This window comes from Diadema antillarum, unplaced genomic scaffold, assembly GCF_040938485.1.
Source record: "Diadema antillarum isolate AM-2024a unplaced genomic scaffold, OU_Dant_1.0 scf00000048, whole genome shotgun sequence".
Lineage (NCBI taxonomy): Eukaryota > Metazoa > Echinodermata > Echinoidea > Diadematoida > Diadematidae > Diadema > Diadema antillarum.
The window spans coordinates 571,206-704,362 of NW_027270937.1; the positions used below are offsets into that span (position 1 = coordinate 571,206).

General features: G+C 37.3%; 1 protein-coding gene and 1 pseudogene across 1 annotated transcript; one reads left to right on the forward strand and one right to left on the reverse strand.

Annotated features, from left to right (window-relative positions):
• Positions 1-36,517: 36,517 nt before the first annotated feature.
• Positions 36,518-37,630, forward strand: LOC139715400 (galanin receptor type 1-like). The gene has a single exon (XM_071626973.1). It carries the CDS (start codon positions 36,518-36,520, stop codon positions 37,628-37,630), a length of 1,113 nt encoding a protein of 370 aa, XP_071483074.1.
• An 8,796-nt stretch (positions 37,631-46,426) lies between these two features.
• LOC139715429 (glycerophosphodiester phosphodiesterase domain-containing protein 5-like) lies at positions 46,427-104,370 on the reverse strand (annotated as a pseudogene).
• Positions 104,371-133,157: the final 28,787 nt, after the last annotated feature.

The window sequence follows — 133,157 nt, forward strand, 5'->3', positions numbered from 1 at the left end:
TCCTTCCTAAATTCCAAAAACATTCTCGGATCACTACCAAAATTTAATCATCTGTTACTTGTGTCATTCTCAACCTTTCCTGTAAGTTTCATCCGAATCCGGCGTTATCTACTTTTTGAGTTATTTTGCACACGGACAAACAAACTAACTAACAAACCAACGGTAACGAAAACATAACCTCCTCCCTTGGCGGAAAAAAGAAGTCGTGTCGGCGTCGCATATAGGATCACTTTTTTGGATAATTACAAAGCTTGGTCATTTTAAGACCAATAGTTTCATCAATTCGCCCTATATATGTTCTTTAATTTTTAGCGGGCCTATAGAGGCTTCTCACAAACAAACACAAAAAGTTGGAAACTTTAACCCCACTGCGATCTAAATCAAAACTCAAGTAGGCCTACCATCCCTTTCACTCTTGTGTGGGGCCTTAAGTTCACAATAGAAAAAGACACTTGTACCGACATGAATAAAAGGCCAATATGCACCGGAAGTTCTCGAACACAACTCGGGAGCGATGAGATGAGTTTAATTGAGTTAGGCCCTACTGCTTTATTAATCATTTGTTTTCTCAATTGAAAAACACAATGAAATAAATATGTTAACGTAAAAGCGACAAATGATATGCGAAAATTTGATTTTTAGCATATACGTGTATATCAATTCAATTCAATTCAATTCAATAGTTTATTTATTTCCATCATCACAAAGAAAAGAAAAGAAAAAGTTGACATAATCCAAAGTGATAGAATTTTTTTTTCATTTCTCTTATACTCGTCTGATAAAGGATTTTTTTCAATACACTATATAGTATATTATACACGAATGATGTCGTAAAAAAGAAACAATGCACTTTGTCATTGCAACTAAAATAATCACAATGATGAAAAACAGTGTTCCACTAAAAAAGCCACGCTTGTAAGACGTGGAACACTGGAACAAAACAACAACAGCACCAAATTTTTATACTAGTATTAATCATTTTAAATTTTTCTATATACTATTGCACATTTTACTCATTGATATAATGATGCTGATACTATGTACAATAATAAAGATTTTAGAATGCAAACGAATAAACTATAAATCACATTTGTGGCACAGACACTATGGGGCCAGGTGTGCCAGGAAAATTGAACGGAAAGGAAGATATGCAATCGGCCACAAGAAACATAACGACGACAACAACAACAATAACACAATACACAGAAATAACAGAATTTGAGGAAATGCACTCAGACAGATACTGGACAACGAAGAACGAGGAAAGAGGAGCAGGGAAGAATAGAGAAGGAAAAGGAGAGGGAAAAGGAGAGGGATGGAAAAGGTCTGTGGACACACTACAGAATCTCAAGGAAAAGTGAAACATGACGTGTTTTTTCATTGAACAGAATTAACTGGTATATTTAGAAAACAAATATTTTTTAAAGTTTATACTTCAATGTAATTAACCTCACAGATTCTATTAGATCATTATCTAAGCTATTCCAAAATCTGGGTCCAGTATAAACAAATGTATTTTGAGTGTGTACAGTTCTCACTAGGGGAAGATGGAATTCTTTAGATTGTCTCTTGGGATAATTATGTACGTGGCTGTTAAGGTGAAATAAAGAATAAAATATTTTGGGTAGATGGTTGCAGTTGTAATTAAACATAAATTGACCAGGTTGAAACAAATACAACTCTTTTATTTTCAGAATTTTGTGCTCAAGGAAAAGTTTGTCAGTATGTGCTCGGATATGAAGGTTAAAAGCGCCATCTTTTGCAGAAGAAAAAGTTTATCTAACAATGTCGAATATGTATTCCCCCAAGCAAGAATTCCGTAATTCAAGTACGGCAATACCAAACTTGAATAAAGCGTAATCAAAGCCGAAGAAGGAAGATAATATTTCAATCTGTTCATTATACCTGATATGTTACGTGCAATTACAGTACAAATATTGTTTATGTGACACTTCCATGATAACTTATTATCAACACAAACACCTAAGAATTTAACAGACGAAACCTCTTCTAGGGGAGAGTGTCAAATATAACATTACCTGGTAATCTATCTAAAGAATTACTGAAAAACATATACATGAATACTTTGTCTTCTCAATATTCAGTGACAATTTATTTGCATATATCCATTGTGAGACATTCTTCAATTCATAATTCACTGTACTAATTAAAGTATTAGGGTCAGGGTGGGAATAAAAAAGATTGGAATCATCCGCGAATGATATGAAAGAGAGTTTATCTGAAGATCTATAAAAATCATTAATGTAAACTATAAATAACAGTGGGCCTAACAAACTTCCTTGCGGAACAACACATTCTATTTTCTTCATAGAAGAATCAAAACTGTTCACATGTACATATTGAAATCTGTCAGATAGATAACTCGCAAACCATTGCAAGGCTTTTCCGCGAATACCATAATGGGATAACTTAGAGAGAAGTATACCGTGATTAATCGTATCACAAGCCTTTGAAAAGTCCAGGAAGATGCCTATTATGCGAAAATGTATCAAGTGCATGTGTAATCTTTTCCACAAAGGTAAGTAAAGCGTGGGTGGTGTTGTGATTTTCTCTTAATCCAAATTGAAAATTCGTAAATATATTACTCATACTGAAAAAATTTTACAGTTCGGATATATACTATTCTTTCCAAAATTTTAGAAATTGAACTTAATAACGATATTGGTCTGCAATTATTGACATCATTTTTCTCCCCTTTCTTATAATATCATATAGGTATAACTTTGGCAGTCTTCATTTGACTTGGTACAAGCCCAGTAACAAGTGATAAATTAATAATATATACTAAAGGATCTATTATTTGAAGAATCATATTTTTCAACAATCGATTCCATCACAACCTGGGCTTTTCCCTTCTTTCAAATCATAGATAATATCAATAACTTCTTCATTATACGTAGGGTCCAAAAATATAGTTTTAGGATTAGGTATATCTAAAAAATCATAAAACACTTTATTAGATGAAGAGATACTTTGTGATAAATTTTCCCAATCGATGCAAAAAAAAAAATCATTAAAATTTGCAGCCATACCAGCAGGTATGTTAACGCCGGCAATATTTTGAGAATGTACAGGCCTATTGTCTAAATTTTGAATAAAAAACAACAAAATTCGTACAAAGTTTACAAACTTTCATAAGAACAAGCATTGTAGGACGTTATTCGAAAGCAAACCTTGTATCATTAATCCCCCCCCCTCCCAAAAAAAAAATCACCTAAGTTGAAACAAAACTGAACTCGACTGCAGAAAAACTGTAAAGCAAAGGGCCATTTATACAAAAGAACTTAACATTCACAAACATCTGACTCTAGAAAGTGACTGATGGGTATCCGACTTGTGAATTATGGAATAGCTTGGAGCAATACTCATCAGACGCTGCTGAATAGAGTGTTATTACTGCAAAAGAAAGCCCTCCGTATCATTTCCTATTCTCCCACTCGTTCACATACAAATGCATTGTTTGACTCTAATAAGCTATATTAAAAATCTACGAATTATTTTTATATAATTTAGGCCAATTTATGTATATTATGTATGATAACAGTTTACTCCCACCTATCTTTGGTTCTATATTTCAAAAAAATAAATCATTCCGTAATTACCCCACCCGACGCTCTAACGAGTTTCACTTACCACTTCTTCGAACGATTCTAGCAAAGAATACACTTATTTACACTGGACCAAATCAATTATTAGAATTTCCTGAATCACGATTTAAAATCTGCTCATTACGCAAAAGGAGATTAAAGTGTTTTCTTTTACAATCCTATAATGACGACCCCCAGAATTAGACTATATAGTATATAGGCTTATTTGGTTAATACTCGTCCGCAAAATCTTCATTGCCGATCTTTATATTATTGTTACTGTTGCCTACGCTTTGACTATAAGATCTTCTTTAGGCTAAAGTTGAAGGGTTTGTTGTATATTCTTTTTTTCTTGTTCTTCTCTTTCTTCCTCAAACCTCCGAGGATCGTTGTTTCTGTTGCATATTCCTGTCTATTTTATTACCTCTTTGTCGCTATAGTCTTGTTTCCTCTCGTATCGTCAAGTCAGTTTTCTTTCCTACAAAATTTGTTGCTGTTCCAGTCTTGTCTCATGCTCATTATTTTGTTTGTTGTTGTTTTGTGTGTAACTGTTTGTCCGTCTGTCTCTCATGCATGGGCTTCTAAACTTTTTGTGCTGCTTTGTTGCTATATTCAGTCAAATCTTGCATCGAGTTCTTAATACAAGAGGGACCCACACTTTACAAGCATTGTCTTTTTAGTGGGTCCCTCCGTTTTTTCACACAGTGCATATTGACAATTCTTTCACTTTCGTTACCTCAGCAACTATTGCAATGTATCGATACTGTTAGTTTTTCTATTATTGTTGTTTTCTCTGTATAAATTTACATGCATTGTTTCTGTCACTCAAGAAAGTGAGATTTATGTTTTTATTACTCTATTGTGGAAAAACGAATAATTTCGAACTTGAACTTGAACTTTCATCGGATCGAATAATGTGCTAATTGAATTGAAATGTATAGACCCACAATAACCTTATTATCGAGTGTTTTTACCGAGTTTCCCCAGGCTTAATTAGTATTCGAAGATGCCTTAGTTTTATAGTAAAAGGGGGTAGTCATGCGTGATACACAATAACTTGCTGCGATGTAGAAAACATCATGCATGCGTCTTAATAATTGTGGTTCCGACATTTTCAGGATATGATTTGACAGTCGTATTCTGTCGAGGTTTCTGAGTCGAGGATGTGTACTTTCGGGGGGGGGGGGGGGGGGGGAGGAGGGGGTGAATTCATGTGTCTGCTCGTATCAACGTATAGGTATTTCCGAAATCGAACTCGCGTGTGCAACAGGTCTCTATCACGGAAAACGTTTTCCTATTTACTATATTTGCTATCAATTTGCTATTTACTATTTACAGATATTTGCTTAACAATCTCCTGCGAAGAATTTATGCAGGCTTTCTTCATTCATTCATTCATCCATTCATTCATTCATTCATTCATTCATTCATTGATTTCATATCCAAAAAAAGAAAAAAGATATACTGAGTAGGACATTCAATACACAGAGTCACATTATAAGGAGGGAAAATACAATGAACCGAAGTATTATAGGACTTAATTGTTGTGATTTTTATGGCATTGCGAATACAAATCAAATTTTTTGGAAATGGAGGAGGCTGCCAAAAAGCAAAACATGATGTTTTGTACGTTGCGGCCTAATGATAACTATAATTACTGAATAAACAAATTGTGATATAGGCAGATTGCTTAAAACGAATGAATGAACGAATGAATGAATGAATGAATGAATGAATGAATGAATGAATGAATGAATGATTAGATGAATGAATGAATGACGAATAAACAAACAAATAAATAAATGAATGAATGAATAAATAAATAAATGAATAAATAAATAAATAAATAAATAAATGAATAAATAAATAAATAAATAAATAAATAAATAAATAAAGGATATTGTTCTTCCTTGAACACCCGAGCATTTGGAAGCTGCTACAATATGTCATCAATATCTTTATGTCAGCAATATCCGAAAGTGTATCAGGGAAAATCATCCAGAGCATGGCTGATTTTTTTATCATTTTATCATTTTTTTAGGGGGGGGGGAGGGGGTTCAAGAATATCATCATTATGTTCAATAATATTCAGTAATAGCACGTGGTAACAGGATCTAGCGATAATGCTATGTGTACTCTCACACCAGGATGGAATATGAAAAAAAAAAAAAAAAACTAGGATGAAGGAGACAAATGAACTCTTTATTTGCTGGTGATTTTTCTCGTCTATTGATCAAATCATTTGAAAATCTAATACATCCAGTCTAAACATAAGGCGAGTTTGGAAATTTCGGGGGAGGGGAGCAGAACTGCCCCATCCACCCTCTGCGTACACTGCTATTTAATGATCCAGAGCACAACAGTAGAACAGAGCATAATTTCATTCTACTGTATTCATTTTTCTTCAGATGTGTGTACGTCAATTTTTACAGAAATCGAGAAGTCGTCTTTTACAGCCACCAAAATTAAGTTATACAGCTTTCGAACAAACGGTGAAACTACAGGTTCGGAGAGCTGAATATTATGTATAGTTGTATTGCTGTCTGTATTGTCTTTTTTATTCGCAACTCGTTTGCTTTTTGCGTTTTTGCTTCAAACATAATTATTTGGTGCCACTAAGCATCAAAAGACACAGTGTTATTTACACCAAACATCACAGTTGGGCTATAATAGATATATACTGTAGAAATAATGTTTACTGTTACTCGATAAGACAATGTACGTATTGGTAGCAACAGCAATGTAAGACAGCATAATACAAAATATGCCGATACCATGACATACTAAATTTTTTGAAAATGATCACAGCTGTATCGCAAAACTTGACGTGATCAGTACTTATTTTTTGATTACGCCACCTATTGTCTTTTACAGTACAGGGTGAACCCTACGATGAATTGGTTGATGGTCGAGGTGTCGCAGCTCATTGCTTTGGAGGTGTATATGCACCTCCTGAGTTGACGTATCATTATACATGTAGTATATACAATCTCGGTTGAGATGGGGCTTCAGGTTTCCAACGTTTATTGACAATGATTTTCTTGAGATAGTGAGAAAACTCTTATGAAATACAGTATGAAAGGGCATAATTCTAATTTTATTTCATGAAAATTGGTTTTGAAATGACTGAGATATCTAAAACGAAGAGATCCTATCAATAAAAAGTGGGACCCATATTTATCAGGATAGCTTTGTTTTACTTTGTTTTTGGATATGTCAGCCATTTCAAAACCGATTTTCATCAAATAAACTTTGAATTCCTCTTAGAGTCGTATGCTCTCTAACATTTCATTAACATTTCATAAAGTGGTTTCTCATTATCATTATAAACTTAAAGAAAATCGCTTTCCACATAAACAGGTTAATTGTGTTGTTTATGAAAAATCCTCCATATTTTCACCTGTCCTTGAGCTTCTGTAGCGTGTCCACAGACCTCTTCCATTCATTTCTTCTTCCTTTTTTCTCCATTCTTCCCTGCTCCTCTTTCCTCGTTCTTCGTTGTCCAGTAACTGCGTATAGGTGCATTTTTCTTTTTTTCTTTTTTTCTATTTTTTATTTCGGTGTTTTTATTGTTGTTGTTGTTGGTTCCGTTGTTTTGCGTCACCGCGTGTATAGTCTTCTCTTTTGGTCACATTTTCCTGGTGTACACGGCCAAATAGTGTCTGTGCCATAATATTGCTATGTTACAATATATCTTATTCGCATCCTAAAACAAGTATTGATGATTAAGTATGCTTGTATTATCAGCATCATACATTTTATCAATGAATATACAATGGTACATCTAAGAATTTGATATAATACATTATTGGTGCATTGATGTTGCGCTTGTTTCATTTCAGTATTCCACGTCCTACAAGCTTGGGTTTTTAGTGGAACACTCTTTTCCATCGTTATGATTACTTCTTTTTTTTTGTTTTTGTTACCATGACAAAGTGTGCATTGTTCCTTTTTTTAAATACAATACCATTCGTGCATGTTATATTGTGTTCAATGAACTGTTCTTCCCATTTCGAAGAAAGTCGAATTGACACATGCACCGCTTTGTATAATGTATTTTGTTTTATGGAAATAAATGAACGATTGAATTGAAATGTACCTCGCAAAAAGTTAAAAGCCGAATCTTCACCTCAACCAATACTATAGACTATCCCTTTAACCTGCTCCTAGCGGCTTGTTTGTTATGACGTCAACATAACTCATGCGGTATAGCGATATAGAGTTAATCCCACTTAAAATGGCAAACAGCTCAGACATCTTTTTTGCATAAGTTGTATGATTTCAAACGCTGCAATCATTAATGCTCACCTTATTTTCTTTGATCTTGACTCCTAGTCTTTGACCTTGGATTGCATTATGATCCATAAAGTCTTGATATATATTTCAACTTCTTGAGGTATTGCTACTAATGCTATACTATACTGCTAGTACTACTACTGCTACTACTACTACTATTACTACTACTACTACTATACTACTACTACTACTTATACTTATACTTCTTCTACTACTACTACTACTTGTGTACTACTACTACTACTACTACTATACTACTACAAGTGACTACTACGACTGCCATTTATACTATTTCCCCATACTAACATTACTTACGAGTACTACTGCTGTACTACAAACACACAAATACGATAATAAAACTCTTGCACCCAGGCCAAACCATGCGGTGAAAGAATTCTTGAACTTGTAACCCTGAAGAGTAAATCAATTGCCCAAACAAAACCGAAATAAGAATATCCACTAAAACTTAGTTCGAAGCCTAATATGATTATTCAATTTAGATACGAGTAAAATGTGTGTGTGTGTGTGTGTGTGTGTGTGTGTGTGTATGTGTGTGTGTGTGTGGAGGGGTTATGTATAGGATTTTGATATTGCAATTTATTATAAGTATACCTTCAGGGAAACCAAAATAGTCCTAGATATTATTATCAAACAAAATTGTTACAATAATTTCAAGAAACACATGTTTCTGTATAAACTTCGACAAACTCATTTTGGATTTTGAAATAATAGTAAATAATAACTTGTAGCTTTTAGGAAATCTGAACACATCAAGAATTCTCAAAGAAATTATTTAAGTAATCTCATGACACAATTTTGTTTGTTTTGTTTGCTTTTACGAAATCATTTTGAATGTAGGTCATATATGTATATATATATATATATATATATATATATGCATATATTTCATTCCATGTCTTTTAGCTTCACGTTAGCTTCACGGAAGCTGATTAGGCCAAGAAAGGTCAACAAATCAGGTGAAACAGTAATTTCAGGGAACAATCCATTTTCTCTGTTTTCTTATTTATAACAGCAATAAATGCGTAGAGATAATTAGAACAATAAATCTTAATGTAACATCTAGAACTGCGGAGCCCTGAAGCCATCTAAATTGTCAAACAAATTTTTACAATAGTTTCAGGGAGACAACTTTACTTGTTTGGACCCTATAGTCATAAAATGTTTTGATTAATCCATATGTCTTCCCTATATATATTATATCCACGGAAACAATATACGCGTGAAGAACTTCATAAGATAAAATGTGATTACCTTTCTGTGTGTGTGTGTGGGGGGGGGGGGGGGTTGAGGAAATAATTTTGATGTAAATAAATATTGTTTTGAGATAGTCAACTACAATCCCTTTTTTTTAGCAGTCCCCTCCATTTCAAACATCTTTCCTTCGGTATTTGTCATAAAATGTACAACATTGTATTTCAGTTCACAGTTTGTTTCATTGCATTGTTTTGCTATCATGCGTATTCAAATGTAATGGTTATATCAGTTATAAATGAAATTAAATAAATAAAATGAAATGAAATGCAGTGAATAGTACGACAAATGACAGTGTTTACGATTTTAGTTTGTATTTGTGACATGAAGGATTATACCAGTTGATCACTCCGTTTGCAAAACAGAAAGAGAGAGAGAGAAAAAAAAATCGCTCGTAGGAATAGCTGGACATCGTCATTCGATACATGGAAAAAGTGACCAAAGTTCATGAATACACATCTTATAACTCGTACAAATTGCACAGGTGCCAGCGAACGGCGACGGGAGAGGGCTCCCTGGCAAAGTGCGCACGCGCACGCGGAACGACCACACATCGTGCGGTGCGCGCATTTAAAGCCGAGGGAAGAGTTCCACCGTGAACAAGATACCAGTGATTCACTTATATTTATGCCTCCGTCTTTCCCTGGGAGTCATCAAAGCCGCCGCTTTACCTTTCGTGCAAGATCGTGGAGCAGATGCGGCGATATGCTACCACCTATAGCTATCGATGGCGACGCGGTTTCTACATTCATCCGTCTAAACGATACCTCCTTTCAGGACAGTGCCTTTTATGAGCTTCTTGATGTAGCAGGATTTCATGTAAGTTTGTCTTGAAAAGCAACATGTCGGTTTTGTGTAATCAAGTACGCAGTAAATTGTTTTCTTGATCTCTTGGATTGCTAACTATCATCGTGATTTCATGTGAAACTAACAATGATAGACACAACGTATCAAAATTCAACGTTGGGTGTATGCAGATATTTGGATTTCTTCCCGCTTCGAGTATAACATTGATATTTTGATTGTGTATTTATGATACACAATCAATAACATGATACAATGATATATTGATTCACTCTCTAATTATACAGTCCTATAACTTGATTAGTGTAATTCATGATTCATATAGTATCATGTTCCACGTATTTTCATGATGTATACATCTATGTGAAACTGCAGGACGGCAGTTTTGTATCACTGAATAGGACAACCCTGCTTGCAGGATAAAAAAGAAAACGCATAAAAAATACATGAATCAATTGATTATTATAGGTGGTGACTGGCTAGCAAGAGAACACACAGAATGTTCGAATTGAGGGATTTGGATTACCTTTCTTTTTACACTTTTTTTTTCTGAAGATTGCCATCAGTAAAAAAAAAATATACAAGCAAGCTACTGAGACATTCTTTGCTCTATACTCTTGCTTTTGTTGTATACATTTGCAATGTCTCTCGCCATTTCCACTCTTCTTAATTTCATAATCAGCTCTTTAGAGGTCAAATTTGGCTCTAGAAATGGTGCATTCTTCTATCCGTATAAGAAGACATGTACTTGTATGCAGCGTTTCAGCAGATGTTCTCAAAGAACATTTCCCAGAGCAGATAAGTCACTTCCAATTTGGTATATTGCTTACATTGTGGTTTGAGGATTGATTGTGTCGGCATCAAGATGACAGGATGCAATATCAAAAGTTAACGTTTGCTATTATCAGCTAAAAGCGCAGACACGACTGTGTAAGCTTTATTTCTTTATACACTCAGCAAAAAAAGAAAGAAAACACTTTTTCAAGTTTATATTTCTCATAGAATTTTTGACTAAACGTTAATGTATTATAAACCATACGAAAGGTAATTCATTTGGCTATCAGCTTGGTAAGTCCATAAAAAGGGAAACTTTACGCACGAGTGAGCACCTTTGTTTTTCTCTTTCAAGGCACAAAAGTGAAAAGTATGAGCAAGTTGTCATTAATGCGTAAAATACTCTTCCATGTAACAATAAGAACAAAAAACAATTTAACACAATAAAAACATGAATTCAGTTGCAATAATAAACGTATAATCCTTATGATATCTTTGAAACCCAAAAAGATTGATAAAGGCTAAAAATAATGGAGGAAAATGGAGAATTTTCTGTCAAATCCAATTTCAAATCAAATAAGAGAAGAAGCAATGTTGACAAAAATGCTTGGATTTTGAATTGATTTCTCAAATTAGGAAAATTGTAAATTATATTTGGTTCTTGAATTTGTCTCTTGATTATTCTTAAAGGGGATGGCTAGTAACCGATCAGTGGGAATCAGTGGGAATGCTGAGGGATGATTGTTTTAATCCTTGTGGGATTCATTTAAGCGTACATTATATATCTACTGTTGTGTGAAAATTATTTGCTTCAGAACGGTCTCATATTCAAGTAATGTGCAGATTAATGCCCCGTCTTTGATTTTGTTTAAGGATATAAAGAGATAAAGAGAACAAACTTATTTTTGACATTTCATCCATGTTTCTCATTGTGTTAAACTGGTCTTTTGTTATAGCATTGTTATCTTGTAGGGTATTTGCAAATGAAACACAATATGTAATTTTGGCAATTTTTACTTTTGTGCCATGGAGGACAAAAACAAATGTGTTCACTCATGCGTAAAGTTTCCCTTTGTATCGACCTAATAGGCTAATAGCCAATTAAATTACCTTTAATATGGTATATAATACATTGATTTTCATCAAAATCTTCTATGAAAATTATGAACTTAAAATTATGAAATCATGAAAGTGTTTACTTTTTTTTTTTGCTGAGTGTATAAGAGAGAAAAACATCATCTTTTCTGGACCAAAAAGTAAAAAGCATTTTCGATGAAAAAATGGTGTATGAAAAGTTTTCCAGCAGTGAAGTAAAATTTGATATGGCGCACAAAATTGGGAATGCCTGAAAAAGCATATTATCATGTTTGAATACTGCATGCATTTTTATTCTTTATCAAACACGTATATTGATATGGAAATCATCAAAGGGTCTTTATTGCCACTTCAAATAGTTTTCATGTATTATACTGTGTTTTGATGTCAGCATACTTCTACTACCACTTAAACAAAAACTTCTCTCCTATACTATTCTTCAGCTCCTACTTAACAGAGCCCACTTAAACGGGAAGGGGGGGGGGGGGGGCATAAAGATATCGTTAGGGTCTTTGTTGCTATGCTGCACTTTCAATGTTTTTATGTATCTTATATGTATAATGATGCTGCGGTTTGATGTGATATTATTATATACTTCTGCTACCACTTTACTCGAAAGTATTTCTTGTCCTTCTATTCATACAGCTCCTACTTAAACAGGGGCCAAGGAACAGAGAAGGTGTTGGGGGCGTATGAAAATAGGATCCATATCTGCTTACCGCCACTTCAAATTGTTTTATATAACACTCATGGGTTTTGATGTCATTATACACTTCTGCTACACACTTATAAGACCCAAACTCTTCTCCTATACTATTCTTGCTATACACCTCTGATTAATCAGGCATCATGGAACTGGAGGGACAGGGGGCTGAGCAACCGTCTCCCCGATTTTATTACCGCTATCACCATCATCATCACAATCACCTCTGTAAAAAAGTCTTTATTATATACTTTCAACTAACATTTTATAGGAATTCTGTTCACATTTTCTGACATAACGCAGAATCTAATACGGATATAATTTGTTTTGTTGTTGTTGTTTTTGTTGTCTTTTTTTCGCAAATGATAATAGAGAGTCGAATGTTAGATATTGCTACAGTCATTCCCCTGGTGTCAAAAGCCATTCTCCTATTCAGGCGCGGATTTAAGATTGAATTCACCTCTACTGTCAGCCCTATGTTACTTCGTCATTCAACGAGAGAATAGGGTATAAGACTCCAACCCCCACTCCCCACCCCCCCCCCCCCCCACCCAAAAAAAAGAAGAAAAATGAAAACGCGGACGCTACTGTGTCAGCTTTATTTTCTTCAAAGTATAAGAGAGAAAAAAAAATCAGCTTGTCTAGACCCCCCCCCCCATTAAAAAAAAAATCAGCATTTTAGATGAAAGTATGTTGTATTAAAAGTCTTCCAACAGTGAAGTAAAATTTGATATGGCGTACAAAATTGGGAATGCCTGGATAGCATGTTATCATGTTTGAATGCTGCATGTATAGTGATGTAACATTCGGTTGCGTTGTGACATGGCTGCTGGAACAGAGTCGACAGCAACGCAAAAATATCGACTGTTTTGTCCTTTTTCGTATATCTCAGTAGCCTAAATAAGCTCCTTTATCAAACACGTTTATCTATATTTAATTGTTTATTTTTATTCTCTATCAAACACGTATATTGACATGGAAAATCGTCAAAGGGTATTTGTTGCCACTTCAAATGGTTTTTGTGTATGATAATAGTATACTCTGTTTTGATGTCATTAAACTTCTGCGTCCACTTATACCAAAAACCTATTCTCCTATACTATTCATCAGCTCCTACTTAAAGGCATAATTTACCATTTGCAGATGAAACAAAAACCCAGCGTTAGTGCTTTATGATTCTACAATGTGAGTTAGGGATAGAAACAACCACTGTGCAAATATGAATCCGTATTAATCGATGTTAAGTATTGTTAAATACACAAGATGTGAACAATACTTGAAATGAAAATTTCTCCAGACTAAACCGCCTACAGTTATGGTTTACTGAGAACATGATGTCTCCTTATAATATTTTAGGCTTCATTGCAAAAATTTTATACGGTAGTGATAGGATGTTTTGTGATACATCTGACCTACATAAATGCATCAAAAGTGATATCTTGAACATTTTTAAAATCACTGCTCCCAAAGGTAAATAGGACCTTCATCCAAAAACTATCTCTCCCATGCTATTCTTCAGCTCCTACTTAACAGGGGCCACTTAACCAGGAAAGGGGGGGGGGGGGGGTGTACAGATATCTTTACAGTGTCTTTGTTGCTATCTTTTATGTATGATAATACTGCGTTCTGATGTGATGTTATTTTACTTCTGCTACCACTTTAATCGAAAGTACTTCTTCTCCTACTATTCATACAGCTTCTACTTAAAACGGGGACAGGGAACCGGGAAAGGGGAGGGACGTATGAAAATAGGACCTTTATCGCCACTTCAAATTCTTTTTATGTACACTGGGTTTTGATGTCATTATACACTTCTGCTATACACTTAACTCAAAACTACTTCTCCTACACTATTCATATATACACCCCTGATTAGAATCAGGCACCACGGAACTGGAGGGGCTGGGGGCTGAGCAGCCGTCTCCCTGATTTTATTACCGCTATCACCATCATCATCGCAATCTCTTCTGGAGAAAAAGTCTTTATTGTATACTTTCAACTAACATTTTATAGGGTGTTCTGTTCACAATTTCTGACATAACGCAGTATCTAACACGGATATGATTTGGTTTGTTGTTGGCTTTTTCTTTTTCTTTTTTTTTGGGGGGGGGGGGGGGGGGAGGGGGGGGGGGGGGGGAAGCCGAAAGTTAGATATTACCACAGTCCTTTCCCTCGTGTCAGAAGCCATTCTACATAATGAGGCTCGGATTTATGACTGAATTCAGCTCTTCACACTGCTAGTATGTTTACCTCGTCATTCAACGATAGAATATAGGGCACATACATACAGTACATTGTGTTTTACACAATTGTTTCTCACACAACCAAAGAGATTTTAGGTCTAGAATCTCTTTGCATAGAACTATGCTTGCCCGCCAAAATGTTAAAAGGAGTTAGAGTCCCATTTGTAGCTCTGTGTCGGAACTATATAGGTACATAGAATTGTGATTATACCATATCCCCCCACCCCCACCCCCCCCCCCCCAAAATACAACGGTACCCTCCGCAACGGTAACTATAAAAATAGTGAATCAATCCAAATACAGTTTCAGGGTATGAAACTATAACTCATTGCCCACTCTTACAGAAAATCCCATTGGATTTACTTCAGTGGTCAAAGAGAAATAGGGAATTTTGTAGAGCATGTCAGGAATCTCTTCCCTCCAAGTTCTGTCTATTGTGTTTTAACACATTAATTTGCAGTTCCAAGAGCATCCAAGTGCTAAACTTGGAGGAATCAGACTCATGACATGCTTTACAACAATTCACATTTCTCTGTGACCGCTTACCCAAATTGAATGGGGTTTTCTGCAAAATAGAGCTAAGATTTTATATTCTAAGACCCTGGAAGTAGCGTTTTGACAGTTTAATCATATTGGGTGTTAATAATGCGAAAATCCAATTTTATATATATATATATATTTTTTTTTTTTTTTTTGGGGGGGGGGGGGCATACTGTATATAGGGGAAAACCACGAAGTTAGCATTATGATCTCATCACTCGATGCCTAGTAACTAGAAATAACTGAAATGAACTGATCGGACCATCCGCTTTTGAGTATTACTATCAACAATATAGTGTTAAAGTCTGGTATAACGAGGTAGCGAGTTTGAGCCTGTCGTACAGGCATATTAGTTACCAATTGCAGATGAAACAAGAACCAAGCATTATTGCTTTAAAATCTTTCTAAATGTGTGTTGGGGGTAGAAAACAACAGTGTAAAAGTTTGAATTTGTATAATCGATGTTAAATATTGTTCAATACACAAAAAATGTGAACAATGGTTATAATAAAAATGTTTCCAGACTAAACCGTCTACAGTCATGACAGTTATGTTTTATTGAGAAAAATACTGATATCTCCGTATATTTTAGGCTTTATTGCGAAAATATCATATGGTGGGATGTGTTGTGATACAACAGTCCTACACATTATGCATCAAATGTGATATCTTTAAAATTTTTCAAATTACTGCACCCAAAGGTAAACAGAACCTTTAACACAAACCCATGATATTACAACCCGATTTAGCTTGAATTACACGTACAAAAAGTTTCTGAAATCCAAGTTTTGATAATGTATAGATGTACAACAAAGTACATCTGCATTACATTTCCAAATGAATAACTTGAATCCTTATCTGATACTTTTGATTTGGTTTCTTACATTATTTCGTATTAGGTGTATGAAAAAGTGCTTCAAAATCGCACACAGACTGATCAGGATAAGACTATTATAGTGAATATATTCTAGCATATCCTATTGGATAAGCATTATATGCAGGGTTACTAAAATAAATCTCATGAAGAGTTGCTCCACTGACTTAAATATGACTTCAAAAGTGAAATAGGCTAACCCGACACAAAGCCCTGATAAAGGGCTGCATCGTACGACCCCCCCCCCCCAAAAAAAAAGGGAGAAGGAAATGATAATGATCCAATGACAGGAATGTGAGCACTGTAATTTCTAGATTATGTTTCATTATAGAATCATTGAAACTCGATGGTGAAAGGTTGACTCTATATGCTAATTAATCTCTTCTCGAAAGGCAAGATGTGTCTAGGCTTACTATGAAAATGTCCACCATTTAACATTCTACATGACTGCAATAGAAATTTATGAGCAAAATAAAACACACAAAACAGCGTTTGTTTCATTGAGATTGAAAACAAATTGGACTCTTAATTTCCACATGTTTTGCCCAGATCGGCTATGTCCGACATCGTAACAAAAAACAAATGAGAATGACGTCTTTGCCCCCCCCCCCCCAAAAAAAAAAAAAAAAAAATCCCTCTTCCCTTTTTTTACTCAAAGTTAAGAGGAAATTGTAGTCTTCACATCAACTTGCCTTATTACAGAGTAATCATGATTTAACATTTGTATGTCTTTAGAGGTGAAGGCTTATACATTTTATCGACTTATTTGATGATTTGATGCTATCATTTTCCACTGCAAACCGATGAAATAATTCTGTGAGGATGATGTCAAAATAACGACTACAATTGACATATAAAAGAATAAATTGTGAACTGTAAAATTCTTTATTTTGCCTTTCCTTTGTCCATTTTAATGAACATTATGGGTTGCTTTTTTCACTTTAATCTTTGTTTTCAAGGCAAATTGAACAAGAAGTTAAATTTCGCTTCAACCTTTATCATAAAACGAGTAAAGATCGCTGCCTAGTAACCTACATGATGTGCATGGAACCAGGTTTAATTTCGTTAACATTGATATTCCCTTTCAAATCAGCTAGATACACCCTGATTATTTGCTTAACCTTCGTTTTGTGTTTCGTTTCTGTTTTAGAATTCAGTCGTCCCCCCCCCAAAAAAAGATATATATATATATATATATATATATATATATATATATATATATATTCTTCCACAAAATACGGTGATCGTGCTTTTTCTACAATTGCCCCTTCTCTCTGGAATTCTCTACCTGGCCATATACATCAAGCCACTTCCGTTAATCAGTTTAAGACTCTGCTGAAGACTTATCTTTTCAGTAGACAGTCCTTTGGAATGGTCCAGTTGTGGGTCGGTCGATGGAGGTGCACACTGATTTTGATTTTCATTACTTATCGCATTTATACACTGTATCTATTTTTTTTTTGGTATTTTGGTATTTGTATTTTGGTATTTTTGTATTATTTTGGTCTAAATATTAATTTTTCCGGTAAACTGTGCGCTTATAGAAACATCTGTATTAAGCGCCTTATAGATGTACACAAAACAGCAGTACCGTTTTAGTGCATAATCTCCAGTTATCGATAAGTGCAGTTTGTTTTTGTTTCGTCTGTATTCGTCTGTTTATTTTGTGTCTGGGAGTCCATAGTCGTACGAGTATGCGAGTGACAGCGCTCTTCCACCAGTCCAGCATGTCACAGAGATTTTATATACGTATGTCATGTATACATCAGCAATGGCATTGCAGTATCTGAAATGAGTACTTCATGCAAATTACCTGTAATACGCCATTATATAACAATGACCTTTATTGAATCTCTAATTGCTATACGAGTGGATTAGATACTCGACTATTTATGTCGTGTATTTCACATCTTTGCTGACCATTTGGATTTGAAAGTTCATGGCCCTTAGAGAAAGCGATGAGAATGTCTCGAAATTGAGCAATGATGGATACACGATAAAGGCAGTGTTCAAATTCGACTCTGATAGTATAAACATCTGGTCATAAATCGTGGACATCTTATAGGCTATCGTATGACCGTATGTGGAGTTTTGATTGATTGATTGATTGATTTTACTTCTGCCTTTTTCCAAATCACACATAAAAAAGTATACACAATGTCTATTTGGAAATCAACGTTACACGACATTTAAGCAAGCATATACTGTCTTACAAATTAATTCAAGGTACATACACATACACACTATGAACATGACAGTATTCGATGTATAAAACATGTAGCATATCACTCACAAAAAAGGAAAGCTCGGAGGAGAATCATCAAATCAACACTTGTAGATTATGTAAATAATACTTAATTATTCATTCAGAGCATATGATCGCGTCGTTTCAGTAAACGAATTTTAGAGAAAAGAATATAACAGCGGGGATTTAAATAAATTGATATTAGAAATTAAACATTTTGGTTATTATTATAACAGAAAAGCAGGAGACCGCGATCATAAGCAGCAGCTTGACATGGATCGAGGTCTCATGGTAAAATTCTAGGCTTAAAATCGATTTACACAATCTGTATAACGGACGTGTCTACTAAAAACAGAATCAATAGTCAAATCGAAAATATTGTAATAATTTATGAAATTAAAAGTAAAGGAGAAATTCAAGATAGTTTTCGTTTGTTTCTTATCAATAGGCATTTTTTTTAACCATAATACTGTGCTGAGGTGAGTGCTGTGCTGTGCTGTGCTGTGCGGAGCTGTGCATGTGATATACAATACAATTTCTTAATCTAATGTTTGGGTTTCTCATGCTCTAGCCGCAACTTCATGAGCGATGGCAAATTCTTCGTGTAGCCATTGTGTTTCCTTCGTGTGTCCTTCGGGTAAACTTATTAAAGATTCACATCTTCGTGTAGCCTTCGTATACCCTTCGTGTGTTGTAGCCTACCATATCTTGCGACCTTTGTAGTCATCCTACACGCTTCGGCTGTTGATCGGCTCTTCGATCGTGTTCGGGGCATTGTGTACCGTGGTAGACGGGCTGACTACTATACTACTCTTCGCATGTAAACACAGACACATAATTCACATGTTTTCATAAGTATCACACTCTACATGTTTTTGTATCTGCTCTGTTTGACTCGCTTTGCTCTTATTTTTTTTTCTGCATTTTCGGCATCTACGGAATGCCAAAACATTTTGTTTTCCAGAGGCCGCCATCGCAATCAAGCACCACTGCTTATGATGACATTCTGCTGCATTTTTCGAGTATAATTTCCGAGAGCGTTTTGTTAGGCATCTAATCACAGTCGCTTATCATTCCGTTAAATGATGTATTGGTACTATATTGAGTACCTTGTGGGCCTTGAGCTATACAATCCTATATAATATGTGAATTGTGTAAGTATGTAATGCATAATTTTTTTATGTCTAAAAAACGAAACAAGAAAACACTAAACCAGACCAAACCACATAAAAAGTGTTATCGCGTTCGCAGACGATTTTATCCATGTTGCTGAGTGCCACTTTACTCCATCACAAAGCCATGTTAATTAGAAGGGAAAGTCACTTGTAGCAATCAAATGACTGAGGCTAATAAAGGCAAAGGCAATAATCAAGGTCTCACGCTCTTCCAAATGCCTAACGATGCTGCCTTTGTCGTATACACTTGAAACATCACGTATACCGATACAAAATGTTGTCCTTAACGCATGGCCGACCAAGCATTGCCATGACAGCGTATAATTATGGTTATGGCAGTATAATGAAAAACATAATTATCTTTGAAGATGAGAGCCCTATTTCTACCAATCATGTGACCATCGTTCAATTTTCATTAAAACGATCATGCATGAAGCATTCTTGCAGGAGAGAAAAAAAATGTATAAAGAACATCATCCTGGTGAACAGAATCATATAATTGCTATAAGCAAGGATCATCATTTCAGTTAATTGGAGATCACATCTCAAGTAATAAACTCAAGTTGTTGTCAACAGAAGTGAAAACTTTCAACTGTTTTTTTTTTCTTCTTTTTTTTTGACGCCCGAACTGCTTTACTGTCGACTCCCGCTTGGATAATTATGACGAAATTTCGTCACAACGAACTGAAAATTCAGACCCCAAAATTATCGTCTATGATATCTTTACGAATACTTTTGTTCTGCTATATATATAAAAAAAAGAATCGGCACTACCACTGAAATAACGAAAGAAAACTGCCTGTCCAGAAAGTTTTCCATTTGACTTCGTCATGACGGGAGTCGCCTGTACAACTCTGCGTCCTCTCTTTTTGCCCGTATACAGAAACTGTAACGCACATGGGATTATCTACTAGTACTACTAATAAGTTGATAATATTTATAAAAGGTGGGACCCACCTTTATAAGGATTGCTCTGTTTTACTATGTTTTTTGATATCTCAGCCACTTCAAAACCGATTTTCATCAATTTAAAGTTTGAATTTCTCTTAGAATTGCATGTTTGTCAACACATTTTCATGAAGTGGTTCCCAATTATCTCGCAAAAAGTTTAAAGCTAAATTCTCACCTCAACCAATACTATACCACCCCTTTAACTTATCAACTTACTTTACCATCTGTCAAATCCTTTATTATGCCGGCCGTCATTTTTTGAAAGGATTCGGTTTTGTCAATCCATTGAAATGAGCCTTGAAGATGCCTCAGTCTGCATACTGTGATGACAGTTCATAGCGGGGAAGCTTTAACTCCCTGCATGACTTATCATGTCAGACACTTTGGTAATATCAATAGTCTAAACATCTGTATAAACCGGAGCAAAACCTGAGGCGGAAGTGGTCAAACATGCCGTATGTTCTTATATTTAAGTGCCTGTGCATGACTGTGTGCATGTGTGTGTACGTGCGTGCGTGCGTGTGGGAAGGTGAATAAAAGTGTATGTTAACATCCTGTAAACACTTGCGACCACGTTATTTCGCGGCTATAGATCGGGAGTAAATGACGTGAAATTTAAGTTTTATTGTTGGGCGCATTTTCCTTTTCAAATATTTGCCGAGCGCGAACATGATGGGAACAATGCTCAAAACTTCTCATTTACCTGAGATGGGGAGCCTAGTGGCGATAATGTGTGTGCATGACTCTGTTTTCTCGCTATTGATTGCATCTACAGTATTTCTACACCATTATCCTGTCTATTACTCTTTCCTTTTTCTACTCACTTTCTTTTTCTTTTTTCAGCTCTCCTTAGAGACACTTTTGTTTCGCTGTTGTACAGTTGGTTTCTGCTGAATTCATCATGAAAAAAGGAATGTTGAAAGTACTTTTCTTAAGAGCAATTATCCACCGATTAACATGTGATGTTATACAAGACATGAAAGATTTTAGAGGAGTTGAACAAACATAAGCCGCACCGGGTGAAATAGTGCAGCAGCGTGGGATATATTGAAGTTCACGCAAGAAAGAGAATCGATCAGGAAAAGAAAGCCAGAGAGTAAATTTGAGAGTTGAGATAACTGAGCAAAAAAAAAAAAAAAAGTTGGAGCTGTCTAAGATGTAATTCAGGAGACATAAGGAAATATAGAAGAATTAGGAAACTAAAGGTTGAAGACAGCAATCAGAGGCTTTAGCAGCAGGATCTCTCCTCTCATCTTTTCCTTCTGTATCTCTTCTCTGTCATCTTACGGTGAAACCGAACGGGAAAGATTTTCACTCATTTTATGCCCTTTGCAGGAAAGCGTGACGTTCTGCCTCCCAAAAGGGGATATAAAGAAAAGAAAAGAAAAGAGAAGAGAAAGAAACAAACAGATAAAATCACGAAACAAGACAGAACAACAGCGGAAAGTATAACTGTAGGAGAATCCGCTAACCCAACTGTAGATTTCCTGTGCTTCTTCTTCATTTTCGTCATTCTCTTTCCATATATTCCATCTCCCCCATGCACGTCTGCTGAGCGTTGTCAATAGGTGAGAGGTAAAATGCACTGAAATGACTGGTGCATATAATCAGCGTTTTTGTATAACGGAAGAAGACATCTACGGTTCACCGTATAAGAGCTAATCTACTCACTCACTCATCCTATATAGCACGGTCTATGTAATCCTCTTTTATTTCTTTCTGTTTTCGCCCTGAGTACCTGCAATTTCTGCATTTAATACCATAGTTCCATATAGCAATCATATTTCATATTATGTATGCCTGATTTCCCGTGCTGAATTACTGCTGTAAAGTTCTTGCGTGAGCAGTACAAACCTATATCGCCACTAACCCTCTGTGTGCTACGTTTATCTCCTGTCCATTAGGTACGTATGTGATAGCTGTGCACACGAAACATTCATTAGCGCAGAAAGGGTTAATATATCGCCGTGGACGATGACCTACATTTGCTGTTTTGAAAAGGTGCTTGCAATGATACAGAAATCTGGATTCATCGTTTAATGTATTTCCATTGGTCTACGAGTATTTTTCTCACCAAGTCTGTCTATCTGATTCTTCTTATTTGACCCATTGACTTGCAAAGTAGAGAGTGTGGCTTGATGGCAGGTTTGGACACAGTGACGTCAGAGGAGGTCACTTCACTTTTAACTGCATAGCGCCTCTTTCTTCTCTATAGAAGGACTTACACCTCGTAATTGCACTTTAAGCACAAGCTTGAGTGTGCGGAGGGGAGGGGTAGTTCTGTTTATACAGTTTTTTCGTTACATCGTGATTTTCGTTGATTAGTCCGCGTATCACCCTCTATCGTTTATAGTGGCTGCATTTTCTCTCTGTTTCGGTAATCATCGTTTGAAAATTCACATCTTCATATATATATATGAAGAGTTTGTTTGCAAAAACCGATAAGTCCATTTTTGTACGGTCTCTGTCAAAAAGTACAAAATAATACCTTTTAAATGATATATTGGTCACTACATATAAAGGTACATTTTTGAAGTTATGGTGAAAAGAAGCAAAAATGTTCTTATTATTCTCTTTATTTTTCTTGACCTTTAATCGCAAATACATTCGGCAAATATGGACTTATGGCAAACAAACTCTTCATATATATATATATATATATATTTATCTATATAAATATTCTTTATTATCATTATTATCTCTCCACCCGCTTCCTTACTGGTTTATCTTTCTCCTCCTCGCCAAACCTCCGAAACCCTTTACCTGATTCTCACCTTATTCTTCCTTATCACTGTCCCTGTGTCCTATAGCCTCCTGTCTCCTTCAGTAAAACATTAACTCACTGCTCAACGGTGCCCTTTAGAAGACTACCAATATATTTGCACACCCCCAATGTCATTTCCCCTCTTCATTTTCGTCTTTCTAGGGTTTTCTTTTGCTTTCCGTCAGTCATTTCATAAGGACTGCGTATACACATAATGTTACTGCAAGCCTCAAAATGATTGTATTTCCATATAAAGTAATACAAAATACTATACATTACGCTTACATGAGTACATAATATTTATTATACAATGTATTACTTTACATGGAAATAAAATCCTTTTGAATTGAATTGAATCGAAACCTCTCTTTCCCATTTACGTCTCTATGGAAACATACAAGAAATGTATAATATAAACTTTTGGCATTTTACACACACACACACACACACACGCCAATATATATATATATATATATATATATATATATATATATATATATATATATAGTGACAGCAATGGAATAAACAGAACACCCCAAACACACACACACACGCACACACACATACACCCGTTTGTAGTCCTTACATTGACAACATTTATGACCGTATTCACCAGCAACAGAATAAGTTCTATTCTGTAATTGTATTTTATTAGTAATATTCTGTTTGTTTGTTATATTGTACTTGTTAAAAACATGTTGTATGATTGCATATGTTTTTCTAGTTATTGTGGTGTTTAAGTATCTTTTTGAAATCATAGAACTGATATATTGAAGGTTAGGTTCAGTATGATTTTACACCGCGGTTAATTTTGTTTGAATGTTGTTGTTATACATTTTTATTGTAGATTCTGAAGAAGGGCAATCAGCCCGAAAGCTCAATGAAAGGGGTTGCAACTTAACATCGCAGCCACGTCTCTCTTGGAAGTTTCGTTTGATATATATATACACAATATATACAGTGCTTATTCGTTGTCTTGCCGTGACGTCATGAGCTATTGTAGACTTCTCATCCAACGATGGCGACATCGATTTTCCTCAAACCTTTAATACTCATGGCCGGCGCCATCACGTTTTCACGTTTGTGTGTGTTGGGGGGGGGGACCCACTTGTCCCCCCCCCCCCCCCTCTCCCGGTTTGCCGACCCTGATACTGCTGTGTTCTATTCTTTATATACTTTGCAGCATTTGTTCACTCCATGCATACATAATTATATTTAGGGGTCACTCACCATTAAGTATTTCTCGTGAATACACGTTTGAAATTCCATGACCCTCGCCTTTTGCTGCGTTTACTTGATATTCACCATTATTAGGAGTTTGGTATTCATTTAACGTTTATTCAGGGAAAGGATTTTGATTTGAACCATCTGCGAAGCAAGGTAAAATCTTTCCTCAATGAGTTACCAATAATCTTATTTACTAACCCAAGTTCGAATCCGTTGCCTTCGAGATATAACATTCAACATGATTGACTTAAAAGACTTCCGAATGATTGTCAGACTTTTGCATTTGAACATCACTGCCAACAATATTGGTTTTTGGGAACAGAGTTTCAGAATTCACGTAGTGATTTGGATGAGGAATAAGAATGTTTTTAAAATCTATAACAAATCGCAAATAAGGATGATGACATAGTAGTTTCCACAGAAGAATTGATAAATAATTGTTCTTCGTTGCTCAAGGAAACAGAGCAAAAGAAGAAAGCATGCATGAATTCTACAAAGGTGAAATCGCTTAGCAAGTGATTTTGTAATGGAATATACATTATTGGAATATGTGAATCTGCTATGTTATTATCCTTTTTCAGAGTATTATGTATGGGTTTTTTGTCAGAGTATTGGTCTCTCTCCTCAAGGACAACAATAAATTCCTCAAATCTATAAATGGCACTTTCGATTGATTAACCATATGATGTAATAATCGTCTGGAATGTCCCTTTTATATCTCCCAATTTTCGTGATTTTCGTGTAATTTTCATTCCTTTTGAGAAAGGTCATGATAGTTGCATAGGTCATCTCTTCACTCGCATATGTCTTTTATTTTGAATTGATTTAATGTTCAACGTTAAGAACAGTTTTGTCAACAATACTATATATATATATATATATATATATATATATATATATATGTGAGATATGAGAAAGGAAGGAGAAATCGGTGCGTAGCTTTGACATCATTATTCCTCTTACTGTTCCTCCTTTTTGGAAAAGCGGAAGAGTTGAAAAATTGGTCTCTGCCGGGGATCGAACCCGGGTCTTTTGCATGGAACACCAACGCCTTAACCGCTCGGCCACGGAGACGTCATAACGATTCAGGCAGACCCAAGCTCGAATACCCGACGGACCAACCTTTCAACTCTTCATGCGCACGCTCCTTTTTGGGGCAGAGAGTTATGAATAACAACCAGCCGCGTGCCTCAGCTGGATCTGCAGCAATGAAATTCACGTAGCGGTGAATTGGGATAATGTTTTTGCGAAATATTGCGATATATATCACTCGTTATCAATACATCTTTCTCAATATTGAAAAAGTACACACAAGCAACAAGAGCAACCAGATACTCAGTTACCTCACGTTGACTTTAAGGTTGCAGCAGCGCTAGAGCTTGTAGAGTGGGGAGTCACTAGACACTTGTTGAGACCTAGGTATTGATGATAAGAATTTGTGTAAACTGTCGATTGGTATATACACATGAATGATAACAATGACAACTATTAAAAGCAGAATCAGCAAAACAGACTTTAACAGTTGAATCTTCTATCGCCAATGTGATTGCGTTTCAGTGCAGAAGGTCACCAAAGTATCTGTAGCGATTTTTTTTTTTTACATATTTATTTTTCATTCCGCCGGACTCAATTTTTGTCAGAAAGTAAATTCAGAAGGCTGAAGGAATTTATTTTTTCCCCTCGCATTTATTTATTTATTTATTTTTATTTCAGTACAAGTTTCCCAGTAATCAGGACTGTGGTTCTGGAAAATCTCTATCCAAACCAAACTAAAGGAAATACACCTTCTAATTTAAATGATATAATGGTCTTTGCCATGATGAATTGAAATAATGCCTCTCTAAGTACACTAATTTCATCATTGATGTATCATGTCATTTTATTTAATTGGTTTCCAGTTAAAAGGCAATTACAGCATTATTTTTACATACACCTAATTATACAAAAACAATGCAACATTTTAAAAGGAAATTACTCTGAATGAAAAACAATTATATTTTGTGACTTTATAACTAATTTTTTTTTAAACTGTACCGAAACGAAATTGTTGGAAATTTACCCATAGTCATAATGGTGTCATAATGATCATGCTATCATCATAAATACTCGTGATAAATGCAATTTCCTTTAAACTCTTAATGTTACTGATACTTACGCATAATTGTACGATATAATACATATTCTTCTGAGAAATAATGTATCAATATCACGAAAGGCACATTATGAATTACTGCGTAACAAAACTTGTAGACAGTCTAGTCGGGGCACTATGTAGTGGCTCCTTCAAGGTATATGTTGTGGAGGGGAGAGGTTGTTTGGCTGCAGGTCCCTTTCACCGTTTTTTGACAACTAAAACAGAAGAGATAACAAAAAGCGTTTTGGATGCGAAAAACGTGTCTGAAACACACACACACACACATACACACACACACACACGCACACACACACACACATACACACACGCTCACACACACACACGTAAGATATTACATACGAAGACAAACAAACTAACAATAAAACAAAGAAAAACTTATATACCCATATAGGATTATCCGAAAACCACCCTGGCTGTATCACCATGATCCAAACGATATACCAGACTGGTGTGGTGGCGTGTGCTCTTTTACTCTCCCACCCCACCCCTTAACACTCATTGCCGAACAGTCTATGCTAATAATGCTTTATATTTATCAAAAATTGCTCTTCTGTCAGATTTCGGCTCATGATCAAAAGAGAATGATATAATTATCTATATACTCTATCTCTCCTTGCCCCCTACCCCCCCCCCCCCCCGTTTCTCTCTCTTTACTTTTCTGTCACCGCCTATAAGAAGCTATTGTCACCACCAGTTTTTAATAGCGGCAATAGACAGATGTCTACATATCATCGTCGACATCCTCCTCCATATTATTATTAACCAATGTCACTTGTAAAGGCACTTACGGGGGAGATAAATGGCACTTTGGAGGTATTCAAGTATGTTTAAACCCTTTTCAAAGACCTGCGCAGATTTCTGCTGGAGATAGACCGAAGTTTTATCGATGGCCGGAGGTTAAGACTTTAGAGTTGCCATGGTGATGTTTTACGACACGTATTATCATTATTATTATAGAAATAACTACACCCAGTATGTGATATCAAACATCATGTGATCAAAAGATATATAAATAGAGTAAGAAGAGTAAGAATTTATCTCATATCAGCATCTGGGAATCTACACAACTAGAGCACCACAAACACAAATGAGGTTTCTGGGACGTTTTTATTTAATTCAATTAACAGTGCTCCTATATCCGCGCGAAGTTTTCCAAAAAAAAAGAAAAAGAAATACATTTTCTTGGAGGCAGACACCATGATCAAAAGGTAAAAGAATATCAATGCCATGTCGAAATGTCGATTTTTTTTTTCACAATTTGGTGTGTGCAAGGCCTCTCCAAGTACACTTGTGATCTATATTCTTTGAATATTCAATAAGTTTAGTGAGGCATTATTGGAGACTAATAGAGATGTGGTTAGAGAATGGTTAGAGAATATAAAGAGAGAGAGAGAGAGAGGGAGAGAGAGGGAGAGAGAGAGAGAGAAGGGGAACAAAAAAGACAAGTGAGAAGGAGATAAAAGCGGAAAGACAGGAAGAGAACATGGAGCGATATAGCAAAGCCAACAGAGCGTATAAATGAACATGATAGTTATTCAGATGAGTTTGTCGGTGGCGTAGCGATCTGAGATGTTAACGTCAAGAGAATCAATGTGGTTACTTTGAGAGCTCCGATCTATTACGGGGGGGGGGGGGGGGCAGGGGGAGGAATGCTCGGTTCTCTACTCAGGGAAGAAACAGAACTTCACCCATTGATAGGCGGTAGAGAGAGCTATTGGATGCTGAATGTTTACCCTTAATTCTCTCTGCGGTAATCAGGGGTCGATATCGTCCGCCAGGATTATAGTTGACATCAGGTAGCCTCACTCGCGCTCATTTCTCATGATGTCAACCTTTCCACGGTATGGAGAGCATTATTAGAACACCATGAGTCAGGGATGTGATGAACCATGGGTATGGTAGAAAGTGGTCTCTTCCACCTTTCTGGATAAACATTTTCCACTTTGACAGGCGCGCAAAGCTTCTCAGTAAGGATGGTCTCCTCAACCGTCGTAGCACAATGCTCATCCACCGCCCTAGTCAATAAGCCAGTTCGGGGTTCCAGTTTGGGCATGAGAAAAAACGAAGTCATTTGTACCTAGGCACGGGTTGGTTTGTAAATTCACTGAGATAAGCAACTGTGATGCAAAGATTATTCATGTAATCTTTATTAATGGTATCTGCCTGTAGCCTACATCCACCTAACAGACAGCCCGGTATATTTGGCAATGTTAACAGAACAAACAGCACAATGAAATGGATGCTTCCCAAAGTGTAGATTGACTAACCACTCTTGTTACTTAATCAACGCAGGTTCATTCTTTGTTTGAATACGAAGTTTGGTTAGCTGGTGCATTATGTCGCTTTGAATCGAGTGAAGTGCCTAACCAACTGAGAAAAATGAAAGGTAATTTTGTACCCATGTGCACAAGAGCTATCTTCGAACCGGCTTATTGAAATGATTCGAATGTTTTTCCCCTGAAAAAAAAAATACTCATTTCGGTTCATCTCCTTTAGTCCCTTAAGTCGTTGAACTATGTGTAGTTTGTTCTTGGCTTCTACAGGCAAATTAGTATGATTGTATCATTGCCTGTGAATTTTCAAATTTCATTTCGTAATAATGTATTTCCTAATCATTCTCAGAGTTCTTTGAATGTGTTTGTGTTGTGAGGTGAAAACGACAACTGAATCCGGACTTCAGCTGCTTTAAAGTACGTAGGCTCCAGAAGATTAAAAAAAAAAAAAAATGAATACTCACACAATGCAGGGTTGGCCGATTCAGTGTTGTAAAACTGCTTCTAAAAGCGCCCTGCAGTCAGTCTGGCAGTAATAAAATCATCATTCTACATGAAAATACAAAATACTGTTATAGGTGACGTCGTTCACTAAAAACATCGAGAGTGGATTAGTGATAAATAAGTCACGTAAATACACAGATATAGATGTATGATACATTAGGACTGTAATAAATCAATTGAATCACTAAAGGCTTTACATCTTTTTGCTTTAATCCATAAAGCGATGCATGTGTGTGAACGTTCACTGGGATCGGGGATAGAGGGAAAAGTAAACTTTAATCAGCGCTCATGCACTCTCTTCTTTCTGTTCTCAAAACACTAAAATTTCTTTTTGAGCAAAAGTTAAAGAAGTCATCACAACCCTGTTGTTGTTTTCCTATACAAAAAAAAGTTCGGTACAGGTAGTCTTCTCTGTCAATGCGACTTAAACATTGCTTGAGAATTGAGAATTGACACGATAATTACGTCTCAAATTCTCACTCTCTCATTGCAGGTGCTATTGTAGTTTAAAGATTTTGAATTTATAAAATTTGTCATATTATGTCAGCACTTATTTGAAGTAGGACAGAAAACTTAAACTGATTTGGTTTCCTTCTATGGATTGAGCGTGTACATATGACTTCAAGTAACCTGCAGTGTAACCTGTAATGTGTATCCGATTGATGATTGTCATGTGATATTGTCACATGTCAAGGAGAGAGAGAGAGAGAGAGAGACATAATAAAGCGAGAGAAAGACAGATAGATAGATACATATAGAGAAATATAGTGAGATTGATACATTGATATACAGAAATTGAAAATTGAAAAAAAAAGAGAAATGGGAGATAAAAATCGAGAGAAAAAGACGGACATATATATATATACATATATATATATATAATATATATATATATATATATATATATATATATATATATATATATATTAGTTATAATAGAGAGAGAGAGAGGGAGGGATAGCATGTAAAGTGACATAGAGACATTGATATACATGCAATTGAAAAGTAAAATAAAGAGAAAGGAGAGATGGATAAAGCGAGAGAAAGACAGACAGACAGACAGACAGATAAATTGACAGAGATTGAAAGAGAGAGAGAAAGAGAAGAAAGTTCAAGACGGGTTAGAGCTTCAAGAGAGCAATAATTCGATAACACAAATGGCAGAGTTTGCGATCAGAACCTGATGTCGGGGAGCTTTAAATGTCGCCGCGTTTTTACGAATCACCTCGGAGGTATGAAAGGAGGTGAATGCTACAGAGTTGTCATAATGAACTGGTGAAATAGCGGTGTAGCAAAGAAATCGGAGGTAGACAGAGAAAAGGAATGTGAAAGTTAAATGTTTGGACCTAGATATTTGGATTAAATTCCCGTAACGAATCAGTGTTAGTATTGTTATTGCTGTTCCGTCCTTTTGGTCAAATTGTAGCTGTCACGATGGAAGGGAAAAGTGTAAGGCATGTCATGCTTTTTTGTTGTTGTTGGAAGATATATAGTTCTCATCAAATGAGATCAAATTTTCAATAAAGTTACGCATAACGTATAGTTGTCAGAAAATCAAGACAAGATCACGTTACGACACTCTGCAAGTTTTCGTCGGTATTGTGATCAGGAAAGAAAATGAAGGAAAAACCACCACAGAAACTACAGATTAGATATGAGACGCGATACAACAATGAAAGCCTTCTAACAGCCGTCTTATTTAAAAACCGAAAACCTCCTGCCCCCTGACCCCCCCCCCCCACAATAAAAGTGATTTAAGAAAAAAAAAATGTAGTTTCTAGCTCCATCTTATTTTTGCCTCAGAAGTTTAATGGACAATAAAATTGTCCTGGCAAATATAGACACCGTTGTGCACTTCATCCGATGTATTTAAGAATGACTATTGATTTATGTATTAACTTTTTATAAACCAACTAAAAAGAATGCAGTGAAATGTTGTTAGTTTAATTCGGTATAAGACCCCATCTTGGAATAGGTTACATCTTATTTCACACAGTAGTGATACGCAAAGTAGTTATATGCGATTTTGCAGATTATGTTTAAAAACTGCTCTCTCTCTCTCTCTCTCTCTCTCTCTTAGGATATAAGAAGACCAGGGTTTTAGAAATCTTTCCCAAGCATCGATAACTGAATGAAAAATCATTCTTTTGTAAAAAGTGAAACTGAAAAATTGTGTGACAACTGACTATGAGTGTAATACCCATATCTATTACATTATCTATATCCTCTTGATAAACACACACACACACACACACACCCAGACAGACATATGGTTAATCAGTCGAAATTATCGCAGCCTTACAGCCTCCTAGGGCAGGTAAGAGTCAAACCTCTAATTCGTGGTTTTAAATCTATTGATAGATTTTTTTAAAGTGCATACTGAAGCTGTCTCTGTATACACGACATGACAACACAAAAATGGAAAGCATTGGAAAGAAAAAAAAATCAAAAGCTTAACACTCAGCAAAAGAAACAAAGTATCTTTTTCCGAGTCTAGGCAGGAAAATCATTCGTTTTATGTAAACATTGGTGTAGTTGAAAAGTGCCGGACGAGTTCTCAAGGCAAACAAATCGAACTTCCTCATTTCACGATTGTGTTATTTTCATGAAGAAGATAAACATAGGACAATTTCTGCACAAACAGGTTGTAACAACGTCACACGGGAGGTGAGTGATTGCACATTCAAACGTGAAAAATCAAATTTGCAAATCTGACTTCATGGTGTCACCGACATGGTGTCGCACTGGATATTATGGGGTTAGAATGCGCGAGGTGAAAATCAACTCCTTCGGGGTTTTTTTTCCACCATGAAATACAAAGATGATTTTCCATAAGTAAATTTGCATAAATGTATCAACGTCAATATGATATAGAATAAATATCTTTAATGTTTTCCCTTTGTTCCCTTTACTTGTCGGCAATAGCAACAGGAAAGAAAAAGACGAATTTTGATGGCTACATCCACTTCTTTTCATACCATGATAATTATTTCATCGCATGGTTGAGTAACCTTTGCATGTTATATTGTATGTTAAACAGTCACGAATAACGTGACATGTGATGGCGTCAATTCTCACACTTCTCCTTTATCATGATGTACTCTTTCCTTGCGAATCATTACAATCAATAAAAGAAAAAATTGTCTTTCCTTGCGAATCATTACAATCAATAAAAGAAAAAATTGTCTTTCCTTGCGAATCATTACAATCAATAAAAGAAAAAATTGTCTACCTGTCATCGTCTGCTGTGGAATGAAATACTGGAAGAATGCGAACCTTCTTCAAACTTCTAAATGAAAGTAAAAAATTCACGTGATTCTGCGTGGATTGTCACTCTTGGGGTGAACTGTCATGCAAGCACTGTTGGATGATTTATATGATTATAGCGTATGAACTTTGAGTTTCTCTTTAATGATTAAAAAATCACTGGGTTGACAGTCTACCATTTTTAAACTGAATCCAAAAAAGCACTCTTCCGAATCGAATCATATCATTGACACGAGAACATTTTATTGGTTCAGTCTATGAAAGATTGTTATTTCTTATGTCCTGTTTTTTTTTTCTGGCTTCTCCTATACGGCTTTAAAGGGATTGTATAGTTTTGGCTGAGACCTAACTTCAGGTTTATAACATTTTGGGGTGAGATGATAAGAAACCTCTTACAAAATATGAAAGAACATAAAACTCCAAGAGGAAGTCAATGTTTACTTGATGAACATTGGTTTTGAAATGGCTGAGACACCCTAAACAGAGCAATCCTAATAAAGGGTGGGACCCACCTTTTATTATGATCGCTTTGTTTTACTTTGTTTTTGGATGTCTCAGCCATTCCGAAACCGATTTTTATCAAATAAGCTTTGAATTCCTCTTAGAATGGTATAATCTGTATTATTTCATAAATGGTTTCTTGGTATCTCACAAAAAGTTAAAAGCTCAATCCTCATCTCTACCAATACCATACCACCCCTTTGATATCTGCTCGCCATCACGGGGTATTTTCTTCTTTTCTTTTTAAACTTCCCTTTTCTCTTTGTAGACATGGTGGATAGAAACTGGAATGGGTTTGTCTTGTACTCCATAACGTTCCAATACAGTCATGATTACTATATCTCTGTACTTTCTGAAAACGTGCGTGATTCCGTTAACGCTGTTATTGCATGTCCGATTTCAATAAAAGGTTAATCATCGTGTTGATTTTATCTGTCTATGAAAGCCGAAGTGTAACGCACCTTCAATACATCTCACTGATTTAGTGAAGTCAAGTTGTTTATACATGATATTTTGTGACTGAATGATGTAATTATCAATTATTATGATAGATATGTAGTATGATATACTAAATTATATAGTATGCAGTGAAAATGGGGAAAAATGTCAAGAAACCCTCATTGTCTCGCAAGTTGCTCGAAGAGACAACATCGATTTGCCAGGTCGATTCTGCCAGGTCGATTCTGCCAGGTCGATTCTGCTATTATTCCATAAGGGTATAGAAAAGGGAAAAACATCTGCATATTCTGAATATCATCCTCGACATGTTTGCAGTGGGTTTGCTATTGCCCCAGTCACATAGACATCCCGGATCACCCCGGACCACCGTGTTAACGCCTTGGATATCCTTGGACATCCATGTACTTAGTATGTCCGTGTAGATCCGGGGACATCCGGGAGGCCAACATGGCAACTTTTGGAGGTCAAAAACATCCGGCGTCATCCGGGGATTGCCGTGTTGGCAGCGCAATCCGGGATGGTCCGTGTGGTTGCCGTGTAGCTGCCGTGTTGATCCATGTAGATACCGTGTTTGTCCGTGTAGACGCCGCGCTCTTCCGGCCTTAACCGTGTAGCTGCCGTGTTGATACCGTGTGTACAGTCATACCAAAATCCCGGATCTCACCGGACGTCCCCGGATCTCCCCGGATCACCGTGTAAATCCTTGAGCATCCATGTTTATATGTGACTGGGGCTTTACATTTCTATTCCAAATTGTTTCAATTCAATTCAAATCTTATTTCGTTTTTCGAAAAGAACAGAGACATTTCCTCTTTTTTTGTAAGAGAAAAAAAGGTTTTATACGCAAAACACGGTAATAAGACTGAGAAGAGTATAAAAGAGTACAAAATATTTGGTAAGATGGTATATTGACAAATAAAAAAGAATAATGCCCATTTACCTTTATCTTATATCCTCGTGAAAAGGTACCGAAAACACGTGGGTTGCATTGTTTTCATTATCTATATTTAAATTTACAGTTCCATGTCTTATCAGACACTACAGTTAATGAAGTGTAATATATCAATTGAGTTTATTTATTTATTTCCGTTTTATTTCAACAGGGTAGCCCTTTCAGTTAAAAAAACTGCTCTACCAAGGGGCCCTGCACAATAAAAAGATACAAAACATATATTCAAATGCACAACGTTACAATCAATCAAAACAAACGTAAACATATCAAGCAGATAGAAAAAAAAGGGTGTGTTACAAAATTATACTATGATAAAAATACAACATGAATAAGAATGAAAGAAACCGAGAGAATATAACGCGAGTTAACAAACAACTATAACAACAACAACAAAACAAATGATATCTCAGTTACCGGTGTCATAGAAATAAACATGATATGTATTGCACTCTGTTCTTCCTCGTAAAATATCACAATAGGGTTAAAACTTGAGAGATAAGATTCTACTCTGCTTTTTAAATATAGAAAAAGATGACAAAACTTGCATAAAACGAGGTAAGTCGTTCCAAAGGTTTGATCCTTGATAATGCAGAGATCTCTTATAATATTCCGTACGGGGTGTATTGATTTTTAGTGGGCAAGAGAGTGCATATCGAGTTCGCAAATTGACTTGACGAAAAACAACTATTTCTTTTAAATACACTGGCACCATATCATTGATCAATTTATACATAATAAGATACGTTTGGTATTGCCTCCTTTGTATAATCTTTTGCCAGTTTAATTGTCTTAAAAGAGTAGTACTGGATATTGAAAAATCAGCATTTAAAACCAAACGAGCATATCTATTTTGCAATTTTTGTAATTTCTTGATATTGCACTTTGAACTTCTGCCCCAGATTACAAGACCATAGTCAATATGCGGCAAGATTAATGCATTATATAACATAATTAAAATATTTCGTGGAATGTTCTTTCTTAACTGTCGGATATACCCTATGATTTTAGAAACCTTCACATATACCTTCTCAATTTGTTTATTCCATGTGAAACACTCATCCAATACAACACCCAAATATTTAAATTCATAAACTTGGTCAATTATGTCCTTATTATATTTGATAACTAAAACAGCATTATTGACTCTCCGTTTTGTACCAATCAACATACATTTACATTTCTTAACATTCAATTCTAAATCATTAAATTCCACCCATCTGCATATCTTCTTAAACTCCTTTTGCAACAATTTAGAAACAACATTAATATTTCTGTCTTTACAAAAAACTGCAGCATCATCCGCATATAAACACAATTTTGTACTATGTAAAAATGACAACTTGCACATGTCATTTATGAATATAGAAAAAAGCAGAGGTCCCAATATTGAGTTTAGCGACCCACGAATAATATCCGTTATGATCTGATGATGTTGTTCGGTGCGGAGGTTTGATTCCCAATCAAGTCTGAACATTGCTTGCAGGGAGTTAAGTGAGGGCAATGATGCGGCTGACTTTTTTCCTAACATATCTTTATATCTTTGCCAGAGTATTGATCATTTCTAGAATATTTACTCTTTTGAAAATGGTTACGTATACCTTTAAGAGGCAGTACGCTCAAACTTGCACCAACGTCAAATTCAACAGAAGACTCAGAAGAAACGGAAGAACAAGATATTGCAAGAGAAAAAGGAAAAGATGAGGAGACGGAATTTTTGTAGGGATGAACAACATTGTTGATTTCGTACATTTCTTGTGAATGCTCATTCTCAATCCAATTGCAATTCTCTTTCTTTTGTCATATTTACTATTTGCATCACAGAGGCTGTGACGACAATGGCATCCAACGACACAACAGAGTCTCTCAGTACAGACTCACAGTACACAGACCTAGTTTCTACTGTAAGCGTCACCTCCGATCCTACAGAAGGAGGAACAAGCAAGCTTTCTGGTAGCGACCTCTTTTCGATCGTCGTCTACTGGACCACCGGATGTATCGGTGTCTTCGGCAACATCATGGTTCTCATCGTCTTTCGGATCCTCAGATCGAAGCGAAGCCAGGCGAATCTGTTCATCCTCAACCAATCTCTGGCCGACCTAGTCACGTCCATGTTCATCATTGCCTTCGCTACAACACGTATAGTCCGCGACAGCATCTGGCACGGGGGTGCTTCGGGATTCTTTCTGTGTCGCTTCTGGTGGTCGCGATTTTTTGTCTTTTCCGGCTTCGCTGTGTCTACATTCAATTTAGCAGCTATGTCTATCGAGCGCTATATTGCCGTCGTCCACCCTCTCAAATATCAGACATTTTTCACGAAACGCAACACAAGCATCATCATTGTGATCGTTTGGTTTACAGCTCCCTTGATGCAATGGGTTTTTCCCATCTGGCAATACGAGACCGTCGACGGCCAGTGCTCGTTTCAGGCCACATGGAAGAATGCGCACGGTATTGCTGCAGGTGTGATCCTTTTCTTCTGGGAATACTTCATTCCCTGCCTCATAATGTCGTACGCGTATATCACAATACTACGCACGCTGCGTTTCAAGGAGCGCATTGTTCACGCCCAAGTGGGTGCACCTGATCAAGGAGGGGGGCCAAAGGCGGAAGGCGGGTCAAACAACCAAGTGAGTACATCGACGAAGAAGGCCCAAGCCAGACGCAAGAATGTCACCGTCACACTTTTTATCCTCTTCATCGTCTACTTTGTCTGCTGGACTCCCAACCAGTTCACCTTCTTGCAGTTCAATCTCGGCGGGCCGCTGAACTTCAACGGCATTTGGTATCATTTCACAGTGGTGGCCGCGTTCTGCAACACGTGCATCAACCCGTTCATCTACGCCTTGAAACACAAGCAATTTCAGGAGGGTTTGAAGACATTGTGTCGCCGCAAAAGTGGTGTCCGCGGTGGTGCGGACACCAGCGAGGCGGGAACGGTGATAGACTGACAGGAGGAGATAGTAACGACTCGTCAGTACTCTCTCCAATTAAATAACGAAGGCGATAATCCAATCATCACAGACGAGATGCAATCATCTGCAGTTAAACAAGACGTTGACAGCCGATATTCCATTCATAATCTAGCATCCAATTACAAGCGAATGTCACCACAGAGTACTAGCGACGGGCGAGACGAAACGCTGGACTGCTCTGGAACCGAGTCACTTGAGATTAGTGACTTTTCGGTTAAAGAAACAGAGGGTGATCCAGGATGGCCAACCTTGGAATGTGAAAGACCATCACATCTTGGCCAACCCGATGGCGAATCCACAAGAGTTGAGCACTGTACAACGACTAGAAAAGTTCAGAAGAAGATCAAATGGTTGGACCAACTTTCTCAAGACTCTCTTGAAGATTCCAGTGCAAACATTTAACTAACAAGTTTTTGTTTGTTTGTTTTGTTTTGCTTTAATGCTGAATTGGTAAGGCAAAATACAAAGGAAAAGAAAAAAAATATTCGCTTCATGATGATAGTCTTACCAGAATCCGAACAATTCTCAACGTAGTTTTGTTATCGAAAGGGCGGGACAGATTATAGGCGGCAAAGACGGAGAAAAGAAGAGAAAAAAAAAATCGTGTTTGGACGCCCGGGCGTTTGCCTAGGAAGATGCGTTAGAGAAAATAGAAAATGAAGAGGAGGTTAGGTCTAGGCGCCAGGGGCTGAGCCTTGTTTTTATCGTATTGGTTTTGACCACTAAAATCTGAAATGTCTATATCATATATTTCCTTATAAAGGGTGATAAATTGGAAACAAAAGCGAAGGCTTTTCTTCATATCGAGGGTGCTGAATTCGAATCTACATGATGCAACTTTTGAATCCCTGACGATTTTGAGATAGTCAAGATGGCGGCCAAAAATTGAAATTGCCATATATTTCCTTATTGTTACTGAAAAAAACCCACTGAAAACAGTTTTGATGGTTTTAACCTATGTAAAGGGTGCTGAATCCGATGTGGATGTGGCAACTCTTGCATACCTGAGGGGTCGGAGATATCCAAAATGGCCGCCAGAAATGAAATCCCATACTCTAGGAAGTGCTTCTTGTAATGATGGGAAAAGTGAAAATGAATTGATGGTTGAGTTTAATTACCCTATTTTGAGGGCGTTGATCCGAACAGGGTTGATGCAATGTTTGAATCGTTGACAGTTGTGAAATATTCAAGATGGCCTCCAAAATGGCCATAAAAAATCATGAATATCTCAAAACCCTCAATGATGCAAGAGTTGCATCATCCAGATTCTGATTCCTTGAAATAGGGTAAAACCATTAAAAAAATTGGATGCACCGTCAAATAAGGTTGAAGCGCAAAATTTGACTTTGACACCCAGACTATGATTATATCGCATCCCGGTTTTTGCATAGCCCCTCCTTCACAAAGTTCTAGCATTGTGTGTTAGTGTGTGTGCGTGTGTGTGTGTGTGTGTGTGTATCTGATTGAATAATAAAGCGTAACTGCGTTTACTGTGGAACAACTCCAAACATAGTCAATAGATTGTTAGAGATATCATTTAGCCACTTTATTTATACCATAGACTTTACTGTCACCTCTTTCTCCCGTGTTTGAGACACTTCGCTTCCGGGAATTCGTGCCATTATAAACAACAGAACAAGTCACAAGACAGTCGTGAAGTATTCAAGATGGCCTCCAAAATGGCCATCAAAAATCATGAATATCTCAAAATCCTCAATGAAGCAAGAGTTGTATCATCCAGATTCTGATGCAGCACCCTCGAAATAGGGTTAAACCATTAAAAAACAAGGTTGAAGCGCAAAAACTGACTTTGACACCCAGACTATAATTATATCGCATCCCGCTTTTGTGTAGCCCCTCCTTCACAAAGTTCTAGCATTGTGTGTGTGTGTGTGTGTGTGTGTGTGTGTGTGTGTGTGTGTGTGTGTATCTGACTGAATAATAAGGCGTAACTGCGTTTACTGTGGAACAACTCCAAACATAGTCAATAGATTGTTAGAGATATCATTTAGCAAACTATAGACTTCACTGTCACCTCTTTCTCCCGTGTTTGAGACATATTCGCTTCAGGGAATTCGTGCCATTATAAACACGTCACAACAGGAGGCCGCTGCTTTGCACATTCAAGCTGCAAGAAGAGAAGAGTTCAGTTAGCGCATTAAAAAGTGTAAAAGTTCGACAAACTTACTAGACAGTAATGGGTTGTAAATGATTATTGGTGCGAAACATTGGGGGTACTATGCAGTAATTGCCAGCGCTGTGTCCACCACACCGCGGACTGCATTACCCTGATGAAAAAGTAAGAACTCATTTTGTGTACTAGTGAGTAGAAAAAAAGAAGTGCGTGTCGATTTTGATGAGGAGTGTGAGACAATGTAATTACCTTTTCGCAACATCTCCCTCCACCGACTTCTTGCACGGCTTCATGAACGATATATTTATGGAAAGCAATCAACGCTCGGGTATAGCCATGTTGCAACTGATTGAAAAATTGCCCTACATCGACGTAAATAAGCACCGGATTAATCAGTGTTTTAGTTTAGTAGCCATGATTAAAAAAAAAATGGGCATTTCATACTCGGGTTAAATTCGAACCAGCGACCTCCTGATCACCGGACAGGCGTCTTATATCCACTGGACCACCGAGTTTCCGCCCGACAGTCAGTGCTGCTGAATTACAGCATGTAGCAGATACTGCATATGAATTCAAATTGATGAAATTCACACTCGACGCAAGAATTTCATTAAGTTGAGTACAGCCATGCTGTTTACACCACTTAAGCAACATGAGTGCGTTCGTGTAGACATTGTTGAAAGACCGCTATTCTTTGCTTCTCTGTAGTGCTTGCATCTGATGTAAATAGACAAGATGCAATATTTGTAAGCATGGCATCTATAAATAAGTATCTATTTTCGAAGAGATGTAAATACAATCCATAGTATATGTTTCAGTGAAAAAACCCACAAAACTTGAAGTATCGTTTTCTACCTTCATTAACGTATTTTGAATGTATCAAAATAATGTAGCATGTTAGTGGCAATATTACGTGAAAATGCTCTATGAATCCTTCCACTAATGGTATAGTATGTATAGATCCATCCATATGAGAGACTATAAAGAAGGATGAAAGAAAGAAAGGGAGAGAGAGAGAGAGAGAGAGAGAGAGAATTAGAAAGAGAAAGCGCCATGCTTTCGTCGACCTGCTTTTCAGTAACAATGCGGTGTAGAGGCTGGGTAAAGAATGGAATATACCCACATCGTAAACACAATCTCAGGGACAAAGCGGAGTAATGTGAATTACCGTAACACCCGTCTTATATGATAGTGACTACAAATATTTTCGTATTTATGAAAATTCGTCCTAAAATGTAATTGGAAATGTTATATGCGTCCTGCTATATGTCCGACCATATCAAGTAACTTAACGTGTAAGCCTTTCTCTGTATAGTCGTGTTGTTTTTGTTTGATTTTATGGTGTTTTTTCATTCAAAGTGAATTTATAAGCCGAATATATTCTCTCAAAACGTTCTCGTCACTAGTTGTCTCATTACAATCATAGATCGGAGATTTCAGTATACAACTCAAGTGAGGTTCATGCATTACATCTCCCCTCAGGGTTGCTGAATAAAGAAAAATCGGCCTTTTATTGCATTATCTCTCAGCAAAATATGGTGTGCATAATATGACACTCCATTATCACATTTAAACAGCAATTACTTTATTCTTGGCACTTCGCACGGAGCCGTTTCTATGTAGTCTGTGCAAATAGTTGAAATGTGGTATTCGAAAATAACGATAATCGTTGAATTCCCGCATTTTTTTCTATGACTGGCAAGCAATGAAACCATCTTTAAATACGACATTCAAGAGTGTTGGTATACAAGTGATAATGTCATACCGAAAGAATTGTCTGTTTTGACTTGTAGATGGTTTGCACCAATGAAACGTTCAAAGAATTTCGTTCCTGTTGAAACCACGCAAGAGGGAGTGTATATCTTATGAATCAAATTTTTAGATTTTAATGTGTGTGTAGCTGATAGATACCAACTCAACCCTTGATGTGAAATTTCGCTCAGTCTGAGGATTGCTTTGCCATCGTTCCTTGCCTTTATTCACTTTCTTTCCATGAAAAGAAAATATTTTGTATCCATATCATGCCTGTTTAATCATACAACGGATCGTATCATTTCGCATGGATTTCAATAAAGTTTCAATGAAGGTTTCTTCGAAAAGATCCATGTATTTTCATTGTACTCAGCAAATGCACATATACTTACCACTTCTCTCGGTCTCGCGATGAAAATTAAAAACTGTTGAAAATCTGGTATAAGAAAGAGTCACTGTTCGTTACTCCGGAATTCTTTATAATCTGAAGGTTCGTTATTCCAAAATTTCATTATGATGATTATTCTCCTTTTCATTTTCGGATTAGCAAAATTTGCTTTATAATCAGATAAATCAACTTTTGGAATAACGAATATTTCATTTCCGTATTAACGAACCTTTAGAATAACGAACATCACCCATAAAAAACCCCCACAAATCGACGTACTTTGAAAACGTAACTTTTAATCGCAGTTTATAATGTTGATGACGTGATTTTAGCAATTTACATATTTGCACGATTAACAATTACCGTTGTCGAAAGAGAATCCCATTTCCATCAACCGTCTAATTCCACTTTGTTCTTATCAATAATATGATACATGGGTCTTTGAAATGATGCATGTCCTAAGACTATAGATAATGCGTTCTGTACATAATATGCAGGGTAAAAACAAAGATAAATGTTTACAATTTAACTTTGTTGGCTACATTGAAGTCTATCCTTTATTTGAGAAGAGTTTGGCACAGCAAATCGCGACTGTAATATAATAATTTTCGGTAAGAAGGCGATTGAAGACTTTTGCTTCCAGGGTTCCTGTTAATGTATAAAAAATAAGGCAGTTATGGCTGAGAAATAATAAGGATCTTTGAACAAGCATTTTTTTTTAATGACGACTGAACATTTAATTGTTCCGTCGTGTAAAAATGAACAAAAAGTAACTATATAGTTATATTATGATACTGTAAATTCTTCATTGCAGTTGTAGATGTTCTTGTTTTATTTTTGAACGAATGAGGGTTGATAGTGATATTCTCTTCATTTGATTGAACGTATACTTTGTATAAAGCAGAAGAAAATAGAGTTAGGAAATAACGATGGCAATCTGTAGTAGTTAAACATACAGTCTACAGTGTAGCTGTTTACAGTAAAGAGTTGTGTATGTGTATCCAAGTGTGATTATGATTGTAATACATTTTCTGAGATAAAAAGAAAAAAAAAACACTGAATAGCTGGTGTCATCATTTAGCATGAGGAATATATTATGTTGATGGACAGTTGGTGATTGACATGTGCTGATGAAATGGAAACATAAATAAGAGGTCACAAATCACATATTTACAACGTTATCAAGTGACAGGATCCCATAATTCTTCACAGAACACGCAGCAATCACAGCTACTATACTGACTAACACTTCTTCACCTACACCTGATACAGTTCTTTTTAGCATTGTTTAGTCCTTTATGCAATCCACATCATTATCAAATGAGTGTTATATGCGTAATGAGTCATGATATCACATTGTATTTACGGCATTCCTTAAAAGATGTATAAAGTTGTTTTTGACAGTTCATTTTACTCAGAGAACAAGAAAGAGAAAGCTAACGTATGATATATATATATGTATATATATATATATATATATATGATATACATAAATATATACACACACATATATATACATATATATATACTAGTATATATATATATATGTATATATATATATATACATATGTATATATGGTATATATAAATATATATCTGTGTGTGTGTGCTGAGGTTTACATTGTCAGTCGCGCCACAATAGCAGAATAGCAATAATCAAGTACACAAAATTAAGAGGGATAAGCAAAATGTCATGAACGTACGTCTTCAGTTCTGGGGGGTGTTTCATCAACGTTTGTCAGCGCTGACAATTTCAGCAAAATCCTTGGTTTTGATTGGCTGAGATGCTCTGGTCACTGACTGTTACTATGGTGATTCAAGTTGTCAGCGCTGACAAACGTTGATGAAACACCCCCTAGACATGCCAGATTGTCATGTGTGTGTTTTGCCATTGTAGGCCAAATAAATTTGTCATGAGTATACCTTACAAAGTAGCTTTGTATGAGGCGCAAATAATTGCGATAGAGATGAAAACTCCTACTTATCACCTTTTCAACAGGAATCATAAATGCAAAAAAAAAAGTATTCTCATTTAATTTATGTCGCCTTCTGTCTATTTTCACTATTGAAGAGGTAAAAAGAATGAGCAAATTAGGTCGACATTACTGTGGGTCCTGTGTATGCTTATACTTCACTGCAGCATGCAAAACTGCTTCGTAATCCATTCCACGTCGAGTGAAAAAAAACACCAAAAACAAACAAAACAATCTTTAATGGGAGCGTGATAATATACGTGGTATTTATTTATCTATTTATTTTTTAATATGTTTTATTGTCACAGGGTGGCTCCGTCAGTGGGTTAAACACTGTTGTTCTGAATTGGAGGCCTTGCATGAACACATACATACAAATAAACACATGATAATAATACAATAAAATACCAATATCATGTTTGCAGTATCAAATCTGTATATAACTTAACATACCATATACTAATATGTATTACACTCAAAATATAACAAAAACTGAAATTAAAATTGGTATAAGAGGAGAAGGAGATTTATTAACCCACTACCATGACTACATACTTTGACGCGCTGTCTACCATGGATGGTCACGTTTCCATTTTCAAGGACTCTACATGTATAGGTAGATCCCCATCGAAGTTTATAAAATCTTGTGCAACAGATGTCTATTAGTGCTGGAATTTTCTTCCGACACCCATCATAAAGCGCCTGAAAGTGACGTGCCAAATGGAGACTTACGTCCTGAAGTAGATAATATACTGTATAGGATAAGCCAAAACAAAACCTGTCTCAGTGTAGTGACAGTAAAATGTATCTCCCCCAAACTATACCCTGGATCGTTGCATTAGAAAAACTTTGGTTCCTTGGATTCAGAAATATTGGTATATGGAAACTCGGTCACTGGTCACAATCATGACTGAGGTGTTTATTGCGAAGTCCTCCATAAAAAAAGAAGAGAGAGAGAGAGAAAAAAAAAGTGCCGAAGACACAATCTTCCAAACTTTTTGAGTCTCCAGCCACTTTCACTTTCTTCCCAAGATATCCGTACTGATCGCTGGTATTCCGACATTTAGAATATTGTAAATTCTGCAAGTTCTTTATAACAAGTCGTTTACGACAAGTGTGAGAGGACCCAGAAATGCCGTGAAGCATTTTACAGATCTACAATTAGATCGAAAGCAACGGGTAAACTGATGTTCTCGATCACCTTCAAATATCATAATGCTCCCATTCGAGATAGCTCTCCACTTGACGTGAAACAGATTACTTATGAGCTGCTTTTACATACTACATTGTATACAGTAGGAACCGAATCATGCGAATAGATGACGTACATGGAATTACTAGAGGATAATGGTGATGGACGAATACTTCATAACTTCCAGTATACCTCAGATCAATGTTCCGCTTTAGTTCATGTCGCGCTTGGAAATCAGAGATGTCCTGTAATTGGGTGAATGTTATCATGCTCCAATTACAACCTGCCAGTAGCGTTCTCCTGCTGGAACTACATCTTGACCTTTTCTGCATGTGTCGTGTGTGAGCTTAAAAAGGAAGTTAATTTTGGCTTTTGCCGATGATCGAAAAAGGAGCGAGTCTCTGAAGATAAAAGAAAGACTATCTCAGAACAGTATCGAAGTATCGAAAGCAATTTGGATATATTTCTTGCTTTTATCATCATGTACTTTTACTACCTGAAAGGATGATGACGCTTAGGAAATTAGGTCAGGTCATCAGATTTCCTTTTTCCTCATTGGAACTTTTGAATATTGGGCGGGGAGCGGTGAATTTCACAAACGCCACATCATGCCTAAAAGCTAACGGAATCAAATTAACGCCCAACGAACTACCCATTTCAGCATTAAGGTATACGGAGGCTTCTCTGCCCACTAACAACATTTCAGAGTGCTGCCGTGAAATCAAATTAAAATCTCTCAAAACCCATATAAGGATTGGGAGCAAGATGGGACGCCATCACTTTTTCAAATCGAATCCGAACGGAACGATGAGACATAAAACATTGCAGCGGAGAATGCAAATGCAATAAAGTGCAAATTCATGAAATGGGATGTACGTATACGTCAGATACAAGCACAATTGATTCATTTCGGGGTCCTATATGACAAAGCGTTTCAATGACAAAGAGAGAGAGATCTATATCTATCTATCTATATATATATATATATATATATATATATATATATATATATATATATATATATATATATATTTCTTTGCCATTGAGGTATCCCTTGTCCATACATATGCAACTGCATGCACGTCATACGTATAATATGAATAGTCAAAGACTGTGGGTCAGTTGAAAGATATAACAGATATGACGTCCAGTTGTTTTTCTGCCCCTGACCTGTTCTGTCCTCGTTATCGTAGGTCCAGAAATTTAATTTCAGCTCATCTGAGGGGTACCGGCATCGCGATAGTTAAAATCAAATCACAATCCTGTGATCTTTTAACACGGACCCCAGTTTATTTTAATGACCTCCATTCCCATTACGAAACCGAAGTGCGATGAACTATCGGATTGTCACTGTAATCATCATATGAAAGCGAAAGTTGGTAAAATTACACCCACACGCCCACAAAATATAACCGCTCCTATACTAAGGAGGTACTGGACGAGCTTGCCTGGCACCTCCTTGCCTATAGATGAATTGCCATCTACTTTCCATCTACTTTGCCATCTACTTTGCCATCTATTTTCACCATATTCACTAACATTTCTGATATAAACGAGAAGCAAACGTATATCCACGTACCCTTCCACACACACACACACACACACACACCCACACACACAACCACACAAACCAGTATAGGCGTATACACACACACGTCATTGTCATAAATCACTGTCACAACAAATGGGAGCCAATCCCCGCCCTTGCGTGCGTACGATATGAGCAAGAAACAAACAACCCGTGTGATATGCAAAAGACGTTTGAATATTCGATTTCTTTATGTACAAAGGTTTGAAAGACATTCAAAAGTCATACTCACTTCCCAATCTGTTTCAATTTTGCTTTATAAGACAACAAATGGTTTGCTTTGAAATTTACGCATTTGTATGGAAATAAAGTGGTATGGTCATCCTAAGTATATGCAAGCTTTTTCATCACAATACATAATTATGCTCTTAAAAATGACGAAAGTCCAATTGGCAAAGAGGCACAAGACAAATACCATAACTAACCATAATTTTACAGACGCCAGAGACTATAACTTCCGGTAGCATTATATTTAGATATTATATGAAGAGATCTATTGCAAAATGAGCTAAGCGCCATTTTTAAACATTTCAAGGTAAGTCTATCATTTGATGGAGCAAAATTAAACCTTTCCAGTAATACCTCACTAATGTGCGACATAACAAGGTAGGCACATATTCTAGAAGTTATGATTAAACGTATCCTGTATTTTCGTATTCTTTTCTTTATCTTTTTTAGCAGCTTCAATAACAAATATCTCAACAAAACAAGAACGGAGTTAGCTCATTTTGCGATAAAACTCTTCATATGATATAGGCCTATAACAGTTCTACAGCTAAAATTACATTAAGCATCACAAAGTGAATTACCAAGATTCGCGAACTTTTTGAAAATCTCTTATGAATCAGTGGATATCATTTGCATAAAAATATAAACAAACATAAAATTCAAATTCCCGTTCTCTCTGAAGGGTACAACATTATTAAATGAAAACCTTCGATCTTAATATTTACAACATCATCAACACCCAACTGCTGCATAGCTATCTGAATAATCTTGAACGTCCTAGACAATTACAGAATTCACATTTATATAGATACACAGTGTACAATTTTTTCCTTTGCCATATACCCTCAAGATACAGAAGAACACTATTGTATTCGTTTTTCTCTCAGCGTTCCTCTTTACCAGGATCTTCAAATATTACCTCTTTTACATTCATGTAAAAGAAAATTATGTACAAAACCTATCACAGCCCACTATTACGAAACGTAAAATGAAACAAGTGACATTAAAAAAAGGCTACAATCATTCAGGATGGCTGGTACGACTGTAAAATCTCTCTTCTCTAATCTAAATTCTTCTCTCCACTAAAGCACCCATAAAAAGTATTTCACAACAGAAAATCTTTAAAAATGTACCGTTGTAGTACACAAGACAACACAGACGAAGAGATAAAGGCACACGTTTTAGACCTTCTCATAAGTCCATACCGTTGATGAAATATGTCCCAATGTGAAACATCGAAAGGTGAAATGGACAACACCTGGTCATTCTTTCTTTTGCAAAAATAACACACCCTGTAATGGACTCATGAGCTAATTTCTAACTCTCTGTCTGCTGTGAATTATGAGTATTCATTATGCTTCATAAAAGATTTGTACAAATAGAATTTACTTCACGCAAAAAAAAGAAGAAGAATATATATTATGCTTACAAGGGATCAATACGAATGTCATATACATATACCATGGCTTCTAATCAATATACAAGTTACGCACGAAAACGTTCCAGATAATTCTAGTTTTGTTGGGAAGAAATGGTTCGGACATGCGCCAGCAATAGAAACCCCAACCAGTTAGGAACTTCGCTATCCTGGTACATGTACTTTCCAATAACGGTATGTGCGCCGACTGTACACTACCACTGGTTTCTGACAACATCCGCCACCCAGCAATCCTTCCAAAGAGTTGAGTCTATACATTGTATCCCACGTGACCTCCACGAGTTTACAACAAACAAAGAAAAGCAACAAGCACATTGTGCTGATTCCGATTTTTTTGCATTGATTTTTTTCTCTTTTTTTTTTCAGAAGACTGAAGTCCTTTTCTCAAAGAATCACGTCTTGACTATGTCCCCGCGTCGATCGGAGATGGGTGTGAACTGGTAGGTATACTCCGAACCGTCAGACGTATGGCGGGTCAGTCGGTGCAATCTACGTCTCCCTTTCCTACAAAAAAAAAATGTGAACGAAAGAAAAGTAGAGTACATCACAGACTGTCTCAGCAATGCCTTGTTAACATTCTTCGCCCATGAGGGCAGAAGTGATTGACTGATCGATCGATCTATTGACTTATTAATTAATTGATTGATTGATTGTGTGAATTGAATGATTGATGGGACTGACCAAAGAAAAAAATAGTTGTCAAAAGGTGACACGATAGTTCACCATTTCATTTTTTGCATGGCACTTTTGCATCACACTTTTCTATAGCCTTGTCATATACAAGATTGTACATGTATTTCTAACATAGGTCTTCGTCTACATTATACACACATACACACATCAATTATAAGTGTGAACTATTATCATTTTTATTATTGTTGTTATTATTATTATTATTATTATTATTATTATTTTAGTTATCATTATCATCATCAATGTTGACAGGCGTCGTACAACACGTACAATACGTACATACAATAATATGTCGCGTAAGAAATATAAAGTATACCTTTCAAATTCATACAAAACGTCTGTGAACCATGGTTGCTAATGGATATTGGTACTTTCACTTTGCAAGGACACAAAGCTCCTTGGTGAAACCCGTAAAAAAGAAACATATACACTTTATGACATTTTCCTTTCATCTTCAAAGCTATCAAGCGAACAAACGTACAATAAAGACACATACAAACGCACATACACATTATACAGTGTACTGTTTTTTTTTTTGCAAACACACAACACACGTGCGCGCCACACCCCCCCCCCACACACACACACAAAATAAACACCCGAATAAAGACATACAGTATAAGAACAAATATTTAGCAATAATTCATTTTTCTAATATACACTTATATACTGTTACGGCATTCACATTAATTCATTTATCAGTAACTTTACATCTGCAGAATTGCACATTGATAAATACTGTTATGCTGACGCAGGTACACCAAAGCATGTTTGTAATCTCGTATGCTTAAGTGAAACCTTTTGAAACGTTACAATTATCAATACAGCTCAGTGAAGATTATGGCTGGTCAATACCTCAACGTCAAAAGAATTGGAAGGCAATGCTAAAAATAAAATGTAGAAAATAAAAATAAAATGTAGAAAATATATATTTTTTTTTCAGGGGGTATGCAATATCAAGGTCATCAGAGAGCTCTGACGTCTATATATTTTCTCATTCTATGCGCATTACCTTGTTTCTCAAGTGCATAAAATAATGCCACTTGCCAAATAGCGCTACTGGTAGAAAAAGGTATTTTTTTCTCCCTCTTTTTCCTCATTTTCCTATTCGAAAATCCTTTTCTATTGTCCATCCAGTCTTCATGCCCTTCAAAGTAACAATAATCGTTGCACACAGCTCCAATGCATTCCAGAAAAAGCACACGTATAAGAAGAAACACGCACACACACACGCACACATCCTTACAGACACACGCTCATACACACATCAAGACAACATTGTGCCGTTTTGCATTACGAGTTTGGCATTTTGGAGATAGTAAGTGAGGGTGTGTGTGAGAGAGAGAAAAAAAAAGACACATAAACGACAGTCACTGTTAGAAAAATACATTGCGCTGTTCATCTGCCGGAGAAGGCTGATAAAAAAATAACGTGAGTCTTACACACATTGCCTTGGATTAATGCAGCGATGACATGGGGAAACGACGTGTACGCCTCGACTTCCTACGGCTGGAAGAGAAACCACGTGACAGGGAGGCAGCGTACGACATTAAGAGAGATACATGGATGGGGAAAGAGAGAGAATAGAATCGAGAAAGAAGAAGAATGACATTCCACTGACGAGACATGATCGATGCGGTACTGAGGATGCTGCCATTCAACATGCACCGGGAGGCAATTCTCCCCATTATTCGTCTATTTTAAACGACGGCAAAACGTTGGAGACGCAATCGTTTCAAAATCCATGCGATAAAGGTAAAATGAAACTTCGAACGAAAAGCATTTTGCATGCTGCGGCAAAAACACTGTGAAGAGAGTTGCATCCTGAGGTGGCTGTGCATGCGTCGCCTCGGATGTTTTCACGCTTAACTCGTCAAACTTCACGAGTTAGCCTCTGCTCAAGATCACACATGTATACAAAAAGAAAGAGCTAGAACTTATAGGAAATGCGAAAAGAAAAGAAAATGGAGAGTCGTGCTCACAAAGTGGATGTTGGAGAAATGTTGAATGTTGGAGAAAATGCATGTATGTAGTACATTACAAAGCAGCAAACATTACGAAGTAATGATCATGCACTTTAATGGGTCCTGCCAATGTGGATGGATGATGACCTTCGATAAATACAGAAACTTGCACAAGAGCAATGCCAAAGCCAAACCAAACCAAACCAAATCAAGCCAAATGAAACAAAACAAAACAGAACAAAAGAGAACAAAATGAAAAAAAAAAACAAAACAAAACAACGAACAGAACACATGCTGCTCCTCGCAAGCCCACGAGTGAATGAAAATAAATCAATCCATTAATCCAACATATGATCCAACTTTAATGAACATTGTTTGGATTGTGCAGTGGCAGAACAGCACTTCTATTATGAGTAAAAAAAAAACAAAACCAACAACTGAGGTCTGATACTGCAAGTTGACATTGAAAACAAAGTATGCAACCTTCGCATTACCCCACAGAGAGTGTGTAAATTTTGGTGTCAAAACATGAAATTACGCACTAAGCATTGTATGACGGTTAACAATTCCAGCTGACGTGAGACTTCTCATATAACATGCATGGATGATGAATTATAATGCTTGTTTCTACATCTTTATATTCTAGGAAGAATGTGTTCCTATATTTCCCGACTTCTCTTCCCGCTTTACGAGTTATTATTAATTCCATGTTTTCTATTTAGAATATATTCCTGGATATTTCTTTTCCTCTTACTTCATTATTTCCCCGGCTTCACGAATTACGTGTGCTTTTCTATGATGTGCGCATTCTAGAAAGAAAGTACAGTGTATTTCTATGTCTTTTTTTTTGTCTAGCAGCTTGAGTTAAAAAAAAAAAAAAAACTACCTTGGCCTACCTTTTTTTTCATGCTTATTTCTCTCGCATTGCACTTCTAAATTTGTCCTGACTAATCTAAAATATTGTACATCACATCACGTTATTGCTGTTTGTATGTGCTAAGCCATGAGCAAATATTTCAAAGGGATGGTATAGTTTTGATTGAGATGGAGATTCAGATTTTAACTTTTAGCGAGATAATTAGAAACCATTTATGGAATATAAAAAAAAAAAAAACCCATACAATTCTTACAGGAATTAAAAGCTTATTTGATGAATATTGGTTGAGAAATGGCTGAAAAAAAAAAAAAAAACCCAGAGTAAAACAAAGTGGCCCTAATAAAAGGTGAGTCCTATCTTTTATTAGGACCTCATTAGTTGTGAATATCTCAGCCATTTTCATTAAATAAACTTTGAGTTCCTCTTTGAATTGCATATACTCTTTCATATTTCATAAGAGGTTTCTCATTATCTCACAAAAAGTTGGAAACCTGAAGCCCCATCTCATCCAAAACTATATTATCCCTTTAAGTTGTGATTACATTTCAACGCGTTTGTAATGACATAAAACATAAAAATTGCGAGTCTGGGATGCGAATTCTGCTTCAAATCTCTTTAATTACTGCATGAAGCACTGCCAGCGTATCGAAATGAAAACTTTCGTATCGACTTAAATGTAGTGAAATTCGAACATAAATTCAACACTCTCCCCTAACAAGAAAAGATGAAAACTAAAAAAAAAAAATAATTACATTTTGCAAATTTGCGACAAGCAGCCAATATCAATAATAGGAAGTTAAATTGAATAATCTCACTTCTGAACAATGACCTTGTTTATCAAATCAAAATTAGATTTGATGTTGCTATACGATTACGTTTACAAAAATAATACACTGCACTTTCAACATGAAAATTACGGGGTTCGAGTTGGAGCAGTCACGAGACGCGACTGCTACTTACAGGGGCCGCGGGACGTTTTACAGAATGAGGGAGGGAGTTAAGGGTCAACATCCCTCTTTTCGTTTTTTTTTTCTTTTTTTAATACTTTTTAAAGACCCCATCCCCACGTTCCGCGGCCCCTGTCTTGTAAGATGACTGTCAGCAGTCACATAATTCGGGATCTAAATCCAACGTGTGACTACACTTCTCTCAAATTTGCACTGTGACAAATTGATTATTAGAGCACTCTTCGCATGTACAGGTTAGATAAATTCTCATCCGAGGCTGACTGATTTTTCATATGGTTATATGTAAAGAAAATCAAAATGCAGCCATCATGACGTCATCGCGTAATAAATAAATTTCTGAAAGATAGTGGCTGATAGTGACAGTGTGGAACAGTTACAATGGGAAGCAGTCACGCCAGTTCCTTGTTAAGTATACAAACAAGCAATGGAGTCGCTGGTTCGGGCAAATCGTATAAGAATAAACTTGATGGTTTAGGAATACGGATGAAATAAGTCCAGTATAATCGGTCATTTTGAGTATACACAGATACATGACTGACGTAGGTGTGGAAAGTGACAAAAGAGTGCCTAACTGTCGTTCAGTATGAATGACGAACTTAATCTTTCAGCAAGGAGTATACAGTGTCTTTTGGGGCCTTCAGATCAGTAAGACTCCTAAAACTGTCTCGGGAATATATATATATAGGATCATCGCGTCGTGACCCCTCAAAAATATGGAAGATTCTTTATACTTCTATGTAATGGGGACAGTAACAACGTTCTCATTAATTTAGTCGCTTTTCGCGCGCCACTTCTGAAGTCTGACAACGTTAAACTGAATTGACAAGAAGTGAGTCTTACCTAATCTGGATGATGAAGACGACAACGACCCAGATGAGGGAGGCGACGTCGAAGAGAATCCACATGATCATGTAATGGGTGGGCGTCTGCCGAGACAAAATCAAATAGTATCATTGTAGATCTTATGGTCATGTAAAGGGTGTATGGGCGTCTGCCGAGACAAAAATCACATAATACAATTGTAGATCTTATGGTTATTATAATGGTTGGGCGTCTTCAGAGGCAAACTTACATTTTGATATCATTGTAGATCTTATGGTCATGTAATGGGTGGGCGTCTGCCGAGACAAAATCACATGATTGTAGATCTTACGGTCATGTAATGGGTTGGCGTCTGCCGAGATAAGATCACATACTATCATATTGTAGCTCTTGTAGATCTTATGGTCATGTAATGGGTGGGCGTCTGCCGAGACAAAATCACATGATTGTAGATCTTACGGTCATGTAATGGGTGGGTGTCTGTAGAGACAAAATCACATAATAGCATTGTAGATCTTATGGTCATGTAATGGGTTGGCGTCTGCCGAGATAAGATCACTTACTATCATAATGTAGCTCTTGTAGATCTTATGGTCATGTAATGGGTGGGCGTCTGCCGAGACAAAATCACATAATAGATCTAATGGTCATGTAATGGGTGGGCGTCTGCCGAGACAAAAATCATATAATATCATTGTAGATCTTATGGTCATGTAATGGGTGGGCGTCTGCCGAGACAAAAATCACATATCACTGCAGATCTTATAGTCATTATAGTGCGTGGGTTTCTGTAGAGACAGAAGAAGCGAAATGCCATTATACATGTTACGGGGTGGTGAGCGAGTGTCTGCAGAGAGAAAAGAGGCATTTAGTGTCACTGCAAATCTTATGGCTATCATCATAATGGGTGAGTGTCTGCAGAGAGACAGGAGGTGCAATATCACTGCAAATCTTATGGTAATTTATAATACGCTGGTGTTTGCAGAGGAAAAAGGCACAGTACACTGCAGATCTTATGGTCATTATCATAATGAGCGAGTGTCTGCGAAGAGACAGAAGGTACGATCTCATGGCCATATGAGCGAGTGTTTGCGAAGAGACAGAAGGTACGATCTCATGGCCATATGAGCGAGTGTCTGCGAAGAGACAGAAGGTACGATCTCATGGCCATATAAGCGAGTGTCTGCAGAGAGAAAAGAGGCACAGTATCACTGCAGATCTTATGGTCATATTAAGGGCGGGTGTCTGCAGAGAGAGAAGATTCTTGCTTGCCTGGTATCATTGCAGATCTTATGGTCATGTATGTAATGGGAAGGTTTATCTGCAGAGAAAAGAGGCACAGTACCACTACAGATCTTATGGTCATAATTACATAAGTCTATTATCATAAAGGTTGAATATCGGTGTATCTGTAGAGAGAAAAGTGGCACGGCATGCAGAATTATGACCATGTCATGGGGTGTATTCTTTAAATCTCATGATTATAATCATAATGGGTGGGTGTACGTCAAAGAGCCAACAGGCTTATCATCACTGTAAATCAGTGATAATACGTGTTCTTCCCGTGGCTATAGATATGAGTAATCATATAGCCTATCTGATAATACTTGCGGTCCTGAGCGTCGTATGAAGTATGAATTAAATTAGAAGGTAGAAAGAAGAGCGACAAAGTGTTGGTGTCACATTCGTATCATATCGTTGGAACAGAATTTGAAATTCTGTATAATATCGTCGGTATAATCACAAATTATGAATCTCACCAAAGCGTTTGATTTTCATCATGATCTGCATTGCTTCGGTAGAAAGTGAGCTGATACTTAGGCGCTTAAACTATTTTATTGGGCGCGGTGTTTATTATTCCGAACAATTGTTTTCAACATAGAGAATCGATATGTAGAGATCATTTTTTTCATAAAGCTGATGTGAAGGCTACGAATGTTTCAATACTAAACTCTTCTGTGCTACAGGCTGACGTGTTACATGCACCAGCTCCTGAAAATGTATTCATTAACATGTCCCGCCACGTTCAAGTGAAAATAATGCAAACTTTGAGATGAGTGGTTCTTTTATTGGTTTATTTTGTTTTCGTATATCCTAGTCCAGATCGTTTCAAAATAGATGCAAGCTGCATTTATTTAGCATTGGGAAAAGGCGGTCCTTGAGTAACTCTGACGTGTGAAAAATAATTGGCCTTGCACGTCAGGGGTGTGAGATCGGAAATTAGTCCCCCGCCGCCTTCGTTAGGAATAATTGTGCTACCACCCAACCGGCTGAAATGGAAATATTGGAAGTAAAACTGACTGATCACGTCTTTTGGAAAAGACCATGGGACTCGTCAAGCTTATACTGGAATGATCGAGTTTGCGACTCATCAGCAGCGTCGTATCACCCCGAATAATCACGTCGTCGGCTCTTCTCGCTTTTCAATGTTATCTATTGTTATACGAACATACGTCTTTTTACATCTGCGTAAATCTATCACAAATGATAGATTTGTTGTAGGGCTACTATGAACTCAAGATAGAGAGAAAATAAGAAAGAAATGGAGAAATGCATGTTTTATTGCAATGGACAATGTTAAACTTAGACTTTAAAAACTTAGGACAAAATAAACATTGTTTTCCCCGAGAAGAAACAAAAATACGGCGAGTGCTCTTTCTTTTCCTTTCACAATATTCAAACTCACTGAGTTGAAAGAAAAGTTCAAGAAATAGATAGCAATTATTTAGCACATTTCTTTTTAAACAAAACTCATTGCAGTCTCTTCCCTGATATATTGATAAACCTTTTGTGCTTATGTTGTTGTATTTTCCATCAAATGGACAAGATATCATAGTGTATGGAACTTGAAATACTGCACACATATCACACACCGTTTGTCGATAATAACTTATGCGTGTTGATGACATTGATCCCTATAGAACGTTTTAACGTGAGTCATGAATGTCACGTGATACTAATTTAACCAATCACAACTCATGATGCTATGACATTTTTATTTACATATAAATATATGTTATAGTGCAGGTGAGTTAAAAGTGTACATTGTAAATCTGGGCTCCACACTAGCTTTTTTCTCTGGTAGCCCGAACAAAACCTTAAAACCGTTGAATTTGAAATGTTGGTGACTCGAAAAAGAAATGCATGCAGCGGCGCTGAAGAAAAGGAAACATAGCGATATATATTCACATCTCCACTAACGCCACGAAATAATCCTGTGCATCATTTGTTTTATAAAATGGGTCGAAAACTAACAGCATTTTTCACGTACCTTTGTGGGCCCAAACATTTACGCACGTCGCACTCGGAAATCCCGTACATATAAGTACTGTACGTATAAGAGTATACGTACGCCACACATGTTATGCACACAAGAAAGGCCGGCCGGCAGCCCGAACTAGAAGTTGTTTACAGGATTGACAGTGCGTATAGTAGCGCGCGACGCACTTGTAACAACTGATCGAGTGCGCACTGCTAGTGTAAGCATTGTGACGTCAGGCCGTGCATGTTATATATAGTGAGAAATTAATACACGCACACGTGACTCATTTCAGCGCTTCCAATTGCCTACATTCTTGAACCCATTTTATAATGAATTGTATTGGATGCCCGATCGCGCCATCAAAAGATACGCTTTTTGAAAGTTTGGTGACCCGCCAGTGTTGAGCCCTGCATATAGACATAGACATAGACATAATCTAGAAAACATAGACATACATAGACATAGACATAGACATAGCATAGCCATAGACATGACATCTAAAAATATAACACACAAGCATATGTTTGATATCTTTGACATCTGTTGTTTGCTTCATGCATCATGATCACTATTATTACTATTATATTGTATATATTCATGTTTCTCCTCATAGACCTCAGAGTTTGGACAGTGTACATCAAAGATTCACTTCCACTTCTTTTTTTTTTGCTTTTTTTTTTGCATTTTTTTAAAATGAATTGCCATAAGGCCTTACGCGCACATATAGCTACTCTGACTACATAGCAATAAAAAATCGCGTGAGGTTAACTTTACTGACTTTTATTTACAAACTTTCCATCTGCCTTTTTCTGTAGGTACATTGTATGTGATTCTACGTTTGTGTGCGTGCGCGTGCGAGTATGCCTGTGCATGCATGGATGAGTATGGTGTTAATTGAGTTGGCGTATTCTCTGGTTCCATTAAGATTTCGTGCTGGCTAACCAATTTCTACAGATGTTCCTGTGTCAAGGTCTCTGGGGCAACCAAGCGCGAACGAAAATTTGATCAGTGCTTATCATAACATTGGTACTAATGAATCAAATTAGGCCCGAGGGGAATAGTGGGAACCTTCGGATTAACAATTGTATGCAGGCAGTCGATCTAATCCGAAACTTCTTATTATACTGGAAGTAAAGGTGAAATGCAATTGGCGGGATTGATTATCCAAAATTCAAAATTGCCGGAGGAGCGAGCGATACTTGTCTCGCATATATTCTTACAGGCAGCTGAGCTAAGGAGAAGAGAATAATATTCTCTGGATATGTTCCCTCTCCGTGAAAACGGGCGAACCACTACTGGACTGTGAAAAACGTATGCGTGAAAAAGGAAATTAATGTCCTGGAAAAAAATCCAAATAGAGTTAAAAATTAGGACAGATTACTACCAATAGATGGTGAGATGGATTGACAGAGAGATAGACATATTATATTATAGATAAAGAAAGAGGGGTGGACTGGAGGAGGATGGAGAATGAAAAGTTCTTGAAGATTAGATTGAAAAAAAAAACCCAGCTACAGTATTACACTCAAAAACATGAAGCACAAAAACAGGAAAATAGACATCATTAAAAGGGGCAGAAGTTTGCATGCGTGAAAAAAGGAAATGAATGTCATAAAAAAATCCAAATAAAGTTAGAAATTAGGAAAGATTACTTCCAATAGATGGTGAGATAGATAGAGAGAGAGAGAGAGAGAGAGAGAGATAGAGAGAGAGAAATGATAGATAAAAAGAGAGGGGTGGATAGGAGTAGGAGGATAAAAAAAGTGAAGAGTTCTTGCTAATTAGATAAATAAAAAACAGCAACAAAATTACACACAAAACCATGAAACGCAAACACGTGAAACAAATAAGCAAAAACAAAAACAACAACTACAACTACAAAGCAGAAGAAAACAAATGAAAATAGAATTGATTGGCTTCCATGGCCTTGCAGTGGAGTATTTGACAAAAGGAAAATTAACCTCATCAAAAGTGACAGAACAATACTGATGCTCTTCCGGAACGATCTGTCAGTCAAAACTGCAGCTCGCACGATGTCAGAAACTCCAAATTGCACTTTAATTGGTTAGCACAAGGCAAGTATTATACAATCATCATACTGAAGGCGCAATGATTGGTTCCATAAATGGCTCAATTATTGCAGTTCTGACGAATCCAAGTCCGCTTGTTTTCTGTTCGTCTGATGATGATTGACGCGCAAATAAAACGTCTATAACCCTATCACATTTTGCCAATGAGTCAAAATGTGTACAAGTTTCACACAACTGTCTATATGAACGAGAAATTAATGTTAACAATTGACAATAGCAGGAAAAGATGATCTATGGATACATGTCAGCAAAAAACAAATGTTTTATACTCCAAAGCAACTCGAATTTCATTCATAGTATTGAGACTGTCTGTTAAATCGTGTAGTTTATACTGTATGTATGTATCATGTAGAATGATTTTTGTGCCTGAATGTTTATATTTATGATTGTGAATAAAATTTATATGTGAAAATAAAAAAGGAATTAATGTAGTCCGCAGCGCCCTAACAGACCGGGACTATACGTTGTCAATGACCCTTTTGATTATTTACATGATATTTTTACTATCAAAAAAAGACAATTCTACGAATTCCTTAAAGCAAAGAGATATATGATATTGTAAGTTTTTTTTTTAAAACATAGTATATGACAATTAGAAAATAACAGGAGGTCGCTTCTAAATCTTCATAAGCGGATTCTGAAAAGGCAATCAGCGAAGGAGGAGGTCATGAACACTGACGTCCTCGTTAGCAGGTGGTATCGCACCGAGTGGCAATCACTGATGATTGTCGTTAAACATAGCTTTAGAAAGCGTCTGCGTCTTCATCTCATCAGCTACCCTCCGTAATGAGCTTGTCATTATACTCATTATGTTACATAAAGCTTCTCATTTTTCTTGTTATACCAGCAAAAACTTGCTCTCTGTTGTTACTTCAATGTTTCCACTTCCCTTCCAAAATGAGGCGATTTCACAAAATGATGACAGGCAAAGATATTACTTTCTACTTGGATACTTTCTTCTTGGACACGAAACTTTGCAGAACAAACAGAAACAAAATATGTTTTTGTGTGTTTTTTCTTTAAAACAAAGAACCGATTCCTCGACATGCTCAGTGACGTTTCTAGAAAATAAGTTTTGTCCGTACCAAAATAATTGATTCATCTCTCAACCCTATTTCAGTCATCTGAAATTGTTGTTATTGCTCCTTCTGGACGCACCCCACAAGGTTGTATGCAGATAAAAAGACGGATGTACTTTGCGTTAACGGCAGATCATTCCCAACAAATTGGGAAATCAGTTGGAGCTTATGATATTGGTATTTTTCATGGGCGTTATTTACAAGAAAAAACAAAAACAAAACCCAATCAATCCAAGGAAAAACATTCGAGTAAATGGTCCTCCATAAAACGTAAAGTTCTTTTCTTGAAAAATGATAATTATAACAGTTGGGCTTCTATATCGCATACTACAAATCATTGTTCCCTATACGCGCTATACAATAACCATTTCGCACACACACGCACACACTAACAGAAAAATATATATTAACAAACTACATTAAAAATACAACAAAAAATCATATTAAATATAGAAACAAGCAGTGTTAATCGTCTTTCTAAAAGGCTCACATGCTGAGTATACTATACCGAAAGAAAAGAAGAGAAAGAAATGAGTAAACGGAAGCAGCAAAGGACGTCGAATGGTCTCTCTTCTGATTGGTCCACTCACCAGTTGCCATATCAACAGGTTCTGCCCACTGATCGTTTGGACTGATGACGTCGTCACTGAGCCTGCGCCAGCGCACCAGTAATATTGGAACAGCCATGGTTCGTTCACGGTCCATACATTCGTACTGACGTTTTGGTCCGTATTTTCCCTGAAGAAAACAAGAAAATGGAGGGAGGTTAAAAGGATTATCACGTTTAAAGATACGTGGTGGTGGACTTCATACTTAATATGTTAAACATTATTGTCAATTGAAGCAATAATTTACTCCATGTTTAATTTGAATTGACTGTATAGAGTCATCATTAAGAGTACAATTGCAGATATTTTTAAATAAAAATTGGACGTAAAATAAACAAGCTATACAAAAAAATGCAAAAGACAGACTCGACCCGAGCGCTAGCCAGGCGATGAAATGCGTTATTACCGGTAACAATTATGCCAGATTCCGGTAAATCAGTAAATAACATGTTCATTTTTTAAAACAAATTCATTCTTGCAAACAAACAAAAACAAAAAACAAAACAAAACAAAATTATCTAAAACAAACAAACAACAACAAACTCATCATGGTACAATGAGCAAGCGATGCCACCAAACTTGGTGTAAAAAAAAAAAGGTCTCTCAATCGCAGAAAAGTAGAAATGAAGATAGTTTAAGGCCGTGTCACACCTTTTCGGGCAAACCTTGCGTGCGACTTGCAAAGAACAATTTTTACTACCCGGAGGTCCCCGCAGATGACCCGCACATGACAGTACCTAGCACGTATCTCATCCGTAGTCGCCCGGAGGTGCTCACGCAAATCTTTTTACCCGCAGCTATGTTTAGGCCCTGTCACACCTTTCCGGACAAGTTACGCAGGCTTGTTGCGTTTAGGGATTTTCAAGCATACCGGACGTGTTCTGAGGGCAGACAAGGATTTGGGAGAGTCAGTGCATGTGTCTTACTTGCTGGACGCGTTCTACTTAAATTCTACTTGCGGGTATACTGTGTGACCTGTGTGGCACTTGCTTGGTGGCTGACAACTCAGTGAAGGAATTCCTCTGAAGGAATGGCACAAGTCCCACAGAATGTCATTATCTTGGCCACATACGGGCACTGCGAAGTACCTGCGTGGGAGTTGCCTGCGAGGTGCTGCCGCTCAGGGCCTCCGTTCTGCGTGGGCCTCTCCGGGCATCCCCGCGACTCACCCGGAAAAAGTTTTGGTCATGCTCAAAACTTGGCTGCGGTTAAATCGGACTTGCGTGTGCACCTCCGGGCAAGTACAGGCGAGATACGCGCTAGACACTGTCAGGTGCGGACAAACTGCGGAGAGCTCCGGGTAGCAAATTTGTGTCCCCGCAAGTCAAGCCGAAACACTTCCCCAGACACGGTATGACAAGGCCTTGAGCATGCTCAAAACTTGTTCCGAGTGAGTCGTGGGGGTTCGCTCGCAGAGGAACACGCAGAACAACAGTAGGAGCCCCTTACCAGCAGCACCTCGCAGGCAACTCCAACGCGGGTACTTCTCAATACCCGTAAGTCGTTCATAACAGAAAACGGATCGAATTCGAAGCTCTTACGCAGGTCACACGGAATACACGCAAGTAGAAGGTAAGTAGCAAGCGTCTAGCAGGTAAGAAATAAGTGCGAAACTCGCAAACATTCTTGTTCGCCCGCGGAAAATTCTCCTGCGTGCTGGAAAATTCCTGCTCGCAACAAGCCCGCGTAGCTTGCCCGGAAAGGTGTGACACGGCCTTTAAGCCCATGTTGGCTCAATCACTCAAACTTAAGTTATCCACGTATACTCTAAATGTTCAGACATGGTGTACATGAACAGCGACTAACGTGGGTCATTTCTATGACACTGAACCTCAAAGTGTACAAATCAATGACAAGGAAAAAACGGTGACAACCGTTTGAAAATACGCCTTCATACAGTGGAAAGTGTCAAGGATAGCTGCATTCTGCTGAAGGAAGTCTTAAACTTATTTGATTTCAAAGTAAGCACTCATTACGAGGGATTCTACCAATGCGACCAGTAGGAAGCCAACGCCAACAGGGGGAGAACATTCAAACGACAGGGTAAAGGGCATCATGGAAGACTTTTTCCCCGATTCTCTTGTTCACTCAAAATAATTGCTATTAGCAAAACATCCTCTTTAAGACTTCGTGGAGGCGGGGTGACTGCCCGAAAGCTTTCGCAGTTATTAATTCGTTGGACCATAGGGGTCAAGAAAAGGGGAGCTAAATGGTGCGCACAGTCAAGAAAGGAGACGTACGAATAGAATTAAGCATCAAGTGGTAGCATCGTTCTTGCTTGAGTGTGCTTCGACAGCTTTATAACACGGTACGATGAATTACCATGCACGAAGTGTAAGTTCATGTAGAGTGTTTCGAGCCGTTTTTATATTATCTTTATGGAGACCAAGGGGTGATGCCAGGGTATACAAACATTATGTCTGATATTATATTTAGCTTTAGATATTTGTCTACTTCTCACGGTCTTCGTGACTGGGCTGTATAGTCAGAATATTTATTACATGACATGTAAAATCCTATATACAAGGCAATTTCCTGCTCACTTTGGCAATATCTTGAAATATTTTTCTTCTTTTTATTATTTTTTGAAATTCTTTTAACAGCACAATCCTGTCGGTCATTTGCTCCCGCTGTTGCTACATTGGCCAAAGAAGATTATAGTTAACCCTCCGCCATTATTGCTTCAGCCTAACAGCATATTAAAAACAAAGGGAAACTTGTTCTATATTGGCAATGATAAATATAAAAATGATATCGATTTACAATATCCACACAGAGGATTTTTAGAGCCCAAATACAAGTGTTATTTTGTCGACGCACCTCATAACCTCCGACCCACTTAGAAAGTTTGTTGAACTCGACCAATATTTTTGCCGAGGCAACCAATATTTGAAATATTGGACGGCAAGAGGGGGATTCCCAAAGTTTTTTATAAGCTGCACCGTGATTGGTTGAGATATATACGAGATGACCTGAAATATGAAGTAAAAACGACTCTGATTGGTCAATCACGAATTAATTAAAATATCGTTTCTTCTAAAATTCTGTGTTTATGCAAACAAATTTCATATATCAATAAGCTGAAATTGTTTTTCATACAATTTTTCAAAATGTCAATTTCATAACAGGAAATTAAATTTAGGTTTGATGAAAACAAGTTGCATTTTTGTGCATGCAGGCGACGGTATGACGATTGATCAGCTCAGCGCTACACTGCTAGATAGTATATAGCCGGCCGCTGCCGCTCGCATTTGCATGCATGTTACAGTACAAAGTACGTTATGTGTTACTAGTACTAGTACTAAGTACAGTAGGACTACAGTACTAGTAATTTGATCTTTCACGATCTACGGTAGATGTGACGTGAATTGTGTCTCAGATCTCGGATACAAATAAATCTAATTCTGGTCTAAACTCGGCCTAACAGTAACATGACGGCTACCTTGGATACAAAGATCACTGTTTTATCAGAGACTGAAGTGGACTAACTTGCACTGAAGAGTGTACATGTACCATACCCCATGTCAGGATCAAGTACAGTAGTAGACCATACAGCACTCGGAGACAGAAAGGGTAGGCCTAAGTGAAAACATTCTTTACTAAAATCCTTTGTAGGATAATAATGATAATATTGGATGTCCTATTTTCGGTTAATACAAGGAAATATTGGACTCGCTAAGCAAAATATTGGACTCGTCTTCGACTCGTCCAATATTTCCTTGTATTAATCTCAAGGCCATCCAATATTATATAATTATATGTATATTGGGTGACAGGTGTAAGCTATATTGTGCCTTGAACGTGAACATTGTTCAAAACGCACAAGTAATGGAAGAAAACACGGTTAAATGAGAAATGACGACAAATTTGTGCAGAACAACTGTTTATTACAAGCCTCAAATGACCTGAAGTTGTGGAGCGGGTGAGTAAGACGCAGAGATAAAAAGAAAGAACTTTGGCCTCATCACACAATTGGATACCTCAGGGCAAATATCATGATACATATTAGGCCTACCTGGCAACACCATTTTCACACTGTTGATTGATTGATTGATTTTATTTCCGCAAAATAAAAAAAAATATGTACATCACTTCTTATTGAATAATACAAAGAAATTATCACAAAAGTACATGAAACTGCGGCTGGATTGCCCTACTCAGCTCCGCCCTCATGGTGGAGCTGTTCTACCGAGGGGTCCAGAAGAAAACACACTCGGTATATCTGAAATTAACATGCAAACTTGTATCAACAAAAACTACACTAAACAGAATTAAAATAACATCCTCTACTACCCTACAGTTATACAAACACTATTACCATGATGGCAATAAGCCAAATCAAGGAATTTAACAAATGTGTACATCTACGCTTCAATGAAATAGAATAAAAAGAAAAAAAAATACATCTACAAATATACTCAAGTTAAAAATTTGATACTATTGTATAAACACGATCCTCTATAACTAAAAGACTTACGGCAGTATTGAGTTTTGGGTTTTGGAAGAACAAGAGTACCCACAGAACGAAGATTATATGGCGTATCGGAAAATCTAAACATCTCTTTTAAATACAATGGAGAAATATTATTTATGGCCTTAAATGTCATGGAATACAAATGATCTTTGCGCCGGGATTCTAATGTTTGAAGGTTCATCAGTGTATGAATTTCTTGATTTGAGACATACTTATAAGGGTTCACTCGAAGAATTATTCTCAGTGCCCTATTTTGTAATTTTTGCAATCTATCTGTGTGTTTTGCCGCCGATGATCCATAAATAATATCGGCATAATCAAATAATGGGAGAATGAAAATTATATATATCGATTTCAAAGTTGAAGTATTTACATAACTGCGTAAACGGCCCAGAAATTTCACCATTTTAACGATATTCTTACACATTGTATCTATATGCATATCCCATTTCAGCTGTTGATCAATCATAACACCGAGGTATTTCACAACATCCTTCTGTTCTATTCTATTTCCAGAAATAAATAATTTTAATTTATTACATTTACTTAAATTATAACGAGAACCCAGTAACATACATACTGTTTTTTCACAATTTACACTAATCTTATTTAAACACATCCATTCATATATGTTCTGCAGGTCAGAATTCAATACACACTCTATTTCATTTACACTTTTCCCCGAACAATATAACACTGTGTCATCTGCATACAAATTTACTTTACATCGTTCAATATAGTCAACCAAATCATTGACATAAATGATAAACAGCAGTGGCCCGAGAATTGAACCCTGAGGCACACCGTGATCAACTTGTTGTAATCGTGATTTTGTCGAGTTTATCTGAGTGCAAATATGTCGTCTCTTCAAATAACTTTCGAACCATTTTAGACTTTCCTTCGACACCCCTATTTTGTCGAACGCTTTACGTAGGTCAATAAAGACTGCACCGACATAGCAACCGTCATCTATGGCCCGATACCAGTCATCCGTGACCTTTAACAATGATGTGACAGTTGAGTGTCTTGACCGAAATCCAGATTGTTCCTGGTTCAATATGTTATTATGTTTTAAGTAGAGAGACAGCTGTGACTGGACGATCTTTTCCAGAACCTTTGAGAGAGGTGAAAGAATTGAAATCGGCCTATAATTGTTAGGCAGGGATTTGTCTCCAGATTTAAAAACTGGTATTATTTTTGCACATTTCCACCGATGAGGAACGATGCCCTCTAACAGTGACCGATTAATAAGGTAAGTAAGTGAATGCACTATGCCAGATGCAGATAATTGTACAATTTTAACTGAGAAACCATCTAGACCAGTTGACTTTTTCGCTTTGAGTCCTTTGATGACTTTAAGTACCTCTTCCTCATTTACTACATGCAGAGTCAAACTTGATTGTGTTGAAACTTCATTTACAATACATCGTTGCACATGAGGAATTTGTGATGCCAGATTTACACCAATGTTTGCAAAATAATCATTAAAATCATTAACTCGTGCAATATCATCATCGACTGAATCAGGCGACTTAGGTCTACTGCCTGATGAGGTTAATTCCCTCAACACATCCCATGGTTGATTTGGCCTAGATTTTTCTGTCAGCCTCTTCTTATAGTGATTCTTTTTCGATTTCCTAATCAGAGAAGTAACTTTGTTTCTTATCATCTTGTATTCTTCCCATAATTCATCATAATTAACTTCTAAAATATGTTTATGATTTTCATCATTTCCATCCAAAATACGCATATGTACCTTTTTAGCTTTTCCTTTTAACTTATCTCGTTTTCTCATTAATACAATAATCTCCTTAGTCATCCAGGGTGAGTATTTATTCCTGACACGTGTCTTTCTCACTGGCATGTGTTTATTCACTACCTCAAGGAAAAGCTCTTCCCACACTTTAACAGCATCATCAAGGTTTGAAGTATCTTCTACAATACTCCAGTTTTGGTTTCTTAAATCATCGAAATACAATTCAGTATCTATATTTGTCATTTTCCTGTATATTATCGTACGCGGGTTACATTTAGTAGTTTTGCATCTCCATAACAAATAAGACATCGAGTGGTCGCTCAGACCATTATGAATGACACCATACGTACTAACCATCTCTGGATTGTTTGTAAGGATATGATCTATCAAACTCATTGAGTTACGCGTGATTCGTGTAGGTTCCGTAACATTAATTTCATGTAATGCAAAAATATCATGAATTTGTTTTAACATTCTAGTTTGTATTGACGGTGGCGTTTTTAATAGATCACAGTTTAAATCGCCCATGATAACAATATCAGTATTAAAAGAATCAACAAAAGTCAGGAATTGTTCATACAAATCAAATGTATCATTTCCAATGTTTGGCGGTCTATACCATGTAACAAATGTAATTGCCTTTTCATAATCAAACCTTATGTGGATTGGTATTACTTCAAGGTTTGTTATGTATGGATGATTTAACAATTCATATTTCATATCGTCTCGTATATACACTGCAACGCCACCTCCATTTCTATTTCGGTCTTTGCGAATAAGATTATAGCCTTCAACTTTGAGCTCATTATCCGAGACAGAATCATCTAACCATGTTTCATTTAGAGCTAAGACTTGCACATCATTTTCGAGTAATATACACCTTATCTCACATAAATTTCGTAGTAAGCTACGGATATTCAACTGTAAAATCTTGACACCTTTGCCCTTCAGTTCTGCAAAATGTAATGAATTTTTTACTGGAGAATGAATTATTCCATTTTCATCATTATCAGATAGTTCATCATTATCAGATAGTTTATCATTGATACTCTGTTCTTCTACTGAAGTGTTCAACGGAAGGTAGGTAAATTGACACTTTGAACATTTCCAGTTCCAGAACTCAACATTTGGATTATCATAATCTTTAACACATATACCAGCACATTTTATGTGTAGCCATTGAGAGCATCGTGTACACTGAATTCCCTTTTGATTACTTCGAACAGATTTTTGACAACCAACACACGGATACTTGGGTCCCATAAAAATAACAAAGGGGGCTTCCTTTCTTTTACTGCTATAAAACTGCTTTACAGAAAAAAAAAAAGAGGGGGGGGGGGGGTCTTAGAGTCTATTTAGGTCTTCCTTGTCATGAACTTGTCGTATCATTGTTCCACCGTTTTGTAGTTGGGACCAGCACTAGGATGCGACCGTCTGACGACCATGCGGCTTTGACTTGTGGTACCCTTTTCGCAGATTGGAGAAGTTCGGAGTTTTGCTTCGTGAGGTTTTCGTCGATTCCGATCCCTGTCCCTTTCAAACGTCGTCGCTGTGACATGACCTCGCTACGTGTCCGGTACGTTGTGAATTTCACGATGATCGGTCTCGTAGGTGTTTTGCGACGATTGTTGCCTCCGCTTTTTTCCAGCCCTTGTCGCGGTTGGATACGATGCGACCTGTCGATGTCATCAGCCTTCAATTGGATGCCCAGGTGTCGGGAAAATATGCCGCGGACTACCTCTGTTGTGTTCTCCGACTTTGATTCCGGTACTCCAAATACCATCAAGCAATTGCGTCTGGAGTATTGTTCCAAGGTGTTCAGATTGTCCTGCAGTTTCTTGACGACAGAAGCCTGTGTTTCAAGATTCTTTGTGAGAGAAGACACCTCCTTTGTCCTCTGATCGAGCTTGGACTCCAAATCTATTATCTGCCCCTCGGTCTTTTCAAGTCGATCAACGAACTCTCCAAGCTTCTTTTCAATGGCCTTACAAACCGCTGACTCAATCGCCTCTACGAAAGCCTTGCTCTGAAAAGATTCTTTGACTATGTCACGAGCAATCTGCTCTATTTGTTCGACCGTAGGCTTCGATGTCTTAGACATTGTTCGGTTTCAAGACAATATGGCGTCGAAAAAAAGCACACAATGTCAAAGCATATATCTCTGTGGCATATGAAACACTCAACCAAAACACTATATGTATTCCATACCGACAAGAACCACAAAACAAGAGTTGAAGTGTAAAATGCCACACGAAGTATATAGTAGACTTGATCGAAGCGGTATGTATCAAACCATTCTAAAGTCGGGGCTCAACATTCTTGTCGCAAACTTCAATCAAGTGGCGAAGTCGAAAGATCGCAACATGTGGGACTACACATTCAGATATGTGACGCTGGACTTACTCAGTTTGTCAGCAAAACTTGCTATTTCAGGCGCAGAACATGTCTCTCGATATCCAGCTTGTGGTAGATTTGTTCACATTTTTATCCCACAGGAGCACAACGACCGTCCAGGTTGAAATGTTATAGAATAGGAGAGATTTAGATGAAAATATCACCACTTATGTCTCATCACGTCTCACCACGTCTCACCACGATCACTGTTTGGTCAGGAGAGAGGCATTGACCCGATAACACACGCAATGTCAAACAAATATGGAACATGAGCATGAAATTCATCAAATGGTATATTCTCGCAGCTGTTATCTTTCAGATCCACGAAACTATGTGAGGAAAATATTTCGATTGCATCCCTTCCCCTTCGAAATTTTTTAAGGAAAAGCTAAATTTCGCCGATAATACCATTTGACTCGCTTCCAAACGAGAAAATACAATTGGCGTCCCCTTACAGAAGAAGGATTTCACGGAAATACAAAGAAAGAGCCCCAGCCGTTAAGAAGCTTTGATGTATCCGGTGTGACAAGGTTTTCCATCCATTTTCAGCGGGTCTTTTATGCATTCGAGGCGCAGAGAGCGCATCGAAGCAGCGGAGGATACTTTGTATCATTGGAAAACTTCGCTGCATTTGCCTCTAAATTTCTCAATGATTTTCTCTCTAAAGCAGACGTTGACGTCATAGCTAGCTTCCTTGTTTATGATAAGTCTGTAACATGACGATATATTACGACACGACATTGTCGTCTCCATGCGGAAATGTTCCGTTTTGGTAATAGATAATACGCTCTGCCTTTCTCTTTCATAACGTTATTAAGTCCGCTCTACACTCCGACATGACCTTGAAAGGCACAAGATACGGTAGGGGAAAAAGTCCTCTCGATTGCTGCTTCCCACAAGATATGGTAGGGAAAACAAGTCTTCTCGATTGCGGCTTCCTCATGTACTCTTGGTAAGGACGTTTGTGCTGAATGTCTCGTGGAACTTTGTGTCCAAAGAAATTTTTTTTTCTTATAATCTCCGAGATTCGTTGCAATTGAAAGCTATTTCCATATACCAAATTCTCTCCACAGGGTCGAGCGATCTGTGACAAGTGAATGCCCTCATAATATCGAAGACATTACCGTCAAGGAAATTTCCAAATATATTGATTTGTACTAACAGAGACATTTCATTACTCTTCAAACATTCTAATAAAAACCTTCTGAACTGTATACAGTGTACAATAACATTTACTTGACAATTTTTAAGAGGGAAGTTTCTACGCTAATTAAAGTCACCCTTCTTTGTTAGAATGCACAATCACTATACACGCTTGACATCGCATCCAAATCTTCAAGGGCATTTTTCCAAACACTGCTTGTCTGGCAACCAGTTTCTACCTGGTTGTCTTGTGGAAGCAAAGTGGAACTAATTATGATGATCTTTGACTCTTAGATACTCTATTAAGAAAGCAAAACAGAATAAGAAATATGAAAATGATTTGCTTGAGAAAATAGGTAATTTAGAATCTGATTATGTTCTTAATCCTTGTGATTCTCTGGCCCAACAGATAAAATGTTACAGAGATGATTTAAATGTTTTGTATGAAAAGAAAACTCAGGGTGTCATTATTAGATCGAGAGCAAACTGGGTCGAGAATGGTGAAAAGAACACTCGATATTTTTTGAATTTGGAAAAAAGGAATCAGAGACAAAAACTTATTACCAAACTTTACAATGATAATGGTGAACTTGTTTCATCAACAAAAGATATTTTAAACACTGTCAAAGATTATTATAAGGTGATTTACACGTCGTGTAATCCTCCTACTGTAGAGTTTGAACATTTGTTACCTAGAGACACTCAGGAAATTAAATTGTCTGAAAATTTAAAAGAAAAATGTGAAGGTTTGATCACACTCAATGAATGTCTACACAGTCTTAAAACTATGAAGAATAATAAAACTCCAGGAACTGACGACTTCCCGTGTGAATTTTACAAATTCTTTTTTACAGATCTTGGAGAAATGTTACTTAATAGTTTCAATTTCTCTTTTACTTCAGGCAAATTATCCCTGGACCGAAGGAGAGCAATCATTAACCTTATTCCAAAAAAAAAAAAAAAAAAAAATCAGGATTTACTTTTTTTTGAAGAATTGGCGGCCCATATCTATTCTGAATACTGATTACAAGCTTTTGGCAAAATGTCTTGCCCAAAGGTTAAAGAAAGTGTTGTCTGATATAATAAGTTGTGATCAAACCGGTTTTATGAAGGGGCGATTCATTGGTGAAAATATTAGACTGGCATTAGACATGATTGACTGTGAAGCTACTGGTTTTATGCTGTTAGCAGATATAGAAAAGGCATTCGATAAACTGGAATGGTCATATATGTTTCAAGCTTTAAGATATTTTAACTTTGGAGATGATTTGATCTCCTGGGTGCAAATTTTGTATACTGATATTCATTCTTGTGTTGTAAATAATGGTCATGCCTCTGAGTTCTTTAATCTTACGCGAGGTGTGCGCCAAGGATGCCCCCTTAGCCCGTTACTGTTTATAATCTGCAATGAAATAATGAGTATATGGATTAAAAGAGATGATAACGTTAAAGGGATCATAATCAATGATGTTGAAATAAAGATAAGTATGTATGCTGATGATACAACATTTTATGTTGAAGACACAAACTCTCTTGCCAGAATTATGTATATTATAAATCAACTGAAAATATATTCTGGCTTGTGTATTAACCGCAACAAATCAGATGTTATTGCTTTAGGATATTACAAAGCCCATCCTCCAGATGTATCCTTTTTGGGTTTCACATATTCACCAGGGCCTTATCGCCTTTTGGGTATACGTTTTACTACAAACCCAAATGACTTATTTGAACTCAATTTTAAGCTTAAAATGGAATTACTGAAAAGAATTTTTAGAGTTTGGGCTCCTAGAAATTTAACCCCAATAGGTAAGATTACTCTTGTTAAATCTCTCGGTATATCTCAATTAGTATTTTTATTCTCTGTTCTTCCAAAGCCTCCAGATGATTTCATAGAAGAAATTGAGTCTGTTATATATTCATTTATATGGAGCAAGAAGCCAGATAAGATCAAACGTAAAATTATTATTGGAGATTATAGTGAGGGAGGACTACGAATGATACACATTCAGTCAATGATTGTTGGTCTTAAAACCGCATGGGTAAAACGTTTTTTAAACCCTGATAGTAGGGGTAGCTGGAAATGCTTTTTTGACTTGTCAATGAAAGATCTCGGTGGAGACTTATTTTGGATTTGTAATCTTGATTGCAAGGATATGATTAATCAGGTCGAAAATATATTCATACGAGAAATTCTTGTCTGCTGGAGTAATTTAGTTTTTTCTCAGAACCCTCCTGACAGATATATTCATAATCAGGTTATATGGAATAATTCTTGCATTAGAATTAATGGAAAAGTTGTTATTAAGCATAATTGGATAAATAAAGGTATTACGAGAATTTATCATATTTTGAATGAACAGGGTAATTTTCTTTCATTTTCACAATTAACCCAAATAAATATGAAATTCAATGCAATTTTTTGGATTTTTTTTCCATCATATCTGCAATTCCTCTTAACTGGAAAAATCTTGTTAAAAAACCTCAAACTCAAGATAAAAATTATCAAGAAGAACTGATCCTTGAAATTAAGAAAGCTCCTAAAGTATGTAGATTTATTCATAGAAAATGCGTAGATAATTTTCGTGAAGTTCCAAAATCACAAGAAAAATGGAATTCAATTTTGATAGAACCAGTCACTGACTGGAAAAAATCTCATTCCTTTTAAAAGTTCATTGTCGACAAAATTGCGTTATTTTCAGTTCAAGATTCTACACAACATCCTCGGGGTGAATAAACTGCTAAAACAAATTGGTTTGTCAGATTCTGATTTATGTACCTTTTGTTTAGATACAACCGAGACAATTACACATTTGTTCTGGGAGTGCCCTTACACTCAACGTTTTTTGAGAGAGTTCCAAAGACAAGTTTTGAAAGACGAAGTTATTCTCACATTTAACGATTTCATATTTGGAATCTTAAATGGTCCTTTCACTACAGTGAATCCTGTTTTTTTATATGCCAAATATTACATATTCGCCACAAGATGTAAGAACGGTACATTATCTTTGGCGTTATTTCAAAAAGCTTTGAAACATTATTATGAAATTGAAGAAATTATATATCTAAAACAAGGTAAAATCACTGTGTTTTTAGATAAATGGAGACATGTTCAACTTATTTGAACTGTCTGATGTTGTTTCGTTAATATAGTGTATTTCATGTTTCTTGATGATTCAAGGATGGGGCTGATGCAACACTTTCATTTGGTTCGTAGTCAAATATATGGAGGTATTTTCTCTCGGAAACTGGTAACATTCGATTTTGTTTGTAGAAAATAATTCCATACTTGGAATCCACCTTGCATACATTTAGTTGTTGCAACGTCAGGTGGATATTGACGTGTTTACGGGTTGCCTGGAGCAACCTTTGCCGGGGAGGTATGCATGAAAATAGTTTAAAGGTCTATGTACCCGCGAGTTTCTTTTAACGTTGTTATGATGTAAGTTAATTTATGCATGCTTTCGGGCAGGGTATGTTCGTGGCAACCCGGTGGCTTTCTAGGAGCCTACCTGGGTGTGGCGTGTGTAATGTAAATGTATACACTGTACATACTTTCGGGCAGGGTGCATCCTTGGCGTTCCAATGGCTTGCCTGAAGTCCGCTGGGGGCCTGCCTGAGCGTGGGGACGGCGGGTGAATGTTGTTTGCTAATTTCTAGATTTTCTGTCCATGGGGCCTATTAGTATTTACGAATTTCCTTTTATTAGCCGTACATTGCAATGTGGCTGTGCGCGGCCCTGTCGCTGTGCTCAAGTGTTACACTTGTGTACGGCGGCGGGGCTGTGTGTAGTCAATTGCAATGGTCCTGTGGAAGTTATTCAATGTGCACTCGTCGTCGCCATGTCGGGCGGGCCTGGGCGGGCTTTCGGACTGCCAAAAGTTATTTTATCCTATTTTCGCATTCTCGCATGTACGACCCTTTATAGTATGTTTTTTTAGTAAGAAGATATTTAAATATTTGAAAAAAAAGTATAAAAAACACAGATGTGTTTAAATTGTTTGTATCAAAGAAATGTTTTAGTGTTGAAGTAATAACTTTGTAATTCATTTATCCTCTGTAAAATTATGTTGCTTCGAGAAATCAATAAATTCTATCATTTGAAAAAAAAATATGATGCAATTGGAAAGATTGTGAGTGTGGGGATTTGAAAACAGAAACAAAAGAAATCATGGAAAGCGATGCAAACAGCTTGCAGATCATGCCTTTTGATGACGGGCCAGATGATATATTTCAAGTCATACATTAATGTCTGCGGTTCTTCATACATGTAGATGCTTCTACCATGTCTACAGTACATAGAAGTTGCCGACGTACGCTAATGTGGGTATTCTCTAAACACTTTCCGACACGCTGTACAAAACAGGGTTGTAAATCAAAGATCTCTCCGTGAGGTTTGAATTTGCTGTCTGCCGATCAGTGGTCAAAGTTTACAAAATAATTCCATAAACGCTCTGAACATAATAATGAACAGAGAATGACAATGCGCAATACGGTTATTACTGTAGTTACTTCACTTCGAATACGCCATAATGAAAAGGGCATTCGAAACTCTTGGGTTTGGCAGCACAAAAAAAAAAAAAATGCATTCATCACTCTATAAACGTCTAAACGACGACTAATTATCACATGGTCAGATGGTGCTAAAAAACAACAACAAGAGCATAATATACAAGTAGGCTATATTCCTTAGAGAAAATATAGTATCTCACACGGTGGTGTTACGTAATAATGCACCTCTACAAAGGTACATGTATCGTATCCAAGAATATTCACTATACAAGTTTATTTGCTGTATACACGTTCAGTTTTACGACAATCATGCCACAGACAAGGGCAAAATCTTCTGTATGTATTATTTTTTGAAAGCTGGGGAAAATGGGTAGGACGGATGCATGTTTGCATATCTACGTATAATATTAGGTGAGGTCAAATCTAATTGAACCCCCAAATAGCAACTAGTTCGTTCAATAGCATGTACTGGGCTTTGCGGCACTCGTCCTTGAAGAACGTAAGTATTCGCATTTGCAGAATACGAATAGAAGGCGGCGGCCAGAAAGTCACTCATTCTTTAATAGTCGCCTTTCTCAAAGTCTTTACTGTTTCAACATCCAAATAGATCCAAATATTTTGTATCATTCGAGAAAAACATCGACCTTTAATAGCCTCTCTCTTTTCCCCTTCTCTCTCTCTTTCACTCCCACTCTTGGAAGATCAATTAAGAATTCAAAGGGGGTAGTGTAACTGCTTTCATCATTATTTCTTTTTTTCTTCACATCATTCTTATCACAATATGCCTCCATGGTGAGACGTCACTACGTTAATGAACGTTTATATACTAACATGAAAAAATGAGCACAGTAGTTACGCATTTTACAAACATTCTCAGTCTGTAATAGATCAAATTCAGCCTAACTTTGTGTGTGTGTGTGTGTGTGTGTGTGTGTGTGTCTAGTCTGACTTGTATACAATAATATTGAAGTGAAAGAAGGATATTATTCCATGTTCATCGTGTCACTGCCGGCAACCAGGGACAGCCTGGTGGTAGTGTCGCTGCCCGGAAAGCAGTAGATGACAGGTTCGAGTCCCACTGGTTCCTTTTTTTCCGACAAGTTTGTTAATTTATAGATCAGCAGTTGCGTGTAGAGGGAGACACTGAAGTCACGGTTATACCATGAATATACCTGCACAGTGTCATGGAAATTATCTCTATGCCTTAATTCAATATTAGATATGTAGTGAACTTAGTTATAGTGAGTGGCATTTTGAATGCCTGTAATTGTATATCAGCCAATTTTACATAGATTTACATGGTTTCTTGTATAGTTTTGACGTTTTAGTATAAATCATATCATTCTTTATGTTGTTGTTGTTGTTGTTGTTGTTGTTGTTGTTGTTTTTTTTTTTTGGGGGGGGGGGACCAAATTTCATTGTAGGAACAAGTTAATTTCGAGCATTGATATAATATATTCTATATTATATATATCGTGAAGCGGGCTTGGCCTCGTACGTGGTGGGTGCTGCATTATGTTTGGGAATATGTGTGACGGAAGAATGACTCGCACATATACATATACATACATATATACACATGTACATATATATATATAAATTATATATATATATATATATATATATACATATATATATATATATATATATATATGTATATAATAATTTACACACATATATATATGAAAAGAAAAATGAGTCTCTAGTATGCTATTTACCTACTGCTGCATGTGGTACTAATGCTTCGCTCTACTTACCTGACAGACTCAAAGCTGATGTCGTTGTAAACGTTGGATATCGTCCGATTATCATACAGCTTGATGAAGAAGACATAATGAGGTCCATTCGGTGCTGGCCAGAAATCCTATTTATAGGGAAATCAAAATGGTATCTACAGTAAAGTAGAGATTTACTGCTGCAGACCCCTGAAATTCATTGACATTTTATGTTCATTTTACCACAGGAAAGGCCGTTCAACATGCGTTGTAGCATGTCGACAGTGTTCTAAAACCGGGGACCTATTACTTCAAGTAAACATTTTATTACAACGTGCGTCTTGAGAAGCATATATATATCAGGAATCTAAGGTCACTATAATGGACGATAAATTCATCATAATCATTCCCCGTTCCTGAACCACTTGTGTACCAATGGAATCGTTGGCATAACAATAAAGATGATTATCGTCACCATTATCATCATCACCATCACCATCACCATCACCATCACCATCATCACCATCACCATCACCATCACCATCACCATCACCATCACCATCACCATCACCATCACCATCATCATCATCATCATCATCATCATCATCATCATCATCATCATCATCATCATAAGACATACATAATGTAATTGCCCATTGATGGTGTGGTGTCAGAATGGAAGCACACTCTCTATTTCCAACCATAGATGGCGCGATTCAATCGACACTCTGGGCAACATTGTTGAGTGCAGGTTGAGCTTCTAAACCTATAAGCATAATAATAATCAACATCCCCGCTATCTATACGGGCCTGGAAGCTTGGCCTGATTCTGGTCCGGTTCGGAAATATTGAAGGATTTCCTTTAACCTTCGGAAAACATATTTATAGTCACAAACGACACCGTGTATGTGAACGGTCCGCCTTTTAGCAGAATGCTGGATTAGGCTCTCTCGGCCGTCCATTTTCCTTTCACAATGAAAAAAGAAGAAAAAAGGAAATAAAACACTGCTTTGTGACAATAAACTGCAATCAATTTTGGTTATTCCAAACTCCCCGATCTCCCCCACCCCCGTCCCATCCGTCCACATAGACCTACATGTACACACACCATCACACAAATCTACAATCGTTGATTTTTTCTTTTTTTTCTGTGAGGAGTTGCATTGTATTTCTGTATCCCGGATATTTCTTCCTTCTGGACGTTTGTACCTCCTGTATAGACAAGACTGAATAAAAGGGATCACTGTACTCTTCTGTCCTCTACTCCTCAATTAAATCTACGTAGGCGGGCGCGCGCGCGCGCACACACACACACACACACACACACACAAACACACAAGTTTGGAGGTATTTCATGTGTGATTAGTTTGGATTATACGATTCTGTAAGTTTTTCCAAATAATTCATTCTTATACATGATAATCGTAATGAAACAATTAAAAAAAAAACACATATCAAAAGCGCATCTCGTTTTCCTGTGAAACTCACAAAATTGCTGGCGTCCAGCCCGAAGTCGGTCATGACGTCAATAGTCACGTTGACCCAGGAGTCGGCGTAGGGGTGGTCGCTAGGGGGCGGCCTGACGTCGAAGAGGAGTGCTTTGTTACGGCTGAGCACGATCTCGAACATCTCCACCATGGTGAGAATCCTCTGGCGGCTGAACTCCTCCTTCTCCTCGGAGGAGAGGAACCAGGCATTCAGGAAAGGATTTCTCTGGGGGTGCGAATAAAAACAGACCACAAAATTATGCTGTGTATACTGTATTACAGCGAAATTACAGCGAAATCGAAATTCAGTTCCCAAAGTTATCATGTCGTCATGTTGTAGTCCATAATGACGTCATGAAGTGGAAAGCAGGCCTTGCGGCTTGAATGGGGCTACCCTGTTTTTCGAAAGAAGACATTAAATGAAAATAAATAAATAAATAAAAATAATCTGTATATCTTTATACACTATATTGTTGGGTTGTAACGGAATTTCGATATAAGGAAATAAAACCACCGGTCGGGAGGTCTTCGTTGTAACGGGTGTGCTCACTATATACAAATGCTTCAAATCTTTGCATGTCGTTTATTAATTTCTACGATGTTCAAGGCTCTTTGTTCACTCGCATACTCAGAAACGATCTATCATGAAAGTAAATTTCCAGTCTTTATAGTCACGTACGATACTAACAAAATGCAAATTTAATGATGGATAATAATATAAAGAAAATATGAGAATTCCACAAAATGTCTTTTTTCATGAAAAGTATACACATTCCATTGACTTGTTGCTGACAATGTAGTTAGAGAAAAAAATAATGATAATAATCATGAAATGTAGTCCTAGTAGTCTCCTCATTCAGCAAAGACGGCACCAAAACATTTGAAAGTTCATAACCTGTGATACGATTATCCGGTTTTCGTCAAACTTTCACTATGTGTGCTCTGTTAATGCTGCTGATTCACTCAATCCACATTTATATTTGGGCTTTGGTCTCCTTTAATTTACGTGGCGTTTTGGTTATGAGAGAAAAAGTGTGTACATCATGCCACCACTATCATCTTATTTCCGACGCCATTACTAAAAAAAATAAATAAATAAATAAAATCGCTGGAAGTCGACAAGCGAAATCTTTTGTGTGTTCAAGTGCATTACATAATCATGTGAATGAGCAGCTGCAATACTGACACAAATACCACGCAATCTTGCACGGAACCTTACTTTGGCGAACCAGGAACCTGCGTCTAGTTCGAGCAGCTGGGCTATCGTGAAGGTGTCGGCATGCTCACCCGCACGTTCGGGGAAAACTTCCTTCACGTTGGTGGTCCGGAGGAGGTTGTCGTCGTGAAACACGTACGGGACGCCATCAAAGCTGAAAGCAGAGCATGCGCAGTGAACAGTCTGTCAGGTTTTCTTGATCATCTCCCAGACAGCAGACTTGAACCCTCCCGCTTCACTCAGAATGATAGTCATATGACATAAAGTATCTCCGTAAGCCCCGCCCCCTTTTCATTCACTAAGCTCTTCTATACCCATTTCACCACTTTCAATTCAGGAAACGTAAGAAAACCTAGTTAGAAATAGTTCTTTGCGTGACTTCATTCTGCTGAATAATTGTTTGTTTTGTCCGTTTCCTAGGGCCGATTTGGGAGGTGGGAAGAAGTCATCTTGAACACGAAGTTTGTTATGCTCAGCACAGCTTTTATGACTTAAAAGTTACAATCATTTATCAATTCATGTGTTTGTTTGGTTGATTGTTTTCTTTGTAATTTTGCTGGGTTCGCCTATTCAGTCGTACAAAAAAAAAACACCTGTTTTCCAAAGGCACCCTGCAGTTTTAAAATGATTCTACACCATGCAAAATAACAAGAAAATTGTATGATCATCCCTTCGGATGAGCATACTCTATAATGTCCCCTCTATTGACAGTCAGTATCACTGCGATGATTACAGAATAATGCCGTACATAGAGCTATCGGATTTTGTCCACATCAGGTGTAGATATGTCCCTGCACCAAGGGTATTAATTAAGAGAAGATTTAAGTACACTTAAACTCTTGGTCTACCTTCCTAAGTAACTCTTTAACTTAGATTGATGAAGAATTCATATGCAGCACATGTACCTAATCCGAACGTCCGATTCAATCCCGTGGGCGTCGAATTCGTCCAGTGCAAAGAGGAAAGAAATGTTGGTGTTTTCCGGCGAAATCTGTTAAAAAGGGCAACAAGATCTTTTTTGTGAGGAGAATAAAAACCATGCCTTAGATATCGTTTATCAAGTACATTTTTGTCATGATGCCATTTATTGCAGTAACTCTACAAGGTACTCTTTGTACTCTACAAAACGTTTTTCACTTCAATCAACATGAAATATTTTTATTTCGCTTATTTTACAATTACATAAAAATTGATGATGCATGAATCTATTTCGTACATAAGAAACCATATACGTCACTGATATTTTCGACACGGTTCTGAGGGCAGCACTTATTGAAACTGGTCAGTTAGGGACAAATGGTGTTATGTTTCAAGCTACCGAAATCCTTGCATAATAATGATTGGCTGAAAGCAAATACGTCAGTGAAAATCGCTGACAAAATATATGATGAAATGCCCCCGCGGATAAAAAAAAATCGCTCAAAAATCTACAAACAATCTACACTCATTTAGCTGTTGATCGCGTGATCGCGAGGAAAATTGGCACGCTCGTCACCCACTAGGTAATCTACAAAACACAAAAATTATTCAAATTTATTTTCAATCAATTAATTATACTAATCTATGCATAGAATAAAAAAATGAATGTAAAATCTTTTAAAAATGTCTAAAACTGCTATTTTTTGGTCTAAGTACTCTTTTTAGGATTCTAATTGAATGTACATTAAAATAACGGCGGTATTTAGTTTTTTTCTCATGTATCTTGTTTTTGTAATTTGTTATGTATTTCATTGTTTCGACCTTTTGTTTTTTTGTTTTTTGATGGAAACCATCGGCGACACTATTCCGATCATTAACAACGTGCAATTACTTGATTTTAATCAGTAAAAGTAAAAATAATGATACATTTATGAATTCTGGCTAGAAACAGAATTTGCATTATTTGGATTTGTACATGAAATCACTTTTTTTTTTTTTTTTTGCAATTTCGGGTCTGACATGCACTTACAACATATTGCGTAACTTCAGAACCGCATACCCGGACGTCGCAAATTTGGTCTCAAAAGTTGCACAAGACTTCCAAAAAAAAAAAAAAAAAAAGACATGAAACGTCACGGCGCGAGATTTTTACGTTATAGGCCTACTTAAGTTCTTAGTTATACTTATACAGAAAAAAATACAAGGTTGCAGAGAATTGTCTGGACTCATTACGAGTTGAAATTGTATGGAGAGAGCGCCACACCTGTTCAGCTCCCTTGTGCGCGAAGAGGAGTGGCTTTGGCGGGTTGTCCATCGGATGGTGGTGGGTCATGATGCATGGTGACTTGATGAAGATGGGTGTGATGTAGAGACCAATCAGAACCAGGAAATACCAGATAGACGCCTCGCGGATAGGAATGCCTGAGCGAGAGGAGTCAGAGTATTAATTTTCAACTTTGTATTTTGTTTTCTTTGAAGCGCAGGTGTTCACTTGTTGAATTCATTGATTAGACGTATTGTAATAGTGCTCATAGAATATCTGAAGTGTAAGAGTGGATGTCATTTTGATTGTGTATGTTTTTGATTTGATTTTGTGTAGTTTTATGTTCATATAAATATTAATTTGTATGTTAATATTGGATATACCGAGTGAGTTTTCTTCTGGACCCCTTGGTAGAACAGCTCCACCACGAGGGCGGAGCTGACCAGGGTCATCCAGCCGCAATTTCACGAACTTTTGTAATAATTTCTTTGTATCATTCAATAAGAAGTAATGTACATAATTTTTCATTCTGCGGAAATAAAATCAACCAATCCATCAGTCAAAGAAGAAATACTTTTCTCTTTAAGTTCAGAGAAGCGAGCAAGGAAGTAATAATGTGATCACAGAGCTCAAAGCCCACAAGAAAGTGGGCCAAAAGGAATTTCCACTTCTCTATGAAGTTTAACAGAGTAAGGTCTAGATAAGCTTTAACCATATCAGGGCAATTACCCTCCGAGGACAGTTATCCCTCGGCTAAATACTTGTTAGTGATAAGGTAAGAGTAAAGATTAGGGTTAGGTTTAGGGTTAGAGTTTGGGTTAGAGTTAGGATTGGGTTCAGGATTAGGATTAGGGTTAGGGTCAGGGGAAGGGTCAGGGTCTGGGGCAATGGCCCAGGGGGTAATTGCCCTAGACGCGCTTTAAAATGGTATATATAACTTAAATTAAATTAAATTTTGACTATCCTAAGCCATTCAAAATGTGATTGTAATAAGGTTGAGACAACATTTATTTGCTCCTGCGACAATCGTTCCGGTCTTATTTTCTCTAAGGACTTGGAGTTAGGGTCAGGGTTGTGATGGGCTTTTAAGTTTAGTTTGATGTGAGGATTAGGATTAGGGCTAGAGTTATGACTGTGGGTAGAATTTATGTTTTGCTCATGACGTGCATATTGATACGTCAAGTGACAATGTGCTATCCTCATGAAATGGTAGGGTAGGATGTTACCTTTCTTTTTCATCGGACCCAGGCTGCCGGCGACGAACCAGCTCAGAATCGTCATAACGGTGACGGCAGCTAACTGCAGGAACGGACCTATGTACTGTTTGTCAGTGGGACAAAACATTCAACAAAACGACATGTAAGCAAACCAGATAGGGATAACATGATGGACTAAATACGAAATAATATCGTTCAAGAGAGGTTTGCAGTTTAGAAGCAATTACAACATATTCAAGAGAGGCCACTGAATCGCATAGTCCCATACATATAATGTCTTGATGTCGTTACTACTACATCACTACAAGTTCTAACAGGGGGTTTTAGATTTTCGACGCAGACGTTAACATTAAGACGACGATCGCGTTGACCGTTCTCCTCTCTCCCTGGGTCGTGTTGCAGAGCAGCTTTAGATTACGTGAGGACACAGCACTGATCTATAAAGGGGGTAAAATTGTGCCCCATAATTATGATCATTGCCATAAGCTCTCTGCGTTGTGCATTTGGCGCAGAACCGACCATGAAAACTCAGAGGACGCGAGATCGTTTTTGATAAGCAATTTTGCGACAGCGCAGAACAAGCGTTTTTTTTCCCCTCTGGTCGTCCGCTTCGCAAAAATCTAAAACTCCCTAATACGCCTTTACATGAAACAAATTGATACGAACAAGTGACGAAGGCTTCCACTTCTTCTTCAAAAGGAAGTGGATTACAGAAAACCTAAGAGCCAGCGAATGGAAGACTTGAAAGGTCATATCATCATCCCATCTAATTAGCATATCTCGTGACTCTCGCAGATAACCACTGTCCTGGAAAACAGGTGAAACTTTTAAGCTCTCACAACTTTCTTACTTGATGACCGAAAGCATTGAAACTGTCTGTGTAACTGTTCGAATCATTGTACGATATCAAAATCATCCCTATCATGGGGCTATTTTTTCACGTTCTAATGAACAAGTTGAACAATAAATGGGAGATTTGTAAGGCTACATCACCATCACGCCATCTAATTAGCCTATCACGTGACTGTGGCCGATAAAACGGTCCTGGAAAACATGTGAAACTTTTAATCTCTCATAACTTTCTTCCTTTCTGTACTTGATGACAGAAAGTATTGAAACTGTCATTGTAATAACTGCTCCCATTTATGTACGATATCAAAATCATCCCTCCCATTGGGTAATGTTTTTTTTTTGTTTCACGTTCTAATGTACAAATTGAATATCAATAGATTTCCAAGTTTTGGTGTCGACTTGATCATACCTCGAGTAATTCGGGTACGAAGTGCCAGAGATGTCGCAATCGAATGCTGACAAAGACCAGGAGAGTGATGGTCATGATGAGCGACATACTGAGAGCAATCTGCGAGGAATACATTAAAAACAAACACACAACCAAGCAAAGCAGTGTCAACATGATGACGTCACAATATGATAAACAATATCGGGCAATCATTATGATTATCTACATGGAGATTCCCGCAACATGCGTGATTTACATACACTGTGCAACCACTGGAACTATTCATTGTGGAGATTCTTTTCTGAGCCGATGCACGGCAAGTCGTCTTCTACTGAAAACTTTTACTAAGTTAGACTCTCAATACACTCGGGTGGACGGGGTAAGGTTATTACGGGTGTACTTTTCTACATCATTGGCTTTATAGAATGAAACAATTATTGTGGAAGTCTTTCCTCGTTAATCTTCTCTAAGGACGCATGAACACTCCTTTTCAGACACTCCGAGTATAAACACGCCTTTGTGTCGCCGTTCACCATGAACTGCAATACAAAATTCCTAACAAATGATCACTCTGACTGTCTATCACAGACAGAGCGTCACAATTTCGATGAAAAAAGAAATCAAACAGACAAACAAACAAACAAAACAGGATTCCATATCCTTTAGATCAATTTGCCTGTTTTATCCATACCTTGTGCACCAGATGAAGCTGTAATCTCTCCTTCATCGCCATGTGAAGGAAAACCAAAGATCTGCCATTTTACAAGAAACAGACAACAGGAAAGCAAAAAGGCCATAAATTCATATCGAGTGGGCATTAAAAACATACCATACAACCTGTCTCAAATTGTTATTGCACTGTCATTTATCTGCCAAAAATGATACAAGAACTTTCCTTCTGTTTAAATCGACTGCAATCCATCGATGTTAAAAAAAAACAAGGCGAGTGCCAAATTGTGTCTCGCCCATTCGCGTACAAGAAAATATTTTTCTAACTCCCAGAAGTTCATTGACCCGCCTATGACCTTTGACCTTGTGGTGACCTTCAACTCCACAAGGGACATTTACCATCCAAGTTTGGTCACAGACAGACAAAGGGATCAAAAGTTATAAGCCATAATCAAAATATGCCATAAAAACTTAACATTGGGCCCTAAAAGTTCGTTGACCCCTATCTGTGACCTTTGACCTTGTTATGACCTTTAATTCCCCAAGGGACATCTACTGTCCAAGTTTGGTCACAAACGGACATAGGGATCAAAAGTTATGAGCCACAATCGAAACGCGCCCTAAAAACTTAACATTGCGCCCTTAGAGTTTGTTGACCCCTGTCTGCGACCTTTGACCTTGTGATGACCTTCAACTCCCCAAGGGACATCTACCATCCAAGTCTGGTCACAAGCGGACAAAGAAATCAAAAGTTATGAGCCATAATCAAAACGTGCCATAAAAACTTAACATTGAGCCCTAAAAGTTCGTTGACCCCTGTCTGTGACCTTTGACCTTGTGGTAACCTTCAACTTCCCAAGGGACATCTACCATCTAAGTTTGGTCACAAACAGACAGATACATCAAAAGTTACGAGCCATAAACGAAACTCGCCCTAAAAACTTAACATTGGGCCCTAAAGTTCATTGACCTCTGCCTGTAACCTTTGACCTTGAGGTGCCTTTCATGTATGGTAAAATTTGTAACTTTGTATAACCACTCTTCCCTCCAAGTTTGATTGAAATTGAAATCCTCAGTAGAGAGTTATTCAAGTTTTTGTAGCGTTACGGACAGACGACGGACGGACAGACGCCGCAGGCGATCCCTTAGTCTCCCCACACCTCCGGTGGGCTCGACAAAAATCACACTGAAATGGAATTCTTGTCATTGGAAAAGCTTGTATACAAGAAGCAGGCATAGTAATGAAAATATACTCCATTCTCTATACTGTTCAGGGGCTGCGGAACGGGTCATGGGTGTTGTGATCCCCCCCCCCCATTTCCCCCCATTTTTCCCCCAGACACCACCCCCCTCAAAAAAAAAAGGGGGGGGGGGGTTGCAACTCTCCCTCCCCCCCCCCCCATCCCATAAGCCTAAAACAAGCTTGCACGAAGTGAAGCTTATAGGGATGGTATAGTACTGGTGGAGCTGAGGATTGGACTTATAACTTTTTGCAAGATACAAAGAACCACCAATTAAATGATACAGAGCATACCATTCTAAGAGGAATTCAAAGTTCATTAGATGAAAATCGCTTCTGGAATGGCTGAAACATTAAAAAACAAAGTAAAACCAAGCGATCCTAATAAAAGGTGGGTCCCACCTTTTATTAGGATTCCTCTGTTTTGGATATCTCAGCCATATCGAAACCAATTTTCATCAATTAAATGTTGAATCCCTGTTGGAATTACATGTTCTTTCATATTTCATTAGAGGTTTCTCATCATTCTCACCAAAGAAATGTTAGAAACATGAAATTAGGTTTCAACCAAAACTATACGATCCCTTTGATGCCCCAGTCACACAGTGCTTTACGATGGATTACGTCCGCCGCGGATAGATACGAATGAGTGGACGCAGGGGGACGCAGCGTGGACGCAGGCATCCGCAGGGACGTATGTAGACGTAACTGCCCGTAACTCATCCGCAAAATGACGTCGCCGAACCTGCGAAATTTTGAACATTTCAAAATTTCGCAGAGGGACGCCACGGACGCAAACTTACGCAAGTAACCGTAACCAAACGTAACTATCCGTAACTGAACGTAACTACCCGTGGCTTGGACGCAGACCACCCGCAAAAAAAAAAAAAATTACCTCCCGTCCGTTTGCGTTCGCTTACGTCCACCGTAAGTATCCGAAATTAACCGCAAGTTAACATATGACAACAGTTTCGTCCGCTTACGGATATATTTACGGACAGCTACGGATGCTGCGGACGATTACGTCCTTCGACGTTTTCCGTTTTCCACTCGCATGGGAACACAGAGACTCGTGGGGAGGCACACTACTTCTGTTGCCAAGCTGCAGCGCCTTTACCTGAAGGAATGCTACTACAAAGTCGGAGCGGTGGAGAGGCAGAACTGCATGGTCAAATTATGAAATTTCTCCCACAATTAATGGTCATTTTAAGTGGCACCCATATACCATGTATATATGTTGACTCTTGGTGCTGAACTTTTTTTCTTGTACTCTTCGAATGTATATTTTTCGAAAAAAGCAATATTTTGGGTAGGGGATGGGGTGACAGCATTTTATTCACTTTTCTGGCCGGGGAAGGTGTGGGACAGGGGCAACTATATAAAATGAGAACGAATTTAGTGTTTCTCTATAGTCTTACCCGCTTTACGCTCCATCGAATGTGTATTACATTTTTAATTTAATAATAATAATAATAATAATAATAATAATAATAATAATAATAATAATAATAATAATAATAACAATAATAATAATAAAGTACATTTATATTGCGCAGCTACTATAATGATTGTACTCTACTGCGCATTACAAAATGACATGCATACAAGAAATTCAAACAGAAAATACATTACTTCAAGAGATGACTTGGGTGTGGGAGGGGTGTTTGAAAGTTTTGATGTCTTTTTTTTTCTGTAAATTCAATAAGCATTGCTTTATCATAAATATCTCCTTAACATAACCCAGTAAGACATGAATATCGCTGAACGACGACAGCGTAACCACAGTTTGTCTATTCTATGACTGCAAGTAATTTTCTTATTCTGTTTAACTTTTCGATCTATATTGCATTTCATTTGTAGCATAGTGATGTTACATGTGACCCTGCACCACAAAAAACACACAAAAAGTCGCTACACATGAAATTTTAGTTGAGAGAATATTCTGAAAGAACAGACTTTAAGCTTTAAAATGATCAAATAACCTCTCCTAACCTATCTAAATATTGGAAAGAATGCACACACGCAGAAAAAGTGTAAACTGAGAAAAGAGGCTCTGAAGTACAGTGTCTATTCAAGCGCTTAATCTATATCAAGCCGTGCTGGTTGTGCGATAAATGAGACAAAAAACAGGATGGAAACCACCGGAGTAACAACAATGAGGGGATTATCAGGTTAAACTGAAATTAATAATAATAATAATAATGATGATGATGATGATAATAATAATAATAATAATAATAATAATAATAATAATAATAATGATAATAATAGATTATAAAATAATAATAATAATAATATAATAATAATAATAATAATAATAATAATAATAATAATAATAATAATAATAATAACAATAATAATGACAAGGCCTTATTTACCCAGGGTAGCCAAGTCAAGATCGGCTCGGTTGACCCATTTCACCTACTTTCAGTCCTCACACAAAATCAGTGTGTTCGACTTTTCAGTTCGCCTTTGTGATGCACGCGGTCACATACATTCTTTACATTTATGACGTTTATTCATATTTGAGTTGCACAAACAAAATTCAAACTTCAAGTTCAAAATTTCATATATCTTTTATTATTGTAAAGCAAATCAAAGGATTACGATTTTCTTCACAACTTGTACGTAATTCAATTTCAGTTTTCCCCAGTGTACGATGTAAGACAGTCCAAAATGTGATAACCTTGCTGTCATAATACACTGACTTAGCAGGGATCGTAAGAGAAAACTAAATTGTCCATAATTATTCAAAACAATGACTGTAACTATCCGTAACTATCCGAAAATATCCGTAACTCTCCGTAAGTGTTTAGAACTATTATGTGCCAATTCGTAAGAACATCCGCAAGTGGACGCAGGTATTCGCATCTGGTCGTATCTGTCCGTATCGCCCGCATTTTTTGCCCGCATGTTTTGTACAAAATTCTGGTGACGGCAAAGGATCCGCGGGGGTCCACGGAAAAAATGACTTTTTTGGACGTAACCCCGGACGCAGAGCATTATGTGACTGGGGCTTGACAGTAAAGACTGGAATGTGTCATACGCACCATCAGCAGCATGACGTAACCGAAGAGGACGTATGAGACGATTTGAAAGGTGATATAGAATGGGAACCAGAAACCTGTCGATGACCACATTCCCCTGTAGAAAAGGAAGACAATGTGAGAAAGAAATAAAAAAGTAACAACAGTCAAACTGATTTGAAATCTCAAAAAAAAAAAGTCCTGCACGCTTACAAGAGCCTTCAAGGCTCTATTACTTTACTGTAAAACATGATAATATTCGCGGCATGAATTTTTCGCGAATTGGAGCCGACGGCCTTTTTTGCGGCATGAAATTTTCGCGAACTGCCACTGGCATTCATTGCACATAGTGTAGACAAGAACTTTCGCGTGCATTTTAATTTCGCGAATCTTGGCGCTCGCGAAATTCGCGAAATTAAAATGCACGCGAACATTCCTCGTTTTACAGTATGTGTCCCAAGTTAATTTACCTAATGTAGAAGCACTTCTGACCCTAAAACTACCATACACACTTAAACACTGTAGATATGCCACTATAGTTCCCTAGCCTGAACTTTTCGATTTTTTTAAATGTTTTTCCAGTAGCTGTTTCCGCGATATAAACATTTCCTCATTTTCATTCTGTTTTAATTCTTCCTGTTTTCAGTTTTGCTCAAACAGTATGTCCTATCGGTTGCCAAAAAAAAAAAGAAAAAGAAAGAAAAAATGACTTTCTTCTCTGCTAGAAGAAGTGGGAGAAAGATGAGAACGAAAATGATTCAAACCATAATCACCGGTACGGGGGGGGGGGGGGGGGGGGGGGGGGGGGAGACGGCGTGTAGACGAACGATTAATAAACACGTTCACATTAATTGTGCACTGTATATTTTTTATGAACACTTACGGAAATTTCATTGTCCCATGAATGCAAGCAGACTTGTTATCATTGCAAAGCTGTTTGGCATTGCACTTATTATATCGACGCACTTTCTCGTAAAACCCACCAGTGGCAGTAGTGTACATTCAAATAGTCAATTAACATCCTCCAGATTTGTTCAAAGTTGTTGTTATTGTTGTTGTTGTTTTTGTGCTAGTAATTCTGTTCATTCAATAACCCCCCCCCAAAAAAAAAATGATAATAATAATGATAATAATCAACTAGGTGAAATCACATACTTATAGTTATCTTACTTTCTCACATGCAAGTGCGTAGCATACCTTGCTGTCTCTTTGGTTGGACACTATCAGCAGAACAACGACAGTACAAGCCTAAAGTTGAGCGCAAGGCCACAAAAATTGGGTTTTCCCCTAAAACACTTCCAATTGACTTTGACCGAGCAGAGGTCAAGTGCTGGTGAGTATTAGGTTTCTGCAAATTTAGCACGTCAAAAGCCAGTCAGTTTAGTACTGACAAAAAAAACAAAACCAAGCGAGTATCAAATAAAATCTCATTTCACTTTGTCAAGACACCTTATGCGCAAAGATACTCCATTGCAGTAAATGTAGCTCGAATTGATTGGTTGTGGGAGTGGGAATAGGTAGATAGGGAGAACACGAGAAATTAATCATATTTATCGCATAATATACAGTATACTATGGAGAAAATGAGGGGCTGATGTCTTTGTTATCTTCATCAGAATTCCACACTTTTCTTCGCTATCGGAGGTTACACTTGTTCCGGGTTTGAGGAGTTTGATTGAACTGAACTATATTACATCTGACTAAGCGCCTGACTATTAAGCGTGTAAGATCATGAAAACCTACGGATCCATCATAACTGAATTCTATCACATCTTTATCTTAACCCATTGAAGACTAGTGTAGAGTATATTCGTGCAGGAGTGTCTATGGGAAGTGTGTGTTTTTAAATAAAGCAAAATCCGCTCGTCTTCAACAGGTTAAGTTCAGTAATTGCAGATTTCCCACCCCATGAATAGTACACATTTACGGGCAAAACAAACACAACAGCCGGCCCGTGTTCACATGAACGCACATATTCACAATAATTGCCTTGCATAACAAACTTTATAACCTAAGATCGAAGAAAAAAAAAATGGTATTACGTCTGGGTAAATGATGACATCTTGTCATCTTCAGGAGAACATGTATTGTAAGAGCAATTGCCGTCATTATCACGCCGCTTTAATCAAAACAACTTCCGCTGATGAATCGCCGGGACCGGAACTACAAACTTTGTGTTTAATAGCACATGGTATCGACAGAATCAACTTTGTGTTGAAGGCTCGTGCACTCTTTGGGAGGATGTTGTCAAGGTTACGCGGGGTGAGTCATTCTAGATGTTCACCGCAGGAATAACCCATCATGTTATCGGTAACACACAGAGCCGCCTGTACACTAGATCCCTAGTGTTCGTCGTGGTTAAAGATACTCAACCTCTCCTCGATTTTGACGTCGAAGCGAAGCCAAGTCGGGTGTCAATCTTCAACAAAACAAAATCGTCTACATGCGGTGCATTGCTGATAATTCAATTCATGAACGAGGTTATGTAATGAATATTTGTTCGCTATACCGTTTAGAAGATTTGTGAGTCGCGTGGTATTATCGTTACATCTATACATCATTATCGATATTTGATTGTAATCTCGCCCTTCTGCGTACTCAAATGTCTTTCCTCTAAACTCGTGACTTTGAGAAAAAAAAAGTTTGCAGATTTTTGGCCTATGATATAGGACAAGAAAATTATTCTTTGCTGATTGATATGACATTATAACATTCAGTTTCATGGCATGCAACCAATAACGAGTTGGTCAAAACATCAGAATGAAAATGAACATATAATTTTGAATTCATAAATGAGTAAAATCAACCACAAAGTGATGATGCATGTAAAACTTATCAACGTGGAATATCAAATATTTCCATAATTTGTAAAGTGACTACGGCGATGACCTATCAAATCAGCGTGGTACTTTAGTTGAATGTTTAAACAACTGAAGTCCAATATGAACACGTTCCTTACTAAATTTCACAAACACGGGAAATGTGTACGAGTATAGCACATACATGTAGTTTAATGACCCAGATTCCCCTGTTTTCTTTATGAACTTATGAACTGAGCGGATTTGATGACAATACGTATCACGACCAAAACGATCTTCCAGGGATGCTGCTAATATCCGGAGTTATTTTTTAATCTTTCCCCCTTTCTCACCAACGCCAACGCACAGTTCTTCTCTCCATTGTTCAGCGCAGGGAAAGTTGGTTTATACGGCCCATTCTATGACTCCGTCTTCTGCTGTTGAACCCGTTATAATTTCCTTCATACAGAATGCGAGTACTATTATGGTCTAGTTTCAAGTCGTCAGATATCTGCCCGGAATGATATAGGCCTATACCAGTAACTGAAGAACGAACTTGTCTTAATTAGGGTGTCTTGTAAGATCATCGGGGTAAAGATTTGTGTTTTTCCTTCCACGGTGGGGAAGTTGTCAGGTGAAAAGGGAACGAGGGAGGGGAGAGGGGAGGGGGATGGGGAGAATGGCGGGGAAAATGCTACAAGAAGAGCGTCAATATCATCTTTATTTCAACATCTCTTCAGTACGATTGTTACAACAATTGTTTTTCTTTCTATGGTGGAAATACGGCATTTCAAAAATGTGAATAGACCAGTAAGGTCAAGAAGGGCGCACATATCCCCACTCCCCCTTCCCCTACCTCTCCCCCGCCTCATTTCCAACATAGTTTTCTAATTATTTTGCTCAAGTTCACATTATGTATTTCGTATGACTACTTCATAAATGATGTTATTTCAATTACACACCAGTGTCAAATAGTACAACGTGACTGTCATCTATTTGTCTACGTTGCTCAGTTATCAATCAAATTGAATTGAATAGAATTGAAATGAAGAGGAATCGGAATGCGACTCTGATATGGAAGCATGATGCTATTTGTCGTGATTTTCGCAGACAACCACATAACAGTCATGTTTGCTTTTGTCGTTGCATTTGCATGTTTATAAGTTCTTTACATTTATCATAGTAACGCTGTCACTTGCTGCAGCTTAGGAAGATGTGCTGGGACAACTGTTTGAGCTTTGGGCTTGGCATGGTACCTCGACCCTGGCTCGCACCCTCCCCGTCAGTGGCAGAACGTGTGAGCCTGCATACACGCAGGTAGTTTCTGTAGCAGTTAAAGGAACCACGCACGCAGACAGGACAAAGTGGGAGACTTTAAAGGGATGATACAGTATTGGTGGAGATGAGGATTGGCCTTTTTACTTTTTGCGAGATACCAAGAAACCACTTATTAAATTGTTCAGACCACACCATTTTAAGAGGAATTCAAAGTTTATTTGATTAAAATTGGTTTTGGAATGGCTGGGACATCCAAAAACAGAGTAAAACAAAGCGATCATGGTAAAAGGTGGGTACCATGATTGCTCTGTTTTAGATATCTCAGCCATTTCAAAACCAATTTTCATCAACTAAATGTTGAATTCCTCTTGGAATTACACGCTTTTTCATATTTCATAACAGGTTTCTCATTATCTCACCCCAAAATGTTGGAAACCTGAAGTTAGGTCTCAACCAAACTATACGATCCCTTTAAGAGCGAAGGAGGGGGTGGGGTGGAGGAGAGGGGAGTCGAGAGGGTAAGTCGGATGAGTAAGGGTAACTAAGGACTGGTCGGGGGTGTTGTTACTCACAAGTTGACGCGGTTGGAATCGTTATCAGCCGATACCCATAGGATCATGTCAGCCAGGGTCGCAAGGAATGTGAACGCCATGATGCAGAACCAGACTCGCTCGCTCTGGAGATAAAAACAACAATAAAAAAATGATAAAGTTGCGGGTACAATCTATTAATGCACATAAAAGTTAAACAAAAAGACAGACAAACAATCATACAAGCACACACACATACAAACATGAGAAGTCTGCAAACGCCCAAGGAAAGAATGCCTAGACCTGTTTCATAAAGGTGGTCCTCAACTACCATTTCCCTTTTCAATGCTGCGAAAACATCGAGCAGCTTTCATCAAATGAATAAATTTGAACTTGAACTTGAACTTGAAAGGTAAAATTTGCTCCACAGACACAGACTATTAATTTATGTTGGTGTGCTTCTGTTTGTTGTTGCATTGCACTGCAAAGGACGGGACCATTGTCAGACTTCACTATGATCTTACTCCTCTTTACTGTAGGAGGCTGCAAAGTGGAATTTCATTTCATTTTTAATTTCAGAGTCACTCCATTTCTAAGTGATGGCGTGAATACATGCTTCGGACCGCATAGCAAACATAGCAAGCATAACATGTGTACAGCACGAGCATGTATACTATACAGTACATTTAACACTTCCAGGTAAGACAGCGACTGCTTATAATCACGCAACAATAATTATTAAGTTGATTAGATATTTACGTTATAATTTACAGAGAAAAGCAAAACAGCCACATCGTTAGTTGTAAGACGAGATCAATCAAAATTTGCAGTATAAGACTTCAAGCCCCCCCCCCCTTTGCCCACATTCATCAATAAGCTTAGCTACTTTTCGAGAAATGTCATCATCATACTGATAAAAGAATAAGATAATGTCCTACCTACACTCCCGATATCAGTCTCACAATTATTAAATGACAACAAAAAATTATCAACATCTTATTCTCATCAGACCTAATAAACTCATATTAAAAGGAAACTTATGTTCACTGTATGACAGATATCCATTTGAAATTAGGAATTAAAAAAAAAGTGAAACATCTTTCATTGTGTGACCGCTTGCAATCTCATCGGCAGGTTGATTCTCTGTCATACCGCTTTAGTAGACGTCTTATTTGGGTAGGATCGGCGTCTTCTGCAACCATAGCAACAGGTGATGCAGCTGGAACAGCAACTCGAGCAGGAACTGCCCATCTTGAGTGGATATTTCTCGTTACTTCGCAGTGAAACGGGGTATCATCGGTTAAACTGCATATAATGACAGAAAAATAGATACGACGAATTGAAAAACTTGTTTAGAAACTTTGGCAGAATCATGTACCAAAATTATTTACTTGCCAGAGAAATATAATGGCCGCAAAATACGCACTCACACGCACATATACACACGCACACATCACACTTAACAACGAATATAGGAACGGAGAGAGCAGGATCTTAAAGGCATTATTTACTATTTGCAGATGAAACAAAAACCCAGCTTTAGTGCTTGAAAATAGTTCTAAAATGTGAGTTGGGGAGAGAAACAACCAATATAGAAATGTTAATCAGTATAATCAATGTATATTGTTATTATAATACAAAATCTGAACAATAACCATAATGAAATTGTTTCTAGAATAAACCGTCTACAGTTATGGTTTAATGAGAAAACAGTGATATCTCCTTTAAATATATTTTAGGCTTCATTGCGAAGTTTTTATACGGTAGGATGTTTTGTGATAGAACTGACCTACACTATATGCATCAAATGTGATATCTCGAACATTTTTTAAAGCATTGCTCCCAATGGTAAACAGTACCTTTAAGCAGAGTGACGGATTGAATGAACACATTCATTAATGTCTTGCATAATTACCAAGGAGAACTCATGTGATTGTCTTATATACTCTTCATTTTGTTTTCTGTCATCTATGTGGGGATGTAGTTACATCAAAAAAATGTTGTTCATCCACTTTTTTAGTTCCATTCACAATAAAAACAATATGCATCCAACCTTTCACAATCAAAACGGAGAAGAAGAAAAGAGATCGCTTGTGTAAACTGAAGGATGTTTTTAAATCGTTTTCTAATGACTTCTAGCGACTCAATGCATCATCTAATTTGTTATTTCCTCATTAAAGCAAGAATTTCTCTCTCGTGGCCTGGACTCTGCTTTGAATTTCCTGAGTCAAATAGTTTCATATGACATCATGATCATTTCACCTTTCCTTCAAAAAATTACGACCCAATTACCACTTCTCATCGAAAGTCATTACGATCATCCACTTGTAGTTTTCGTCAAAGCTTCATTTCGTTTATTTTTTCCTTCAATGAGCGCAAAGTAGGTGGTTTATCTCATTCGGTCCTCAGTGATGAGTGCATGCCCTCAAAGAAAAAAAGAAAAATGAAGGTGCAGCTTCACGCAGAGGCTAGCAAACATCAAAAACATGTTACGACTGTGCCTGGCCAGCAAAGATAAAGTGTAATGTCCATGATGGCATAACGCGTTTCCTTTACATAACGCCCTCTAGCACGTGATATACACCTCGTTAAAAAAAATAAAACGAAAAAAAAAAATTAAGAACTATCAACGCATGTATGTCTCGATGTCTGCATTCACTTCATTGAACATGAATAATTTCTGTGATTACAAGGTTTGACAATGTCGTTATATTTCATCCTCGAAATGGTTGTTGAATATCTCACACGTTTACGAGCATGCATTTCACGACGCGACTGTAAGGACGAAGAAGTACGGAATCGGGAAGAGGTTGAATGATTCTTTTCAAATTTGATAGCCAAGTTTCATTCACTCTATCGTCACAATCGTGATGGACCGATTTCATCGATCCCGTCTAGCGCAATTCATCGAGCAGTGGAACTGTTGTTGCCAATTTTGCTCCTCTACGACGTCCTTTACGAGGGAAGTGATTAAAAATTCTACAGACCCCGGCTAGACGCTACTGATTATGATTCAGAAATAGTGCATTGATATCCAGATAAACTAATATATTATAATACATGAATGTATGAATAAATAAATGGATAAATACTGGTCATGATTGAATAAGTACAGGTAATTATACTAATTGCGATTGGTTTGATTGCAGAAGAACATGCAGTTGGGTACAGTGGCGCAACCCATGCGCTAATAACTGAAACAAGAAGATATTCAATCCTGTGATTGATCGATTTTACACTGTTGAACATGTTTGGAGCGGATTTCCTTCTTTTTTATGTGTACAAAGAATCAGCAAATGCGGTGCTGTGTATCGCAGGTCTCTTCAAGTATTGCTCACAGGATTTCATGCATCCCTCCAATTTCTCTTCCCTTCATAGCCCCTGACTCACGGGCGGAAATGTTACCCTCGATGGCCCATATGCGGCAATCATGAATGTCACGATGCAAAAACACATCTAAAAATATACATAAACACGGAACTGAGGTGCCTAGATGTTTATCTCATGCTCTTTTAGCTCGCTCAACAGTTATCATCTGCTAATTACGTGGGGTTTTTTTTTTAAGTTTTAGTGTGCCCATGTAATATCTGCTGCTTTGATCAGTCGTAGGTGCAACTGCTCTGAATAATAAGAGTTTCACGTGAAATTCGCAAAGACAGTCGAGAACCTACTGAAATAGTAACACTCATTGGGAGAGAAAAAAATAACTCCTGCTGGATAGATTAATGAATCACATGGGAATAACAAGGTAATTTGCGACATGAAAATTGGTGGAAAAGATGTCACCGACGTGGGTATACGCACGAAAATAGATATCATGCACTTCAAGGAAACCCTCTTTGATGTTCCGAAAAAAATGAAAATAAAGTATAAATATAAACGTATGCACACTCCCAAAATATAAAATGTCACAAGCTCAATGACTGCCTCATTGTAAAACAGCAGGCTTACCACAGAATCGTTGCAAAATGGAGAATGAGACCTAGGATAATTTCATGAACAGACCTGGCGGACCCTGCATGGATCGGTGTAACTCTACCATCATACCACCGACAAGTTTACACAATGGATGGCAACGGTAGGTCAAAGCAGTAGAATAGTCGGCCTATAAGAGTTAAATGTATACGGCGTGAGCTGAACGGTCACTTTTTCTAATGATTGACCTCTAGAAACCTCGACCGCTATCTAACTTGCAGCCATCATGGTATGAACTTGAGAGTGACGCATTGTTCTCATGAGGAATTACCACAACAACCGGGTTCCAGTTGTCCAAATATCCTGCCGCTTATCTCTTCCACGCATTGTTATCTGGGCATTCCCTATCAACATTGCTTCACTCTCGATTTATAGGTAATGGGTCTATCTCGTTATCTTTCTATCCCTTTTATTCCTATCTGTGTATCTACCAAACTATCTGTTTTTTTCACTTTATCTATCCATCAATCTATCCACCTATCTATCTATCTATCTATCTATCATCTATCTATCTATCTATCTATCTATCTATCTGTCTATCTATCTATCTATCTATCTATATCTTACCAGTTTATATGTATATGAATATATATATATATATATATATATATATATATATATATATATACATATTTACCAGTTTCTATGTACGTACATGTGTAGGTACGTATGTATTGATCTATCTATCTATCTATCTATCTATCTATCTATCTTTCTATCTATACCCTTCTCATTTTTCTCTGTCTCTCCTCCGTTTAATCAACCGATCTTGGCTCTGCCTCCGTTTTTTCTCTTACTATTACACTGTCTTCACTATCTCGTCCTACATACATTAAAGGGATGATATGATTTTGGTTAAGATGGGCTTCAGGTTTCCAACTTTTTGTGAGATGATGAGAAACCTCCAATGAAATATGAAAGGGCATACAATTGTGACCCATCTTCTATTAGGACCACTTTGTTTTACTTTTTGTTGTTGTTGATATTTCAGCCATTTAAAAACCAATTTTTATCGAATAAACTTTCAATTCCTCCTGGAATTGTAAGCTCTACTAGCGTCTTCATAAGTGGTTTCTGATTATCTGGCAAAAAGTTAAAATCTGAGTCTCCATCTCGACCACAGCTAACCACCGCTTTAAGTTTTTCCTTCAGCTGCGTATAGGTATATATAATTTGCTTTGCCTTTGGCTGTACATAAAAGCAGCATAATACCCAAGTATGTATGTGTGTATTGAAACTGAAATCATATCATATTTCTTAGTTATGGTTATCTGAGCAGTTATCGATGTCTAAATTGTCGAATACACGCCCTGTACAAAGTGAGCGCCAGGAAGTCAACGTCTGGTTTGTTTGTATATGATATAGGCCTATAATACTTTTGGAGCATTGCGCTTATCGTACTAAACACAACAACTAAGTTGAGGACCTGTATGTATGAATGGAACTGAAGAGAGTGAGAGCAAGAAAAGGAGGGAGAGATGGGGGGGGCAGGGAGAGAGAAAGGGGGGGGGGGGAGAACGGAGATTGGAAATTGGACGGAGTTCTCAGAATCAACTTATCGGGGCTCTACATCCATCATCCTCTAGTATCAAAGAAACTGGAACATGGTCGTCACGATACTCTCCGAGAAATTAAAGGTGATTCGTCAACTATTGATGGCAACAGAAAGAAAAAAAAAATCTCCCTTTTTTCAATCTTCACAATCCACAAACTGCTACAAATATGTGACGTATTATTTCCAAAAACATGTTTAAGTCAAGTTAAAAATCAGACGGACAGATGGTGACGTTTCACACAAATTGGACATAATATATATATATATATATATATATATATATATATATATATATATATATATATAACAAAATCATCGACACTTCTGTTGTTTTTTTGTGTTGGTGCACAAATTTCACAGGTTCATACGTCACAGGAAAACTGTCAATGGTCAGATGGTAAACGACGATGTGAGAGGTATCCTATTCCGGGTGGAGAAAGTAAGCAGTATTGGTTCAGGGTTCAAGAAAGTGGCTAATATGTGTATATTCGTTGACTAACACTGCACTCAGTTCCCCCTCCCCGATTTTTATGACATTTTCAGGTCCAGCATTTTCACTTCTTTCGCTTTTGCCTGGCATCAACAGCACCTTACTATTTCTTTAATCACCATTATGATCATCGTTATTATCACACTATAAAGTTTTTGTCATTTGATACATCAATCCTGCTTCATTTCAAGACATCCATCAATAATTGTGCGACCAAAGTGAAAGGGTCGTTTCTATTTTCTTTTTTCTTAACAGCGCTCTATAATTTGGAGCCTCACTGATGAGCTTGGCCGTCACATATTTTTGTTGTTGTTGGGATAGGGTACGTCGCCTGCCACCTGATAAGAAATATGAGTGATGAAAGCAATATTTCAAGGAGAAAATAGTTGAAAAGGAGAGACCCTGTGAGAACGCCCTCCATCCAGTCTCTGTAGGGCACTCTGCGTGATTGGTAATTTGAAGGGGGTTTCAGATGTGTAGATCTGAAATGTTCGAAATACACGCGTATCATTATGAGTTCGATACAACGACCGGAACTTCCTCAATTAACGTAGAGTGTAGCATATGATGATAATGTGTATAGCATGTAAAGGGAATTGAACCTTGGTATAAGAAAGTTCCATACAAGTGAATAAATCATCAATTTCGTTTTCATCACTCATGCGATCTGATATTTCCCACGTACCAGTCAGGACAGGGAGGAGAAGAAAGTAATGTTTGTTAGAGATTTCGACTACTCTATATGGACGTGCTCTTTAAAGCAGGATGCGGTGTTACTTTCGGGGATTCACAAACATCTCAAGGTTGCCATGGCAACAAAGTCCCTTGATGCGGAGTCTAGCCCCCTGGCATGGGAACCCGAGTCCTTCCGATAGCCGCTAGAGTGCGGGTGCGGAACTCGAACGAGTTGAAAGACTTGTCTGCAGCCGACAATGGAGCGGAGGCGATTTACGTTACCATTTTCTGAAGTTTGCCCTCTTTTTCCTCATTTTGTTGTTATTGTTTTTTTTTCCAGCACAAGCAGGGCGTGTATAATCATTTGATATGATGCCCTAAAGCTATATGAGTACTATACTCGCAGCATGACTCCCAGACGTGCGATCACATCACTCTAAACATGAGAAAAACAAGTTACGATCGGATTAGCAGAACAATCGTAGCATAAAATCCTTGACAAAACCATAACTCGGTGTTGCCAAACAGGATGAATGAAGGGACTGGCTGCATAATACATGCTGGATTATGCAATGTGCATAAATAGATTATTCACTGATATGCCGAAATGAAGCTTATGACACTATTGATCCATTTTGAATTTACAACATATTTGATATATGAAAGATTATCCATCTACAATTGTATAGGTGTTATGACTCTGTCTTGTTTTCCCGTATAGCTTTGCTTATATCTGTTCAGATTTTGAAATAATTGGTAAACTTTTCTCCCTTGGAACAGCCATATCATAACATTCTAGAAATTATGTATATCATGCAGAGTAGGAAAGATAATCTGTTCAAGATGTTGATGATAATGATTATGCATTATCCCATAAACTGTTGGGCGAGGTGTGTATGTGAAATCTTCGCAACCTTCCTGCTTTAAGAGTGCTATATGGAAAATAATACGTGCAATCATCTCACAAAATCTAGTGAGGTGATCATATTATTTTATCATCATCATATCTCTCGCGAGTTTGTTGTTGCTGTTATTCTGTTTATCTGCTATATCATGTGGGTCAAGTGGCAAATCAAGTGGTACATTAATGAGAGTCACTGACACGGGATACTCGCAAACAAAGACCCGTGACCACACCACGCACAAGTGTTGCAAAGAATCGGCTTTTCTTACCACGCCCATATGTGGTGTTTCTATAATTCATACCATTTTTGTTGGGCCATGCAGTATCAAGTCACGACATCATATATCATTGCCTTGTCAAGTGCAACAAGCACCATACAAGTGCTCAGTTTCAGATTACGACAGCCTTCCTTAGACACTTTATGATTTAATTATACACTAAAGGGCCACACCATGTCTAGGTTGACTCTGATAAAATTATCAAAATCAAACGAACCGAACTATGAAAGTCCCTTACAGAATCAGAAACACTGAGAAATTTCTGCAATATTGAAATTTAGCGTGATAATGAAGAATATCAAATTATGCAGAGTAGGCGAGACAATGACGTCATCACCTCCAACACCTCTCATTGGTTTTCCGACATGAAATTGCTGTAAAAATCCTGCTGTCGGTCCATAAACGTCAGCACCTGCTACAAGTACCATCTATAACCTACCATTAGTAAGCTAAAAGCTCACTGATTCAACAAATCTTATAATGCGATGGGTAGTATTTCATTCCGATTAAATTCATTAAGAAATTAAATTTATTGAAAAATCACCACATGCATTATGTGCTTTTTAGATTTCACTCATCACTCACTAACATCATCATAAAAAAGTAAAGAGACTTTTTACTGTTTAAAGTCGCGAGAACTGGGGCCAATCCTATAAGACAATTCCTTTAATGTTAGTGCAAAGGATTCAATAGATTCCAGAAATCGGTCTGTGACATACACCTGGCTTAATCATTTTCATGAAACAAATAACAACGAAGTAAACAGACATTAAGCTGTAATGTACCGTATAAGTCAAGACCGGTAATAACTTATATACTTCATAGGTATATTAGAAATGTGACTGTATACGTCTTTCTACTGTGCTGGTGTATAGCATGATAATTGAGGGATACCCAGGAATGTGGAAAGAGCCTCTTTCCACCTCCCTGGGATACCGAAGGATAGATGCCTAGATATAATTGTGAAGGATTAATCTAAAACAAAATCAAACAGATCGGAGAGATCAAAACAAGACTCTAAATTGGCTGACATATGACGCTATGCATTTCCTCAACAAGCTATGGCAGTGTTTTCCGCTCCTTTCGCAATCGCTAAAGGAGAAGGGGAAAATCCACCAAGAAAATGACTCCAACGGGCAATCAATCACTGTCTTTTGCTTTGTCGAAAGGATACAAAACTTGAAATGATGTATCACAATTACGTCAAGGAGAAGAACATTAGAAGGAGGATGAAATGAGAAGAAAGGAAGTGTGACGATAGATAGAGGCAATTTCATTGCTATCGAAGATCGATCAAATCCACATTTTAAGAGCCAGTGATCTCCATATCGTGTCTTTTAAAGGAAGAGTGCGTTAATTTTGTTGTTTCAGATGGGTTATACACTTAGAATTGTGCCAGAAAGTGCGACTACAGGCGTACATTCAGAACATTCTTGCCAGGTCACGTCACCTTTAAAATAATTTGAAAGGACACACATTTTTGTGTGTGTGTGTGTGTGGTTAAAAAAAAATACAAAGTTAGCGAAGATAATAATCACGTGACCAGGTAATAAAAGACTTGTGAGTATACAAACGAAACTGCAATCGATATTACTGCAGTAATTATGTCCACCGCGGCCGAGTTAATATAATTATTAATTCTTCTAAACCGATGACAGTATATAACAAACACAACCCTCCAACAACAACAACAACAAAGAAAAATATATAGCTGTATTTCGTTCGGTGTCCTATGCCCCCAAAAACATACAAACAATCAAAAAAAAACCGAACAAACAAACAAACAAACAAACCAACAGATGACAAAGGCAACAGGGCTATAGGCCTAATATATTTCGGTGTAACTTGAAACAGGATGTCGTATACATTTGAGTAAACTATCATGTGAAAATTATGCATCTATAGACAGATTCACATACAGCAATATTAGAACTCTGTCTACACTGCCGATCGCACTTGCTACACAAGCAGTACGATAGCAGGGTCTGCGAGTTGCTACACCCGTCAGTTAGATGGTTCGATGTGGACATCGAGAGAAAATGTTATCATAAATGTACAACTCAAGACGTTGCAAACGAACTTACCTTGATGAAAAAGGACGAAACAAGTATAACGAAAGCTTGTCTCTTTATACTCAGGGTGTTACTTTCCAAAGTATTATTCCTCAAAATGACAGAAAAAGGTGCGCAAGACAGGATGGTTGGATTTCTCACAAAATTCTTCAAAATGATAAAACGCAGTCGAGACAAAACGCTGGAAACTGCTGTGCAGGTTGCGCCCAGAGAAGGGAACGTGTATGGGCGAATGGCCAAAAGGGGGGATGACAGAGAAAATAGCCTCAAACGAAGTCTATTCGATGGAACACTGAAGGAAATTGAAATAGGAAATCATTAGCCTCTGCGCAAGGCGCGCATTCTCTTGAAAAATGTGGGTGTGTGCGGTTGGTGCGGTAAGCGACTTCACCCACGCTATGTTTACCCGCGAGGAGAGAGCAAAATCTTGAGAGACTTGTATGACATTTAACCGATGACATCATCCCGCTATGACTGGTTCAATTTGTTCGTAAGTTTGCGGGAATCGCCCCATGGTAATTTCCTGCGGCACTGCTTCAAACAACGTGTACGACTCGAAAATAGCCGAGCACTATCTCGATATATATATCTCTTCAAAACGCACAAAAGCATGTAGCGGCATAAAACACTTTTTAAATGTCGTTTGTAACGGTGGTGCCTTAGTCACGTGCTGCCATGGCGAAATTGAGAAAGGAGGCGAGGGAAACAAAACGAGGGTATGAGACATGGGAAACCAAAGTAAGGGAAACTTCAAACCGCTCGGCGATCTTTCTGCGGGTCGTCTCCCAAATAGTGTGACGTTTCTGTTGCCTATATTTAGGTGCAACACACAGGAACAGGTGCAGACCTGTATACTAGTACATCATCTTACTTTCAGAGGCTTCATGCGTCTGTTAGCGAACAAGCTTTGAAAATTGCCCACAAAACAGATCTGGAGCTGCAATTCCTAAATTTGTTTTAGACCAAATTAAGATATGATATCTGAAAAGAAAATGATACAATATTATCACAACTCATCTAATTATTTTTGAAAAACTGGCAGAACATCTTACAACTATTATTCAAAGAGCTACAGAGAGAAAGGGGGAAAAAAATCAAAACGCCAACGCAAATTAATGGCATACAAAAGCTTTGTCAAACTCAGTGTTGAAATGAGAGGGTTACAGCCAGGCATTAAACTTTCGCATGGATTATTCTCACGAAACATTGACGTAATCGCGACCACACGTAGTTCAAATGAAATGGGAAGATGTTGCTTCCCGATAGCCTGGCATGCGCACAAGTCTCATTCTCCTTGTTTAAACTCGCTGTTAGTTACAGCAGACTTTAGTTCCTGACAGTTCGTGATCATAGTGATGGCGTTAAAGCTATAAGGTGTGAGATTTTACAAAAATGTCCCTTCCGAATCTATAGAAGGTGAGGCTACTGTCTAGCGCTAGACACCAACATCGAGACACATGTTGCAGGCTGTTGAAAAAGAGAAATAGTGTACGACTAATGATAAAAATCCATTTGGGCCTTTATATAGCTCACATCCTCAATCATATGATTAGTTTTTTTTTTGTTAGGCGTTGTCATTGTATTGTATTGCCTTGTATGGTATTGCACTGTGTTGTAATGTATTATTTCTTTGTACCTTTTATATTTTCTTAAGAGGGAGCAGCAAGCCCTTTGAGTAGTTTGTAACTAGATATAGCGCTTTATAAGAAATTACTTATACTTATACTTATACTTGCTAACAAGAACGCATCATTTCAAGTTTTTGAACAATGCACAGGACGATTAAGAATGTACATGCAGCAGTTATACCATACAATCATAGTAACAGCTTTATATCACGGAGCAGGACGATATTATGATAATTATTAAAATTATATGTATATAAAGAACTGCCTGTATAAACTGCCTGTTAGGTTTATCTCCTAAAATAGATTTGGTTGCGCACATTATCCTATTACCATAGGGGCAAACGTATACCCAGTAAATCTGTTTGAGAAGACACTTATTCTAATTACCCTACCCACCTCAACCGAAATCTAAAACAAAATTATGCAACCATTCCTTCATTCATCTCAAACGCATCAATCTATCATTCCTCTATTTCTTCATCTATTAGTATTTATTTAGACAAGAGACCCAGGGGTCTTGCGCTCACCTGAGTATCGCAAGTTCACCTTCCACGCATTCCTGCAGACTCTTACCTGAGAAAATTTGAAACTTGGGGCTAGAAAACAAAGCTCTGATATAATCATTATTTTGTATATAAACTCACAAATTTAGTTACACTCCGGTCATACCTATATCACATGACACACAAAGGAATTAAAAAAAGCCTGCGATATAATAAATCTTTTCCCAGAAGACACATGTCCTCGGCCGTAATCTGGCAAAATCAAGTATCTCGACTGCGGCGATTTCGTCTTTAAACTTGTGCCAACTTTACTGTAGACTATTGTATTCTTATACCTGTATAGGCTACATCTTTCCCATCCAAGTCAGCATGCATTTATAATTGATCATCAAACAAACTGTTACTCTGTACTAGCGCGTTGTTGAAGTCAGTGGTTTGACTACTTTCAGTGCGATGTGACTATTTATACAAATAATAGCATCTCACCCTCGTAAAGTGGTTACCATGGTAACGATTTCCGGAAGAAGCGAGAATAAGAAACGTGACTATGGAAGGGGAAATCCAGTCGATGTTCAACATCAGACATTATAGTAAGTCGAGTGAAGCAGTCCAAATAGTGAAAGTTTCATCAAGATGGAAAGGACATTGTTGCAACAAAAACATAAATATGAAATTTACACTTCACACGTTTTCACGAACAGTAATACCGACCGAAGTCTTACTGTCAAGTTTGAAGATAGATGAGGTTGTCAACTTTCAAGTCTCATTCGCATAAAAATGTAAAAAAAACTTTAACAAACGCACTGAATGTTTTGGTTTGACAGTGTTTGAGCAGGGAGGTGAGTCAAGTGCCGGGTATATCGTTCGTATAAAGAAAAGTGATTTCAGACTTGCAATGTTTTGGCATGACCTATACTTTTTCAAAGAGAGATATTGTTGCGGTTGCAAACTTAACCTTGAAAGAATGGGGCATGACTGCTTCATAAATCGTCACGTGACTTTTCTTAGCTATCAGGTGACGTAGCGGGAAAAAACAACAACAACACGAAACACTGGAATGCCATAACTTTCTCTTCATTGTTCAGGTTTTTTTTTTTCAAACCTTGTTTTTAACTGACTTGAACTTTGGATAGAGTCTCTCTTTAAGGGTTTGCTTATACCTATCACTTATGGTGCATGCACATGGGCGTTACGCAGACCCTACTTACATGGTATGCCTATTGTCATATCCATGTAAACTAAATAGTGTCTTTAATAAAACCATTATTCTCATGGGAACAATAACGTCATTCATATTATATATATCTTCGCTCAAATCACAAGAGTAGATTATAAACAGCCAAAACGACCGGAGAATCAATATTGAATGCCTTTGAAAATCATCAGGAAGAGAGAAAATATCACGTCACCTTTTATGTACACATGACTAATTATGATTATGACCAGGTATACCGCTTTGAGATCAAAACTTTCACTATCGAATTACACCTAATAACACATAATCGCACAAGTCCAGCTATATAAACGCATATCCGCAATAACATCTCCATAGTGGTCTCAGTCCGCCGACATCTATTAAACATTTCGTCCTTATTCTTTCCTTCGTTTATAATACTTTCTTCTCCTTCTGCTTCTCCTCCTCCTCCTTCTTCTTCTTTTTACAAGTCGAATTGAAATAAGAAGAACAATCAATCAGTTGCAAAGAATGACAACTTATGTGGCATTTTGCGCGGGAAACTGTGCATACGGTTCACACAGTTTTCCTATATCTTTCACATCGTGGGCGTTAACCTTATTAGCGTATTCTGACAGGAAGTTGTCTGAATTGAAGTGAGCAGTGCATGAGGGATATCACTAAAACTGTTGGATTTCACACCAGCTGATAATTCATTTTGTAAACAAGGAAGCACAATTTGAGGGTGATCCTGGCATCATGAACACAAGCAAGTACACTTAAATACGCTTAATACACCAAGATAATTACAACATGATTATACGGTAGATGAATACAATTAAGATTTACGAAAGTTTAAAGACACTCTAGTTTTTCAAATAAAAGGTAAATTTCATGTAATGTACTTGGCTTTTTCTACAGTGAAGTTTTCATTTCTTTGTTTTTTTTCAAAGAGTTAAGATTGTTAAGATAATGTTGATAGTATGATTGAAAGGTATTATTTAATGTTTCAGACATCATTGAACGAAACTACTATAAGATAATGTTATGGTATCATTGTCAATTATTATTTTCACAATTATTGTCATATCTTTAGGGTATAGTATCATCATCCTGTACTTATCATCTTTTTAGAACAAAAAGCGCATACGCTGCCGTACGATCTGTCGAAGCGCATTGTCTGTGAGGGGTGTCAATTCAAAAAAAAAATATTTGACTCAGTCTTGAAAGAAGCCTACCACGTGAACTGAGTGCTGTCTTCTGTCTAAAAATTAAACTTTTTTCTGAACTGGTGTGAGCTGAGGGCAAACACGTTGTCATCGCTGCGTAGCAAAGGGTAGAGGAAGCCCTGATTAACGCTAGAAAGCTGACAGAATGGGAGGGAAAACAGTTCAAGACTGGACAGGAAAATGTCTCCCGCTGCTATTTCTGCGTGGGAAAAAGGTTCTCGATTTAGAACTCCAATATTCTTATGCACCTGACAAAAGAATGAGACATGGCGCTGAGATATATAATAAGTCTTCTGACTTTTCAATCTTGCCTTCTTGCCTAGGACGTTTGCAACGGCATACAAAGATTAGTTGTGGTTATGAAGACAATTTTTGAGATACGTCATGGAATGAAATGGATTTTTAGAGATACTGAGATTTTAATCAAAACGTTAGAGTCATATATTTTTTCTTTGGCCACATAAGTGATGATCAGGGTATTATGGATCGATTCAAATCAAGATGCATGAATCTGCACTGCCCGTTATGCAACTGACACTTAGCGTGATAAACAAGAAAGCAAAGAATATCATCCATACTGGGTTTATACAGACAGCCATTCCTTACATTTACATCTTTGACTTGAAGTCGTGACGTCACTGATAACGACTGTATCAAATCTACAACTTCTAAGCTTTGTTCCCGGAGGAAGATTTATTTCCCTCGGAACAGTTAGCGCTTTATCATAATACAGCAACAATCCACTTAAGAACAAGTCCACCTTCATAGACATGATTGAGTGAATGCAGCAATATTAGTAGAACACATCAGTGAGAGTTTGAGGAAAATTGGAAACCTGTTCAAAGGTTTTGAATTTGCTCAGTCACTGCTGGATGAGAAGACTAGCTTGTGATGTTACATGTGTACAACGATATAAAGAAAACATAAAGAAAATTCAACATCTTTTCACTTTTCTAGCATAATAAGAGAATGCTTAACTTGCCTCTTTCAGAAGGCAGGGGGAATAATATTACCCTCAACATACACCAGTGACAGGTTGAGAAAATGCGCACTTTATTCAAAAAATCAAATTTTATGAAATTCTCTTTATATTTTCCTTATATCGTAGTACGCATGTGACATCATACACCGTAGTAGACTTCTCATCCAGCAATGACTGCACAGATAATTTAAATAATAACTTTTGAACGGATTGTCCGATTTTCCCCAAACTTTCACAATTAATGTGTTCTAATAATATTGCTACATTCACTTAATCCACATAAAGGTGAACTTGTCCTTTGCATGGCGTAGAAACGAATAAGCTGAATGGAAATGGTTTAATGCAATAAGAAACAAACGAATCAAGTTCCAAAATTTCGATTTTTTTTAAAAAAATAGATTTTTCCGGATAGAAATCAGAGTCTCCTATAGATGCATATTCCTTGAGGTAATGCCGTTATGGCCTCACAAATCGCACACGAGCTTGCAGCACAAGTCTTTACCAAAATTCCTTTTTTTTTTTCTTAGTTTCATGAAAATTAAATTATATCCTATTCATAAAAATCCTTCTATAGCATGCATCTCATATTGTTTTAAAATTTTGTAGATATGAATATGGGCCATTGCATCCAGTCGTGTTTTTCTTTTTTATAAGGAAAATAATATCAATCTATCGATCAATCAATTTCATTAGGGGCTGGGCACTTTTTCGTTTTGATTTCAATTGGGGGAGGGGGGACTATATTTGTTTCGGGTAGACTTAGAAAACAAATGAAATTTTTGAGTGGTAAAGACATAGTCTTTCTTAATGAGGACTCTATAAGCAGAGTTTGAGCCGATAAACCCCCTTGCAAAATTTAGGGATGGAGTGAAATAAATTGGTCTATTATTTTATAGATATGTAACACGAAAGACACTGAATATTTCTTGTACTTTACAGATTTATGTTTTATTTCTTGTGTGATGTCTACATGGAAAAAATAATTTACAGGTGCATATGTGACCTTATACGCGCATACATATAGGGCATATAATAATAATAATAATGTAATAGTAATAATAATAATCATAATATTATACTATTATTATTATCATTATTATCATTATCATTATTATTATTGTTATTATTATTATTATTATTATTATTATTATTATTATCATTATATATATATATATATACACACATACTATCAACGATCACAAATTCATCATGTTGATTGACTGTAGACTCGGTTAACGTGTAATACGTGCAAATCATCACCATGATTGAAACATGATATCCATGAGGTGTGGACTGAAGCTGAAGACAAAACACAAAAAAGCAGCGAAGCTGCAGCATCGTGTAAGTCTGTGTTGAATGTAAGTTTTACGTAATTCAGGTCACGCATCCATTGATTTTTTTTTAAAATCAAACATTGCTGATTGTATATTGTGTTTAGACATTCAAGATGAATGTTTTTGTTATGTGAAATTATAGAAATCAAATAAAAGATTACTGAAAAAAAGTGTACTTTAATCACAGCCTTTAAAGGTTAGGCAAACATAATTTGTATGCCTATTTACTCTGTAGATGGAAACAGCACTCAGCACTGACTTATCAGGGGGAAAAAAGTAAAAGTTGTAAATCCGAGAGAGCCTAACACTAGACAAAAATATAGAGATATGGAAATATAATTAAACTTTGTTACCAGCAAGTAGTGTTCGCAAATACTGCCGAATGATTGTTTGGCCATACTCAAGCTTATAAAAGGTAAAATATAAATGCGGATAAGCGGTTATATATTAAAAATATTGTTTTTTTTTTCTCGTCAAGTTGATGATAAACGGAACGATAGTTTCCTCATGTGGCTAGCATGTGCTTCCTTATTGTGTCTTTGTATTCTATATGCGCTACCATTGGAGTACTTCCGTTCGTGCAGCATGGCTGCATGTATCGTCAAAACCGTCATTCTGCTCTGTTTATCAAAAAGAAAGAAACATGAGTGAGTATATATGATTTATTACCCTGTGGGTCTAAGTAGCCCGACAGGATACGGTAACATTTTATAGTATAATTCACAAATAAGCTGAAACAAAAACCAAAAAAATACATTATCTATATAATTCTCTGTACTATTTAAAGTAGGTATATATTGAAAAAAATCGAAAGGACTATACCCAGTCATTATACAAATTCCAAAATTGTTTTTCGTGCTAAAAGCATTACAACGGCCTTGCTGGTGTTACACACATACGCCAGTATACTGTGTAAGAAAAGATCTTCCAGCATTCTCTTAAACAATATCAGACTGAGTATCGAAAAATATATAAAAACGTCCCTTTAACTCTATTCGGGGTCATCATCAGATGTTATGCCGTACGCTACTTCATTTTCAGGTTACTTTGAGAAATGTCTCTTAACACTGCAATAGAGAGGAAAACAGCAACAAACAAACAAACAAACAAACAAAAAAACCCGAGTGAAAATAAAATACATGAATCGTACTACGAGTGAAAATGAGAATAGCAGGTGTGGCGGAGTGACTATACAGTGGAGATATGAGTAATGAAGACGGCTTATTTTGTTGTATCTCTTTTTTTTTTCTTTTTTTCTTTTTTTAGATGGTGTGGCGGGCACTATGCAGGAAAATATGAAAAGAACGTTACTCCGTAGCTATTTTCATGAGCAAGGGGATGTAGCTATGACGTAGAGAGCCTAAATCAGGATGAGAGAATGTTAAGAAAAGCACTTTTAAGTGTTTGCATTTGTCTGGCTCTCACAGGGGTCACGTGACTTGCATCGCCGCAGACACCACGGACTGTCCTTCACCAAAGTGTCCCACTTCTTATTCTAATAAAACGTGGTTTCCAGGGTCGACACATCCTCTTCGATGATACTGAGCATTTCCGAACTGTCTGGGACCCGTTTCATACCGAATTCTTATGTTGTTGCGATTACTGCATAGTGACCATAAAACGAGTTATAGTTACTGCGGATTGGTTGGTATCTTGCGGTTGAGGATGGCTAATGTTTTCTTTACAATGTGCAATAAGTTGTAATTGGCATGCCCCCCCCCCCTAATCATCCTATTGTTTATTATATCATAAGGGTGTAGCGTGATGAGTGCAGCTCCCCGCACCTTGCTACTGTTTTGTGATTCTATGTTCCTGTTGAGTGGTGTTTCTTCACGCTATGACAGGTGCATGTGATTTGTCTAAACTCAAGGATATTCCTGAATACCTTTGGTAACATCTAACTTCTAAAGCATTGATGTTGTTTTGTTATTATGATGTATAACGGGATGTCCTTGATTTGTTACTTTATGTGAATATGTTGAATTAACTGTTGCACTGTGTTATTCAGTTGCAGGGCCCCCAAGAATAACAGTGTATAAACCACTGACGGGGCTACCCTGTGTAAAGAATACTGAATAAAAGAATACATGATAAAAAAATCATACAGAGTATGCCTGCATCACCTGAGAACCATCACCAATATTGTATCAGAGTCTCCATGCAAACACTATTCTCTGATTTCGAATAACATAACACAATGTTTGATTTACATTTATGTAGTTCTGCCGATCAACATCAACCTAAAATTTGATAGCTGAATGCAGGCTGCATGCATTGTGAATCAGATAAGCTTCGCTACGGAGTAGATACAAGGCCTCATTTCGTGACAGGAGTATACCAGTGTGGCAGCTAAATTGAGATTCAAATCATATACCTTCCTTTCCCAGAAAAGCACACCAAAAATAAATATGTTATTTGGCATATCCTATATACCCGCGGCCCTTTCATGTGATCAATGTGACTGACTAACAATGGCAGTGACAACGAAGAGAAAGGCAACGAGGATGATAGAAACAATAAAAATAACACTATATAGCGAAACTGATGATAATGAACGAAAACAAAAAGAATAAAAGCATAATGAGAAGATGAAAGAGGAGGGTAGTAGTATAGAGGATAAAAAAGTTTTAAATGTATACACAATCCTAACGATCATGATGACGCTAATACCAGTACTATGTGATAGCAATGATGATGATAACAATGAAAATCCCTGGATGATATAATTTAATGAGACGATGATAGAAGAGGGTATGGAGGATTGCAAGACAAAGTTTGAATAGTCCACACAATCGTAACGATCTTTACGATGATTCCATCATTTTATGAAACAGCACGATAAGAAGAACTGCCAAAGTAATATCAGTAAAACTCGCCCAAGCTGGATATCTTAGCGTTACAAAATTAACATTTCACCGCAATGTCGGATAGAAAATAATTATTGTAATAACAAGAATTTGGTGTAGGCAGAGCATTTATTGTACAGAGTGGTTGTTGTAACACACTTAAAGGGATCGTACAGTTTTGGTTGAGACCTAATTTCAGGTTTCTAACATTCTTTGGTGAGATAATGAGAAACCTCTTATAAAATATGAAAGAGCATGTAATTCTATGAGGAATTCAACGTTTATTTGATAAAAATTGGTTTTGAAATGGCTGAGATATCCAAAAAAGAGCGATTCTAATAAAGTGTGGGACCCACACTTTATTACGATCGCTTTGTTTTACTTTGTTTTTGGATGTTTCATCCATTCCACACCCGATTTTCATCAAATAAACTTTGAATTCCTCTTAAAATGGTATGCTTTGTACTATATCATAAGTGTTTTCTTGGTATCTCGCAAAAAGTTAAAAGCCCAATTCTCATCTCCACCAATAGTGTACTATCCCTTTAACGAACACGTTCACATGTGAACGGGGCATGACTTTCATACAGGGGGAAAAACAGACGAGAAAATTGAAGACGAGTCATCCAGTGACGTCATCAATCGGAAACGAACCTTTGAAAGGTCGAGTGAGATTCTGCAGGATGGACACTCCGTCGGAAAAGTCACCGGAGACATCCTCGGACAGCGAAGATGTAGTCGTGTTTCAAGCGTGACGACCAATTTCATCTATAGCGCTCAAAGCTCTTCTTGCAAGTGTACAGTTTCCCCCGCCGCACACTGTACGACTTTCGGTCGCACGACTGGCAGACTTTGGATCCGAATTAAATCACGATAGCCTCAGAATTAACACGCTTGTTTATTTCAGATCCAAAGTCGTTTAGTCGTGCGACCGAAAGTCATATAGTGTAAGGCGGGCCTATAACTGATACCACTTATATTAACTACTCTCCTAATTTTGCACGGTGATGTTGACAATGGCAATTTTTCCATGAAAACATGCGCAGATTGTAAAGTCTAACATTTCTATGATTTTCGAGAATTTTTCTTTTCGGTCGGTTTAAACGTTAGCAAGGGGCCGACTTCCGCTTTGAATCAAGTTCTGAGCAAAATACATATGATTTATTTCATCGCTAATCATATACTGCCAACGAAAAGAGGAGCAATCAACAGTGTAATTCCAGGAGCAGAAACGTCAATGGTATACATATGGCCATTACCCTGATAAATGTTGCTGCTATATGACTCCAATCCCACGCACTACTAATATTTTATTATCCTATTGCTATATACTACCTACTACTAACTATTGTTACTATTAATACTACTACTTCTACTACCCCTAGTCCTACTATTGCTACAACAACAACAACAACAACACTACTACTACTACTACTACTACTACTACTACTACTACAATGTACTAGGCTATAGTACTACTATTATTATTACTACTACTACTACTACTACTACCATGTACTAGGCTATACTACTATTACTACTACTATACTACTACTGCAACTGTTATGTGTACTATCAGTGGTACCACTCTTGTACTGAACTACCTGTGAATACTAGGCTTATAATACACGTAACAACTACCACTGCTTGAACTATTATTCATATCACCGCGACAGATATCACTTGACAAACCAAAACAGGTTGATCACTTTGAGTTCTTCCTGTCGTGTGGCCAACACATTCTTTTCGTTATTTTTGTTTCCCCTCGTTACATTAAGAAGCCATGGATATCTCAATACGCAGCTATAGCTCTGCATAATAGGATGCATGAAGCGTGCAAAGCAGACCATATGTACATTTAACATATGTAAGGAAAGGGATGAGCTCCGTTGATTTTTGGCAGTCTACCGTGGAACCGGTACTTGAAGGAATTTTTTTTTTTTTTTTGTGCTGTATCCAGTCAAAAGTTCACCCGTCGATCTCGAGTTGTTTCTGCATGTGCATTGAGTTTATTGAAGCTCAGCCAGTAATATCAAGTGCTGCACGGACAATGTGCCCTCGGACAAAGCGTTTCTAAAGCATATTCTTAAACATTGTTAAATGCCACGTAAATTCATTTGTTGTAGCCAAGAAGCGACCTAGATTTTAACCATTTCGATGCCAATGAGTCAACTGTGCATTAATTTCGCATACAAACCCATGGACAGGAAATAAACGCGGCACACAGAAGTTTAAGCCTGCCGGAGAGAATCATGTAACACTCTGCTTATAGTATAAATTGCTTCGGGATTGCGCAATGTGAGGTCGATTGATTTTAAAAGGCCACGTGGAATTTAAGTGTGTATGCAAATGGCTCGATTCATGCTTTGTTTATATCTTTAAAGTGCTTGCTACTTATTCTTTGGCACAGTGTCGCCGTTCTCGTAAGTAGTCAAAATGTCGCCATGCAAACTGCAAAGTGATGAACATTATCATTTAATGATCGCGATAATAATTCCAGCGCCATCTTCTAGCTTTAACGTCACACTCCATTAAAGGGCCCCTGAAATCCAAATGCATGTTAATTTGTGTTTATTCATGATACCCTCAACATCACTTTTGTGGTGAAACGAATATCTAGAAACATTCCATATGTTTACAAATTGTTTTTTTCTATTTTTCTTCAGATTACTTGGGAACGCCCACAAAAAATCCTTCAAAACCAATATTCCTCAGATGACATCATCTGTCAATCATTGCTAAAGTACTGAAATGTTAAACAAAAGACATTGTAATGCACCTTCCCCTCGGCTCAGCATAACTTGCATGTTTCTGTGATATTAATGTGACTAAAAATTAAAGACATGGCGTTCACATATTCGTTTCACCGCAAAAGTGATGTTGAGGGTATCATAAATCAACACAAATCAACATGCATTTTTAGACAGGGGCCCTTTAAAATCCACAGCGGCTTAGTCATTCAACCACATACCCGTCAAGACAATACACTTTACCCCCATGATCACTGGCACAAAATCTATGGAGTTTGTATACACTGCATAGTGCATCGCTATATACATCACCTTCCTTGTTTGCTTTGCCACATGCATAGCGGATTTCTTTCCGCATTTTCATTAAAGTTCTACTGAAACCACGGCTGATGCAGAGAGCTACGCAACATTCTAGGAATAGTCAATATTTCATAATCATAATGATCATTGACAGTTTACTAACAGCGTAGAGTCTAATCGCAGACTTGTCATGCGTGCGTGGAAGAGGAGCAAAAAAAAAAAAGTGTAGGAGTATAATACCATCGTATAAATAGGCAGAGCGTGACTCTGATGGCCGTCCCAACTACATGATTCGGAAAGGATTATTTGCATATACATTCACATGCATACAGTATCTCAGAACAAAAAAGGTAATGTATCAAAGAAGGAATGTGCAAAAAAAAAAATATGTCTCATTTATGTGGTTGTTCAGGTCCACTGATATGTCAAGGAGAGAATCTTACTCTCGTAGGCTGGTTAAAGGGATAGTACAGTATTGGTGGAGACGAGAATTTGGCTTTTAACTTTTTGCGAGATACCACGAAAACACTTATGATATAGTACAGAGCATACCATTTTAAGAGGAATTCAAAGTTTATTTGATGAAAATCAGGCTTGGGATGACTGAAATATCCAAAAACAAAGTAAAACAAAGCGAATCGCTCTTTTTTGGATATCTCAGCCATTTCAAAACCAATTTTCATCAAATAAACGTTGAATTCCTCATAGAATTACACGCTCTTTCATGTTTCATAAGAGGTTTCTCATTATCTCACCCAAAAATGTTACAAACCTGAAATTAGGTCTCAACCAAAACTATACGATCCCTTTAAAGAGGTACAATATTATTTTTGTTGAAGTTTCTTCTTCATACACTTGAGCCGTTGTTGCTCAGTAGCCAAGACTTACAACAGACTATTAATCACAAGATCCCTTGTTTCGAGTTCATTGTTAAAGCTGTTATGATAGCGCTAAAGTGGCCCTATCAAGCAACGAACTGTATTCTTATTGCCTTAAAGTCTTTCGGAGAGGGACTTAACTAACCCGTCGGTCCCGTAATTATCTACGTAAACAGCTGGATGAGAAGACTACTGCAGTTTGTGACGTCACGTATGTACACCGATACGTACAGATAATTCCCCATTTACTATTAAAGTCCACATTCCCTCTACTTGTGAATGACATGATGTTAAGGGTCATTCTATCCGCCTGCTTTCTAGATAAGTCACGTGCTCTTGCATTATTCTATATAGAAAAGTGAAAGCACGTTGAATCGAATATTTTAAATATACATTCTACAACATACATATCGTTGTCCATATGTGACGTCATGAAGTGTTTTAATCCTCTCATTCAGCGATGGCTGCATCAAAACTTTATTTTTTTTTATTAATACGTTTGTAACGGAGGTCCGATTCTCAAAAAAAAAAAAACCCAACAAACCTTTAATAATGAGTTCTACTCATATTGATGCATTCCCTCAATTCACATACATACATATTTGGGTTTCATTCTCCTTTAATCGTGACTAATGGGACTGGCTGACGGGCCATGTGGTGTGTTTACATCATTATATCACTGTATATACTACTGTGTCCACGCATCTATTCGTTTCTTCGTGTGGCTTGGAGTTTAAATACCAATAACGAAACGCTTAAGAAAGGTTACGAAATGACAAATCTTCACCGAATTGTGGGCTTTATCATGCTTATTGCCAACTTAAAATATGAACACACATCAAAATGCATATTTAAATATAATTGTCACTTTCTATTCTGAAACCATCGACAGAAGAAAGTGATATGTTCAAGTGCATAATTGCCCGTCTATGTCTCGTGTTTTATCGCATTTGCAGTATATACTCTTCGAAGGTACATACAAATAATGATTATATCTTACTCATCACCACAGCATAGTTTAAAAAATGCAAATCAACAGCGTCGTATCATCTATTTCATTTATTTATTCACATTTGATTATTATGTATTTGCTTATTTGTATATTTTTCTACTTATCTATTCATCTATCTATTCGCTTATTATATGTCTATTTACAATTTATTTATCTATCCATTCATGCATTTGCTAATAATATCATGAATACCACTGGGCAGACATGCGAAACACTGAAAACAAGAATTTGGCAATGTGAATGACCTCACTGAGTGGTGTGTACAGTGGTGTACAGTGTTCAGTAGTACAGTAGTGGAATAGCTTTTTCTATATTTTATTTATTTATTTATTTATTTATTTATTCATTTATTTATTTATTTATCTATCTATCTATCTATTAATATTTATTTATTCATTCATTCATTCATTTACACATCTATTTATTCGTTAATCTATTTTTTTGTTCATTAATCTTCTTTTTATTTCTATCTTTAGAGTGAATGACAGCGAACCCTTCGATATCTTTGGGCCAGAATATTCAAGCAGTATTCTGCTATTATAGTTCCGAACGTTTAAAGTGTAAATCTAGAGTATATTCGAGTGGATTTTGATATACAGACTAGAATGAGAGGAATAGAATGCTTGGCAGAAGTTCAAATCGGACATGAATATATCGATAGGAAAATTCCACAAGACTTCACCTAAAAATGACTTTAAACTGGTCGCAACCACACATGCATATTTGAAGATTTTATGATGTCATCAAATAAGGCAAACGACATCAATCCACAATTCAATTTGCGTACTTGTGTGCTTGTAACCAACCTCATTATATCATCGGAAAAAAAAATATGTCGTAAGTTTATGATTTTTCCTTATCGATTCTGGGGAAACTTCTAACATTCTGTTCGTATATGATTTTCACTCTACAAAGCCAAAGCGGAACAGTTGGGTGTCTGTTATGTTGTTTCGTTTCAATTTGATTTGTTTTGTATATAATTAAAAAATCATATCGATGGCAAGACTTCAATGGAATTCAGGTATATAGGAATAGTTTCACTGGAAAGTAGAGAAACGGTTTGTGCATATCAGCACACAAGGCTATAACCCTGTAACCGCAGTCCCAAACGTCCCTATTTCACATGAAATGTCGTATATCCCTTTTTGCAAACGTAAAAAAAATCTTGCATCATTAAATAATAATGTCTCCCAACATCGTGTATGAAAACTTATGGCAATACACCACAGTGTTAAAAAAGAGAGAGAGAGAAAAAAAAAAGTATGAAAAACTAACTCCATGTCACTCGGGATACCCTCCCCTTTTGTACAGCGAATAATTGTTGACTTTTTTTCGGGGTCCGAATAAATTTACTGGACATCTAAGAATAGTTTCCCCCCTTCCTCATAGAGACGTTCCCAGTTTTATTATGCTGTGAAATGGTCTGAATTACCTACCTTTATAATATAACGGCCTATTATTTGAATAGAATCTAATTTTCAGGGTTGCAAAAGAGACAAAAGAACTTTAAAGGTTTGTGTCTAGCCGTAATATTTTTTGACACAGATACCCAAGAGTTTCTATACAAAACTTCCGTGTTCTCTGAAATATACTCGTACACCACGTTCGCAGCAAGTACCAGAGAAAGATACAGACAGACAGGCAGACAGACAGAAAGACAGACAGACAGACGGACAGACAGGTAAACAGAGAAAGAGAGAGAAAGGGAGGGGAGACGGAGTGAAACAGGAGGAGGGACAGCGTTTTCGATGGCGTGGGTCAATGCACTGTTTACTCAAACCTCGCTCTTTTGTAATGGTAAACATTGGGCCGAGACGAATTGCCACCAACTGTCGTATTTCCCTCTTCTTCTTTTTTTCCCATAACGTTTCCAGTCAAATGAGTATTGCAGGCATATCAAGGTTAAAAAAAAAACTGTCAGAATGGTCTGATCGACGGTTGAATCCGATTGTGATTACGACCGAGATTCGGATTATAAACTTTTTATTAAAAACAGGTTTTTCCCTCTTTCTCGTTATTCATTTTCACTCAAAGAGACTTTACTGCACAAGGCAGCGCACATCGAGAATGTTTACATCGACTGTCGATGCTGTGTGTTCAGTCCATGGAACTATGTAAAGGAGAACAAACAAGTCCATTAAAGTCGTCAGTCGTGATCCCACGATTCAAGGGCGATTATATTGTGATTCACCGCAAAGCAAGCAGTTCAGACGAAGTCTGGAACTGCGTGGGCTGTTGGTATAACACCAAATCTTCGACAAGTCAAGCCAATATGATCGGCCTGAAAGTAAATCCTATAAAGTTATTATGAACTTGGAAGACGATTGCCTTGTCTGGAAGACTCATTGGACCACTAATCGCCGATTAAAATAGACTCATAAACAAAAACATAACAGGACAGATTCATGACAACTTTGTTTATCACGGCAAAATATGACCCGTGCATCTACTTTAACGAAAAACAATAGAAAGGTGAGTCCATATCAGTGAATAGCCAGTGAAAAATGTTCTTACTAAAACATAAATCATAATTATGTAACAATTTCGATAAAACTGCTACCGCTTCATTTTACTCTGATTATCAAAGTCAATTTGAATATTATGGCCTATATTGCATACAGCGGTGCTGTTTGGTGATTATTTTTAGCGTCACAACACCGAGAAGTCTAAACTACAGCATTACGTCGATCTTCATTAAGATGTGATTCTATGTGTATTTTCCGTTTCATCGTTCATCCATTGAACGATTTTGTGAGTGTTCTTCCCCCAAAATGTGGGCTCACAATAATACAAATACAATAACGGAGTAGGCTTTCACAGATGGGATTCTAAGAACAATGAAGAGCTAAGCAAATAAAGATCACTGTTTGAATGGGTGTAGTAGCCACCTACAGAGTGCACCGCACCTCCCACTACTCACAATACACGTCTGTACATGTAGGACCTATAATATTCCAGGATACCATTACTCCACATGGATATAGGGCGTTAAACGCAACCTAACATGAACGTGACAAGGAAAATTATTAAGATTTTGCTTAGAACTGTCTTGAAGAGAGTCTACAGAAAGCTTGATCTCAAAGCGTGTCTTCTATGGCCACTTGGAAATGTTGCATTGCGTTGCAGTGTAATATTAACCCTGCTAGAAAGAACGCAGTGTCCCAGCCCACAGTATGAAACACAATGTGAAAAACAGTGTGAACACAGTGTGAACACAGTGTGAAAACTCTTCACACCGTTAAATTCAAGTGATTATAACACTGTGAACACATTTTGTGAATCATAAATTCACAGGGTGAAATGAGAACATTTCTATGTGTACTCTGTAAAAAAAAAAAAACACCACAGTCACAGTGTGAAATCATCTCTACACTGTTAAATTCGAGCGTTTCCACATAGGAGACTATGTGAACACATTGTGTACAAACTGTGAAACACTGCGTTTTTCCCAGCAGGGTAACAATGGTTCCAGTGTGAAGAATGTCTCCAAGTCTCTGATGTAGTAAAAATTTGAAGCTATTAAATCACAAACAAACTTAGTAGTAAAACATGAATGCTGCCAAGAAGTAATTATACTATGAGTGACTAGATGAACCAGACTCAATATTTTCAGTTGGCATATAAATATTTTTATAGAATAAACCGTTCGGTAAACAGTTTATCAACATGGCGATGTTTGTCCGTAAATGATGTCTTGATAGTGGTAGCGTATAAGTCTTGTAACGTTTGTATGTTGGGATGTCAGTGGTTGGGTTGTTTTTTCGTGCATTTGAACAGCATCTAACAGCACAGAAAAGTTCGGCAATTTCTAGAATTGAGCCAACACAATAAACCATGTCTTTCATTGTCTGGCAACATATCTGCATGGAGCTCCATGGTCTTGGGTCTCAACGCACAGAATGCCTCCGTGGAAAAATGTCATCAACTATTTTATAGCATCTGCACAAAGTCATTCGTCAAAATTCTCAATAGACCATTCTTACACGTAATTCAACCTTTGTTGTATTGGCGTGTTGCTTGGCCCCTTGCATGCTGGTACCCATGTTTTTTTTTTTCTTGAATACCTACTGCTCCGAACTTCAAACGTTCTTTTTTTTTTACATTGATAGTCCGTGCAAAAACAATGCTGCTTTATTCAATAACAATCCACTTTGTCAGGCTAAGCTGCAAACTATATCTTGAGCAACAAATTAATGATAACCAAGAGTCATCAAGAAGGACTTTAAAATAGTAAAACAATATGAAAGCAAAACCCAAATTTTGTTTGACAGCTGCCAAGTGGAGTAATTCATCTTATTACCAGATGCTACGTGCCCACGTATTTTGCACACTGTATAGAGTGGGTTTTGTTTGTATAAAGGCAAGGCGGTTGTGGCATATTATGAATTATACGGAATACGGAACACATTCTGAGGATCACATTTACATTGTCTGCGCTACACCTGTGTGTGGTAAACAGACACACACGAGACATGGCGAAATGAGTGGTATCTGTTCTTTCCCAGCAATAATTATATATGGTCATGACATTTCAACTCCGTCTTTTAAAATCTATGTACAATGACCATGTAGTCCCTACAATGTTATCTGCTCCAGCTTTGGTCTAGCCTGAGAAGCGTATGTTGTGTTCCCTCTGAGCCTGGGGGGTTGGATATGCTTTTATCAAAGTGGGGGCACTGAAGCCGACGATATGGGGGGAGCTAGTACATGCAGATCTGGTGAACTTTGTATCAAACGAACTTTTGTATGTTGACCAAATTGATTCGTATCTGCGCAGGGGAATTCTGTTATATTCATCCACTGGTGTGTGTGTTGCTTGAATGGGAAGAATAGGAGCTTACTCGACTGAAAAGAGTCACAGGGAATAAGCACGCTTGAATACCAGGCATGAACGTATTTTGACAATAGTACTATGCACTGCAATACCGCCCCTGATTGTAAAAAGATTTTAATCATCCCTGGATCGTGGTTTTGTCCTCCTTCTGCTTGCGTTCTTTCTTATATTCTTCTTTTGTCCTATTTCTTTTTATAACTTGTTTATGTTCTCCGCTTGTTAACATCTGCAACATCAAGCTCACAAACATTATCATGTACAAAATACGATATGTTCCTCTTATGGTGAAAGCGAGTGAATGATGGCAGTCAAGCACGGCTAAAACTAATGTGTGTCAGTCCACTCTACCTGTTGCGCTGCAAGAAGGCTTGATCCGACTGTCAAGAGAGTCAGACTCCAAGTCTCCAAGCATACAATTAAGCTGTATAGGTAGTAATGTTCCCTTTCCCTCATACCTCTGCCCTGGGGTTGCAACCCAACAAGGCCCAATAACCTAGCAGTCGACCTCTCTACATTCCATGTTTGGTATACATCGTAATTTAACAATGCAGTGCGTAATAGTACCACGAATACGTTCGACGTCTCAAGACATACTCAAGCACCCCCGAGCCGTTGACAAAACCCCCATATTCCCATGTATTTCTAGGTCCATATCACATCCCTTATCCCAAATCCACATCCATGAACTATGCACATCGTATTAATAAAACCACGCAAGCTTTCGTTGCGTTGCGTAGGCAAAGGTATAATGTTGTTTTTCTTTCACGTATGCTAATCCATATCTTAGTGAAGAGCACTAGTAGAAATTTAGACATTTCAAAGAAGCGCAATAACTATCGTGCACGTAGACTAAACAGGGAATTCACCACAAATGTTGGTGACAACGCTCAGTTAGATCATGATAGTAATATTGTTCCTTCACCAGGTCCTGCAGCCTGATGAGCAATATGTTTTATTTTGGTTTGGTGTCTTCAGTGTAATCACTATGTGAGACCAGCTCTAGAAAAAAGAAAAGAAAAGTAAGGCTCATGCTCAAAGAAGTTGCAACGTGGTTCCCTTGTCTTGACCTCAATAAATCACAATTACACACTATCTCATCAATATCCACAATAAAGTTCCTCACAATAATGCAGGATGACATCAACATATTAAAGGGATAGTACAGTTTTGGTGGAGATGAGAATTGGGCTTTTAACTTTTTGCGAGATACCAAGAAAACACTTAAATGAAATAGTACAGAGCATACCATTTTACAGGGATTGAACAGTATTGGTTGAGGTGGGTAGTCATGTTTTGAACATTCCTAAGTGAGATATTGAGAAACCTCTCGTGAAATATGAAAGAGCATGTAATTTTAAGAAGGGTTCAACATTTATTTGATGCAAATTGGTTTTCAAATGGCTGAGATATCCAAAAAAGTGATAATGATAAAAGGCGACAGGCCACGCCTTTTATTAGGATCTCTTTGTTTCACCTTGTTTTTGGATATCTCAGCCATTTCAAAACCGATTTTCATCAAATAAACTTGTGATACCCCTTAGAATTACATGCTCTTTGACATCTCATAGAGTGGTTTTTTAATATCTCGCAAAACGTTAAAAGCTAAATCCTCACCTCGACCAGAACTGTACACACCCTTTAAGAGGAATTCAAAGTTTATCAGATTAAAATCGGGTTTGGAATGACTGAAACATCCAAAAACAAAGTAAAACAAAGCGATTGTAATAAAGTGTGGGTCCCACACTTCTTAGAATCGCTCTGTTTTGGATATCTCAGCCATTTCAAACCCAATTTTCATCAAATAAACGTTATGCCCTTTCATATTTCATAACAGGTTTCTCATTATCTAACCAAAAAATGTTTAATAGAAGCCTGAAATTAGGTCTCAACCAAAACTATACGATCCCTTTAAGATGTCAGCACGCCCTTGGAAAGTCTGAGCACTTCCAGAAGTGAGTATTATCTCATCCTCCTGGATATTCTGAGTGAGTAGTGAGTAGTGAGTCGGGCTGTGACTTGCCTTTCACACGTGAACTCTATAGCTGTTCTGCCTATGAGGAACAGTCAGTGACAACACGTACGTAGAACACAGAACAATCTAGATCTTTATTAGTTTACTCACCGCTTGGATCTAGAGGCTTGTTGATTCGGAGCAAGATTTTGTAGCCGATCAGTCAACAGGGCGCATCACCATGCGTTTTCAGTACGATGCTCCACGTCTTACAACGCAATTTTGACACAGTCTGTGTTGTGAGTATAGCGACCATCTGTCTTTTTATGCCTGCACACGTGCTCAAGTACGTATTCGGCTCGTGTGCTAGTGCTTGTAAAGAACTCTTGTTGATTCGGAGCAATTACTTGATAAGTTTTCTAGTGAAATCGGACAGAGGTCAAAGGTCAAAGATCAAGGTCAAATCCTAAAATTTATCTGTTTACGTGATAACTCAAAACTGGATGAAGCAGCTTTCACCAAACTTGGTCCAAGGATGATGTATTGGGACAATTAGTTGAGTAGATTTTAGTGACATTGGCAAGAGGTCAAAGGTCAAAAGGTGAAGGTCAAATGCTAAAAATGTTGCTATTTCCCCCATATCTATGCAATCGGGCTCAGTGACTTCTGCGTAAGTGCTAGAGGGCGCATTCCCTCAAATGCTGTGCACATTTCCCCGATACGAAGGACGTTTGCACATTTCGTCGAACTGCACGTTTGCGCGGCACAGCAACAGTCGTGCGGCGCGCAACAGGTGCATGATGAGGATTTCCATTTTACAAGAATATTTTTAACTTCGGTACATGGACCACATTGTTTTCTCATATTCATATTATGGTAAGAGAAATACAGTTTCATCTCACAAACTTCAACAGCATAAATTCTGACTGCCTACGTTGTAATCATTTTGCTTGTTGTTGTTTTTTTTTTCTTTTCAGTTCGCCAGCTAAAAAAGTTATTTTTCTCTCTCGATCGGAAGATTTTTCTATTTTCTGCATATCTTGCATAAGGGTCAGTGTGAACATTTGTCTTACACACAAAAAAAAATTACAATTTTTGAGTGAGGTCAGAATAATTATCTGCTGTGATCAATGTGTCATATTCAATGCGTTTAGTTCTTTTGTTTGTATGTATGTCCGTCTCTGTGTATCTATAGGCTCTGTATAATGTGTAGAATTGAATTTGTGCTTTTGTGTATGCGTGTGAACGCAAGAAAGATATTATATTTTTTTTAATCCTATTGAAAAAAAAAATCTGAAGAAATTCATTCGTTCTCCCAAATCATATTTTAACAAGGCAATCAAACGGATCTTATTTTATTGCCCATCACAGGCGAACGTTAATTTCAACTCACAGGCCCAATGAAAACTTCCAATGTATGTATGTGATGGAACAAACATAAACTGAAGTCACGAACATTGTAAGACATACAGTATTCACGAACTTGAACGACCGCTTTAAAATAGCAGATCAAGATCTATCACAGGCAGATCACAACAAGAAGATAACCATGGCACCCAACTGGACACATTGTTCAGGGGCCTGGTCCTGGCAATACTGTTGCGGAACCATACTTATAGCCTATACTTGGTCATAATTACAGACAATAATTAATTCGATTTCAATTTCAATTTATTGAAAACCGACATAGTCACAGTAATGAATGAACATGAAGCTAATGGATATGAGTCCCCAAGAAGCAGAGGTTGTGAGTGGGGCCCATTATGAATGGACTCCTTGATCCCAGCTGACCAGCAAAGAGATCCACGACACATTACAGGGGAAATCCAGTCCAAATATAAGTTAGTCTGATAAGAAAGAGTAAAATATTACGAGTTCAACATTTAAATTGAAATCGAAATCGGGTGAAAAATAAGGAAGCTATGACATTTTGAAGTTTCGCTAATTTTTCAGGAAACGTAATTCTTGAACTGTCAATATGAATGATTATGCAAATGGCAAAGTGGGCATGTCATACCCTCACACCTTGCCATCATTATAATTTGCATATAAAAAATTTGGGATTTCCAGTTTTCCATTCAAACGCAATTATGCCCATGGCTCAAATCCTGATACATGTAGGCGTATATCTAACTGATCACTATTCTGCAGTTATTCAACTAGGAATAACATTATGTTTTAAACTTCAATGACAGAAATATTGAATTTTCGTCATTTTTTGTTGTACACGATCAATGGAAAATTGTGAGGTTATAACATGGTCAGCTCACTCATTTACATAATATCCATATCCAGTGTACAAGAACTGTTTTGCAGAAATAAGCAAAACTTAGAAATTTCATAACTTCCTTAATTATTTTCCATCCGATTTCAGTCAAATTTTTACCGTTGAATTCGTAAGATTTAACTCTTTTTTTTAGATCAGACTATCTTATTTATGCACTGGATTTCCCCTTTAACATGTATAAAAAAAGAGGAGTCCAAGAGGCACACAAAGTCCTTGTAGGGCTCACACCTGTAAATAAAATGGAATGTCCCAGACCCCTTCACGAATTCGTACCAAAGATACCAAAATAAATGAAGAAAATATTAATTAAAAATCAGTGATGCAGTTTGAGAAAAACTGAACAGCTGTAGATATTGAGTATGAATTCCTCTACAAACTGCATTTTGGTTGGAAGATGAAAGCTTTTCTGATGGAATTTGAGGGGACTTTATTTCATTGGCTGCATGTACAGAAAATAGATGAATTTTTGAGTGAAAAGAACTCGTAGTCTGACTTTGCGGACCCTTGGACAGAGTTTGAGCCAAAGAACCTGCCTTGGAAATTTGATGGATGAAAGGGTATATCTCACTTATTCACGTTAGTGAATATGAAACACCTCATTTTTCTCAGCTATTTTACAGAATTTTTTGAAATTTGAATTTTAACACACGTCTCTATGCATTGCTATGGGGAATTATTTACCCGTGTGAGCCCTGTAGGGGTCGTGGCTCAACCTAGAAAGAAGAGAGTTGAGGAGGGAAGCGACATAGGGAGAATGTATAAGGAAGAAATTAGTTACAAGTGAGGGACAGCAGAGAGCTGAAAGTTGACTTTCTAGGATCTTCTTTTGTCAAGCCACGATCCCTACAAGGACTACATCGTATACACAATGGTGCTACCGCAAACCTTTCTCCCTCATTTACTTCACCATGTAAACCTTCAAGCAACATAATCATGACTGATTATTTGTTTTGTGGATGGAGGAATAATTCTGACGTGATCAATTAGAAACTGCTTTTATTCACACGTCACATCAGACAATAGATCTATTCTAAGTAGCATGTCGACAAAAGCCCGAGGAGATTTTAATTATTACAAAAAAAAAATGCTACTTGTATTGGATATAGAAATACATTGTGTTGTTAGACAATGTACATCTATGAGGATGGTATAAACTACCAGTAAAGTTATAAAACATTAGAGTCAGTGGTCTCTCTAGACAATGGACTAGCGGTTACAGTGACGGTTAATGGATTTTGAGATGAAATGGTGCACGCGATTACAAGACCTAGTTAGCCACTATAAAGCTGAAACTAACTATAAAGCTGAAAAAAAGTTTCTATCATTCTCTTTGCTCCCACAACGTCTTTACTTTCCCATCGCGATATCAAGGACTTAATTAGCTAACGCGACGAATCTGTTTGCCCGACTTAAGATGGCGCGTGTTTTTTTTTATTTTTTTAATTAGCACATACTAGGACTCACGCCTGTAAATATAATGAAATATCCCTGACCCCATCACACAATCGTACCAAAGATACTAGAATGAATGAAGAAAAAATGATTAAAAATCAGAAAAGGAAAAATAGCTGCAGATATTGAGTATGATTTTTTTTTTATACAAACTGCATTTTTGGTTGAAGGATTAAAGCTTTTCTTGTGGAATTTGAAGGGACTATATTTGGTTGGGTGCATGTACAGACAATATATATATATATATATATATATATATATATATATATATATATTTTTTTTTTTTTTTTTTTTTTTTTTTTTTTTTTGAGTGAACAGAACTCGTAGTCTGGCTTTGCGAAACCTTGGACAGAGCTTGAGCTAAAGACCCCCCTCCCCCTTGGAAATATGATGGACGAAAGGATATACCTCACTTTTTCAGGTTACCGAACATGAAACACCTCATTTCTCCCAGCTGTTTTAGAGATTTTTTTTTATTTTTTTTTTTTAATTGTAACAAACGCCTCTATGGGGAAATATTTACCCGTGTGAGCCCTACAATGGCAGGTGTGCCGTATGCCGTCTGGCTTCCTTTAATCTCTCCGGTCCTTAGATGGCGCCCTTCCTTTTGCACTGCAACTGTATTGTGGTATATCCAGGGAAGTGGGAGAGTGTCTGCTTCATTGTTGTAACCTCTTTAGGTATGATTATGAAGAGTATAATCACAAAAACGGGTTGAGCGCCATCTGTAACCATTCTATAGTGAGCCCATCACCAACAAGAGTGAAATAAATAAATAAATAAATAAAAACTTACCAGTGATACCTCTCATGTAAAACATGACAGGGAATATTCTTGAAGTTATGAATGCAAAAGTCCCTCTTTTTCTTACTATTTTTGTTTTTAATAATCAGCTTTCCTCATATGTTCTCATATCGTTATATCATTATCACATCGCAATGTTGAATAGTCTTTCCATCTAGTGGTGCTGGCCCATGGCTTTCACCCAAACTTATAAAATTCATAAATTTTGAATGGATCGTCTAACTTTACTCAAGCTTTATTGACGTGTTTTTTTTTTTAATACTGATACTGTAACCCTAGCATTATCTTTATTTTGGGAAAAAATCCATTAAAACAACAAATAGCTGGAATGTTCTTAGTATAGAAATGAGAAAAAAAATCAGAAGTCGAATTATTGCACCTATAAAAGTGTTCCTGATGAATTTGTCCTTACATCGTATACTTACTTTCTTCCCAGCTATGTTCCCCTTCTCTCTTTATGTTTGTTGTATTCTGGAAAGCCCCCCCCCCCCTCCTCATTATGCGAGTTTGATACGTAATTCTACGTGTTTGTCTACGTAAAGGTGTGTACAGTTATATTAGTAGTGGTGTTAATGTCACAAAAAGATAAAGAAGTAGCAAAGTGATTGGTGGAATAAAATTGAATAAAATGGGAGAATGGAAAGAGCAATGAGGAAAAGCAACAAAGGACAGGACGAAAGAAGATAAAACATGAATATTTGTTTTTCATAGAGATAATTGCAATCTATCTTACATGATATCATAACTAATGTCAATGTATGTTTGTATGTATGTACTGTATATGTACATACAATGTACATAGGTTTGTGTGTGTATGTGTTTAAAGTGGTGGTTCAACACGTACAACACATATCATCAATATAATTTTCTCCCGACGGAAACGTTTTTCTTTTTGTCCTTTTCATATCAAAGTAGAGTTTCATCAAATTTCATTGAAATAATACAAATACACTCTCGAGATCTTTTGTATGAGGACCAATGTCTAAGAAATATTTATTCCATATATATATGTACACATAACTTTACAAATTATTCATTCAGAATATTATTTCTAGGAATGCCACTTTATACATAGAATCACCCGTCAAATATTACATCCAAACTATGCCTTTAATACTTTGCATCAACTAAATATAAAGTGTTACAATTGTAGGTCTTGTAGGTCTTACAGAAGAAAACACATGGGGATTGCAGCTGCAGCTACCTATTCAGATGGATATCATAAACTGTATGATAACCTTTACTGACTACAATATATTATAGTTGATGAAAAGGGAACTGTTTGAAAAATTGTGACAGCTTTTTTGAACGAAAATTACCAGCGGTCTGCAATAAAAGTATTTGTCACGTTCAGACCCACTTTGACAGTCCGCGTCCAATTAAAAAAAAAGTCTAAAAAATGGAAAGTTTCACTCAAATATCGCAATCTTGTGAGAGGTGACACGCCCTGTAGTGTGGACAAGTGTAGGCATGAATGACACTCTAATGACATGCAACTCACTGTAAAATTCAGTGTACAACCTATACATAGGATCATAGGATTAATTGCATACATTATGTCATATTCATGTTTTTTATGCTTTTTTGGATATTACATTATTGTCGGTTCATTTTCTGTTCCTAGCAAAATACAGACATTCTAGAAAACCCAATTTTTTTTCCTCACTGTTCATTGTACTTATAGCCTTTACTCAAATGTATAAAAGTCTACAGGGACAGGCAGAAAGGAAGATTAAAATCTTTATGAGACCATAATATTTCAATACAGCTCGATATTCAATGCATGTTTGATAAGAATTGTTCTCGTCATTCAATTTAGCTGGAATGAGGCATGGATATACTGCTTAGGCCTACACGATACCGTAACCTTGACGACTATGATGCATTAACAATTAATACGTGTAGCTATAACGACCCAATCTATTCAGGAGAGACAGAATATTATCCGAGAAAAAGGATACACTTTGATTACAAACACACACAATGTGTGTATACACTGTATAATATGATATGCCTGAGAAGTATACAAAACTAAGCAATACAGTGAGGAATTTCCTTGCTCCTGTGATAGAAGAGAAACGGAGGCTAGTTAGTCATTTTAATCAATACGTCTACACAATAGCAAATTTGACATCTTTTATTGCTGTGCCAAAGTTCATAGTCACTAGCTTGGGTGAATCTAGTTTCCCAGCATGATACATAAACGTAATCATACACAATGACTTTGACGCAACGTTGGACTGATGGTACGCAATCAATTGAGAATGCCTAACGGGAACACTTTGGCCAAATCGATAAGAGATAGAGCCATCGTAGATCAATCGTTCTTTCCCCCTAAGTGTCAGATAATGCCCCTGAATTAAATAGAAAGTAAAAAAAAATGCGGACTTTCAAGCCGCGGTAAATTAGAATGATAGACAAAAAACTTTCATTATCATGTACCATATCAAACGTTAACAAAATTGACCATTAAACAACTTTGGAACACCATGCGCCTTCATAGTGGTAACACTAGATACCTTTGAATAGTAATAAAGAACCACTATTTTCCCCCCTTATTTTCCATCCCTTTCACGATGTGTCATGCATTGACTTTGTGGGAAATTTTCATATCTAGAAGACTAATTCTAAAGTTGTTCGTAAACTTGACTAAAATGCATTGCAATTCTGCAGACACTGGCATAGCTCACCCTGAAGAGGGCGTCGTTCATCGTCTCTAAGACTGTGGGGTCAACTGAAGCTATGATTGCAAACTTGTTCCATTTTCAACACGGGGCATCTCTGCGTCTGGTCTACTGATGATTAAATAGAGGAAATAAAACCCACACAATCACACCCACAAAACTGACAATGAGCATATTTTGAGGACAAATTGTTAATGTAAACAGGCTAGCACATTACATAGTACTTTTGTTTGTTTTTTTCTCGTACAATTTCTCTTGTTTCTCCTGTAGTCACATTTGTTACGGGGGGAGGGGTGGCTGCATCAACATAAATGAAGTCAACTTCGATAAAATTTTCACATCTCATCTAATGCAACTGTTACTTTCTGGTGCGACTGCACAGCCGGAGGATAGGGGGAAAAAAAATCAGCACTATTAATGGCCCACAATGCATCACTGACTCATCTTGTCTCTCCACCTCAACTATCGATCGAATGCTGCTACCCTCTTCCCCCTCTCGCTTCTCCCATTACGAGCGACGCTCGGAAAGCGACTATCGAATTACTCTTTGTGCGATCGCAATCGCTCTGGGCGAGTTTCCATGAATTATCGTCTGCACCAGGGGTGTGAAACGCGCAAAAATGAGCCAAAATTTTTGCGTAAGTCGGGGCTTAATGGCGGGATAGGAACTCGAGAGATCCTCGGGGCAAACTCGCCGTGGTGTTCTTGCTAGAGCTTGCCGAGTGTGCCGGGGTGCGAAAGATTCGCGGGAAAGACTTCTTGATAGCGTTAGATCAGAAAGTTACCACCATTCGCCACGCGTAGTATTTTGACAGCGTCTTTGTAATCAGATGACTAAATTCCATAATCAAATCCTTCTAATTCTCTCCAAAAAAGGACGACTCCGTGTGCTTTCCAAGAGCTAAAGATAATACTATGCACGGTATTGATTTTGCAAGAACAAAATCCTGCGTTGAATATTTGGACTTCTTGG

What these genes read in the sequence shown, in the direction of transcription:
- LOC139715400 (XM_071626973.1), top strand. Translation starts at nt 36,518, where the DNA reads ATGGCATCCAACGACACAACAGAGTCTCTCAGTACAGACTCACAGTAC.